This window comes from Chaetodon trifascialis, chromosome 3 (genome assembly GCF_039877785.1).
Source record: "Chaetodon trifascialis isolate fChaTrf1 chromosome 3, fChaTrf1.hap1, whole genome shotgun sequence".
In the NCBI taxonomy this organism is placed as follows: Eukaryota; Metazoa; Chordata; class Actinopteri; order Chaetodontiformes; family Chaetodontidae; genus Chaetodon; species Chaetodon trifascialis.
This window is the reverse complement of record NC_092058.1, coordinates 22,530,773-22,674,951: the sequence shown is the minus strand read 5'-3', so window position 1 is coordinate 22,674,951 and position 144,179 is coordinate 22,530,773. Positions and strand designations below refer to the sequence as shown.

At 40.8% G+C, this 144,179-nt stretch overlaps 1 protein-coding gene across 6 annotated transcripts; it reads left to right on the top strand.

The window, feature by feature from the left end:
* The first annotated feature begins 43,129 nt into the window (after positions 1 to 43,129).
* On the top strand, positions 43,130 to 103,787 carry chl1b (cell adhesion molecule L1-like b). Of its 6 annotated transcripts, XM_070959974.1 has the most exons (29): positions 69,862 to 69,995; positions 77,660 to 77,850; positions 78,949 to 78,966; positions 79,802 to 79,910; positions 80,093 to 80,283; positions 80,938 to 81,060; positions 81,675 to 81,845; positions 82,129 to 82,155; positions 82,323 to 82,434; positions 82,533 to 82,714; positions 83,529 to 83,660; positions 84,202 to 84,342; positions 85,282 to 85,393; positions 85,687 to 85,853; positions 85,934 to 86,099; positions 86,195 to 86,319; positions 86,669 to 86,770; positions 87,096 to 87,293; positions 87,512 to 87,582; positions 88,357 to 88,579; positions 89,962 to 90,077; positions 90,310 to 90,514; positions 90,647 to 90,769; positions 93,874 to 94,053; positions 95,276 to 95,305; positions 96,165 to 96,236; positions 99,250 to 99,381; positions 100,543 to 100,615; positions 102,232 to 103,787. In XM_070959974.1, exons 2-29 carry the CDS (start codon positions 77,751 to 77,753, stop codon positions 102,434 to 102,436), a joined length of 3,606 nt encoding a protein of 1,201 aa, XP_070816075.1. In that variant the 5' UTR covers positions 69,862 to 69,995; positions 77,660 to 77,750; the 3' UTR covers positions 102,437 to 103,787. The 6 variants fall into 6 exon arrangements, with proteins under 6 accessions (XP_070816074.1, XP_070816070.1, XP_070816073.1 ...); XM_070959969.1 differs by lacking the exons at positions 69,862 to 69,995; positions 95,276 to 95,305; positions 96,165 to 96,236 and adding an exon at positions 43,151 to 43,496; XM_070959970.1 differs by lacking the exons at positions 95,276 to 95,305; positions 96,165 to 96,236.
* Positions 103,788 to 144,179: the final 40,392 nt, after the last annotated feature.

Here is a 144,179-nt window from a genome sequence, read left to right as displayed (position 1 = left end):
AGTTGCACTTTATATAAAGACTGGCAAACTTAACATTACAAACGGCAGCAGTCTGTAACATCTCCATCGGCGGGAGGTCAAATATAAGGAACATCGACCCCTGGTGGGCACGTAGCTCTAGCACTCTTATTTTGATAAGATTAACTTAATAATGCTCACATCACAACAGGTACTACATAAAAAAATTTCGCAATAATATCGAACACATGGTGATAAAATGATAATTTCTATCCACTGACAGCACCTAAATCCCAATCACTGTATAGAGTGGTTAACTTCATAACCACAAAACTCACAAATAAATAAATAAACATTTATAGTCATCATGATAAAATATTATCTAGACATGTACTTTTAAAATATTAATTAGATTTTGCCACCTTGAGTTGTACAAAAAATGTTGTCTGTAAATCTTATGGAACAAAGCTACTTTTAATTTTGAAAAGTATTGTACCTCCAGTGGTTCCATTATGATCTTCAGTCTTTGTCCAAGTGCTCCACCTTTAGCATGAAACAGCTTCAGTAGCTTGGGAGTATGAAGCTCCAACCCAGACATAAATTTGGGTTCCAGATGCACAGTGGTTATTCTCTGAAATTCTGCACTGATCTGAAACAAAAAGGCAACAAGAGAGACAATGGTATTACATCACTTCTCAGACAACTTATACAAGAGCTTTGGGAAGCACATCCAATACTTGTTGCTACTTTGACATCAAGAACTTGATCAACTAAATTAGACAAAATTCCTTACAATTCCCTTACCAAATCATTGTCACATTTTCATTTCTTATCTTTTAACAGTAATTACAAAAGAAAACTCATTTGAGAACAATTAAACAGGGCAGGCCAGTGGTCCTTCATGGTTTGAACACTTGGACATTGACTGATGACTTCATGTCGTCTGAGGGCAAATGTTTTGCTCATTTTATCAGTGACCATCTTTTCATTGTTCTTCTTCTTTGACTCAGTGACTAGTTCTTCCCTTGCTTGTTCCAAGCTGTGCTTATCTTCACCTGCTGCGTAGGGTGGGAGGTAATCAGGGCATTTATGTTTCAGAGAATTGCATGTAACATCTGGCATACCATAGCCTCTTAGCTTTGTTCTGTAGTTAGCCATTTTGTATTTAATGCTAGTCTGCCATCCACTGAGACCTGAAGAGCTCCCTGGATCCTTCAGACATGGGTGGACCTTAATAAGTGCTTCAGCAACAGATGGAACTTGCTGGGATGATGGATAGGCAGTGTATGTATAAATGGACTGAGCTAGCTTTTCAAGTATGTCCGACTTGATGTTTGGGTAAGTCAGCAGTGTGCCAACTTCATTGGCTCTATCGAGAACAACTTCAGTTTCAACAAAGAACTGTGGAATGATGAATTCAGCTGGCCATGGCTTCCTTTGTGGGCTCCTGTTTGGTGACCGGATGATTGTGCTTGCACAAGAATCACATGAGTCAGGGGAGTCCTGTGCAGTGGAACTTGTGGAGGCAGGAGTAAAGGATTGCTCTGAGGTCACCCATTCGTTGCAGCTTTCATTGTATGGTACTGGATACAAATTGAGAACTACTGGTTCGATTGTCACAACCTTAATTGTGGCTTTGTGTTTAATTTGAGCAGTGGAGTGGAGAGTAAAAAAGTAATCAAAATCTGGATCTAAATACTGCAGGCTGAAGTAATCGTTGATGTCTAATGTCTGTTTGACGGCCAAATTCAGCTCCTCAACAGTATCCGGTATTCCAGACAGAAGAGTCAGTTTCTCAATTCTGTGTCCAAAGATCACCCGGAGCATTTCTGAATCCATGTCACGTGGCCTAGTGACAAAAAAAAAAGGAAAAGAAAATTTTAAAAATCCTGACACAAAAAGCTTATACCTCCATTATGTACCAAAGTTAGTTTAACCCTCTGAGAACGAGTGATTGGTGGACAGCCGACACTGTACAGTTTGTAATGGAAATGTAATTTGAAACTTGAAACAGATGTAGCTATTCAATGTAACCACGCACTTTCCTGCAAGACTGTAAGCTGTAAGTGGACAGACATCTGTAAGGCTGTGCTGATGAACAAGAATCACGTCCCCATAGCTTTCCAACAGAAAAGATCTGAGATGCTCCTGGTACCAAGCGTTCAGTTTCTTCACAATGAAATAAAGGCCGTTTTCCAAGGTCAACATCTGTACGATCTCTTGGAGCCCCCCTGTAGAACCATATGGCAAGATCATCCCAGCTGAGTACCTGGTTCCATGGTATGTCACAGTGTTAGACAACTGTACACTTAACAGCTGAGGAAACACTTTCTTAATGGCCTTCTGGATTTCAGCATGCAGTACTTCCAAAGGCAAATATGACACTTTACTGATTAGTAAATGGCTTAGCCATATTTCTTTGCCAGTTGTAAGCCATTGACAGCTGATGTTTTGTTGAAAGAGACAGCAAGACATTCTTGAAATTGCTTGAGAACCTCACAACACTTTTAAAGAACTTATATTTGGTCTCAAAGTGCATAGTCCACAATCCAAACTACAGGACCAAAGGCTTTTATGAGAGCTGGGTAGTGCTCCAAAAAATGGTGTTTGGGTGTCAAGCTCAGCTGAAAGAAAAGTTCTTGCAATCTGTGACGATGCTCAAATATTTTCTGGTCAAGATAAGCAACACTTTCAGGGGAGTGTAGAGGGGCCACTGAGAGTTCTACAATGTCCTTAAGGGTCATAAGAATTTGCCATGCTGGATCATCAATGGGGGCTGCATGGTGGCGTAGCAGGTAGTGCGCGTGCCTCACAGCAAGAAGGTCGCAGGTTCGATTCCCGGGTCGGGCCTTTCTGTGTGAAGCTTGCATGTTCTTCCCGTGGCTGCGTGGGTTCTCTCCGGGCACTCCGGCTTCCTCCCACAGACCAAAAACATGCTCATCAGGTTGATTGGTGACTCTAAATTGCTCCTATGTGTGAGTGTGAATGTGAATGGTGTCTGCGATCGGCTGGCGACCGGTCCGATCCGGTGTACCCTGCCTCTCTCCCGTTGACGGCCGAGATAGGCTCCAGCCCCCCGCGACCCCAAAAGGGATAAGCGCCATAGAAAATGGATGGATGGATGATGGATCATCAATGGGTATCTTTGAGCCAATGATTAGTGGCAGTGACCTTATCAGTGCCCAGTTTTCGTGAGCATTTCCTCCTACAGTACTACGACTAGCAAAATTAACTGGGATGGCCTGAGGGTAGTCAAGAGGAAACTGCTTGATTAAGTTATTTAGTTCAGACAATGTAAAGTATTTCTTCTTAGTGAAAGTATTAAAACAGTGTGCTAATTCTGAAGGCACAATGCCTTCAAAAAGGTCGTGGAGTATGTCAGGAGGATAACCTCGAACAAAACTGAAGTACCTCAGCTTCTTTGTCAGTGGGCAAGCTTTCTTGACCCCATTGCAATGTGGCAAGGTCAGATCTTCTTCTTCAGTTTTAAGATGCAAACTATGGGCTTCCTCAGTTCAGGGTGGAAATTCTCCACAGCGTACCTCCTTTCGAGAGTTTTCAGAGCGATGTCCTAAGCAGAACCTGCAAACGTAAGGACCTTTAAAGCTTTCAACAAGTCCACCAAGAGAGTGTGCACCAAGATTGTCTGCTGCCACACAATATACTGTCCTTTTAATATTCTTTCCAGCACTGGCAACGAAAACTCCTTCTTGTTACAAGACAGACAAATCTTTCAAAAGAGGCTCTAACACAAAATCATAGCCAAATCTTTTAGCATCAACAGCCTTGCAGAGAATGGCCAAGTTTATTGCACAAAGTGTAGAGCGGAGTCCAGGTGGTATATTGGCTAAGACCCAATAAACAGCTGTGATCTTATGTTTTTTTACGTGACGTTCCTAATGGGTTGCAAATCTTGAAATCATCAATATAGAGAATTAATGCTATTCTTGGTTCCTCCACAGCAAAAAATGGGCTTTGTTTGAAATATTCCCCATCTTGAAATGATTCATAGTAAGTGGATGAGCTTAGTCCTTTTTTTATAACCTCATGAAATATCCTTATTAGTCAATATATGCTGCAAGGTCTGAAGAAGGGGCACGTATTGGAAGCTGAGATTCTCCTGCGAATCAAGAACGTACTCCACTGGCTCGACAAAAATTCAAACTGTTCCTTGAAATATTTTCTTATTTTATAAACAGAACCAAAGGGGCCATCTATTCCCAATGCTTTGCTTGTAGGATGTGACTTACAGAGTTCCTCTGCCAATTCAGTGACAATGTCCTCTTCCACAGCACAATTGTTCTTTTTCAAACTTGTTTCAACTAGCTGATAAATTACTGAAGCAGATGCTGTGTATATAAAATAAAGCTCCTCCACCAAATCATCAATACATATACCAGAAACATTGTGCACACTTTCCAACTTCAAGAGAAGTAAACCAATTCTTTGTTGAATTTCATTCGATACGTCCACTGGAGGATTTATACAGGTATCGTCATCATTACTGTCACCTACATGATCAGCTTCATGAGGTAAAGTTTGGTGTTCATCAATGACATCTGGCTTTAAGTCTTCAAATGAATGAGACCTGTGCTTTCTGCTTTTGTGTGAAAAAATGCGACATATATATTTGTCTTAAATGTGCATCCAGCAAAAACACACTTGAAAGATGCATGTGTAGGGCACTCCAAGTTTTAAAGGAGCATGGACAATCATGAACAAGGCAAGGTACCGAATTTCCAGTTTCAAATGTCCTGTGCTGTAGCCTGTAATGGGTAAGAAGATCACCCCTTGTCGTTGCTCTGAATCCACAGGTTTTACACTGCCATGTCATCTGGGGGCACATAAGAGAAACACAGTAATGTTAATTACAAAATGTGCCTTCCTGCTTAATTGCAGATAAAAACCATCACTGTATCAATCATATGCATAGGCTGTATTGTAGGGCTGCTTGGTATATTAATATTTGCATCCCTTTATGTTATATGTGCACTGATGACATCCAGCCTAGCAAGAAATACATTTTTTACACAATTATAGCCTACATTTTAGATATTGAGAGTTTCTCCCAAAACAAACCTTGTTAATTTTACTTTATTATTTAAACCATTTTAAATATTTCATATTTTTAATGAATTGTAAAGCCTAATTGTTGTACACTTGAACATCTGATTATCATAATATAATAAGTGATTGGCTAAATTTTTACTGAGTTTTATGCAAAGGTAGAACAAATTAATTTTAATAGGGAAGTTTTTATAGCAGGCATCACATCAGGCTTAATGCTTGTGGCATTAAGCTAATTTAATTCATATGTGGGTGAAGTTGCTAAACTTTTAAACTATCAAACCTGGCTGTGCTGGACACAAAACGAATGGTAGGGCATTGCTCCTTACTGTTTTGCTTTTAAATGAGAAAATTGACACAACCATCATGTTAGCTCACCTCCCTTTTTTGACTTCTCGCGGCTGGCGGGAGATTAATAAACAGTACACCTTAATAAAATTGAAGCTCTAAAACGTAACACTGACTTAATGCATTTTCAAGGTAACTTAACATTTATGACAAAACAGCGAAAGAACAGACAAGGCTGAAGTTGGCATCCGATTCACAGCTTCTGATTGGAATTTTCCGGTCCACCTTAAAAGTGTCATAACGCCTGTAGATGGCGGTATTCAGTCGTTTTCCTAATTCATGAACTGAGAGCATGAAACATTGTAGGACGATGAAAAGAGAATCAGCCCCAGATTGTAACGGTATTTAATTAATCTAAAAAACAGGATTTTATTTATTTTAATTGTAGATCTACTCTCTAATATCTGTAACTCACAGTAAAATGTAAATGATGTATTTCTATGTCTTTTTCTGATCTACATCACATTACACCTGTTCCTAATATAAAACCACAAGACTTATACTCCTCAAATCTGGACTGAATTATTCTACAGAGCCTAAACATTCATAAAAAAACAGTCTCTGATTTGTGAAACCTTTATTTTATTTGTGAAAATGCAAAAAAGGCACATTTCACCGCTTCTTTCTCATCTAGACCACATTAGACCAGGTCCAGGTCTAGAACCACTACACTTAGACTCCTCAAATCTGGACTGTATTATTCTACAGAGCCTAAACATTCATAGCATTCATGCAAAAAAGGCACATTTCACCACTTCTTTTTCAAATGCACCTTTTTGTGATTTTCACAAATAAAATAAAGGTTTCACAAATCAGAGACTGTGTTTTTATGAATGTGTGAACGGAACTTTTAGTTTAGAGTTAGAATTTTCACAAGACTGCTGCAGACATTGTTGCGTCTATAAGTTGCATTCTCACAGTTCGTCAAAACGAACTGTTGCTTTCATGTTTTTATTTGGGGGGACAAATGCATGTATTCAAAATATTCAGGGGGACATGTCCCCTGTATCCCCTGCCCAGAATCTGTGCCTGTGCCTACTCTTCCAAAGATTTGTGTGACTAAATGTCTTTGGTGCCCAAATTACATAAATACATGCTACAACTGCTTTTTTTCTTGACTTTGAGGGCTTCTGTAATACATTACCAAGACCAAGATATCAACCTAAGCAATCCAGATCTGAATGGAGAGTCTGTCCTTGTTTACTGAGAAAAGGAATTTCATGAAACTTGAGATGAAGGTTGCATTATTACAACATTACTGGAAGCTTCAGTGCACAAAAATCTGCTCAATATGCTACATTCCATACCTTATTCATCTGAGAATGCAATTAATCGATGATTAAAGGTGTTAAAACCACTCATAACCACATTGGAATTCATATCTGTAGCAAACCATCTGGGCATCTGAATGTTACTGTTTTGTCCCACATTCACTGCCGCAGTTGAGTGTGAACGCAAATCTTAAGAGGCTGCAGTAGGATATTAGAAGGTGCAATTTAGAGTTTCTGCATGTTTGTGTGGAAAAAAAAGTCACACCTCCTCCAACAATGTTCTTTGTGTCCTTAAACTTAACATGTGTGACTACTTTCCTTTGAGCCCAGATATTCTGTTACAACTACAGGTTCCACTGTAGAGTTACACATTTTGCTCCAAAAATACCTTCATAATATGTACACCTCTTCCTACATATTTACACTGACTCTGGATGATTCATCATGAACAAATACTCTCAGAGCATGGTGGAAGATTTGTTTTTCTTATGTCATACGGCATATATGGATCTGCTTGATACAGAAAATGATGTGAATATAGGCAGCAGGTCACCACAACATACAGCTCAATTAAAGACCACCCACAACTAATGATTATGATAAACAAAGCCATTTTTACACGAGACCTTTGAAATATACTGTGTGACAGCATTAGCAAAGTACCAAAAACCAACATTAAAAAAAATTACATTTGAAAGACAATCACACTAAACTAGCCTCTGGCCAACAGGAGTCAGTTCTAAGATTAAAGTTAACATTATTTCTAGAACACTATATGGTGCATGAATGTACAGTATCTAAGAATGAAGCAATTCAGATGTATAATCACTTCATATTGCATGACCGGATTGTAATGTTGCTTTTAAAAAAGATCCTCCCTGACTTTCTCGGTTGCCTTTAACTTTAAAAATACTATTGCTGTATTGAATTGCACAAGTCAGATATGGATAATAAATACAGCGTTTTGTATTATAACACAGTAGAAAAATATATAACGCAGTAAAAAATAAATATGTAATATTGCACAAGATATTTTGCACAGATGTAATGGATAGTGAACACTAACATAAATAACAGTAGTGCGCACAGTAGGTTTGTGATATTGTGATGTGGAACAACATCAACACAGTCCTTTGTTAAATGATGCTTGAGTTAAACAGTCTGATAGCTGTTGGAAAGAAGGACCTACAGTGGCGTTCCTTCTTACACAGTATAGATGCAGTAGTCTGTTGCTGAAGGGGCTGCTTAAGGCCCTCACTGTCTCATGCAGGGGGGTGGGAGGGGCTGTCCATGATTTATGTCAGCTTGACTAACATTTATTTTCTTCTCACCCACCTCCTCAATGATGTCTAGAGGGCAGTCCAGGACAGAGCCAGCTCTTCTGACCAGTTTGTTCAGTCTTTTTCTGTCCTGCTCGGAGCTTCCACAGCCCCAGCAGACCACTGCATAGAAAATTGCAGATACCACCACAGTGTCATAAAATGTTTTTAACAGTGTCTTACATGCTCAATTACAAATATGTAGTTGTAATTGTAGTTCTACATACTCCAAAGAACCCCAGTCTTCTTAGCAGATGGAGACAACGTTGGTCCTTCTTGTACAGGACATCTGTGTTGTTTGTCCAGTCCAGTTTGCTGTTGAGGTGAACACAAAGGTCTTGTGTTCGTCCACAATCTCAAAGTTCAAACCATGGATGGTCACCGGTGTAGTCTGTGGCACCATTTGCCCATTTTTTTTGGAAAGCACAACACTTTACATCAACATTTTGTTGACAGTCACCATGATGCATTGACATGATATGAACTGCTACGTGTGTGTTTCATTCAGAGACCATTTAGAAGAACGTGGTAGTCAACTTTTTAATGTTACTTTCTTTTATCGCTGAAAAGCAGTAATTGCTCTTCTGTATTTACGAATTGCCTTGGGGGCCAGATCAAACAGTCAATATGGCCTGGAGGCTGGAAGTTCTCCACCCTTTAGAGTAATGTTTATATTTGCTTATATCTATACATTGTCACCCAGTGTTGCTCACTGATGTAGTTGAAAAAGATAGATTGTGTCCATGGACACTCGCACACAATTCTTGTTAGATCAATTCATTGTTGGTTTTAGTCTTTTCAAGTGATTTGTTAACAAGATAGAAAATGATCGAATATTACAAGACTTAGAGACATATCTTTTTCAAGATGCTCATTTTCTGCTTTGACCAAATTGTTTTTAATCCTTAATTCATTGCAGTTGCTGTGTGCAATCTGTCAAGACCTCACCTGTACCTCACAGAGACTCAAGTGACAATGACTAAAGGTGGGTTGTGAGAGAAGAAGCTTTGACTGTACAAGAAAGGAACAGTAACAACATAACATAATTAATGTCATTTACAGCTTCAAGGCAGGAAAAGTTGAAATTTGTTTTCGATATTAAAGTAATTGCTTTGACATTTTAGGAAATAGGCCTATTCATGTTCTTGCTGAGAGTTAGCTGAGAAGTTTGACACCATACTTTTCATGTCTGTACAGTAAATATCAAGCTACAGCCACCAGTTATATCTTGTGTTCAGTCAGAAATTGAAGTGTAAAAATGTCAAGTTTGGTTTTACCAAGACTTAAGTGCCAAACTAATTCTTTGTACAGAGTAGTAAATTGCTGCACATTGATGAGTAACATGATCTGTGCACATGTACAGCAAAGGACATGTGATACCCTAAGTCTGCATCTACACTAACACTCTCCTAGTCAGCCAGCAGTCATTCAGTGGCAAGAAAAAGCATACTTTCCAAGAATGTCAAGATTACAAAGATATTTTTTTTTAAGCTGTATTTATTTTCAAAGTTTTTTTTGTTGTTGTTGCTGCATTAAGACTTTAATTCAGCATTGACTGAATCATCTGCCTTTGTGTTGTTTACAGCTTGAACAATGAAGACTTCACTCTTTTGGTTTTTAATAAATGTGAGATATCATACATTATGCAGCAGTAACTGGATCTGTACATCTGTTCGACATCACCCTGGACACTGAGACCGCCACCTAATTAATATGAAATCTGCCTTTCATTATGAATGAGGGCCAGGTGTGCCTCATTAAATCTGGGCCCTGTATCGCCAAAACACCCCCACACACACCCGCACACACACAGATACACAGCATGTCAGGTATGGTATGAAGTGTGTGCTGCCCTTGACTAGTTGGTGACAAGTACTGAGAGAGGCATGGAGGGGACTCTGGTCACTGGGTGCACACTCACAATGAAGAATTCATTTATGGACATTAATTATTACTGTTTGCTAACTGCACACTTTAAGGGGCCAGTTTGATCCCGGTGTGACTGCAGTGAGATATTTGAGGAAATGTTGTCAAATAAATCATGCTGTATGTGCAGACACTCCACAGTAAAGTAATTACAGTGCATCTGATGCCAAGACAGTTAAAAGACTACCTTGCTGCTGTCACTGCTGTTCTATATCTGCAGTCTATTCCTGCTGCTTCATTTGTGGCAGACATGAGTCTGTCACACAGAGTGCACCAGGACATATTGTGCATTGTCTGTCTTTCCATCTGGAAGAGCAAGTTTTGATTTCACTGGTGGGACCCGCAGCGACAGAAGCCAGATGACTCAGGGATGATTCAAAGCCCAGCTGGTTGATTCCTCTGGAGCAGCTGATTGCGCTGTGGGAACACAACTTCAGCTCACATAGTCCTCCATCTGCCGCCATGAGGGAACCACTTGAGAGAGCTGGCCGAGGCCCAGTGCAAGCCATGCGCCCTACCCAGCCCTGCCCGGCCCGTCCCTCCTGCCCCGGGGCTTCATCAGAAGTTGTCAGGCCGACCCCTCGGTGGCAACGTGCCAGTGGCACTGCTGGGATTGCAGCTGAAAATAGCCGACCAATTCATCATATTAGCTTGCCAGCAGTGTTTGTGCTGCATAGGCACTTCCCTTAATTTTGGGATCTGTTTCAGAGTGACCTGGAGAGACCGCTGACAACTTCAGTAATACCATTATTTGATGCCATAGCTATAGACCTCTATTAGGACACTTAAAAGCCTCAGCATCAGTAGATACTGGTGGTCTTAACTGACAGCTATATCACTATGGATCCATTAGCATCTGCACCCTGGGTGATGGGTGACATCTGAGCAGGCATAAATCTTTGGCTCAAGGTCAGGACTTCAGGACTGTGCAGCCGGAACCACAACAGTCAGATTTTTCAGACATCTCAGACGCCATCAGCTTGACCCCAATCTTTGGGCTGCAGCTGTTGCTCCTCCTGCTCCACTTAGCCAGAGAAGCAGACTGGCAGGCTTCCCCTGCATCATCAGAAACTCATCAGGATTTTTTTGGTACCCTGATTAAAGCACTGGTCAGACTTCACATAACCCGCATTTCAGTGGTTTAGGTTATCAGGCAGCTCACACGGAAGGTACCACAGAAAACAGTGGAGGAGTAAAGCACTACTGAAAAAGTTCAGTTTGATAAGATTTGGAGCAGTCTAGGGACCTTTTGAGACAAATTTTCAATTGTCTCATGCGGTAAAACTGACCACTGCAAACTGAATACATAACTAATCTCTGTTACTATGTCTTTACCTGTTATTGAATCTGTTGGATGGATGTGCAGTGTGGACAGATACCTGTATCCTGCAGACACTCACACAAATGACTGCAAACTGTAACCCCTGGTGCATCTGTTTGATGAATAGACCACACATGTCTTGGGAGATCAAAAGATCTGCAGCTAAGGCTCAAAAGCCCCTTGTGCGTTAAGGATAGATGGAATGTATAGGGTGGCCTAAAATGTTTGTATTTGGACTAGTCTGTAAGGCACTGGGAGGATTTTCAGCACTGAATACATAGGATTTTGTCATCACGATGTGGCAACCTTGGTGAAATGAAGCACCCATAGCAACACAGATGCAATTCAAAAGCCTCTCTGCAGCCCATAGCAGACAACACAAGAAAAAATAAAATAAAATGGATTGAACAAATTGTGCTTTGGAGGAAAATATTTGAAAGTAAAAATAAACCACTCAGTCATTTGTCAGAATAATAAATGAGAATAGTGGTTCAATAATGCAAGAGGAAAAGAGACCAAATAAAAAATTTGCAGCAGAATATGCAAGAATATCATTTTTGTCTAATGCCAATATGCAATGCCGAGAAAGCAATGTGTAGTATTTGGATGGCAGGTGCCATTTCCAACCCTTGAGACTTCACTTGGTGAGCTAACAGTCTGAGACAAACATGTTTTGTTTTGTTTTTTTAATCATGTTAACACCCTTTGATTCCATTTGAAAAAGGTAATTATACTGTTTAAGTGTACCACCTATGACAGACCATAACACATACACAGTGATTTTGAGTGCAGGCAATTTTTCCTGACATGAGAAATAAGGGAATAATTATTACCTCAAAAGCATGGATACATTTTGTCCTCATAACTACTGTGTTGAATGTGTAAAAAACAACAACCCAAGCATTATTATTCAATGAATGAAAATTTCTTCAGTGATAATTAGGCATTAATGTCATATCAAGCTGGATCTGCTCCCATCTTCACAAAAAAAAAAAAAAGCATTGTGTTTAATAACATGTTTGCGATGGTATTTCAAACTTGTCCATTAATGAGGACATCTTGTTTACTTTCTACTATATTACAAGTCTTTTCACTGCTATTAAATGTTGAAAACTTGTGTCTAAATTGATCCAGAATGTGAATGTATGATGACAGTTCTTCTGTGTATTACCACTACACTCTCTACACTCTACAGCACACCATATCCATTAGTATTGTTATTTTGAAGTCCATCTTGAAATAGCAGAATTATAAGTGACATCCAAATAAGTGTTCATACAAAGATTGAGAGATAGAGAACCCATCACAGTCTAAGTTAGTTTAGAAAGAAAGTCAGAAGTGTAAAGCAAACAACACTGAATAGCTTAAATTAACAAACAAGAAATGCAGAGCGGATAACCATATTAAAACTGATATGTAGGTAAAGTATGATGCAAGAATTCAGTACTTAATTATGAAACCAAGCTTCATGTTGTGTTTTCAATTTTGCTGACTTCTTTAATATTGACATAACATGTATGTAGAATTGTATATATAATGTTTTCCAGCCCATATACTTCAAATCTGGGCAAGCTGAGTATCACTACAGTATAATTAATAGAGTATTAAAAACATTGCTGAGCAAAAATAAATTAATAAAACAAATAATAAATACATTTAAACATATTGTCAGTTTGTGTTTATTAACCAAGCCCCTTCCTTTGCTCCTCCACACGGGATATTCTCTGTTAAACATAATAATTTCTCAGGAAAGTAGACATCGAAAGTAGGAATGTTTTTTTGTCCGAGTCTGTGTCATTTGATTTTGAGTATCTGCCTATACCGAGTCCCGATCCGATACTTCTATAAAACATTATGAAACGAACTAAGAGCAAAGAAGAAGATCCAGGATGTCCTGTATTTTTATTATTATTATTTATTTTTTTTAACAATGGCTCTTATATTAACATGCAACACTTATGCACAATTGTGCATGCATGCAGTGCAGTGTATTGTAAATTTCTATGAGGTAGCTTGAATTACAGTCTCAAGTCAAAACAGAACACAGAAATAAAATAAAATTTTCTTCACATTAGGAATAGTGCAACATTAAGTAAGTAGCAGTAAATTTATTGCATCAAGCACAACACACCTGCAGGAGTTGTGCACTCGAAATAGGCTAATTAATTTGCATGGATCCTTTGGTTTTCTACCCAATCAGTGGCACTTAAAGCATCCTCATCACAATGCAGACCAAAGCACTGTATGGTCCTCCATCAGACAGCCCGGTGTGTGGATCCATGCTGTGGGGCAAAGGCCATCCAGCCTTTATTAAGGTGTCATCTAGATTTTATCAGGATGGAGAACACTAAAGGCACCCACACTGAAAAGATTGAGTTGAATGGTAGAGAGGCCATCAATAAGTGAGCCAGGTGAAAAATTGCACAATAGACATATCTTGTAAAAAGCATGGTGATGGTCAAGGCTGTTGCTCGAGTACTTTCCATTTGATGTTGGTAATAAAAATGATAGGAAAATGTAGGCTTTTCATAATATCAATTCATTCATGGCTTTTGATTAATCTCAGAGTTTCCAGACAATATAATACAAAAGTTTGTGTTACCCATTAATTCTCTACAACTGAGCATAGTGAAGCATTGCATGACCGTATCTTTTCTAGTCTAACTCAATCAAGGACATTTACTGTCTGGAGATGTGAAGCTGCTCTGCTGAAATGGCTCTGCTCAAGGGGGTGACAGCTGTTATTATTCTCTGTAAACCTGAGATAGCACAAAAGGAAACAGGTGCCAGAGAATTTATCATCTGTAACAGGAAGCTAAGATCTAAAAAATAAGAAGATAAATGGAACACTCTGCTCTGAAACTTCAAAACAAAAAACCCATATTGTTAGAGTAACCTCACATGAGCTCTGTCTGAAATGTACACACTTCAATACCTGAAGTCACCATGAAAGCTCAATTACATTGTAGAGCTGAATGAATTCAAATCAATAGAGAGCTTCAAGCCTTTTGCAACAAGTGCTTATTGCTGCACTGAGGATACTGCTTCTTTGTTAGCGAGTAATGGCTCAAGCCCTTGAGGTAACCACAAAAGCATAAGAGCTTCTGCCTAAAATGATTTAAAAGTTTAAAACTGTGGAAGCATCCACAGAATATTCCATTTGTCTTTGCTTTTAGTGTGGGGTGTTTGTTGTTTGAGTGGGAATTATAAGGAGGGAAATGGCACAGCATTCACACTCTCTTTTAACATTCACACTCTCTTTTAATCTTTGACATTTCCTCAAGAAGATATTGTCACAGATTCCTGATCAAAAAAATCTTGATGTCTTTTTTCCCATCATAACAAGGTACAGTACTTTCATGTTCTAATGACATATTTTTCACATTATTGAGACAAACCTCATTGTTTCATCATAAAAAGAAACTTTTCATGTTAAAATGCAAACTTTCTCATATGTAACTTGTGACAATGTAAGTTGGTATGTTGTCACAGCAAGAAAGTTTCATGTGTGGCTTTAACCATAAAACGGTTTGCAAGAAGAAATTGACAATTAAGATGCGATTGGACCTAATTTGAACTGGATTTAGCTTTAATTTCTCATGAAGTAAATGCTGATTACATAATGTAATTGCCGTAGAGTAATGACATCAGCATGTGGACAGTGTAGCCTGAATCAGCATGGATGCTGAAGAATTTGGTATCTTTTTTTTGCCAAAAGAATGAATCCGCTGAAGTTCTTGTCCACATGGTCAAGGAAAATTCAAAATTCCATTGGGCGCGTTTGATCCGCGACGGGTCTGATGGAACTAATGGCTGCCATTCAAGACAACATGAGCAATTCCACCGGGGGACTGTCCATCTCCGCTCCATGGAGAATACGTACTGAATTTATTTTTGACTGACGTCACGTGAATCTACACAGAGTAGATCCAACCAGACAGGAAGTAAACACAGAATGGTGTAGAGAATCCGGTAAATTCTTTGAAATCAATATCTAATAAATTGTATGAAAGCAAAGGATGTTGTTCCTTATGTGAAGAAATTAAGTATACATTTTTTTTTTTATCAAGCATGGAACCCCCTTTTTGTTGTCGGTGACACAAAGCCCTTTCCTTCAGTGCCATTGCTGATCACAGCATCATTCAACTCTGATGATATATTTCAAACAATGTTTGAAATGAATGTCTGGTTTCTCTTAACCTCAGACATATATTTAAAGGTTGCTGATATATTACAATGTGTATAATGGATTCATTTTGTCATTACTCCAGTTATTGTAGCTTAGATGGTGTGTGTGTGTGTGTGTGTGTGTGTGTGTGTGTGTGTGTGTGTGTGTGTGTGTGTGTGTGTGTGTGTGTGTGTTTGCAATGTTGATATGTTTAATCATAAAACTGATCACAACTTGTAATGAAAGGAAAGGTGTTGAGATGCCAAAACTCACACAGGGGCAACATTAAGGATGATCTTTGGTATTCATGAAGGTGTTTGGGTATCCTTCAGCAACTGGGAAGGCTAAGCCTTTAATCATGGATGCTTTAAACTTGTAATAAACTCAAGAAGGTCTTTTCTTCAGAGCGACCTCTCCCCCTGACTATCAGGACAAATCTAGAGCACAGAAATGATTATCACTGTGTAACAATAGCAACCCAGTTAGCTTTTCTGAACACAAGCTGAAGAATTTCCGTCTACTTTCATGTCTCCAGTCTGGACTAACTGAATGAATAAACTCACACTTGTTGTCCTAAAGTTTTTCTGCTCCCTCCTAAACCCTGCTGTAGTTACTTGTTTGCATGAAGCAGTACTCAAACTGTGTTATTACTCATGACGATTTAGCCACGGCAGCTGCATTAAAGGTACTGCATGACGGACACAAAACCAGTTTCTCTTTTGTTTGTTTGTTTGTTTGTTTGTTTGTTTGTTTGTTTGTTTGTTTGTTTGTTTGTTTTAAGTCTCTGTAGATGATGTAGATGTAGATATGAAAATGTGGATATGAATGTAAATGTAGATAAATGTAGATATGAAAATATTCTGGCTTCACACGCTGCTTCTCTGATGTCTGCACTCTTTATTTATTTCAACCAGTCCAGAGTTAGTGATGATCGTTGAAACAGTGAAACCAACCAAGAAGGTTCAAGTAAGTTTTATTGAGTGTGTTTTATGATGATTGAGTTACTGTGCTGTGAATGGAGTCTGGTGGCTTTAGAGTGATAAAACAGCTGTTTCTGGTTAAACAAAACAGATCTTACTCTTTAACAAACACTTTTAGTGGATGTACATTGACAGTGCGCAAACACCTGCAGGGATTAAATTTGTAACCTGCTCCGTGGCTGCTGGCTGCTGTGCTCTCGTTTGATACTAAAAAAAATGTTGTCTCCATTAGTCACCTGGACACAAAAAAACATCTACAATATGATCCATAATGCAATAATATTGGACCAGAATTCCTCATGTTTGTCCAGGACATTGAGGTCTTCCAGAACGCGTGGACACCGGCACCAACTGGAAACTCTGGGCACACAATTTGACAACACGGTAGAGGCTGTTCTGTTTTTTGTTTGTTTGTAATGTGTATGTATTTAGATCTTTCAAAAGACGTTTATGTTGAAATAATATACAAGTAGTATGTCTCATCGTACTGATTTTCCTTCTGATGGATGTAATGTGCAAAAATAGATGTTGGAACAGTTCAAGCCTTTGTTTTTTAGAGGGAATATTCAAATGTCATTTTTGGCCAGTTTTGACAACCCGAGTGCTGTGTTGGTAGTGGCTGAGCTCTGAGGAAAACAAGGTTGAGGTCTGAGGTTGTTTTTGCGACAGCGGTGCCAACAACAAGGGATTTTTGTGGAGTTTATCCAAAGAGGGCTGAATCAACTGCAACTGGACTGAAAATATTTCCTCTCTCATTCAAGTGGCTTCTTCTAACTCACTCTTGAGTAGTCCCAGGTATTTAGTCTCTGTGAGGTCATTATCATGGTCATGACCTGGATAACCATGACCTGGATCTCTGAGAACCTTCACAGATATGTGGCGATTGATGTGTGATTAGAAGTCTCAAGATTTTCAGCAGTGACGCTGCTTCTTCAGTGAACAGAAGAAAAATAAAAACTGATAGATAGAAATTGTCATGAAAGCATCATGGCAATTGTTAATTTCAGCCATATAAATACAGTATGCGTTGGCCATTATAGCCTGTTAACCCTCACAACCCACATATTTCTGCAAGTGTCTTAGTGTTCTATAAATGTCACTCTATGATGGTGTATCTCTTAATGGAAAGACTGTATGTTGTAGTATTTAGGGTCTGTTATGGAAGCTCTGAGTCTCCGTGAGGTTTGAGTTGAGCTCTTGAAGAGATCTGATCTGACCCTATGGCTCAGGATTGATCTGTGGTAAAAGGATTTTTATAGTGATCTCAAATTTGACTGAGTCAGGCAGTGTGTATCATATTTTCAAAATGACATTGCTATACTTCTCCACATTAATACATATTCTGTTGCCGTTTTATTTCATTATTTTGACATCGTATCGACTGGCTGATATTTAAAGCTTGTGAGTGGCTCAGCGATCGGTATGTGTCAAGAAGGAACTCAATCACAGGTTTCAGAGGGATATCAGGTTTGTCTTCAATCTTTCTCCTTCTTTCTGCACCGATAATGTCATCAATCTGGCTCTCTCAAGATGTCCCCTTCTCATTGGCATTCATCTGATACTGAAATCTCAAGAGAAGGAGTGAAATTTGCATGAACCATCCCTTTAATTTGTTGAAATATTTTTTTAAAACCTTGCAGACTTCCAGTTTTGGTAGACCTGATGCAAAATTAAATGCTGCAATGTTTTAAACTAGAAATACACTGTACCTCTGAAGTATGTATGTGGGATGTTGATGCTTCTTTGCATCACACTCAGTTAGGCCTTGAGAGTGTTTTACAACCATGCCAGGGGAATCTAGTGCTACAATAAATCAAATGTGTTGGCCAGTAATTATTGCCTCTGCTCTCTCTCAGGGATCGAGGGACTTCACTCGTGAACTTCTTCTCATTGGGCTTTGGAGCAGTAGCCCTTGTGTGTTTTGAGAGACAAGCGAACAGAAAGCCAAATGTCAGTTTAATTGGTCCATTTGTGGCTCCCGTTGCACGTTCCTCAGCAGCTGCAAATTAGTTCCAGGTTGCAACTCAAGGACAAAGGGCTTGACACATTGATATGTGTACACAACTAGTATCACTTACTGTGCAAGCAACATCTGAAGAACATTGCTGCTGTGAAAGGGAAAGGCTGTCCCTGTTAGGACACTTTGGATGATCCTGAGGTGCATGTTTTGCATTTCAATGTGGGCTCAGTTGTACAGTGTGGATGCTTTTGTACATTATGGAGCTTAGCCTGTGGTTTAGTAATAATAGACAGTAATGATGCCAATAATGCTGTTTGCATCAATAGTGAATCATGAGACCTAGGCCAGATGCATCATGGGATATGATATTGCTTGAGAGCGATTTTCCTGGTTCAGCGTAGCATGTACAGTGCAGTCTTATACTGCAGTCTCTTTGTTCTGTGGTGCAGTAAGATGATGTAGGTGTACTGTCAGGCTCCAGACCTACCTTTTTACAACCAGAGCTGGAAAACCTGGATCAAACACCAATGTGCATCCATTTTTGTCTATTCTCTTTGTGTTACCTGGACCAATGAAATACAGCCAGGGTGAAGAGCCTGCTGCAAACCAAGAGTACACATACACTGAAAATAGAATTCAGTCCACACGTGTTGCACTGAAGCTGATATCATCCATCAGCACGTTAAGTGGAACTGTATTATTTTTAAGGTGATTCCAAATACTCAACTGTGATCAGAAGCAACATGACATACCTTTCACTGCCACTACAAAGTTGAAAAAAGGGGGGGGGGGGGGGGGGGAGAGAGACAGGCTACGGCAGTTTATATATATATTTTATATATTGGGCCAATAGTGACTGTTTATTAAACAGTGGGTAGAATATTGAGCCCATCCCGACGCCGAGTAGCTTGATTTCGTTCTTCAGAAAACGTACTTTTCTAGTTTTTCCTCTTCGTGAACCTTTGATTTCTGCTCACCATGTCAAGCCGCATGATTTGTTTTGTGTTTGTGTTAAAAATCTAGTCCTGTAATAATAATTTTGGAGGCATTTTCGACCGACCATCAAAGAGAATCTCAATTTTATTATTAATCTAAAGTTTTGCCATACGGTCGCCAACTATCTGCACGGAAGACCTGCAGCCAGAAGCCGTTCCTCGTCTGTGACCAACACCGGAGTGCCTTCCAGCTTCTGAAACATCCCTGCCCGGTTGTCTTGGTTGTCTTAAATTCTCTCAACCATTCATTCCAGAAATTAACTTTACATTCGCGTCCCCATTTTCCCTCAAACTACTTCTCACTATAGCCAAACTAACATTCTACCATCATTTGCCATGACTTTCTCTATGCAGTTGTCACGTCATATCATGCATATCCTCTGTCGTACTATTCATGATTCATGATTCGTGGTCAGACGGTGTCCTTTTGAGCTGGATATAAACGATCCCTGTATCAGGAGTTTAAGCTTCAGATTATCAGACTGGTCTACTGTTGGTTCATTCGTTATCATTACATCAGCATTACAAGAAATGATAAATAAAATCCTCCTGAGCTGAGGAGGGTTGGTGCCCCTTTACTCTATTAATGAATGCAACATTAATTTAGAGGTTTTAATAAACTGATTACCCTACAAAAGTCCACATTTGGAGGAAGTGGGGCGAATGGATGGATGACAAGTGCAGAAGGTAATATTACAAGCAATGCACGCCAATTTATCTGTTGTTGCCACAAGAATCAACACAAAAGTCTCCATCTGCTCCCACCATCTGAGGAAGAGAAGGTCCAGTGAATTAACATGACGCAAATGTCCCTGCAACAACAAATGAAAAAGTCTTATGCTTTATGTGTGCACTTGCATTTTAGTTGAGACTTCTTTTGAGGGCCAACACAAAGCCTCAGAACTGAAGATCAAGGATGGATCGAGACTGACGTCAAGCTGATCCTGTAAGTTTTACCATTTTTATGTTGCTTAAGTGTTTATTTTGTTGGTTAGCCTAATCTGGGGTTAGCAAGTTCCACAGCTAAAGTAGCCAATAGAATCTATAGTAAACCTGTGCTGGTGCAATGTTGGTGGATTTAATACTGAGGGACAGTCAAGCGAAACTGTGTGAAAGTTAGACCTCAGTTGAATGAATGAAATAATCAGTAATGAGCTGCATGTGTTTTTTCATCTTGCTTTCTTTGTAGTCTCACACAGCCAGAGCTAACCTTATCTCCACATGTAATGCTACACGACAAGCTCAGCTGGTTTTGTCGTGACATGAAAACCTCCTCTGCTGTGTGCGGCATCCATATCTTCGTCTGTTGCTGCTGTATGTAAGTAAACTTCATAGACATCCTCTGTCATACAGTCACTGTTGCACTCACATAATATACTTTGGGTTTTGTGCCAGACAAATGCTGTTAAGATGCCAAATCCTACTGCTAGTCTTACTCTGAGAATGAATCACATTACATTTAATAATTAACCAACTTTATGGGGAAGGTTACTCCTTCCAAAACACATACGCCTGTACTTCATTTCCATTCTTATTTGGAGCCAACAACGACAACAAAACATCTATACTAAAAAAAAAATATATATATATATATATATATATATATATATATATATATATATATATATATATATATATATATATATATATATATATATATATATATATATATATATATATATATACAGGTAACTAAGCAAAATATATATACAGATAACTAAACAAACATAATAATAATAATAATAATATACACTGAGACAAGGGCCATTCAGAGGGAAGAGTTGTACAGTTGATGGCCACAGGCAGGAATGGCTTGGGGTTCAGTCTTGCATTTTGGTGGGATGAGTCTCTCACTAAAAGTACTCTTGTGCCCGACCAGCACATCATGAAGTGAGTGTGAGACATTGTCCAAGATAGTCCATAGCTTAGTCAGCTACTACCGTGATATAATAGTGCAAAAGAAAAAGAAAAAAAATAACATGATATGAATTTTAGGTCATCTCGTCTCTCCGAGCAAAACTTCCCAAAGCCTGTTGGGAGAAGAGCGAAAACATCTTTTCCATTTAGAAAAGCCTTCAGCGCCATTCTTTACTCTTCTTCCACTGAAGACCTACTCTCCAGTTCTGATGCAACTGATGCTACACAAGTCTTTTTAGGAGGTGCCATTGTTTTCGAACAAACAGTCGCTTCTCTTCTTGCTGTTGACACTCTTAAACTATGGCTACTGGTAGCTGCTGGCAGTTCCCCATAGGACGCTGATTGGTCTAATCCACTGTGGTTCAGCCACAAGCACATAACTTGAAGCCTGGCATTCTCGATGGATTCTCGGCTTGCATGATCTTTTGTCATCTCGCAAATGCAACAGAGTACAGTTTACCAGAGGTTTTTTGCTCAAGACAGTTTGCTGCTTCAGATGCGAATAAGATTTATGAGGGCGGTGTTTGTTGGCTCGAACCAAAACAGTGAAATACAAAAGGCTAAAATACTTGTAGATAATAACTTGCTGTGGCTTTGTAACTGTCAGTGACCCCTGTTGTATTATAGTTATTTGAAAAGATTGAATAGTGCAGGTTTAAAGAAAGTTAATGAACTGCAAATTCTTTACAGCTTTAACCCAGTAGTATGAAGAATAAGGCAGTGTCAAAGTCAATCACATGAAATATTCTGAAAACCCTCTGAAATTACCTCATACTGTGCCTATAATGTATATCTGTATGTAAGAGGAACTTGATCGATGTAATCCATTTTCTCTTAGATATGTTATAGTATCTATAATGTCTTGTTTATTTTATCAATGTAGTATAAACTATATTCTCACATGAAAAATCCAAAAATCATTAGTTTGAGCAGGGTGCAGTGTACATAGTTTATCATTATGATTAATATTTGTTCTACTTTGGATATTATATACTTGTTCATATTATGATACCGACTGGAGTTCATTGTCTTGGTACACCTCTACATCACCGGTATGATGCTGTGCTGTTCATGCAGCCGTGAGGAGGCTGTGGAGAGCAGTTTCCTCTAATGCCACGCTGCCTCTGCATGCCGCCCTGCACTGATAATTGCGGCTTGCATTGCAATCACTTCGGCCCCATATCCCATTGGTGGGTGACACGGGTTGTTTTTCAAGCTGCTCCTTGGGACAGAGCACGGCTGTAAATAGTGTAATGTTTCTCTCTCCAGGGAGCGCTAAAGTATTGTTGTATTCAGTCTTGCAATCTGGGAGCATCACAACACTATTTTTCACTTGGAAAAAAAAAAGAATGAATGCCTGGCTCCCTTCGTTTTACAGTACTTTCCTCCTGCAACAGGTAATTCACTGGTGATGTGTCTTCTCTCAGGTAAAGCTGCATTAATTTGTTTTGCTGCAGTTAAACCAAGGATACGAGGTAGGCTTGGCTGATTTCAACCCATTTTATTGAAGTCTGCGATAAATAAGTACCCAAGTGCCACTTTCACCACCTCGTCTGCTCCTCAGGATATACCTTGATCCCATCGCAGCCGTTTAGAGAGGGTAGAAATGTTATTGCTCTGTCAGTTTTATCTCACATTACTGGAGCTGCAGGATGTCACCAGAGTCTCCACACAATTCTGGCATGCTGGAGCCAGGCCATTGTTCTACAGCTGCTAATGTCTGCTGTGTTCGCACACACTGGCTTTTCTTAAACAGGTGTCTCAATCTGCATTGCATCATTACATGAATACTAGCTAGATATGGTCGCAGCATTTACTGTAAAAAACATTTTTTTACATATATTAAATAATTTTGCAACCCAAAGACCTGGAATGTCTTGACAGGGAAATAGGAAAACCAAAATTCAAGAGATAGACAAAGATGCTAACGTAGCACCCGTACCAAAATATTTTCGAAGAACATTTTAAAACTAACATCGTAAATTAAAGACACCACCACAGAACAATTTCTCAATAGCTGTCTATGAGCTCCAGCCTGGAGGCTGTGGGAGGATAATTAATGTCAAAACAGCACAGTAGTACAAACAGACTTGGGCTCTGCTCTCGGCCTGACATGGCTACAACGCACCAGCAGTCTTCAGAGCCCTCCCAGTGTTTTGGTGGAGACACATTCCAGCAGACTGCACTGCAACAAGCCGCTTCTGACTAGCCCTCTAATGAGGTTGGTGACTGTCAACAGCCTTCCCCAGTGCTTCTCCAGCCAGCCGGGGTGTTTGCTCCCTATACTGCCCTGCTCCCTCTGGGCCTGCCACACACTTTACACTGGCTGCACCGATTAATCAAATAAGGCCTTCTGCCGCTCACTTTTGCATTTTTTTTAAAGGGTTGTAGCCCTTGAGAAGTGGTCCTGACGGTTGTAATAATTGGAAACTCTGCTGGCCTTGTTAGCAAGGCTAAAGTAGGCTGGCGAATGTGCTCCAATGCTATAATTAAATATTTGCAGGAGCAACAGTGTTTGCACGTGCAGATTATGGACACATGTTCTTAAAGGCATATTTTTTCACAAGGCTGGCTGAGCCTGACTTTCATAACAGACCACATCTTGCAGCCTACAGCCTCCTAGTTGTGTGTATGCAGACTCAGAGCCAGACTACCATATGAATACTTTTATTGAATTCCAGAATGTTTGTTCCAGATTGAGGAGAGGACTGAAAAGTTTTGCTCAATGTATAAAGTTGAATTCAACACATATCTTTATCAGAAATATTATGTACTGTAGCTGTACTTTGACTGAGAATGATCCACTATGACTTGTGACAGTGAAAGCACAACTTCTCAATTTCCCAATAGCACCAACTGAGCAATAACCAATTCATTTTTTATTGTTATTTGAAGTTTGTGGCTACGGTAGAATAAATATTTGAGCTGCCACTCACTACTGCACTGTACAGATTTTACAAATAACCTTCCAGGCAGACAAGCTGTTTTCAGTTAGTCCAAATGAACAGATGTTTTCATTCTCACATGGCCTCGGCATGCAAGTATGTTGAGTCAATCTGATTAGGTTAGAATACAGTACATGTCTGTTTTTCTGTTGATAATTTAAAGCAGATTTTCCACAATTCAACCTTGTTGATCAATAAAAAAACAGATATAATAATCTGTTTTTTTACATTACAATTAATAATTTGGCAGACGCTTTTATCCAAAGTGACAAACATATGAATTCAAACACAGCTGGCGCTGCATCAGGGGCAATTTTGGGTTTCAGTATCTTGCCCAAGGATACTTCCGTTACTGCCAAGGCCAGACAGACTTTAGACTTTAGACTGCTTCTTTATTGATCCCAATTTGGGAAATTATTTTGTTATAATTTAAGTCTGTCTGGCCTTGGCAGTAACGGAAGTATCCTTGGGCAAGATACTGAACCCCAAAACTGGCCCTGGTACTGCACCATCGGTGTTTGAATTCATATGTATGTCACTTTGGATAAAAGCATCTGCCAAATTATTAAATGTAATGTAAAAAGCCAGGGATTGAATGACCAACCTTCTGATCGGTGGATGACCACTCAACCTCCTGAGCCACAGTCACTCCCCAATATAAGATTATTCTTTTTTTATTTCTTACAACAGACACAGTTGTTGATTTGTAATACGCAGCACCAACACCATCTAAAACTCTGACAACAGAAAAGGAAAAAGGCAGCATGGTACTGATGATCTCCGAAGTGCAATGCAAAACATATCAACTTAAAAGGTGAGAATGACTGATCTCTAAGTGCAATTCAAAACACAGCATGGCAGACAGACACAGAGACTAGCTGGTGACACAATAGAGGCATATATTTCCGTAGGGAGTTGATTGAGACCAAAACAGAGCTATAAGAAAGGGAATATTAGAGTTTCATCAGAGGCCTCCAGAATAAATAACTACATAGCTTTCATACTGAAAGATGGCGTATATATGCAAAGAAATCTACACCTGTATAAAACTGTGTGCACGCCAGGTCCTGCACACCTGTCCTTTATATGTCCCAATCAACTTGTAATTGAACCCATGTGTACGAGCCACTTACATGCAAATGAAAATAAATATGCTCCACCCGTCAGGTTCTGTACAAATAACAATGGGCAATCCTGCTGCAGAACACACTAAAGAGAAAAACTTCACTGAGTGTGAGATTGAGGTGCTGTTCACTGAGGTGGAGGCCAACAAAAACGTATTATTAGGTTGTTTGTACTCTGGAATCAGTAACAAATGCAAATTGATGGCATGGCAGAAGGTCACAAAGGCAATGTCAATGTAGCTGGCTCAGAGACAAGGACATCGGCCCAAAAAAATGAAAAAAAGGTCTGATATCAAAGTAGACGTCAGAAGAAGAGTCACTATGCAGCAGCAGAGTGCCACTGCTACAGGTGGGGGCGCAGGAAACCCAGAGCTGATGCCACATGAAGAAAGGGTCGCTGCAGTTGTTGGAGAAAAGCCTCCTATTTGGCATTCTGCCAGCATGTGCAGGCGACTCAGACGTGTTGTTGCTCCTGATAAGTACGTGAAGCACATCAAGACTCAAACATTGCAGCTACATTAACAGACTAGTGACAACAAGCTATACATCTGTCAGTGTTGCATGTCACAATCTAATTTTTGTCCAATAAGCAGGCTGGACAAACCGAGTTACACAATGTAATGCCATTTATTGTCAGAGACTGCAATGTGGAAACTGGGGAGTCTGGCATCAGGGACACATCTCCACGAGCCAACTCGAATCAGGAGGAGGAGGAGGAGGAGGAGGAGGGATGGACCATGATTATGAGACCAGTGTCTCCATGGCAGCTGACTGTGCACACCCGCCGGGATCCATGGTGTCCGCTGCCTCGAGTGGTGCGGGCGGGAATCTGGCCATGTCCTCACCAATGCTGCGCTGGAGTCACAGACAAAAAAAATGAACGCAATGACAGATGTCTGCAAGGAGTTAAGAAAAATGAATGAGGTTCCCGATGACATAAGTGACACATTAATAGATCTGGTTAAAAAATACATGCCGTGTCTCAGCTTACCACTTGTGTGTTAATGATTCTGTTTAATTACATTTAATTTACATTCTGTTTAATTTCACATTCTCTTTCATTACACATCACACAGGACTTATTTTGAGAGCATTTGCCCGCCCAACACTTTCAGCATTTTCTTCCCGAGAAGATGGATCTGTGCACCTCAGCAATTGTACACTCCCTGACTGTCCACTTTATTGGTATTCTTGGTTTTGGCACACTGAATAAGGCATGTCATCTGTGGGACAATAGTTACAATAGGTTTTCATTGTGCTCAATAAGCCAGACCTTCTTGAAGCGAGGCAGAGGGTGCATAAAACCATTGTGGCAATGTAGAGGATTTAGAGATGGCTGCCTGTATCTATTTCCTAAGTGACTTTTTTCATTCAATACCCTCATATTTCAGACAAGTTACAGAGGGTGGGAAAAAGCAGTGTTTTCCTCCAGTGTTGGGGGAACTGTAAATTGGAAATGACAATGCCAGTTAGGTTTTCACATTTCTGATGTTACACATCATCCACATAAATGATCAAACCTTTATGGTTCAGCAGACATAATCCAATTTTTTTCGTGGACTACTTCAGAGACAGAGCACGGTATATGGAGTGTAAATGTTATTTTGAAACATTTAGCAAACTTCACTGCTATGAAGTTTGCTGTCAGCAGCTGTCGGAGCCAGAATTTGTGGGACAGGCCACACAGTCTCAAGTCACATTCATTTTTATATATCCCATTTGTGTGTGAAAACCAGCCCACACAGCCTTTTACACGAGTCCAAATGAATGGCAATGTTGCTTTGTAACTGCCTGGATGTGTAAATGAGCAACTATTTGCTGCCATGTTCGCCATATCAACTTAAAAAGTCATGATATGTGTATGTGTTTGTGTTGTTGTGTTCTATGTTGTGTTCTCAGATTGTTTTTACTTGAAAATGGAGTACGACACAACTGCATTTCCTTCTGTGGGTCATTAATGGTCATTATCGATGAAGGTCATTAACAAATCACTTAAAATGCTAACAATGCTTGTAGCAACCTCAGCAGAAGCTATAAAGTCAGCCATATTTTAGCAGCAATGTGAATATTTGGAAGAAGTGGATCATACTGTAGGACCTCCCATATAATTCTATTCATCAACAAGGTTCCTTTCAAGCCAGCCGGTAGTGAGTGTTTGGGTTTTCTTGTATGCTTCTTTAGCACCATATCCCCCACTTAGTCCACTTTGACAACATAAACTGTTGCACTGTAAATAATATTTTGATTTTATTGATTTTATTGTTTTATTGGATGCTTGTGACAAAATCAATAATTTGCTTGATTGAATTTGATTTACTTCCATGATATGCCTCCAGTGCTGATTGTATGTATATACACATAAGGATATATATATATACACACACACACACACACACACACACACAGTACATATACATATATATACACACACACACACACACACACACACACACACACACATATATATATATATATGTGTGTGTGTGTGTGTGTGTGTGTGTGTGTGTGTGTGTGTGTGTATGCATGTATGTATGTATGTATGTATGTGTGTATGTATGTATGTATGTATGTATGTATGTATGTATGTATGTATGTATGTATGTATGTATGTATGTATGTATGTATCTGTATACACACACACACACACACACACACATATGTATGTATATATATGTATATGTATATGTGTGTGTGTGCGTGTGTGTGTGTGTGTGTGTGTGTGTATATATATATATATATATATATAAGGGTTGTCGCTAATGGTAATTATACACATACACAAATGATCATAGACACTAAAAGTACAGCCTCCCCAACTCCTCAAGCATGTCATTGATGGTTCACAAACACAGTGAGTGAGGATAGCACTATCTGTTGGTCTGTTCAGACTGCTTTTGTGTGAAGAGCTACATTGTCTCTAGAGCTGAAAGTGGGGGCAAGTGTGTTTCTTAGTTTTAAAGAGATACAACTAGGAATAAAGAAAAAAGAGCAATGGATGTGCAAAAGCTGCTGGGGGGAAAAAGGCAAGCATTCCAAACAATACAGTTTCTATCATGTACAGTCAGAATAAGCAGGTCACACAGGCAAAAATAACATGAAACCTCTGTGGTCAAAACATTTTCACTCTGACCCCTTAACTCATTAACTCATGATGCCATAAGAGCTTTAAATGTTATAGTCTGATGATTTCATTGTAAGAAGTGCTGCCTGTGTCTTGGTTGATAACCTGCATGCTCCAGTCAGTGTCAGAAAAGTGGTCAATATGTGCAGAGGCATGAATTGCATGTTTTGGTCTATCCCCACAGAGCAACCGATGCCAAATTGGGGGGCTGGCGGCAGATGGTGTGTGGTGTGAGATTAGAATGGCATTGACACATGGCAGGAGGCTGCGCTGGTGTGAAGTTGCTGTGGGTGAGAGTGGAGTTCAGAGATCTTCTCCATGGGAATTAGCACTAGCGTTGAGGAGGAGTATATTTACATACGTGTCTGTATCACAAGCTCAGCTCCACACAGTGTTTCTCCAGCACCTCAGGGGAAGAATGTTAAATGCAATTTTTTTCTCTTAAAAGAATCCAAACAGTCAGCACAGAGTAGTGTATGCTTTTTATGCTCCATTTCTCCCTTTGGACTGAACTGTGTGCCAGAAGTTTATATATAAAACAGGATGAATTACTAAGTAATCACTGACCAGCCCTATTTTGCATACGGCTGCGCTGGGAAAAATAGAGTTCTTTATGTTATTGCTACCATAAAGTAGGATGATACTGCTGCTGGAGTTCATTAATAACAATCCCAGCCCATAACTCTTCAAGAAATATGATGTGTTTTATACATTCAGAAGCACATTGCAACAACTGTATTTTTACAGGGGCAATTAAGGACAAGATCCTTGCTCAAGGGCATGAATATGAGTGGCTCTTTGGATTCATCTCCCCAGTGTTAAATCACTAGGCTATTGACCCAATGTAATACCCCCTGCTGACACAGTAGAAAAGGGACTTTAATTATATATTCAAGAGAAAATGGTAGGGGGAAAGAATGGGATACCCCAGTGGCAAGGGGATCTCAAAGTCAAGAGGAGCTTGAAAAGAATATTGAATTAAAAACATCATCGTTTTTGATGGTGAGAGTACCCTCTACTCCTCTGTGGGCAGGTGTTAAATTATGATGCTTGATCATTTTCAGGGATTTGACCAGACTGACACTGGTTGATATAATTCTACACAGTGAGACACGGATGTTAAAAACCTGTGAAAGCAGCTTTTTCAGCACACGGATCGCCTATAAAATGATATCCCATGGTTGGTAAGGATGCCATATTTTAAGGACTGGTCTCAAGTGTGTAGGAACAAACACAGCCAGAGGAGGGCAACTGAGACAACAATATGAAAGGAAAATGGGTTTTCCTTAAAACTTGTAATTCTTCATGCAACCAACAGAGGGAAGCAGAGCACAACAAAAAGAGGCCGCATTTTGAAACCCACTGACAGTTTCAGTGGATCATAGACCATCAATTTGTGTCAGTCACTGACCACTGAGGAGACATCTGAGGTTATCTATTCTCAACAATTCACCTTCAAAATCACATTGTCCTCTCAGGATTAAGATGATGTTTGACAAAGCAGACATGTTAAACATTAATCCCTTAGCACCTCACTGATTTTACCACTGATGCAAGGTCACACTGTGACACACTATTAGCACAGGGTGGATACAAATCTACTAATCAAAGCCTGCTTCTTGTGAGAGCAGCCAATTAACAATTCAGCACACCAGAACACGCATGGAAGTTTAAAAGGCACCACGCAGATTCAACAAGAGCAAGGAAAAGTCATTTTTTCAGTGTGGAAACAGCAAAGTGCACAACATTAAACTGATAAAAGATGTAGTGAAAAAACAATCACATGAATAAATTGTGTAAAATATCTAAATAAATGAACAATTTGTGAAGTACTTTGCCGCATTAGTTTCGTTGACCTTTACTGGAGTTACTGGAGTTTAATTTGGTTAGACATTGTATTTGAAAATGTCGTCAGCCGATCGCAGGGCACATACACACAACCATTCACACTCACACCTAGGAGCAATTTAGAGTCACCAATCAACCTAATGAGCATGTTTTTGGTCTGTGGGAGGAAGCCGGAGTGCCTGGAGAGAACCCACGCATGCACGGGAAGAACATGCAAACTTCAAACAGAAAGGCCTGACCCAGGAATCGAACCGGCGACCTTCTTGCTGTGAGGCACGCGCACTACCTGCTGTGCCACCGTGCAGCCCACATATGTCCATGTACCTCTTAAATTTAGACACACAGTGAGTCCTGAAATTACCACGAGGCAACCACTTGCTTTAAAATATATATAGTATGTGACTACAATTAGCAAACACATCAAATAGGTGATTACGTCCGGTCAACTTCTTGTTGTTTTGAAAGGTTAAAAATACAGGAGATTCACACGAAAATACTTAAATGGGTGGACAGGGAGAATGACGGGTACAATACATGAGAATACCTGGAAAAACGTGAGGGTCAACAAGTATGGCCTCCGCATGCTACCTGGCTAGCTTGCTAACTCTCTTGGCTGGGTGGTGAGTTTGGTTTAGCATTATAGTGAAGAGACTGTCAACAACAGCAGTTAGCTGTTTAAAGTTTATTCCTCCACATTGTGAATCTAAAAATGTTCCTCAGAGAACAACAGCAACCAAAAAGAGCTCGCTAACATTGCTAACAGATGTAGATGTAGAATTGCCTCGATGTTGTTGTTGCTTTAGTTAAACGGGCAGCTGACTGGCTGAACGTGGTGGCAGTTGTTGAGATATGATTGGCTGAAAGTTGAGCAGGTGGATTGAATGTTGTTCAGATTTACATTGAGTGTCAACTTCATACTTTGATTGAAAGAAACATGGAGGTTACCTACACAAACAAGTAAATGAAATACATATGCTCTCCATTAATTATTTAAAATTTACATCCTTTTATTGAAAAAATAGTCCAGCCAGCATTGCGATACAAGGGCTCTGACTGCCAATTTTCATAATAAATATTCATTATGTGTACTGAAGTGGGAAATAAGTAGAGACAAACACGGTTCAGGGGGTGGTTTTGTATACGGAGAAGGGGGGGGTCGAGGTTCGTGGAGGGGGGGACTTCATCAGATCTTCATCTGAACACAAAGAGACGAGACAGAAACTCAATTACTGGGAAATGGAAGTCTCCTGTCGTGTGACAGTGACAGTATTGGGGGGCTGTGACTCCAAGATGATACCATCAAAGTTCTCCTTTATTTTGCTTGATGGGGAAGAGATGCCGCATCCCCAGAGCTGCCTGAGGGCATGCTGATGTCATCTGCCTGTCAGACACAATGACAGGAAGCCTGCTGGAAGCTGCACGTGAATGAATGAATGAATGAATGAATGAATGAATGAATGAATGAATGAATGAATGAATGAATGAATGAATGAATGGACTCTATAGGTGAATTCATCAGGTCCTACAATGAAACTGGTCAAAGCAGTGATAATGGACAGAGAACACATCAGCATTTTCCCGGATACCTGTGACCTGATATGATATATCCTGTGCTGATTATAAGCCCTGCAACGCTTTTGGTGACTCCATTTTGCTTTTCATTAGTGCAGGTGTAATGCTGTTTGGAATTCACATTGCAATATCAGAAGCTCTTCGGTGCATCTGGGGGTTGCTTTCGTGGTGGAATTGCTCTGCTCATGCTCCACCCTTGAGCCTCAGAGACACAAAAGCTGCAAGAGAGAAAAGCAAGGAACTTCTTCAGAGTATTTTTGGAGGCTCATGCAAATGTGTGTGTGTTTCAAGGACTTTGTTGCATAGACAGATTTATCAGCTGGGCCTTTTGTGACAGTCCCTGGCCTCCAGCACCTCTTGCTCCAGCACAGGGAGTGGAGACAAACACATAGTCTATACAGATTATACTTCATTTGAGATCTACAATAGCCACATTAGATCTTTTAAATGGAGCCCTGAGTTGTCAACCTTCACACTGGTGACAGGTCACAGATGCACATATTTTTAACTGGCCGCTGCTCTTTGAAGCAAACCGCAGCATAAGACTTTCATGAATGCTTATAAGAGTGATTCTCCCTTATAAAAATAAATCCCAAACTCAACCACTCCCCACTGCCAGACAGCATTTAATGAGATGCAGCCAGATTGCTAATTGACTTCCTGAATTCCACGTAGCCTATATCACCATGGCAACTGAAGCAGCCATCTCTTTTCATACTCATAGGAAAAGAAGAAAAGTTTTTTTTTTTAAGCCTCCATTCACTGTGTTCTCTTTTCTTCTCTGGATAATACATTGATGATTACATTTCAAATCTGCACTCATTCCAGACTATTAACTGCTAATGTTATTAGAGGAATAATGAGGTTTAATCAATGCAGCACATGATTACACAGATTCTATCTGTTAGGAGCATGAGTATTAATGACGCAGATGTACAATGTAGGACTGTGAAAGGAAGAGACTCTGAGGTAAGGCCATTAAAAGAGAGATTACATTGGAGGGGGCAGGAGGAGGAGTGGAGCTTGTTGGAGTGTCTGGCTCCCTGCTGACACCAACATGGCCCTCTCTGTTCTCTGTCAAAGTGACATCAACCAGTCCTGAATCGCCGGCCTCCTCCTGATGGCGCCTCTGTGAATCCCTCTCCCTCACTGACACACTGACCCCCCCATAGATCAGATCATGTGTCCACATCGGACGGGTAACAAGATCCAGGATGTCTCGTCCTGCTAGAGGGACACAGGAAATAAGCTTCGCAGGAACACGCTGTAAATTGTACGAGAACACGCTGCAGACGCTGGCTCCTCCAAACAAACTCTTGATTTGTTTTTGGTTCGCTAAGCTTGTCTTCCTCTGCTCATGTTGGATGTCAACATCCGTGTAAACTTGTAAATTAAAAATACATATTATATTTCATACAGAGTTCTTCAGCCCTACGGGACCCCATGTAGGGTCAAAAGATATACAGTAAGCAGCTGGGTTTGTAAAGACATTCAGTATGGATTTGTTTTTTGTTATTTTTATATTAAAGGGGTACAATTCAATATTGCGTTTACATATTGCGTGACTAGTTGGGAGACTGGAAAGCTACAAATTAAAAGAATGACCAAAATCAGTCAAGGTCAAGACATCCTGACTGTCCTGACTGGCAGATCATCACTGTTAGTTCCCATACTGCAACTTGATAGCATCTTGTCACTAGACATCCACATCTTTTATACCAATGCCTCCAGTTAAAGTCATTTTCACAGTTTTCATCACAGGATCAATGGGACTAAAACCCGAATAAAAAACTGACCCTTAAAAGCCAACACTATCTAATCATTAGCTTATTCAGCCACCTGTATGCATTTGCAGAATCACACAGTGTATGCTCCTGATTGGCAAAATAGCCCAAATATCTGCTTTTCAGATGTTGCTTTAGCTGTTTGACATGTCACATTGATTAGCAGCAATATGTTTATCAGTAATGCTATGTCTATAAAAGGTTACCAGTTATTCAAAGGCAAAGAGTAAAAGGACAGTCACTCTGAAAAATACATAAGACAAATCTATTAAAAGTAACCTAACATCAATGTCAAATTATCAAGAGCTCTATAGGTGGTTGAAGTGTTACCATTGCTTTCAGTTAGCTGTGTTTCTATGCTAATGGTAGGAATGAGTGCAGTATAATAATAATAGAATGGAAACTTCAAGACTTGTTCCATGTTCCACTTGTAACCATGTTCACTGTTCAAATCAAAGATGGTGACAGCTGCAGCCATGTGCAGATGACAGAAAAAATTAAAATGCTTGGCAAAATTTAGATATTTCTGATGATGAAAATTATGCTCAAATGTCTGTAGTTTTTGTCTGCTAAAACTGGAAAAACCAACTAACAATAATCAAATATCTAAAATGTGAAAATTGGGTGTGAATTGAATTTTTTGCAAGCTGAGCAGTGCTCCCCATTACTAGCAAACTAAGGTTTTCAGTGTTGCACTATGTTAATATACAGTGCATTAAAATTAAGATCCCTCCATGCTGTTCTTAATTGAATACAAAATATGTCATTCTGAAATTTGCATGACAATTCTTCAGCAATTGGGAATTCTGGGACCTAAAAACAGGGTCGTAGTCCAGAGAAACACTGGTGCAATGTCCTCTAATTGAAAAAAGTTATTTTGCCATCGGCTGAAAATGTCACTTTCACATTTAATAATGCCATTAGGGCACAGAGATCATCATGTCATGTCATGTGCAATATCTAATGCAAATGTCTTCACGTACCATCCAGACAGCTGCTTGTGATTACAGATGTGAGGAGGGAGGGAGGAAATACTTGAGCAGTGCATTTCTGCCAACACATTCCATATTTAAATTTCAGTGTTATCTTAGCAGATGATAAGAGACTGTGTGAATTTCCCCTCTGACTGATGGTCCAGATATTCAAGGAAAAGTGTGAAGCACATACGAAGCAAATGTGAAGGATTATTTTTATCGATTTCCATTGTTTCTTCTTAATTAGCTCCAGGGTTTAAGTCTTGATTAGATGGGGGCCGGGATCTAAAGTTATTGATTTGTTGTTAGACTCCTTTAAAGCCACTCCGCTGGTTTTTACCAATCCCTCCAGGTCCCCTGTGGCCAGCGTTTGCCCCTCTTCTAAACATGTAGTCACCCCTTCGTATGGCTCCTGAAGACATTTAATTGAAACAGACAAAATAACACCCCTGTTATCCCATGGGCTCAATTCTATTACCTTCTTATGCACCTCCCCTGAGAGCAGTGTGCAGTGGCGAGCCAAGGGTAACACTGGTGCACCGTTCACACCTTCAGATCTCATATTGGAATGATCATATAGCCTGCAGGGCCAGTCATGAGAGGTGTTTTTTCTTTCGTACAATAGTAAAATGACATCTTCCTTATCAGAAACCTGATGATGTTGTTCATCCTCAGCATCCGTTCACACAATAATGAATTAATATACAAACGTCGCTGTGTGTAAATGCGTGTCCCGCTTGTGTTCTCGGAGATCTGATACCGCCATGCCTGTCGACCTATCTGCCAAAGTACAAGCGGAAAGGCAATTATTTGCATGATCACACAGTCATTGTGTTGCATCCAACCACACAGAAATTTAATTATCGAATGGTAAATTCTTTCACAGAGGAAGAGTGGTGACTCGGCCCCATCTTTTCTTGCCGATGTGCTCCGTTGCTTTCACAGCACAGAGCGGTCAGTTGCATTTACAGGTCTTAAGTGTCAAGATAAGCGGCTCCACGTGAAATTCAGGCTGGGAACTTAGTTCTTAGCTTGGCAGTGAAATGGTGTTAATGTTTAGCTCTCAGCTGTGAAGTGCACACAGTTTCCCCTGCCAGGATTTCTCTCTTATCCTCACAATGACAGATAGTAAATTTCGTAATAGATTTGGATCATGGACACTCAACACTTGGAGCTACACTCAAATCAATTGTCTCATCTCAGTGGTCACAAAAGGCTAAGCTTCAACAAACAAGCATGCGCATGCACATTCATAAAAACCATACATGCTCGCATCTAATGGTAACACTGTCTTTATCAAGCGGTACAGCAGTTATATTACTGTAGGAAGAGAGGGAAAGCTTATTCCCCATTTCCTCCTTTGTTAAAAGACTGACGGCCGTTTGGCACCAGTCTCTCATCTCAGCTCAGATTTCATAGCTGCAATATTTGGATTGCTATGGAAACAGCTTTCATACTGCGAACCCCCTCCTGCTTTCAGACACTACTAGCAGACACTACGGTATCTCCCAGCCTTTATTGGGTGAGAGGATGCTCCTTGTCGCTCTCATAAAGAGTAAATGATTCCACGAAGGCAGATGATGAAGCTCTACAAGCAGAGCAGCGGGCTGTCTCTGGGGAGAGCGCCTACGCACAGAGCAATCTGCCACAGAAAAACGCCCTCTCCCAACCTGCTGCTAATATTAATTACGAATCGAAAGCTACGGCTGTGCCTCCAGCACTTCCTGTGCGATGCTGCAAGGGGATACGAGGCTGGCTCGACAGGCGCCACAGGGAAACTACAGATGTTGCTTACACATTCTCATAGTAGAAAGTGAGAGAGGCTCTTGCTTTACTCTGATCTCTGTGCTGCAGGTGGATTGGTAAGAGCCGAGCCACTGGAAGTCTGAACAGAGAGCCTTCGTGCAGTAAATCACAGCTGCCCTCGATGATCATACAGCATGTGATCAGCCAAAGATTCTCCTGTGGTGACTCCCATGATGTATTCCTGCAATATAGCCTTCAGCATAATGTGAATAAAAAATTTTGCTCAGAACCTTCATCTGTTGTACGACTGGTTCCTAGTGGATCATCTTTATGGGTGCAAAGGCTCTATTTCATTAAGCAGTTTAATGCCTACAAGGTTAAGAATAATACATTAATAAATAAACTATATTTGCAAGAGCACATGACTAAAATGATGTGATCTGTATTATCTGCATTCTCATCTGCTATGTGCTATGTGTCTGCTATCACAGTGATATTATTGAATGATCTTGATTCAGTATTACCTTTGGACTACAAAATGCAGAATTCAAAGAAAATGAAACATTTAGGGAAAAATACACGTTTTCTCTCTGAGAGTACGATGAGACCACTTTCGTGTGTGTGTTAGTATTGAGCAGGAGCTCGGACATATTTGTCGTAGCTTAGCATAAAGACTGGAACCACGGGGGAACAGTTACCCAGGTTAAAAAAAATATGCCTACCAACACCTCTACAGCTGACGTAGTTGTACAAACATGGTTAATGTATTGTTTGTTTGATCTCTGGACAGAAAGAAATGTAAAAACAACAATAGTCGGGCGGAGTTACTGGCTGGAACACTTCCTTGATAAACAACAGTTTGTCCATCTGAGCAGTACTTCTGTACATATGATCGTGAAGCACAGGTTACTGTATGTACAGTACAGGTCTCACACATTTAAAACATAGACTTTGGAAAGCTTTGTAATGTCAGCTGTTTCCTGCTAATAATTGGTTCCACACACAACTCCCTGAATTTCTTTCATTTGTTTGTTACAAATAAAACAAACATTGTACAAAATGTTAATTAGTGAGCTTTGGGGTTGTTGTTCCACATATTTTTTATGTTTGGACAGATCTCGGCTACCTGGTTCCCTCTGTTTCCAGTGCTAATGCTAAGGCTAACTCTGCCCTGACTTCAGCTCTGCACTTGACACAGCTATAATAGTGGTGTCAATCCTTTCTTTCACAGAAAGAAAGCAAATATTTTTTTCCAAAGTGTTGAATTTGTCATAGTAGGAAACACACTGTTATTGCTTATAACCCCTGGCTGTGTTGTCTTCATGTGTCCCCGTAAACCATGACAGTGTGACAGTGAGCCAACATGAACAATATCAAGGCCCTCAAACTGAAGTAACTTGCAGGTTGGAGCACAAACATTTGATAACACACTCTTTCAAAAGGAGATTTACTCTCCAGCGGCTGCAGAGCTGACAAGCAGCACTTTAATCCTTCCTGACAACTTATTGTTTGTTTACATTATGGCCTGGCTGAGTTTTTGCCTACACCACATTGTTGTGTTTTCATTTTTATGAAAAAAGATGGGAATTGATTTTGTGCCTGGAGCTTTAGACACAGCTCATCTCACGTCATAACTCTTTTTCCTGATGATATTCGTAAATTGTCTTCTTAGGAGAACCTGTGTGGCCTGTATTACATAAATTAAAGTCACCAACTTTGCTGCAAGAGGTTGGGGGAGGAGCAACTGAAGGAGCGGGTGATTCACATCAGTAGACCACCGCAGCTTCACAAGGTTCAATACCCTTCCCTCCATTGTGATAAAAAACACATGTTAACTGTTTGTTTGTGTAAGTGTGAAATGGCACCGCTAACACAGTTTAACATATTGGATCATCACCATATTATTCACTTAAAATAAATAAAAGCAACAAGGATAAAAGCATATAAACAGAATGTTGCAAATGGGAATGAATGTGCATGTTAAAACCTTTGAAATGGCCTTTGAATTCTGCTTTAGATAAATAAAACACTGCAGCATTGTCATGGGCTTTTGGCGACACAATCCATCTTAATTTTTGATGAAAGCCTATGGGCTGACTGGTATAGAGCGGCAAACAGCACACAGCCTGCATATTTACTTCCAGCTCATTTATTCTCATTATGCAGCCCTGCAGACGTCAATGAGGGGATTTCTGCCCCACAGTGATATTCCGAGAGAGAGCGAGAGAGAGAGAGAGCGAGAGAGAGAGAGAGAGAGAGAGAGAGAGATGGGGGAACACATCAGGAAAAACAAGAAGGAAGCAGGACGATGGGGGGTGCATTCATTCATGCTCTGCCCGTGAACTTTGACACCTTTGACAACGTACGGTCTGTTTTCAGAGCCCACGTTGACGGCACCAGCTCATTCTTCTCCCCTCGCTCAGTCTCTGTTGGAAATTTCACATTCGCTGTCACATAATGAGACCCTGCCCTGTCTAGCTGGGGAGGTGCCATGATTTCATATCTTGGGTTTACTTCCTTCCACTGATTTAACAAAATTTAAACTAAAAATTTTATAAAGTCCAAATATATTCTATTTCTAAAGGAAGGAAAACCGTTGTTCGAGGGTATTTTATAACATGCATTACAAAAGTGTGTCTGCATAACAATTCACCAGGCTGGTGAAGACCTTACTAATGATACCGTGAAACCTGTCTTTATGGCTGACAAATAAGCCTTGTAATTCAAAAGCTTCTCTTTAGGAGAATTAATTTTCCTCAACAATACTGCCAAAAGCTCACTGATCAGAAAAAAATCTTGCTTTCAAATATTTAGTATTTCTGTGCTTGACAATGTAATCCCAACAAATTCATTGCAGGCTTATTTGGCAACACCCATGGCTACATTAAGTACAGTTTAATACTATGGCATAGAATATAATACTATGGCATAGACTATAATATATAGCATAATACTCATTGAGTACACAAGACAGAGGAGCAGCTAGTGTATCTCTCTGCAGTGTAACCAAACAAATTCACATTATTTAAATAAAGAAGTCAGTCAATAATAATTGCAACCGCAATCTGATTTCATGCTGTGCATGGACTAACAACAGGGAACAGCAATGTCTGTTGCCTTGCTGAGTAGCTGGAGGTGTCGCCTGCAGCTCTTCATCCAACAGCTCACTGTGGCAGCCTCTTGTGTCTGCTGTCTTGTTGTGTGGATGCATTTTTGATGAATGATTGCTGCAAGTTTTTACCTTGGTGACAAATGCATTGCATTTCCTGTGGCTGCTTCACAATAAAAGCTGCTCCATTTTTCATCAGTTTAATACTTTAGATGTGAAAGCGGAACTGTTTGCATTAGCAGTAATTTAATACAACTTTTATACAGCCGTAGAGAGTGAACAGTAAATTGTGACAATGATAACAATGAGATAACATTATGCTGGATTTGTCTGCAGGCCTTGTTTCCTGTGAATCCCTTGTGTGTGTGATAGAAATTTAAATCCAGCAGGCCAATGGCAGAGCTGCCACTAACAATCAAAATTGCTATGTAGACAAATAATTCTAGAATTCAAATACACTGAATTGCTACGGCAAAAAATAAATTTATGCCAACCATCAATGGTATAATTTGATTTCATGAAAATCGTAAGGAATGGAGGCAATTGTGTTCTTATGCAGGATCATAAACATCCCATCAAAGTATGAGGCTGATTGTGAAAGTAAGTTTTCAGGACCATCAGTTTTTGGATGGTACTGTCTGTACAACAGCAACATAGTGAATCAGCTCACTTACAATTCCAGCTTTTAACCTGGGCCTCTGCGGGGTCAGCTGAGAATTGAGCCTTAAGGTACTGTATCGCATTTACCTCTTAAAGATGAGGTAGTTCCTGCTGAAAAAAAGGAAGCAGATGTTCCACCAAATCTAATTTGATTTGATAAGAGCACTCACTATAACGCGGAGCACCTCACAAAGATATCTTGTTACACTTACTGCTCAGTCAAGCCATTGTGTAATCCATTCAGTGCGATTATGATACGCTAAATCAGGTTATTTGAATTCAAGTCAATCTGTTCATTTCCCTTCTTTGTGTAACAGAGAGGTCTGAGTCTTCCTTTTGTGGTGCCAGTTGGATGAATATGAGTCCACTGTGGACAGAAGAGGAAGATGATGGGTCTCAAAACTCAGTATTCTGTGACTGTGTTACCTTTAGCCCTGTTATGGCCTGCAAATCTGAACCAGTTAACCATAGGAGACTCCCTTCTTTTTGGTTTTGGGAGATATTTGCAAGGAAAACGTTATCACCTGGGCAACAGTATATTCAAACACTTTAGAATGAAACCACGTCAAGGCATGGATTCAGGGTGGTAGATCATTTGAGACAGTGAGGTCATGTCCTCAGTATCCTAGGAATCACATTCACATCCATCTATATTGGATGATTCCTGCTAGTGTGGGACTAATGCCAATGTTCAGTGCCAATTAACAGTAGGAACGAGCATGCTCTATGTGTGGCAAAGTGGATAGTAAGGTCTTGAGGAGGTCAGGCTGTTGGATGAGCATGGAGTGAGCCCGACTTTTACTCAGTAGACTGGAGTTTATGTCCCCTGACAGAATGTAATGGTTCCTGCTAAAAGCAGATATTGTGTAAAATGAGAATGTCGAAAATGTTGGCATTGTATGTAAGAAATATTGCAATTTTGCTATTTCATAGACATTTTTCATTATTTGCTGACTTGATACATTTTAATCTGAATTTGAATCCTCTCAAAACTTATTACAGGCAGTGTAGAGAAGAATCACTGTTTCTAAAATCCTGGCTTCAGTCCAGCATGGATTATAACAAGCAGCAGTCTACTCCAATTAAAAACACTAGTGATGGCAAACTAACAGAAAACACCACTAACTAAAGGTAGAATAAATGACACCTCATAGTAGCTCTGGGTGAAGGAAAGAAGGCTTGACAGGTTTCAGATCCACACTGAAACCCATCACAGGCCACAGCACAGGTGACAGCTGTCTCCTGACACTGACGTTCAGTCACAGATATAAGTGGAGGAAATGGATGAGAGCTTTTAAGGTAGGAATATCTAGAGAAGATAAAGAAAAAAGTCACAATTCCTGCATTATGTAATTAAATACAAAATCTTCCTTTTTTCCTCTAAACCCCATCACTTGGTAGTGCAGTTGTCTGGCAGATATAAATTCAGCCACTGACTCAGAGATGACAGGAAGTGAGTCTCTGAACATGACTGGAAATGGTAAGAGGCCCCTCGCAGCTCCTCATTTCCAGGTTGGAGATCCACTCCTTTTCTGTCTGTGGGTCTGAGGTTATTGGATAAATTGATTTCTGGCCGACCTTTACTGCCCGCTCCTCTGATGCAAAGAGTTCTTAATGATCTTGTGCTGTCAGAGGTGCTGAAATCACAGATCCCTACAGAGACTATTAGTCTGCAATACACAGGCTCACATTATGATGAAAGGAGCGAACAGTGTTGATACACAGAAGGTTGATGCAACAGTATGAACACTTGTCAGTGTAATGCAATCCAATACAACAGCCATGCAGTGAATACTATGTTTCTGAAGCTTGAAATGTATTTTAGAAAGACCTCAGAATGGTTGATTCAACCTTATGGTAAGTTTTGAAGCAGTCTTTTTTAGTGTTGTGATAACATTAAATTGTTGGAGAGAGAACTTTTCTGTTGTTCATGGACATGAAGAGCAGCATCACCAAAAACTAAATATGACTATATAGTGGAAGAGTAGGGCCGATAGATCAGCTGAGCTAGTATTATAGGCCAATTCCATTTCACCCTGATATAAGTATGGTGAAAGAGACAATATGTGAAGATATGTTAATAACACAGGATTCCTTAATTCATTATTTAATATCAAATAATTGACAAGAATTTATTATAGATGCGCTGAAGGTTTACATGCTGCCTAGTCACAGTTTACCTATTTCAACTTTTGTTGATTTTTTTTTATTGTATTTGTGTTGTTTTAACTGAATCATTATTTCCACTGAATTTTGCTCTTTCAAATTTTCAGTTGTATTTCCTGTTAGTGCTGGTGTGATTTTGCCAGGTTTATTTATGAGCTGTGTGGTTAAGGACACTTCTTTGTCACGACTCTTAAATGACCAAATTCAATGGATCCTTATAAAAATGGTTTAAAGGTCACCTTCAGAAATGTTTCAAGCATCCACTAAAAAGTTTGACTGCAGAGTTAAACATTCTACAGGTAGCCTGCATCTACTCCTCCCTCACTGAAAAATTATGAATATATAAAATACAAATTGACAGCAACCCCATCATTATCATATTTTTAAAAAATCTCAAATACAAGTACTGACACTGGCCTGAAAAATCAGTCATCTTAACACCTCTGTATATTTTCTCTTTCATAGTGAATACTACTGCATTACCATTTATTTATTTTTATTACGATGAAAACCTTCATCACTGATGTAACACAAGCTTTGCTTAGAGACCTGGAAACACTGGCAAAATGAACGACATTTGTTTTTCCTCTGTAAAAATGTAACTTAAACCTAAAACTAATTAATAAATGAATAAATAACCACACACCCCAACAGGGATATTACAAAATATAAGGTAGGCACAGAAGAAAATGTTCCCTGAAATACTTGTATATCACGCCTATAACCCACCGGACCTCCACGTAATTTGAAATGTTATTTCTTCTCATCCATCTCTGAACAGCATCATCAGCAGCAGTGCTTCGTTGCTCCCCCTCCTCCTCTCTCTCTCACGCGGGGGAATCATGTCGCTGTCACTGTTTCGGGGGCTGGGGGAGCGCGTGAACCCGGTCACAACGTGCGGAAGTTGCTCACGGTTTTTCTGCGTTGCCATGGGGTTTTGTGGAACCTATTGACTGCGACAGGCTCCCCTCTTTTCTTTGAGTCTGTCTTTGTGGAGGAGGAGGAGGAAGAAACCGCTATTACTTTTTCTTCCAGAGGCGGGGGAGCGGGGAGGGGGGCGATAGTAGCATCCAAGGAGGGAGGGAGGTACTCCGGTTCAGACCAACTGCGAGGCAAAGCGGCGTTACGCTCACAGAGAAACCTCCCTCTGCCCTGTTCCAGCGGTGGAGAACAGTCAACTTTCTGAACGGCTGCCACGGCATGAGTCGCACCTGAGGGTGAGTTTCCACAATTTCTGAGTTATTATATCGCTTAAGAGAAAAAAAGAGAAAATAATGAATGGCTTTTTTTTCTTTTTCCACATTTTCTCCGTGTTGAGTGCTGTTAGTAGTTGCACTTGTTTTAATTTAAGCTAGCTTTGAACACGGAGCGCCCAGCTGGTGCCATGATTTGAGCACGCGCCTGCACGGACTGTAGGCTATGCTGCTCTCATGGCAGGTGGTTTTTAAAATGAACTGATGTTTTTTATTTTTTATTTTTTTTAAAAAGGGGGGGACGAAAAGAGGGAAATTTGTCCGAGACACATGTAGTCACGACTCCTGTTGCAATATATTCAGTTTTTCGCGAGTGGAGTTATTACTACAGTCACAGTGAAGTCATAGCAGTGATGTGGGAGACGGACCAGTGGAGGGCTAACCTAGCTTAACCAGGTTTACTCACCTTGCAGAGGCAGAATGATCCCACTGGTTAGCAGAAAACCTTATAATGGAGCTTTGAGACCATTTTAAATGAACTACATGATGCAAGGATGCCAGAGTTGATAACTATGAATGAATGTCATTCTAAGTAGTTTTTTCTTTTTTTATACAAGTGCCTGTGATGCCTCATAATGGTAACTGGAGATCACACTCTGCCCTCCTGCCTATTTACCACTATTCTGTCCATTACACAGTGGTGATCTCAGCCTGCTTGTCACTGGCTCTCATGCTGAATGCAGAACCGCAGAACTGAATCACACCTTCTCATCCAGTGTGGTGAATAGCATTATCTCATTCTCTATTGACAGTAAATGCTTGAATTTCATGTTGCATGTGTTGTGGCAGGCACAGGGATAGTTATGTTTAGTAGGAAAAATGCATGAAGACACACCTGTGTGGAAGCCCTGCTAATGCTTGCAGTACAATCATATTTTGTGTGCAGATCATAATGTAGAGAAACTGCAAATGCCATTTCAGCAGATCTATTTTTGTAGTGTGAAAAGGTAAGTGATGTTATGTGGCACTAGAAGCAGCCTTGAAAGTCTATTTTTTTTCTATCCCAGCTGACACTTTGCATTTCAGAGCAGAGAAAACAAAACAAAACAAACAAGAAAAAAACACAGACAAATGACATTTTCTTTCTTTAATTCTCCTCCAAGGGAATTGGTATTCATTACATGCATTGCTGTTGCACAAGTGTAAAGTACACATGACCCAAGATTAAAATGACTGATGAGGCTTCGATGAGTGTTATTAAAATCGCATTATAATGACATTTAAATAAGATTGGTGTTGTGGTTGTTACCTCTAGTTTTGGTAATTGATGGGGATGTGGATGGAGGCTTGTGCTTGATGTGTGGCATTTATAGACCAGATATATCTCACATGTATAACATAGTGATTCCCTCAGTATGAATATTTACAAGCTATGCAAATTTATCACACAGTGTGTGCAAGTGCTGTAATTTCATTGGTTTCCTCAGTTGTTGTGTGGTGTCTGATTACAGATTATGCCTTTGAGGGAATCCCAGGAAACAGAACTGTTTCATAGTTTACCATAATTTGATATATATATTCCTTTTGATGCTTTTCGCTTATTGTTCACAACACAATCGGCTTGGCCTATATTGTCTGTAACACAGTTTGTTGTACATTTTCCAGAAATGAAGTTTGGGGTAAATACATTCCCGCTACCACTTCTTGTAGTGCTTGCAGTGCTGCTACTCCTAATGCTGATCCTGAGGCTGCTTAATGTTAAACACAAAGACCTTCTGAAGGTCACACAGCAATTAGTAAATCTAATCATCTCAAGCTGCTCTTCAAGAAGAGCAGATCCTCTTTTTATTGTCCGCTGTTCAGCCCAGCAGGGCAAGCCACAAGCACATAAGTTCTCCAGTGTTTATAGCCAGAATTATCTGACATCAGGTAAGTTGCCTGAATCTAATTTCTAGGCCAAAGACAAGAGCCTCTAATGGCACTTGTCATCACACGTGGTCCCCAGCCTCTCTGTATTCAGGGCAGTGGTGCTTTGTGTCCAGAAGTAGGTCGAATGCTTCTCACCAAACAATTTGAGTGAGAGCCAATAATTGGACAAGCAAAGTGTCGACCATCTCCCAGCCGGTTCATGTCAGCCAGTCCTCTCACCACTTAATATGCAGCTCTGACCTGACACATTTCATGGACCTTTTTCATCCTTTTAATCATTTAGATTACAAAATGCAGGAAACAGAACATCCTTTGTCGTTGCAGACAGCCTCATTCTTTACATGTTAGTGGCTGGCATACGCAGCCACTAACAAATTTCTGCTCATATGTCGAGATTATGTAAATATTCATGGTCATGAAGAGCAGCATTAAAAGTCAAATTCTATTTATTTATATTGCCCATAATCAAACATCACAAATTTGCTGTAAGGGGCTTTACAATATGCAAAGCATATTCTATCCTGAGACCCTTCATTTGACCCTTCATAGATTGTAGACATATGAAGAATATGGGTCCTGGAACAAGGACAGACTAAGACTAAACAAACAACCACAGGAAAAGCTCAAACACAGCATTCACTCAAGTAGGAGAAAAGAAACAAACACACAAGGGAGAGAGAGTGAGACAAGAGGAGCAGCTGAATCCTGAATCCAAAACACCTGGAATGAGGCACTAACAACCAGGACTGAGAGAGTTCCAGGACAGCCGATGGTCCTCCACAGGGGACAAGGAGGACAAGGAGGGAAAATAACCAGAGAAAGAGAGATAGGCACACAGCTTTGTTGCCCATGTGCTTGTGGGACAATAAACATAGGGTTAGTAATATTTCTGAAAGCCACTGCATCCCTCTAACCCTATGAGGGATGCAGTGGCTTTCAGAAATATTACTGTACAGGACAAACATGGAGTATAAGTTCTTTGTTTTATATATTCACTGAGACTGAAACTGTTCTGGTGGTTGGATAATGCTACAAGGCCTGAAGTAATCAAAGAAGCAACTAACTGAAAGCTAAGGTGAAAAGATGAGTTTTAAGTTTGGATTTAAAATTCTCAAAAGAGTCAGAGTGATGTGAGAAGGGTGGTTATTGCAGAGAAAATAGGCACAATAGGTAAAAGCCCTGCACCCCACTGACTTCTTTTTAGCCATGGGACCAACAGGAGTCCTGTATACTGAGAGCTGAGGTATATGGGGTTGAAGGAGATCAGACAGGTGTGCGTATTTAGAAAAAAAAAGGAGGTCATGGTGATTTCTTTAATGTGCTGATCAAAAGAGAGGGTAGGATCTAACATAACACCAAGATTCCTGTCAGACTTTGAAAAATCACATAGTTATTGAGAGTTACAGTTACTTGATGAAACTGCCGTCTGTGTCAGGCAGGGGCAATGGCCAACATCTCAGTTGTATTAGAATTTATGAGCAGAAAGTTATGTAACATCCTGTTTTTAATAGGCACGCCTCAAATTTTGGATTGATCATCTGCCTTTATAGGCACTTTCAAGCTTAGTATCATCAGGGTAGTAGAGGAAATTAATTTCATAACTGTGTATAATTTGGCCAAGAGGTGAAATATAAGAGAGAAAAGCAATAGGCCAAGAACAGAGCCCTGAGGTACTCCATATATCAAAAATGTTTGATATTATTAGAGATAGATATGTAATACTTTAACCAGAATGAGTCAGTCTAGGAGTTTACACAGCTCTGTGATTTTGAAAGCTGCTCTGAGAACCAGTAATGGAACACTGAGGTGGAATCCAAATCTGAAGTAAGCAGACGATCATTTACCACTTCAGTAAGTGCAGGTGGAGAGACAGGCCCTGAAAGAAGAATGAAAAGGTTCAAAACATTAGATGAATGGGCTGTGACACTAACTCTTTCCAGTACTTATGAAAAGAATGGAAGGTTAGAGACTCATCAGTAATTATTCAGATCTTTTAAGTAGAGATGTAACCACAACAGACTTGAAGCTAGTGCCAGTCATAAGTGATAAATTGACAATATGAAGCAATGTAGGTCCTTCTGGGACCTCCAGTACAAGACTGAAACAGTCTGTCAGTCACACAGGTGAGTGATAAAACTAAGCTTACACCTTACCATGGTGTTTTCTTCCTCTGCACAAGCCTCAAAAACTAGAAATACATTCAGTGGCAGGAAGAACATTGGAGATGTGATAGACAGAGGCAGAGCATAGTTTTGTCCTCACCTGTTCATATAGGTGTGTGTTTGCCTTGCAAAAGACATGTTTGGACTCACCGTATGTGTGTGCGCTCTATTATCCTGTTTGAGAGGGGAAGGGGTTGAGAGTGAAAAGGAAAGACACAGAGAGCCCTTTCTTTGTGTCCGCACTGTATACACCTGGCCTTTAGCAGAGGAGACTGAAAGATGTATGTATCAAGATTCAGTTCAGCTGAGGCGCCCAGCCTCAAGTGGAACCAGGGAAGACTGGGACCTGAATTCTTCATGTCTGATACAGAGGGTTTAGTATCTGATACATTCTGTCTGCAAATTTCTGCATTAAACCACTCTGAAGCGTTTGTCTGTGTCTTATCTGTGCACAGTCTGCTGTTGATGCATCTCTTATCAGCACCAGCAGTGTAATTTTGAGCTAAAATTCAGTCAGTCATCAGATGGCTATTAGAGATTGGAAAAAGCAGCCTAAAAGTGAGCAGGACTTACTTGCTATATCAAACTTATCGTCTATTTAAGCTGGCTGCTATCACCGTATCTATTGCTGGTGGTGATACAAAAAAGTGATCTCAAGGAAGGGTCTGTCTTACAGTTGTTTGAACAAGTACACTGATCCGTGTATATAACGTGTAAACCTAAACTGTGAAAATGACAAACGTACTGATACCAAGCTGTGTTGAGACATTAGAGAGAGAATGTGTTTCCTGCATGGCTCGTAGACATGGCAGAAAGGTGTGGAGCCTAGCAAGTACCCAGGGCCTAATTGAAGTTCAGCTCAGGCTCCAGCACTACAAGCAATTACAGTGACGACTCGTGCTCCCTGTGCTGCAGGCACAGTTGAGAGTGCTGCACAGCCACCATACCTGAGCCCTCCTCTTTCATGTTTGTCACCAGTGACAGCCGGAAAGGCACATTCTAGCCAGTATGTTGTGGAAATTTGTTTGGTTACATGAAAAATTCATTCCCTTGCCTGCTCTCTGGCAGTGTGCATATTTATTTGCCAGATTTTTTTTTTATGATATGTGACCGTTTCAGAGGAGAGATAGAGGAGTGTTGGAAATGATTCCCTCCATGCAGCCTGTGATGAGGCATGGAGCAGGAGAGGAGATGCAAGGATAAGAGGTGCTGATCATCAGAATCAAGGTTTATTTCTTATTTAACAGGCCACTGCGTCATTGGGGCCACTGGGTGAACATGATCAATGGCTACTTGCGCTGCACGGACAATTAATCAGTAAAGTTAATACCAAAGGACAAACCGGCAGTGAGGTCAGTGTTATCTCATATGTTCAGCGCTTCTTTTCCCAGCAGGAGGGATGAGAGGTCAGTAGCCAACCCTGGCGATGTGCTATGCACACGTCTCTGCCTGGAGGTATAGTTTAGCTTGTCATTTTCCTTTCTCTGTGGGACTGAGATTGTTTTCTTAAAGCTGGAACATTTTATCCAGACGTATTGTGCTGCCAGCTACAGGACTTGCAAGCTTTTCATGTCTTTTAAAATGCATTGTGTTGACATGTCATCATTCAGAAACTTGACTTGTTATTATTATGTCCAAGTGACAACATTTACACATATCTTCCACTTGTTGTGTTTTTATCCTTTCCTCCAGGCTGTTTGTGAATGTGTTTTTCATGGGAATTTTCCATCCTCTATTGGATTTAGTGCAATGACAGTGGTATGTATTGTTATTCTGCCTCATAAGGCTTCAGAATAGTATTTTTTATGTTTAATTAATCAGTTTACATTAGGCTCACATGAAAACCATAACCAATAAAGAGAACCAATAAGGGGATGTTTTATGAGAAGAATTCTAATCCCACTGTGCATTGCTGTCAGCTCCAAACTCATTTGCCAGTCGTGTTGTCCTGATTCTCGCGTGCCCGCTCAGATTTATAACAGCGTTGTTGAATCACAGGGTACATATCCTCCAAATTCGATGTTTATGTTAAAAACCTTGGTGAAAAGGGCAACACAACCATAAGATTCTCCAAGGAACAACAAATGTGACAGCTTTGCCTCAAAGAGTAAGAAGTTATTGCCCTTAAGCCACTGGGATACAGGGATGATTTCCATTTCAATTGTGGGCTCAATTTGGGATAACTCATGCATACAGAGGTAAGATGAACAAAGAACGTAGGAATAAAAGTGACAAATGTAGAGAATGGAACAGAGGAGGGCTGTATCATTGGCTTTGTGTCCCATGAAGGGTATTGTGTGTGGCTGCATGGATAAGGTTGCAAGGGGACCCCAGGGACATGGAAGTGAAGGGCACCGTGGATGAGGAAGGACACATGTGACAGGCAGGGGACATAGAGGACGTACCGGGACAGAAGTGAAACACGCCTCATACGATGATGTTGTGATGCTGGTACTATTTGCCAGTTAATTTGATGTAATTGTCCATCTCAATTTCCTACACCCCTTGTTTTGTCCAAATAGCAGTCAAAAACTCAAAACTTCATTCAGTTTCACACAACAGAGCAGCAGATTCTCTTGTTTAATAAAAGGAACCTGCATGTTTTGCATTTTCACTCAGTTAATGTTAATCAATTCTCAAGATTCTTATTGTTTCATTTTATGTCAGTAGACTGATTTTAAGATATGTTGTAAAACTCTGAAATTGTAATTTCCAAATTTTTATCCTTCCAGATATTTGCGTATTGTCAGTGTAACTTATGTTCACTAAAATGTTTGTTTTAACCACTGATATTCTCAGATTGTCATAGTAAGTGTCCGACACATTATGGAAAGGATCCTGACAAAGATACCTTCTCGTTAAAGAATAAGATCTTTTTTTTTTTTTTTTACCAGAAACAGCTGTTTTATTGCTCTGGCCAAAGCCATAAGACTACATTCACAGAAACAGTGATTTTATCACTGTAAAACACACTTTGTTTAAACGGAACCAAAACAAGATAAAACTCACCAAAACCTTCTTGGTTCATTTTCTCACTGTTCCAGCAATCATCACTAACTCTGTATTGGTTTAATTTAATTCACTGATTTGGGAGAATGAGAGAGAGGGCATACATCAGAGAAGCGCCGGTGGAAATAACATGTGGCGCCGGAATATATAATATTTTCACAGCTAACTCAGGAATTATTTGACAGACCATTATGACAGGAGAGATTTTGGAGGTTTTGTGACTCCTGTCGCCAATGCAGTGCTGTCAGTGGAGTGTATGGATTTTTTTACATTTTGAATATAAATTCAAATTCAGAATATTCATTGACAGCCCTCCCTAACGTAAACATGCTGCTGTTTTCAAGATCTAGTGTTTACCATGTTCATTGTCCAAATTTTTTGTGCTAATTAGCACTAAACACAAAATATAGCTAAGGGTGAGGGGATTGCAATTAATTATGCACGTATTTGGTCATAAACCAAAGTATTACAAGTGAACCTGATGAATTGTTGCTGGCACTAGATGAAACATGATCCCCGAAGTTAATGAAGTTCATCCTGAGGGGGACATGAATGAATCAAATTTCATGGCAATTCAATCAACAGTTGAGACATTTCACTCAAAACCACAAATGGGAATGTCATTGTGGTGCCAGAGGTCGGCTTTTTCATCTGGGGACCATGAATGTCCACATGTGCAACATTTGGCAGCGAAACAAGATTTCAGTCATTTATAATGTTTCTAATTACACCTGTGCTTTCCTTGCCATGATTTGTCAAAATGTCTGCTGTGAAAACGTTCAGTTAAAGTTCACTAAAACCCTGACATAGTTTGCAACCTTTAGAAAACCATTGACGAATATAGTTTCAAAATTTCACACAATTCTCTTTTCACAGATAAAAAAATTGCTGTCAAAAAATGTGATGTGGTAGCGTACAAATCTGTACTTGATCATTTGTATGAGATAATGTACCCCCTAAGTGCTGTAGCAGTCTGTCTAGAAGGGGGTGAGTAAAATATGTCAGTGTGACAGTATATGCAGCAAACGCAGCAGTGCCCTATGTCCAGAGGCTTCTCCTGGGACCTCATTACATAGTGTTGGACTCCGTTGGGTGCTGTAAGTGGACTGTTGGGAACCCCATGCCAGTGCAGCTCCATGTATGTTGATTGGTCTGAACATGCGAGCTCGCTGTCTGCTTTGCATAGTAAGAGGCTGTTTACTGGCTCAGTGAGGCCTGGAGTCAAGAGCAGCACTATTCTCCAAATGGAAGATTAGAGAGCAGATCAAACATGATTAGAATCATGAAACAGAGGATGTGCTGCTGAGTGGTCACTTTGCTAAGTGGGCTAACACACAAGGAAGAAGTGTAGTCTTTTTTTTTGTTTTGTTTTCTGTTGCAGCAATTTAATCAATTCATTTGTCCTGAAATGTCACTCTTCAATCATATCTGGAGAATGTGCAGACAAGTTTACCTGATCTTTTCATCCTTATGGTGATACAAGATATTATAGACCATCATTGACATTACAAAACAATGGAAAGAGAGAAAACCTTGTCCTGCTACATTGCTCTGTTATTGGCCATTAGATACACCATGGCAGTATTTTGCCACGAGTACATAGCAGTCTATTTTATGTGTCAGAACTCAACTATTTTCCACATAACTAAAATTTGCAGGGGGGTTTTAATGTGTCTTTGCAGTCATCCTTTAGGGTCTTCTACAAAGAGCCTGTACTCAGCATGTCTTTTTCTCAAAGTGCTCACCCCCAGATAGAGCGAATGTTTTGTGAAAGAATCTTGCCAAGCTGGTAAGGATCCAAATTAATTCATCAGCTTGGGGGAGCTCCACTCTTCATTTGTACAAGTGTGACCTGCAGACCATCAGCTATGAACCACAGACCTTCTTGACCTCATTATTTTTACAGCTCCAGATTTTTTGGGTAGAAACCAAGACTTCATGCAGAGCATGTTTTTATGGCCACGTGTCAGATTGCAAACGATCTCACCTTGTAACATTTTCTGTGGTTTACAGTGGAATTCTAATGAGTGTCGGGGGATGGTTTTACCCACAAAATGAGAGCAGTCACGATGTCTCATTCTGGTTAGGTAGAGCTATTATGATGTAGAGGCTTAAAGAAAATAGCTTGGTGCAATATTAGTGAGTATTTTAGTCACAAATTGACTCATTTAAACACACAAGAGGGCAGTGGTAGGGGTAAATGGTGTTTAATTGCATTAGCTAATCAGTGTAATGCAGGCTTTTCTGAAAACAGCTACTAAAGTAATGCTGATTCTGAGTGGAGGCCTCTTTATGAAATGCCAACCAGTTTAACGTCCAGTGGAATAGGATTTTTTTCCTTTTTAGAATAGCGTGCAAACACTACAATGTACCCGCGTGGGACACACTTTATTGTTTGAAAATTGTTACTCTTTTGTAATGTAGTAGAAAATATATTACAGTGGTTAAATATTTTGTTTCACAATTAGATGTATCCAAAGTCTTTTCAGGTTTGTCTTGAAATAGCTTCCTTGCTTCGTTCCTTTACAGACATACTGTACAGCTGCAAGGTCTTTCTCTCGGCCATGATCCCAAGAGTGAGAAAACATTGTATTTTTATGGATTGTGTGAACTATTGTGTTTCTCCAGAGCAGAAAGAAAAATACAGAATATTTGTAGTAAGCTAGCACAGTGAACTTAACACAACCCTCACCCTAGCATGACCTAAGAAGGAAATGTCTTACAAGTAGGGTGTAGGAAAATAATGATGACATTGTTTTGTCACAGAGGCAATGTATGATTAACAGTCAAATGCTAATATACTGCGCCCGGGAAGTGGAGATATTGTTTGGTGAAAAAAAAGGAGATGTTTGTTTCAAATTAATCCTATTGATATTAAGAGGAACAAATACTTTATAGATAAGACTACTCCCATGCAGCTTAGTAATAACTTCTTATGGCTTGTCTGCATACATTCATCAATGTAGAATCCTCTTATTTAAGAGTACCCTTATATTATTATTGCTTACAAATTGTTTTAGGCAGACTTTACGTGCTATTTCATGCCAAAAGAACATTAATAAATAGCTTTGAGGGAAAATGATAAAACAAGAAGACAGATTTTTCCTCCATTTATTTCCAAAATAAAATTGCCTCTGGTTCCTGTTCATCATCAGGCATCTGCAGGCTATTGTACGAATCTTGGTTAAATCTGGTTTGACTCACGTTCTTCAGTAGTTTAGGCTCTGGTCAGGTTCAAAAAGAATCCACATCAGTCTGAGTCTAAATTTTTGAGCTCTATAAAAATTGTTAAGCCTGTGTATGAACAAACCCTGTGCCATTTCAGTGTGCAAGCTTTGCCAGTTAGAAATGGCTTAAAGGCTTGGGGCAATGGCTTTGAGAAACAAAAACAGATCAATAGAGGTGATCCGTGAGAAATCCTACTTTGATATCCGGGGCCTCAGCCTGGAAATGCTCCCATCAGTCTTCATGTGACATGTAGTGCAGGCTTCTTTGTCTGGATGAACGCTCACCTCTCTGCGGCTTTCTGCTGACCCTTCTGGTTTCCGGTGGTGTGTCACAAGCCAGAGGCAGTGTGTCATCTTCCTGGTAAGGAAGTCAGGGTGGTCTTCAACTTCAGCAGCACAGCTACTTGAGATATGGTACTGTAGGCAGTTTGTTGTCTTAAACATTGACATTTGCATTTAAATTGACTTCATGCCGCCGTGATTTATTTTCTTGAGAGTGACAGAGTTTTGTCGCCGGCTTTGCCTCTAATTCTCTTGCATCTGCCACAAGTACGATAACGGAAGCAGGATTATTATTGAGTGAAACTGTAGTCTAACTTTGTTTCATAGTGGGCTAGAGACACACACCAGCCAAAGACCACTTGTGTCTCACAAATTCTCTCAAAACTGCAGATTAAGTTCTAGTCAGTCATGCGTGATGGCTTTTCTCATGAATTAATTGTTGTAAAGAAAAAATCTGGCTTCACATTGTAGAGAAAATTAAACTCAAAGAAAGTACAGAATGGTGTTCCTGTGAATTTTGAGCATTTTACATTTCTAGGACTAGAAGGTAAAAACCACACGGTCACTATCTAGTATGAGACTCTTTTGACTCTACAGTGCTGATTGACTTCCAATGCAGACTGACGGATTCTCACACATTTTTACATGTGCTCCTACACTAATCTCACCCTGTAGCTCCAGTGCCACTAAAAGGGGAAAAACACCTGTTTAGTGTATGTTTCCACTGCAGAAATACGTTTATTAATCCAAAGTTCTTTCAAGTCATGCTGATGTCACTTTTCTGATTTATCCACTCCACAAAAATAGAGCAACAAGAGACTGCCAGCTCTGCAGGGGTCATGATAATTTTGGGGCCCATGGTGAACATGGGATGACAGTTTGACACAGGATGTTGGTAGAGATCACCTCAGAAAGCACGTATAATTGACACCATTAGTCTTGAGGTCTGTCAGTTTTCTGACAGCTGATGAATTCACGTGCGCCCTCCCTCCCCTGTAGATAACAAATTCATTCCTCCTGTTTTTAAGCCATTTTACACCTCAGTAATTCCTTTCTAACAGCTACTTGTACCAGCTGAGGCACAGTTTGCACCCAGTGTCATGGATTTGTGATTGTCCTTTTCAGAGTGTGAAGTGGGTGAAGCACTGGCAAACATGCCCTCATGAAAGTCTGTGTACAAGTCAGATTCCCCCAGGGTGTGTATCCTTGTCTTCTTGTTGAACTGGTGCTGTATAGGCCCCTTGGCACTGCTGTGTGGTGTAACTCACCTGCTGGTGAAACATTTGGATCATATCCCTGAGCAGTGAGCAGTCCCTGCAGCCAAACTAAAGTTACAGATGGCTTTGCTTCCTCCTGTGGTTCACCAGTGGAAGAGGTGTGGAGAGTGTGAAGGTCACGGGCAGGTCTTCCTCCATTGGGCCGTATCGAATGTCATTACTAGCACACGGAGGCCTCTTTAAGACTTCAGCCCTTCTTTTTCTTCACCACCTGCAGTGTGATGGGATTTTAGCTGGGGTCGAAAGTGTGCCAGAAGCAGCGCTATTAACCCTGTGCATTGTGCCTCTCTATGAAGGGCAGTCCACTGGCAGACACTTTCCCTGTTCATAATAGAACAGACTGCATTCCTCTCAGTGAGCATGGACATACTTAGCTGGCTCTCAAAGAACCTTCATGCAGATTTTGCAACAGTGGACACTCTTTTCTTCCTTACACAGTCCTCATTTTTCAGCCCTGTTAAGACAAAGCTGCTCCTCTGTTGGGTTGTTTTCATCTCAGTCATGAAGTAAACAACATCCAACAAAGTGTAAAGAACTATTCAAATAGCGTGAAAAACAATGAGTCTTCTCCAGTGCATGTGGGAGTGTGTCTTAGCTTCACAAAGAAAGACTGATGCTTAGTTTGTAAGTTGACAGAGGCATGTTAGCATCACAGTAAAGAGAGGAGGATTTTCTAGCAATCACAGCGGTGGTATTTTGATCTGCCGCATCAGGGAGATGTAAAGTATGACAGGGATGCTGTTTGTGCTTGTGTGATAGCATTTTACACACACGCTGTGTTCCTGATGACACTTTTGAAAAATGTCTGTGCTATTCAGATGTATTATTCAAACATGTTGCTGTCACTCAAAAATGTTAAACTCACAGATCTTAACTTGAAGCTTTTTATGAGGTTAGTTTTGTTACTTATCTCACAATATTAATCTAATTTATACACACTGATACCGGCTGATGTTCGAGCTATAATCCAAATTCCCTACATGGTTTTCTGACACAGATGGTAAAATAGCTGTGAATGAATGAATTAGTCAGAAAAGGATAAAATAACTCACTACATCTGGACCCTGCTATGTCATTTTGTGACTGCATGCTTACTGCCCTGGAGAGATGGAAAAACACTGACTACTGTACGTGGTGTGAGTAATGGATATTCATCTGCTCTGTAGAGACTGCCTGCGAGGTGATTCATATTGTATGTAGCTGGAGGAGCATACTGCTGCTGGGAGTGCGCATATTGCCAGTGGAGTCACGTCTGTCTGTCTGTCTGTCTGTCTGTCTGTCCCCTTTCTGTGAATTGTGAAATGGGGGCCAGTACTGATCAAGCCAACCATGAGCATAGCTCTGGGTGGGGGAATCCATTCTGATGTTCAGCCTGAAAAGACCCCACATTGGTTCCAACAGGAATCATGGGTGGATTTGTTTTGCTCAGTAAGCGGTGAAAATGGTATCAGAATGGTTTTCCCCCACACAGTGGCTGATTTGTAAGTCCACATGTCTCTAGTTTCCTACTGCTGTGTTAAAGCAGGAGGTGGGGCCATTTAACTGATGACATAGCTTTGCTTCTCTGTCACTGTCAGTAAACAGCATCAGTTTGAAGGCTGGGGTTGGCCCCTGGAATCTGCTGCTTGATTAATTCATAGATGTGTTTTCTTTGTACAGATTGCTCACTTTTATATCAGAAGATACAAGGCTGAGGACTTCGACAGTAGTGTAAAACATTCATGTGAAACAGAGAGAGAGAAACAGGAAAAAACAGGTTTGATCAAAGCTTTATGTGCTTCAGTGCACAAAAGGATGTTGTCCTGAGTCATTTGGTTCCTGCCTTGTAAACGCAGCAAGGCTACTCTCTACAGTAGAGCATGTTGGGGAATCCATCCTGCCTGACCAGAGCCAGGAGCTCTGGTGCTGAGAATGCAGAGCACAGCAAGTCCATAGCCATCATCATTAGAGCTGTGCTGCTGTGGACTCTAATGGCTGTCCCTGTTCTGCTGCCTAGGCACATTCAGAGTGCTCATCTGAGACTTGAGGGTGTGAACACATGAATTAATTCAAGAGAGATGAATTCACTGTTCCCGTTCCCACTTCGGAGCAGGATGCAGGCTGTAGCAACCTTTGGTAGCAAGGACCCACCACAAGTGCATTAGTGGTGAATTCTCTTTTAACCACCCTCGACTCATCAAAGGAGGCTAATTGGGGAGTTTGTCCTCATTTATCTTCATTTAAAGGCTAGAAAAGATGGTGTTGTTTACTCACTTCAATATTGAGAAGGAAGAGCGGGGAGGGGGAGACAAACAGTGGTGGCAGTGTTAAACTGGGGGATGGGGCTAGTAAAATTGATGTGCTATAGATGTGCTACCCCTGCACTCCTAATTGCATTTTAAGATTCCACATAAGCATAAAGGCATTTTCAAATGAGAAAAAAAAAAAAAAAAAAAAATCCAGCATCAAAAGCTGGGGCAGTATATCTGCATGCATACATTATTTCGGTAGAATGAAGATTTATTACATAATTTCATCAATTTCTCAACAAAGTGTTAAATGCAATATTTAAAAATCAATACAGGGTCATGACAAGGCACATTCATCAAGTTTGTTTATTTCTTCAGTCATGGTGAAAAGCTTTACATGACCATCTTTTTCCAATTACAAGCAAAGCTGGACATAATCTAACCCCCTCTCTGTTGTTTCTGTAGTGACAGTATAGATTTTCAGCCATCCAAATGGACTCTTTGCAGAGGACCCTGCAGTCACTGTGCTTGGCCTTTTGCCTGGTTTGAGGCACAACCATTCCCAACTCCAAATGTACACTCTACAAATCAATAAGCGTACACAGTAATTTTACTCTGTGTGCCCCCGAGAGTTTGTGGTGAATTCACTCTATATCACAGGTAGAATGAAATTAGCGTGGTTCACAGTTGCTCTGGCCAGTGAATAGGCCAGTAAATTGATGTCCTGGCTAAGACTGTTTGTTCTGTTTTGGTGTATATATTTATTTCAATCTGTTTAATCCAGTTAACCAAATAGGATACTGGGTTTGGCAGGATTTAGCAGGATTTTGCTCCAGATGCATGATTTATGACGTGACTTCTGAATCCAATGTGATCCTGGCAAATAGGGTGTCATTGATGATGATTAGCCCAGTGGCTGTGCTGTGTCCTACCTGATGCCAATCAATACTCATATTGCAGGCAATCAATCCCCCATATGGGTCAGAGGCTGGAATTGACAGTGCTGCTTTTTGGTTGGAGTCTGACCAAAGCTGGGACTAATGCTGATAAAGGTTTTTCAAGAGAAAAAATGTTCAAAGGACAGTATATCAGCTGATGTTTCTTTCATTGTGAGTATCAAACAGTGGTGATAAAGACAGTGGCAGAGCGAGGTTTTTTACAGCAGCAAAATAAACTTCATTTTCTCATGTATAATATTCTGCTCTGCCAGCTCACATCTGTTATATTCCAATCTGTCTTTGTTAAGTCAATATTTGCCAATATTATCAAGCCTCTGATAGATCAGCCAGTCTCCAATTTTTGGTTTAAATCATATTACCTTTGACTCCAGACCAATAAGGGTAATCTCATTTGTATTAAGGAAATAGAAAAAGCGAAAACACATAATTGTGTTTTCTGGCAGAACACTACAGTCACTTGTCCAAGACAGATTGTTGTAGTTTAATCCCTCTAAATGTCCTCTGACAAACTTGTCCTTTGCCCATTTTGCTATTTACAAATGCAGTCAAAACTGTCAGCCAAGATGTAGATTCAAATGTGTTTTTAGACATGCTCAGATTTGTTACTAGGGTATTGAAATAAAGGTAGAAGGTTGTGCAAGAACATATTACTTAAATCTTGGTGACCTTTCCTTACCCCTCCTGCTGTCAAGTGGCCATACTTTTATTTCCATACATGTAGCACAAGTGTTCTCTCCGGGTACTCTGGCTTCCTCCCACAGACCAAAAACATGCTCATTAGGTTGATTGGTGTTGGTGGTGGTAAATTGCCCCTAGGTATGAGTGTGAGTGTGAATGGTTGTATGTCTTTGCACGTTGCCCTGCAATCGGCTGGCGCCTGTTGAAGCTGGGATAGGCTCCAGTCCCCCCCCCCCCCCCCGCAACCCCGAAAGGGATAGGCGGTATAGAAAATGGATGGATGGATGTAGCACAAGTATTAGTATTGAAGCTGTTCATAATAAAATAGAATAAAATAGCCGATAGAACACAAATTTCATCCCAACATAGCAAAACAGGTCCAGAACTAAATGTATTGAGATATTTTTACAGTTGGTTGGTAGGGAAGTATATTATATTTTATATATATTTTGATCAATTCTATTTTCTATAATCTCATTTTGGATTAGCGGTTGAGCGGTTGGGTGCTGCAGACAACTCATGATACAAAATCAAATTTAAGGGTGTACACTGGGTGTTGCTAAGATGCAGTGTACCAACCATTGTTCATCATTAGGCAGTGCTGGGGAATATGCATAATGGATGATGTGGTCATTCTAAATGTAAGACATAAACTGTTAAAGGCTTTTAGATGAAAGCTAGGATGTTGGACAGTGAAGCGCCTCCCTCAGACTGACTAGAGATCATGCTGTGAAAACAGCATGAGATAGAATCAGATCAATCAAAGCCTTCGTTAATGGAGCCAACAGCAGAGGGGAATTCTGCCTGATTCCATCAACAGATTCCAAAAAGCTAGAACGTGGAATTCAATAAGCACTATTGTCTTTATGATATCTTACATCTGTAGGGATGTGGAAAAAAAAAAGACAGAGTGCCAATTGAAGTGTAAATTGTAGGATCTGTTAGAGACATTTGTCCTCTGTCACAGCTTGGAAAGGTCATAAATGAGGCACAGTCTGCTCTTATTGACTTGTTCAATATGTCACACTAACATTCAGTATTTGTATCTGTACTCCATGTTATAAGCTTTAACAGGCACTCACAGCAAAAACACAGCAGCTTCCCTAGAAACATTGTGAGGATGTTTAGACAAGAAAATATTTATTTGCAATTTTATCAGTGGCATTTTCATGCTTACATAAAAAATATTATATAGGTCAAGAATTGTGCATAAATACTGAATAAAACAAAACATTTTCTAGGCAAATCTACTGTCAAAGCTCTCTCCATGCTGTCCCAACTTCAATATGTCCAAAACAGAGCAATTCCTAAACCTCCCTTTAATAGAGTCTTTCAGGGAGGCACAGGAAGAGGAACAAATGCCTCTATTCAGTAGCGTCCAAAATGCTAATGCCTCCGGCTCTTAACACGTTTATAAGGGTTCCCATGTCACGACATGGCATAGTCCTCTCTAATGGTGGCTTGGTTGGGGACTACATGAAAAAGCCAGACACATTACAGAACATGACAAATATGACAACAAGCCTGCTAGTTTCTTGGGGAACAGGCCATCTGAATCCCCTTTTTTCCTTCTGGAAGATGCACGCAAGCATGTTATGTCACACTGAACATTGAGGTTTCTTTTCTTCACAATGCCTGCAGTCACAGAAACATCTGTTTGGAACTGACCGTAGACCATGACATTTCAAATATCCATAAAAAGTTACTAGCGCTTTGTGGTTTTGTTACTATAACAGCCGACAGATCAGTGTAGTTGTAGACTTTGTGGAAAAAAAGAGGCAATATAGTGACGAATACCACAGGTGCTGTCACTGGAACTGCTGGCCATTCCAGCAGGTAATATTGAATTCTAGTAACTATGTGCTCCTTTATGTAAATGATGGCAACACAAGGTTCTGTATTGGAGAAACTTTCTGCAAGCAAATAAATGAAGGGCAGGCAGGGTTTAGTGATTGCTTGGGAAAGTAATTACTCCTTATCAGTATGGGTGCTGGAAGGCAGTCTGCAGAGCCACACTCCAGCCTCCTGGCCCTTTTGGATTGATATTATGTCAACTGCTCAAAGGTATTTCTTGAGTGACATTCTGGTCAACCTATGGAACAGGTTCAATGTAATATTGACCAGTTTGAATGATTAGACAACAGAGTACATCAAACTTTTCTCTCAACTCCACTTTCAATATGTCATTGCATGACCAAATGCATGCAGCTTGTTGAAACAGACAAGACATTGGATTAACATTATTGAACTATTCAGAGGATGAGATGGAATCTCTGTAGACTACATTCTCAATAATGCTATTGATGTTTTGATAGAGAATACATGATAAACATTAGTCCAGGTGGACTGTGCAGTGCTAGGACAACAGAGTGACAAGTTGCCATCAATGCCTCTTTTTAACAAGACTGAATTACTGTATGGGAGTGCTTTTGCCATGTCTTTTCCAGAGCAATATCACTGTTGGACCATTTATGAAGTTCAAAAAATGTATTGCACACAGCAATCAACATATGTGCTCAGGAGTGTCAGATCACTTCCATTCCACTATATTGTGCCACAGTAATCGCTAACCTTAAATAAACATGATTTTAATGCCAGTTAAGTATACAAATCTAAAATCGGTAGATACAATGAGTGGAGCCGTTGGAATTTGCATTGGTTAAGAAAAAACTGCATCGATGGCTCCTTAGATTTATATACCTTTTATTCCTCCTTTAAAACATAGTTTTCAATATTCAAAATGAATCCCAATAAGCCTGCATGCCTCAGTATTTGTTTTTTGTTGTTTTTTTCTAAGTCAATAGTGTGCAAGTCTCTCACCATGTCTAAAGACTGCTGTTCAAAGAAATCTTTAGAACAATTTGGTCAAAAGTTAAAAACATTATGCCATTAACAAATGGACTGCTATTATGCCAACGCAAAATCACTGCTTAGTCAACATCCCATCCTTTTTGATGACCCACCTTTGTTCTTATTGTCTCATAGTTCTTTTCTTACATAATACTGAGTGTACACTACATCATCCCCATCACATCACAGACATTGCTGGTGACATGTGCATCAAAAGAAATAATGAGGTTGGGGTTGCTGGTACCTTTTAGTCCAAAAGAGTTCTTCACTTGCATGTTGTTTGCCTTTGGATGGCCTGTCGTGGACCTCACAATGCTGTTTGTTCAATCACAAGTTAACCTGATTACCCAACCACCACATGGAGCTACCGGGAGGTCAGTTGTGTGTCTGGCTCGCCATCGGCCAACCTGTTACAAGGATGCTCTCCAAACCACAAAACAAATCTATATTCCACAAGCGTTTGAAGTAGCAGTCATGATTAAAACACACCTTTCTCTTCCAAGTCTATAGATACAGATTGCACGGCAGCACTAATGATTTTATCTCCATTTTCTTTCCTCACCCTGTCCTGTTGTAGGTTCGATTTTATGATTAAGCAAATTCAATTTGATCCCACTGGGTGCAGATGCATCAGCACTCACTCACTAAGTGTGCCAGTCTCCTTGTAGAGTGTAGAGCTTTTACCTCTCAACCTCCCACAGCTTAACTCCTGATGCAGCATGTAATAATAAAAACTCAATGCATATTTTGCTTGGCGTAACTAGAGGTGGCATAGCTTCTTGTATGCTCTGAATTCTGCTCGAACAAGATGAATGTTTTCCAAATGACATGAGAACTGCTGCCAATGTCACCACTCCTGACTCTTCGAATTCGGACACATTGATTGGCCTGCAGAGGGGTGTTATAATCGTCTCCTCCAGAGTTCAACCACAATATGCTGATAATTATTGAGCTATGACCTCTGGAAAAACTGATGTTCTGTATTAACAGGATGCCATACTAACATGTGGAGAAAATACATCAGTTAGTTCTCCTCTTTATGACTTTTAGTACAACAAACTGCAGACCTCCACCCACACACAGAAGACACAAAGCTGTGTTCTGTCTTCAGGCAGAGCTTTTGATGTTAGCCTGACAAAAGCACCACCTCCAAAAGCCCCTTTCACTGGATTTTTATAATGCCGCATGTGCCCTTTCAAGTTCTGAAAAGATAACTCTCTGGGTGTGCCTTGTGTTTCAGTATGAAGCAGACATTTGTTTCATTTGTTCGAACATCCTTTCAAGTGGCAACAGCTTTTAGAAACATTGAGAGCTTTAAGCTTTTGATTTGCAGAGACAGTCCACATCTGATGTTGAGTAGATATTTCAGCATACCTACATTGTCCTGTGGTTACATTTCATGTTTAATGCTTTCTTCCATTGTAAAATAATGATGGAAACTGGGACATTTTTATGATTGGCCATTCAGTATTTCTCCTGTGACAAACCTGTAGCTGTTTTGCTTCAAGTCACCAGGTGCCGCTTTATGCTCATCCATAAATTACTCAGCTACTCTGTAATTTATTCATCTGTCCATGTTATTCATGATGTTGCAGGCAAATGTCAGGGTCTTGCACTTCCTCAACAGGCCCCTCCAGGCACAGTGAATAGTTCATATTGATTTTAAGTTTTATAAGCCACTGCTACCCTCAGCCCCAAATGTCCTGTGCTGTACTTGACTTTCCTGGAATATATGTAGCATAAAACCATAACCAGACACTGATAAGAACAATCCATCAAGTAAAATCAGAAGGGACATTTGCATTTTAGGTGCAGTTCTTTGTGTGCTTTGTAGAATTGTGCCTGTGGGCTGCTATCCTTGCCATGGGCTAATTGGCTACCAAGAGAGGCTCTGGGAATAATGGGTGTACAGGTTTCCCATCACTGCGTGCTTCCCATGGCCAAAAGTGAAGACAACAAAGAAATGTTTGGTAGTGTTGCATGGTACATTCTCCTATGAACACATTTAAGGTAAATATTGGAGAATCAACGACTTCCCAGTGATGCTAAGGCAAAGCAACCTTGTCAGCCCACACACACTGAAGCAGACCCGCCAGTGTTCTTTTTATGTGGTCAGTGAATGGCCTTGAGGAAGAAGCTTGAAAAGTTGTGCAGCCAACCTATTGATGAGCATGTCTGTGTAAAAACACACACAGGCAAGGCATTACCCTCAACACCCCCATCTCTCCACACACATGCACAACACACACACAAGTGCACACACACACCTAGACAGATACACACACACACTCTTTAATTCGTCTCAAATATTGGTCTGCCTCCTCATCTCTTGCTGTGCGTCCATGTGAGACGGTTTCCACCAACATTTTCCACTGCAGGATTAACTGTGTAGCGCGACAGGCTGCTCTGCCTCAGTGCTCCTAAAGGGCTGACCCCGAGATGTGTGTGTGAAGAGGTGGCCAGCAGGACTCTCCTTAAAAGGCTATTAGATCCTTACTGCTTATTATGAGTGGGTGTGAACCTGAATTATTAGACCTGCTTTCCCTTGTCATTGTACTATAGGTGGAAAAAAAGCTTGTTTTCCGGAAATAATTAATCCTACTTGTTGGGATAATAATGTTGAAAAGAGACATGCTAGACCCTTTAAGTGTTTCCTGATGAAACCTTTTCTCTGACATGGTGGGCTGCTTCTGATGGAGATGATCATCGTCTCATTTAGCTTCCTGCCTGCTGGACCTTTCAATCACATTATTACTGAGCCACCCTCTCTGGAGATGGGGATTTGATTCAGACTAGAGTACACATTTGTGAGACCAGGACTGTGCATGCGTGTGTATGTTTTGTTGCACAGTGGGTGTGTGTCGATGTTTGTGTGTGTGTGTGTGTGTGTGTGTGTGTGTGTGTGTGTGTGTGTGTGTGTGTGTGTGTGTGTGTGTGTGTGTGTGTGTGTGTGTGTGTGTGTGTGTGTGTGTGTGCTGATCTCTCCAACCATTTGGAAGGCTGTGTGTCCAGGGTGTATCTCAAAGCAGAGCCAAGTCTGGTTACCATGCCTACACATTTTACTAAGAGCCACTGCATTTATCTTAATGAATTCATTTTCAAGCTCATGTTTGCCTCTGTCTTCTCTGTCAGCTGTGTACACACTCTAAATAGCTGTAGAGTAGAGGCCTTTTCTATTGCTGAATGCGACCTGGGGGAAATAGCTTATTGATTCTTGGTGGAAACATGATTAAATTGAGGTCTAAGTGGACAATTCATCTGAACTTCATCTCTACAGGAGAGAAGATAAGAAAGTGAAGGAGCCAGTCTCCTTTTGTCTGGCTTCTGGTCCACTATTTCCTCTTTGATGTGGTTAAATTCATTGCTTCCATCTGTTTTTTTTTTTTTAGAAATAGGTTCAGACATTTCTGTTGGGCTGACAGAGTTTTGGTTAAACATATAATCTTGGCGCTGTTGAGGAGTGCAATTATTTATTGTACTTTTGACATCTTGCAACATGTTGAATTTGAATTGCGTCAGATTAGGATGTGCTTAAGATAAGATAAGATAAGATAAGATTAGATATCCCTTTATTAGTCCCACAGTGGGGAAATTTCTGGAATTACAGCAGCAAAGTGGATAGCAAAAAATAGAGGGCATCAGTAAAAAGGACATTAAATATCAAACAAGCAATATAAACAAGGAATATTGAAAAATATGTCCCCTGACAAGTAATAATAGTTGTAATTAAATCAATTTACAATTTACATTTACACGATGTGTGTGGCCTTATAAGAGACAGAATGGTTCTTTAAATTCCCTGGTAAAGTCTTGTTTGCTTGCTTAGTGATGGGTAGGTGTTGTTCAGCCAGAGATGGAACAGACGTTGTTTTGCACATTGTGTTCAGTAGGTGTGCTAATCAGGAGTAGAGATCCCCTGATCGCTGCCATGATCACTGAGCGGACCATCTGTGATGTGCTGATGGCCGGCAGTCTGGCTGAGAGAGCTGGATGGCAGTCTGGTACTGTCCCTGTCCTCACAGGGCTGCGGTCAGTTCTGCCTTCTCACCATCCCATGAGTGGTTTTACTTGTCTTGAAGACCTGGAACCACTTAACACTTACTTGCAGACACTTCTAAAGTTACACCACTGTTACAATATTAAACATTGTGTATAGTTCAGAAAAACTGCAGTGTTCAGGCCCCCTCTGATGTTTTTGATGTCTTTGATTTATGTGTTTTTAGATATCTGTTTGATCACCTTCTTTGTAGTGTGCCACACTGAATAAATCTGCTGTCAGCGGGGATCTGGAAATAATTGAGGACATTGTTAAAGTGCTACAGTTAATGGAGAATTGCGCAGAAATGTGAACAATGTCATTGCTGGAGTTCTGTCTGTTTTTCATTTGCAGTCACAGGTCGTAAACAGTGCCAGTCACGTCTCTGGCAGTAATGCACAGCCACTTGGTGAGTTCAGATAGAGTTTGTGATGGAATTCCCAAACTGTGACCTGAAATAAACACATAAACTCGCTCATGTAGCCTGCTGCAGTAAACAGCTCCGCAATGCATCAACCCAGGACAACTCTTCATCATTGCCTAAGTGATCAGCATGAAGATAGGGACACCACGTTACCGTGACAACTTATAAGAAAACCATACAGAGAAATGCAGTGCTTTTCCTATTGATTCAGAGCTCAGAAAATACAGCACACGGTATCAGTCAAAGGCAGGTTGCCCTCCCTCTATCTGGGAGTGCCAGGTTAGAGGCTTATTGACCGTTTTTGACAGACTGAGTAACAGACGACTTTTTGGTGAAACGGGCTGTTTGCCCAAAGTTCAATTAAAAGCCTCACGCTGTGTGTAGCCAGCATATTTGCCAAATGGTGGAAAAAGTGTAAATCAGTCTACATGCTGCCTCAGCAATCTGGGTGTCCTTCAGGGATATTGATAGACTCTTCAACGCATTAGCATTTACCTACTCTGAACAGTTTGAAGCAGATTTTTAGGTTTCAGTTGAGCGCATGCTTTGGATACGTGCTGTGTTTTCACTGCATGGTACAACTCGACTCAACTCTTTTCTGATTTTCCATTGTCAAAAGTTGTGGATAGTACCTGGTGGGGTTTTTTTTTGGTATCACCTTGGCCAAAGTTCCAAGGGTACTGAGCTGATATTTAACAGTGGAGTGAAAACACTGCAGACCAGCAAGTGGTCAGAGAAAACCGCTGCTAGATCATCACTTGATGTGACGACATGGACATCCTGCACATCGCCCACAAATTTCAGCTGCAGTTTTTTAAGTCACTCTATCTTTTTTGTGAAATAAGGAGAGGACATCCTCCATTGTTCCTGTGCATACATACCACATTGAAGATGTCAGCATTGCTGTGGCGGTCAGCTAGAATCCTGCCTACACTGGGGGGATATCATCTGCAGCAGAAAACAAAATCAAGAAAAATACCTGGTACCAAAAGCGAGTTGAGCCAAGCTGTACTATGCATTGGAAATACAGCAGTAGCTTCATTTGGAGGTTTTAGTGGGCCCATGAACTGACTGTGCAAGCTACATTTTTCTTTCTCTGCTCTTAAAGCAAAGAGTGAATGAGCAACATGGCTTTAGTTTTGAATGAGCCTGGTGCTGTTTGTGCTTTCCTCTTATTTGGTGTGGTCTTGCACAAGGAGGGCAGCAGGTCAAGAGAGGATTATTTTAATTCCACTGACGCGATACGGCTGCAGACCTCCATCTTGTACTGGTCAGATAACATTTAGTGATTGCTGCTTGAGGGAGATAAGAGACATGTCATGAATTAAAGACGTTATAAACATTTTCCCTGAGAGTGCAGTGGATTATCTCATTTTAAATTGAATTTCTGAATGATTCCTACCCAAGTGAAGTCAGAGTGTATGCTCCAAACCATATCAGAGTCGGAAATGTGACAAATGACACATCATGGTGACAGCAGAAAATAAGCCGCTTGAATTTATGAGAGTTTATTGAGCTGTATGATCTGCTTACACTTTCTTCTCTACTGCCTTTATGGGGTTTTAACAATTGGTTCAAAGTGTGGATAAATGTTTGCCTTCTTGCCTCCGTAAGTCATGTCCAAATCAGTGAATCAACTGAGCTGGAAGTGTGAATGAGCCGGACTAGCGGAGAGAAAGGGGAAGAGGCTTTCCCCGGGGCAGTGCCCAGGACAATGTCAGGTCTGTCTGGCCCAAGTGCATGAACACTAAGCTTTTCGGAACTGGCAGCCCGCCCCGGTACCTACCCATCTCCCCCGGCTTCCAGAGCTGTCCAGCCCCGGACCACTAAGCATTTGTGCAAAGTTCATAAGGCTTCCCTCTGTTTGTGTGGCCATAATGGCAGCTCCATCCTGTTGTAGCTCAAAGAGTGCTTATGGGCTCTAAGGGCCTTGCACTGGCGCTGCAGAGGCGTGTGAGTGTTCTCAGTTACTGACTTTGGCCGACTGCTCTCATTATGAAAAGACTATAGTCCCCCCAATAGTGCTGAATCTCAGCTTCCAGGATCAGCATTCCCGTCATCATTTTCTGTCTGTCTTTTAAACCCAATTTACTAAAACCCTCAAGCTAGATAAAATGAAAAGTCAGTCTGTTCACTTCAGTCCGTTCATTTACTCCAGCAAAAAAAGCTACATCTGTAAGTTAAATCAAGATTATTTATATTCAATATAACGGAAGAGGCAGGCAATGTAGCCAACTTCAAGTGTAATTTGATGAGTCAGTTGAAATACGTTCTTTTTATTGGAGTAAAATGAATGTATTTAAAATGCTGATAACAAGCTGTGAATGCCTAAATATATCTATCAAGTCTATAATGGGACACCATCTCACCTCCACCATACCCCGAATGTCAGCATTTGTGAGGCCCGAGTGATAATAACCTTGTTATTTTTGGCTGCAAGTTCCATCTAAGCAGCCATGCCTTGGTTGGGTTTTCACTGCGGTTACGACCCACATCAGCATAATTCAAGCATGACCCTCCTCCCCCCTTTCATTTTCTGCCTTTCTCCTGGTTAAAGCCTGAGTCTCAGACTAGGGTCCACACCATACATCATCCAGACTGGGATTGCTTCCTCCCTTCCCCCCCATGTGTCGTGGGAGAAAGACTGCGGGTTTTTGTGTTGGGCTGGTGGAAGGCTCTTATCGACAGTCTCAGCACTCCGTGTGCGCTGAGCCTTCCCCTGACATGTCACCCAGCCTCCACTCAGGTCCATCTGTACGGTCATGGAAACTGGTCCCTTTTCACCAGCATGGGCCAGTCAGGTCCACTTGAATCCAGTGGCATACTAAAATGAAAAATCTAACACAGATTAATTCATATCTTTCTACAGTAGGAAGAGAGGAGTGTGCTTCTAACCTTCCAGTGTGCTGGACTAATGCTGGTCGACAGTCTTCAGCAGTATTAGCAATTAAGGAGATTGTCACCATCTGAGAGAGGAAGATTGCAGCAGGACCGAAATTTAGCAGATTTTCACACAGCAGGTGATCCACACTCCCCCAGCTCCACTGTTCATATTTTCTCTTCAATTGATCATTGCAAAGAAACACTTTTCATTGAGCCTTCAGGTGCAGCTAACATCTTTCATGATGGTGAAGGGGGGACGAGATGGAACTTGCATTCCTCCACTCTCCTTTGTACACACCCGGTGAATAGCCTTTAGATCGGGCTTTGTGGGAATGATTGTCAGTAGCTTAATGAGCGTCTTTGCCAAGCTAGAGGCTTTGGCAACATATGTGACTGCAGTGCCTCTGTTCCTCTCTGTCTCCAGCCTGTATGACACAACACAGAACAGGCTCAGCACACCGTTTTCTGCAAATCTGATTTTACCTAACTCATGCTTTCATTTTCTTGTGGATGTTATTACCTGGATCGGAATAGTTACACCTCACATGGGGACCAGAGTTGAGAGTGAAGTAGAATCCTGTAAGTATCCCATAGTATCTAGGGATGTGTATAAAGCTGTGGCAGCAGATTTGGGTTAAGCATGTTTTGGTCTTTCCATATGCAGGAGACACTCTGGGAGACATTCAGTAGATTATCTTTTGACAAAAGCTTAGGCAAAATCATTGGCTTGTGATTCACGGTGTGAATTAGTTGAATTGCAAAGTTACGTTAGATTGTTTTATTGCTTTTTGTAAATGTAAAATGTACTTAAACATGAAAACTGAGCTCTGTAGCATATAGTAGAAATGTCTGTCATCATAGTTTATTAATTGATAATTAATTCTTTTATCATAAGTGAATATGTCAAAATGTTTCCTTTCTTCAGAAGACAACACTCGGGGTCATTTTAGATTTTTGAAGATTTTTTAGTTTTTTGAACAACAAAATCAGAGCCAAATCAGGTCTGTGACTAAGCCAAGTACTCTTCAAAACTTTCCAAATGCAAATACTTGTCACAGAAAAATCAACAATTTATAGTACGGAAAATATTTACTGCATGAGACGTGCCACATCTGAGTCAGATGATGAAACATTTATGTGTTTCATGGGAGATGTGTGACAAGAACCATCTGCATTATTTGCAGGCATAAATTTGGAATTGTACCAATTATGTAAGATTTATTGAAAGGAGTGTGCAACAAATTTGAAATAATCGTTCCTCTAGTCCATCTAAGTTATTAGCAGATAAAGATTACGCTACACTAACGTTATTAACGTAATACTATTTGTGGATTTAGATTCCAGTGGTGGCTGCGTAGAATTGTTTCTGACTTGTGTGATCAAATTTTTAATAATTCCAGAACGTTGTAAAATCTAACAGTCAAAAGTAACAAGTTACATTTATACAACCACAATAACTAACAATGTATTTCGTCTCTAAGGTACAGTGAGTGCAAATGTGCTGCAGTGGCCCCAATCTTTTCCTTTAGGAGAAACGTATTGCAGGTTCACAGATGACGCCAATCCAGAAACACATCCAAAACTCCACCACAAATTCAGCAATGGAAGTGTGCTACAGTGAAAAATGTGCAACAGAAAGCCAAAAGAAATGCATTGACAACAAACACGCTGCAAATACAGAAATGATGAACAGGATGAAACACAAAAACTCCAAAACATATGCAGCAGAAGAACACTGCCGTCAACGCAATGGAAGTTCTCCAGGCTTCTAGGGGGAGCGCCAAGTGGAACAGCTTGGTTTTTGACCTAAGAGAGATTTAGGGTTGGGGTTAACTACATCCTCCAATATGAAGCTCATAATGTCCAGTTCATGTTGAAAAAAGGCCTCAGAGAGGTGTTGGTTCAACTGTGTGGTTGTTTGGAGGCTGCAGTTTGTGGTGCTGTTGAACTGTATTGCATTATATAAAGAGGTGTGACTGTCATTTAGCCTACCCACATTGACATAAATGGGTTGACAAAATAATAGAAACACCCGTCAGTATAACAAAATACAATTCACACCAACACAGCACCACAAACTGCATCTTCCAAGATGACCATACAGTTGAATTAACAGCTCTCTGAAACAGTATTTTTTATTTTTATTTTTTTCAAATGTAGCAACCTGGCAACTGGGCGTATTTTGTAATCAGGTAGCATTCGACACAACTTGTTAATTTTGAGACTTGATTCTAGAAGTGACTGTAAACAAAAGCTTAAAATTGCTATGAACTCAGCAATTTAGATTAAATTACTTATGGTTTTATTGCTGTTATGTCTGTCGAGAATTTTGGTTGTCATATTTAAAATATTTAGCACATTTCATCCGATTTGTCTCAACATAACTTCAGCTCGGCCCTATGAAGTGATGGAGAGCCACAGGAACTGGGCCACACATCCGACAGCTCTGTCAAACAGCTTACCCAGAGTTACGCTGTCCAGATGCTCGGCTCGAGAACGGAACAGGAAATTCAAATGCAGAATTACAGTCAGCAGAGGACCTCTCGTTTCACAAGCTGAAATGATGGTTTTGACTGTATGTATATAGAACACCTGAAGGGATTAAAAATGGATGAAGCAGCAAAGGTATTTCTGTAAAACCGTGGTTCTGCTGCTGCTCTGTGTGTGCTGTGGGGACATCAGAAATTGTTGGTTGTTGGCAGAAATAAATTGCTTCGGGGTCTGATGGAGGTAAGGATTTGGGATATAAAAGCCATCGATCATGTCTTGCCGTGGCACAGTTTCGTCTGGGGAAATTGCCAGCATCAGTCAGACGAAGTGAATGAATGTGGAGAGGAGCATGCTGTGTTAGTTCTCACAAAATAATATTCCAGTCCCTGCAGTCCAACTTGTGAATTCATCTCTCTGCCGGCTACTCAGCGAGGATCACACACTAATGTGATTATTGTCCTGGGCAAGGGACACTCCTGTGGGACTTCAAAGAGAGCAGATCAGAGGGAGAATGAAAAAAAGCTGTAAGCTGTGATGCACACAGGTGCACTGCACTTTCTGAAACCTTTTCTCTTGCTTTAAACATATTAACAGGTTCAAAGTGAGGACTCTGACAGCATCTGTTATGTATTTTTAGCCTACACAGCACATACATTCACATACATGATTTATTATCACGTCATGTGACACAGCCTGGTGATCAGTTTAAGTGGTTTCATTCAGCGTATAAATTATGCAACAAACGAGAATTAAAAGTCAGTAATTTGAAGCAGAAATGGAGATGCCAGCACAGTGTGTTCAGTGCTGTTTTTATTCCTGTTCTGCTTCATATTTTACGGAGATAAACAGCTTTCAGACTCACAAAAGAGCAGCTAATTAAAGGCAGGGAGCGACTTCATGCTCTTTGTTTTGAAAAAAATGACAAGCTGTAAGAAAAATGCACATCGCTGACCAGATGGAAACTGCTTTAGTTGTTTGTTCTCTCTTTCTTTTCAAATGAGCTACATCACAGACTGAGGATGTCCAATCCCAGCTGGTGACATGACCGTCTTGTTGTGGTGTATGTGGTTCCATAGGGCTCTGCAGGGTCGCTGCAGCTTCCACATGGTATCTCCCACTCTCTCCCTGGTGAAGAGACTTCATGTAGGGTCATGTGGGTCATTCTTCATTAGTTCATACAGACCACAGGGGTCACAAACCCCACAGTTAATCATTGCAGCCGCTCTATAGATTTCTCCAACCGAGCCTCATTCCTCCACACCTGAGAGCCTCCTCTCATTCCTCCACCCTCCTCCTCCTCCTCCTGTCACTCCTCTGCCCAGTCTCCAGTCCCCTCACCCTGCGAAAGCTACAGACCCCTGAAATATTAATACTGTGATAATTGAACTCTCATGCCTTCTGAAGTGGGGTAAAATCAAGCCAAATCTCAATTAGACAAGCATATTATTTAATATTGCTCTCAGTTCCTAATCTCATTTAGCGTCTTGTTTCTGTTTCTATTAATATTTTGATAATAGATGAACTGCATGGCTAAGCTTGTAGTAGAATGTTCATCATGCGAATCATTGCCAAAGTTCAGAATACAATCTATTTCAAATTCTGAACAGCAAGGAGGAAAAACAAGATCTTTGAGCACAGAGGAAAATTAATTGCTAAATAAAAAAGTTTTAACACTTGTACAAGCTTTGTTTTTCACTCAGATGTCGACAGTGTCAGATTTGCAAGGTAAATTAGTGATTGATTGGACCAAAAAAGAACAAAACGCACACACCAGAAGCAAAGTGAGTCAATTACCGCTTAATGTTAATTAGCTCGGCCGTTGTTTTAATTGTTCGTGAATGATCAAATGGGAATCAGTGTGGAGGCATTATCAGGACTGTGAGAGGGGGGTGTGGAGCTGCTGTCTTCCCGTCTCAGGTCTTTAGCAAAGAGAATATTTTAATCCAGCCTGACAAGACGAGGATCTGCTTAATCCTATTACAAGCTTGCACATTAAACTACAGTAGGCCCACACTTCTCTGCCTGTTGTCTTTGTGTGAGAAAGAAGCAGATGGTGCCAGCTCAAGAGCCTACTGTAGTGAACTCTGAATGGCTGCGCTTGGACCCCACCCCGTTACTAACCAACACATCCACCAGTGTGGAGAATGCTTGAGGAAACAACTTGTTGTTGTTGTGGTACTTTTTCACTTTGTTTTCCCTCATGTGTTTATTTATTTATTTATTTATTTATTTTTGCTTTATTTTTGAAAATGTGTTTCTGGGTCAGACTTAAGGTGTAATACTAGACCAGATGGCTGAACTACAAGAGTCAAGAAACAGACAGAGCCTGCCAAGTGTATCATAGACGAGTGCCAAAGTCAGTGGAAGCTGCACAGTTATCAGAGGAACAGTACACAACAGAGAAGAGCTGAGCCTCTCTTCTATTTATCACACTAACAAGAGAAATGAAGAGAAGAAACCTTTCAAAAAACAAATGGAGCTGGGAGATTTTATAGGCCAATACTGGCCAATCACACATACTGTATAGTGTTGTCACAAATGTTTATTTACCAAACAAATGTGATGATTTGCTAATCTTTTCATATACTCATACACTCAATTGAAAACAGTATAAAGTCAATCTATTTAATGTTTGACCTCATGAACTTCATTGATTTTTGTAAGTATCTGCTTATTCTGAATTTGATGCAGCAACTAATGACTGGGGAAGTTGTGGAATGCTCCAAAAACACCTGTTTGGATCATTCCACAGGTAAACAGGTTGATTGGTAACAGGTGATAGTATCGTGATTGGGTATGAAAGGGTCATCCTGGAAAGACTCAGTTGTTCACATGCAATGATGGAGAGAGGTTCACCACTTTGTGAACACATGATTGTATAAAGGAGATTACTGCATGAACCCTGTTCATGTATGTTCAGTGATTGAGAATGGAGTAGGCTACAAACATTCCACATGAAATAGAAAGCTGATTTGTGCTATTAACTAAGCCGAAAATGTACCCTAACCCTAACTACATTCATCATCTGAAGCATTGTCATCCAGTAAATCAAGCAGAGAGCAAGCCAGCGATTAGAATGTTCCCCTGGAAGGAGAGAAACACCCCAGTAACAAACTGAAACATTTCTGTGTGCTTTTACTCCATTAATAGACACTTCAAAAAAACACACGTTTTTGCTATTTTAGCACCAAATGGCATACATATCAATTTCATGTATGTCGTAATATATATTAGTATTGACTGGTATGAAGAAAATGAGGGGGTTCAATCAGAATTTGGGGAAGTAGGAAGTTTGAAAACTGAGTAGCTTTTTTTTGTGACAGGCATTAACGATGAGAATAAAAATATGTTTTATTCAAAAATGATGTTCTGGAAATTAGGTTACAATGCATTTGCATGTAATTGGTCTACATTTGAACTTGCTTTAGTATTGTTGACAGAGAGAAAGTTTGTCAGAGAGTGTTCTACATCTGTCATTCAGAGGGGGCTTTAAAGTACAGAGGGAGATTTCACTTGGTCCACATGGCTTCATTTCGCTCTCTGTGCCCCCTCCTCTGCAGAGCTTCTGTCCCCTCTGAGCCTTGGCTAAGTAAGGTGAGAGTTCATATTGGCCTTCCCACAGTGAGCAGCTTTTAACCTCCTGCCAGCTTCATCAATCTCAGGCCGGTGTGATTGCTGCTGAGAGGGGCGGGGATTAAGAACAGCCTGCGGTCTGTAAATCAGGCGAGGCTGAGGGGGCCCCTCTCGTGCGCATCATATAGGTCCAATAGGCACCATACCCTAGGACTTCAATGTAGACATCAACGCTCACAGCAGTTAAGCTCTAAGAGCGGACCTCCCTCAACCAGATGGCCGAGCTGGTTCTCAATAAATGTTTAACGAGGGGGGAATAAATTAAATCAGAAGGAAAATGATCAAGCACAGCGTGAACAAAGTGTAATCCATCTAAGGTGGTGTTAGGTTGGTAAAGGATTTTGGCCAGCACAATAGGACAATGAGAACACAATGTCTTGTGGGGATTGTAACCCCCCTCACTCTCCTCTTAACCAGGCCAATCTCACCAACAAAGCACAAGCCAATTAGCACAAAGCCCTTACCTTTTGATTCTAATCTGTGTTTAGCAACATAAATCACCATGTCTGGGAACGACTGAAACAAAGCAAAGCCCAAGGCGTTTTCTTATAACTCTGAGACTCCAATCTGCAGTTGGAAATAAAGTCAATATGGCTGAATTGTGATTGAGTGGGGCTGATGTGTATTATGTATAGCACACTCAGAGTCTGGAGCCACGTTGGTGATGCTGTAGGTGGGTGGGGCAGGGGTCACAAGTTGCTTCAGAAAGGCCAATATTGAGTCACAGGCAGAGTTATTACCATTAACATGAGGCACGGTTGGAAAGTTCAGAGTGCACGTTCATCTGAAAACAGACCTGCACTGAGTGCATGAAATCGACTCTTTTGTTCCCTGGTCAATTATTCAATTACATCTCTTGAACAGGAGTTTGACCTCAGTGTTTCCGCAGTGCTTTCCTGTTGAATTTGCCAAGCGAGATTAGAAAAGAGCAGCTGGAGTCAAACACCAACGTGAACAGTGTACTCTCCTCTCTAGACACTGCACAGCTGCTTGAGCATACACTCATTCAACTGTACAGCTTATGTGTTGTTCACAACTTTTAACAACACACACTCGTCCTTTGACATCAATGGGATGCCCTACCAACACTGATTCGGTAATTCCAATTACTGGACTGTATCAGTGTTATGTTAAACCACTTCTGTTTCACATTGTTCTGTAAAACTCCCCGTAGACCAACAGCCTTATGATCTCACATTTATCTAAACTCTAATGTTGCCATTATTTTTCTTTTCATTATTAGAGTGTGTGTTAGCTGTTCAGCTAATTACTCTGGCGTGACCCACTGAGTTGGGTCACAGCCAACACGAGGAAGGCTAATGAAGTGACACCCCCGAGGGTTCACAGAGCACCGCTACACTAAGATTCCCATACATCCTCTTTTCAGTCCTCGTCCTTCTGCACTCCGGACTGATCATGTGCTCATTATGGTCCAGACTCCAGTCTGTTAGCTGGAAAATGATCCAGTGGACTTCACTAGGCAGCCTGTTGGTGTGTGACTGCAGACAGCTTACTCTCTCTGACTGCTAACTATGTATGTTATTTATGCCTAACACCGCCGCAGGCAGCCATATTTGCTGCAATAATAGATAAATGTGTTGCTGCATTGTTAATCTGTTTGATTCATTGTTATCAGGAACATGCAGGCACAGATCAAAACAGCACCGTGATTAGATCGACTGAATGGTATCTTAACTTTGATGGTAATTTTGACTTCACTTGGTTTTGAAGCGAATGCCTTTTCTTCCAGTAATGCTGAACATCTGCCATGCATTAATAAATCCACAGACTCCTTCAATTTTGTTTATTTATTTATTTCCATTGTCGCATGACAGACAGACTTTCCACTGCACACTTCCACACACATCAAACTACAAAACAATTGGAGTCCCAGGGGAAGAGGATGATAGGAGGCTTTAATGTGAATATTTCAAAATTTGAACTAGCGCAGAAGAGAGTCCCTGTTGATGCAAATGAAAGTGTGCCTGGTTATGCCTGGCTGAGCAGAGAGCAGTCGGGCTCCCAGTCACGGGGGATTTGTTGTGTTTGGGGTTTGCCTTTCTGTCTGCCAGTGCGTGGGTGGATTCATGGGGCCTTCTCCGTCTGTGCTGCTTTCACAGGTACCACATCTCCAGCACGCCAGAGAAATGAACTAAGGACGCAAGAGAAAGCGCTCGTTTCTTGAGGACGTCCAAGATTCACAGTGAAACCATGAGGTTGCAAAAGAGCCTGGGATTGGTCGCCGTGCTGGGCGTGATCACCTGTATTTGTGCCTTTCATACAACTGCAGCCATGGACATCCCACTGGAGGGTGAGTGCAGATTTGTCTTTGTTATAGTGACTGTCAGAGGGGTGTTCACTGGAATAGTAAAAAACACATCTTCTCAATTACTTCTGCACCGTCAGCAGTTTTCATAATGACTGTTCTCTATCAAGGAAATGGTCGCTATTAAAAGACGACATCATTTTAACCAGACTCTTAGTTTACTGCTGAGTTTTTAAATGGAAATGTTCAATGTTGTTAGAGCAACAAATAAAATTCCATTCACTTCCATTATGTTAGTACAGTTTTAACTCTTAACAGTTCATGCTGGGAAGTCTTGTGTTTGTTTAGATACAAAGTCTGCTGAGTTTAGTGAACACTCAAACACTGCATACAGTTGAAAATTTCTGCAGCTCTGAAAAAGAAAATTTGAACTAAAGTATCTTTAAAAAAATAGTAAAACATTGAAATGAATGACAAAACATAAGTTGTTTCCACTGTCTGATGTTTTGCAGTGTAACAAGTCAGCATGAGTCAGTCGGATTTGGACATAGCAGACACTTAATTGTACTTGAACACACATTATAGGCCACTTGAAGACAGTCATTTGTGAATCAAGAAGATTCAGTCAAGTGTATAAATAAGGGAAGGTTATGCATAAGTAGTCTCATCTTCAGAGAACTTGTCCTTGGTTTAACTTGAAGTGCTTTTATCAGAAAAGCACTTTTGAATAATTTAGAGAAGAATAAATCACACCATGGAGAACAGTTAGACTCATCAAGCATTCTGTGAATGGAATATATTTACTGCTATTATCTTGTTTGAATCAGGTTTCTTGTTTCTTTTGTGTTGGATCTGCATGTATCCCAGTTTCCCTGGCAACGCATCAAACCTCTCCCTCTAAATTATTCAGAAATATCTCTTAAGGGCCTGATAAAGAACAGTTGAAACAGGTTTTCTAAAAGGCAAAAGCATTTTTGGGCTCGATGTCAGAATGTCTTTTTAATTCAGTCTTGTGTTTTGCACGGCTTGTGTGTGTTGAAAAGGGTTTATGCAGAAAATGCCTGTGACATGAAGGAATTATTCCCAAACTGCTCACTCTTTTTGCTTTGTTTACCCCCCCCCCGGCTGCCATGGATTTTGTAGTTTTAGGTCATGTAAACAGTAAGTTCACCCTGCCATACTGTAGCTGATATTAATAACATCCTCGGCTCTCCTCTGTTAATCTCCTGGATCACTGTTGAGCACAGCGGCAGCTTTACTTACAGCCACATGTGTTGGATTTAAATCTCATGTGTCATCAGTCATGACTCTGTGATACTGGTATATTTGCTTCTAGAACTCATCCCATGTCCTCATTTTCCTTGACACATGCTCACACAGTACTGTTAGGACCCATTGTGTTTTTTCCATGATTAGCATGCGCCACAACTCTGTCATCATGAGATCATCCCAGAGCTAATAAGAGAGTTTTATGCCAAAATAGGACCAATCTCACAAATGACCCATTCTTTTAAATCATCAACACTAATAGACAAAATAAAACATGTTTTGTTTTAAATTATTGTCACTATTTTGTGAGTAAGTAATGTTTTGGGATAGAACTCTGCATACAGAGACATACAATAATTAACATCATCGTACAGTGGTTCCCAACCTGGGGGTCAAGGCTACACAGAGATGATTCTGGTGAGTGATGACAGTCAGACAGTTATTTTTCCTCATTTTTGCTATTTCCTAAGAAATACTGGACTCTTTTACCACTCCAGCCTTCTTAAAATCCTTCAAATTGAACAATCTAACAAGTAGAAATGACTCAAATTGAACTCATAGGGGTGTCACAGGTCGAGCTTGCTTTGTTTGAAGGGGTCACAAGCCAAAAAGGTTGGGAGCCACTGCTGTAGTATCATGTTGAATTTGAGATTCTTCTGAATAGAGCTCTGTGCTGAGGCCTGTGTTGTGTTTCTCACAGTTTCATGCTTGTTTGTTTGTCACCCAGTTGAGCAGCTGCCCACCATCACAGCTCAGTCGCCCAGCTCTCTGATTGCCTTCCCTTTTGACGAGAGCTTCCCCATGACGTGTGAAGCCAAAGGGAATCCCGATCCAGAGTGAGTATTGAGCCTGCATCACTTTAGGGAGAGAGCTTGTTAGCAGCCGCACAGACATTGATAACAAACAACAGCAACAGTTTGCCATCAACATGTTGTGTTTGGATGTCTTGGTTAGGGACTTTGTAAAATGCTGCAGTCTTAGCTGACTTGACATTTCAATACTGCCTTTCTTTATGTAGATTCAGATGGACAAAGAATGGCCAGGAATTCGACCCCTTTCTAGACCCCCGGCTGATGAAAGAGGAGAATTCTGGGACCTTTGTGATACCCAATAATGGGAACCTCACAGAGTACCAGGGAATCTATCGCTGTTACGCCTCAAATAAACTGGGGACCGCCATATCGAAGGAGATTGAGTTCATTGTGCCCAGTGAGTAACCTACAGTCCATCTGTGTGTGTGTGTGTGTGTGTGTGTGTGTGTGTGTGTGTGTGTGTGTGTGTGTGTGTGTGTGTGTGTGTGTGTGTGGTGGGTGCTCTGTTACAGTTCTTTCTTTCAGAGTGATTCAGGGCAAGCAGTTGTGTGTCATGACTGCACCTCTCATTGTGAGCATTTCATTGTATTGGCCGTGGCAGAAAGTCATTGAGGCTCCTGAGCGACCCACCCCTCACAACATCTCACTTATAATTCTATACTGGAGAAAGCACCGAAGATCATCCAGCCTCTCCATCATTTCCTTTGCTACAGTTTTCAGTTTGCTCCCCAGCACAGTCCATAAATTCTCTAAGAAAACCCCGTCCAAAAAGCGAGTTTGACTAAGTTTGGCTGGGCTTCAAGCACTCAGTGGTGGTGACAAGCCACACACAATAGTAGTAGTGATCTCCGTTTTGTTTCTGCTGGCCAAAAACTGAAATGCACCCCCATAGCAATCAATGTACTGAATGATACAGAGCTTAGAGAGGCTGTGCCTCCCACCACATTCACAAAGAATATTACTGCCACCTTCTGGATATTTACACAACTGCACAGTGAATTGTATGAATTCTGGCTTCAGTCACTCACTATATTTTCTGCCTTTTTCCTAGATGTTCCAAAGTTTCCAAAAGAGACACTTGATCCTGTTGTGGTGGAGGAAGGCCAGCCTTTTATTTTAGAATGTAACCCACCGAAAGGAATACCTCCCCTGCAGATCTACTGGATGACAATCAGTAAGTGATGCCTCTTACTTGTGCTTGATTAATAGTCATAATAATTAGTAACTCATAGTTACTAATGAAACTAGTATTAGATTCAAGTAGAGGTGCCAAAGTTCTTGAACTTAATACGTGTTGTATCATGTTTCAATCATACAGCTTCAGTGAAAAGCTGGAACAAGCTGATACAGAGCACACTGTATATGTGATACTGTCAAACAGTGTGGAATAAGAAGGTTTTTCCTAACTTAAAGGCACATAATGTGGTGCATCAAATGTTCAGCTCCTTTACTGTTCAACAATGTCCTGAACTCCAAATGTTGCATAAGTAAAGTACAGGTGTATTATCAGCAAAATGTGCTGAAAGTATCAAAGCAAAAGCACCTTTTCTGTAGAAAATATCCCCTATGAATGATGTGTTATTATATGTGACATTGTTAGATTTATACTGATGCTCAATGCCTAACCAGAATATTATTGTAAAGCCTTGTGACTCATTCCAAATGAAGATGTAAATGTCTGAAGCTACATTCTACCTCTGCTCAACAGGGAGAAAAGTTCATCCTTGCGTTTAAAGACAAATGATCAAAAGTATAGAATAAGATCTGTCATCCTCTTTCTGTGCTCAGATCTGCAGCACATCGAGCAGGATGACAGGGTGTCTATGGGCTTGAATGGAGACCTTTACTTCTCTCATGCTGTGGAGAAGGACAGCAGGAGAGACTACTGCTGCTTTGCTGCCTTCCCAAGAATACGAACCATTGTTCAGAAGACGGCCATGTCTGTCATCGTTAAGACAAGTAGGCGTCACTCTGGCTCCTTCTTCGTCTTTACTTCCAGTAGTTCTGTCGAAGCATCATGATGTTTTCAGAGCATTGATCATTTTCAGCACGTGCACTGATGTCCATATTCATAGCCACACTTCAGAAGCCATCCTAGTGCCACACTGTCCTGTTCTTGTGCATCTCCTTGGTTATATGTTGTGAATTTGATCTTGGTGATGTTTGTCATAATGTTTCCACATTGTCCTCATGTTCAGTGTTTTTTTGGTTTCTTTGTTTGTCTCATCCACCTCCATTTCAGAAACAAGCGACATGAGTCCTGAAACTGGTAAGATTTTAGTAGTAAAACATTGTTCTGCTGTGCTCACTAAACATCTGTGTATATAAGGCAGGAGTGTAAATTGAAGTGTATGAAATGTAGAAATGTAGCCTTTTGGAAACTGCATTACATCTGATTTCTATTACACTGTCTAATTAACTGCTGCTCCTCTGTAGCTAATGCAATCCTACAGAGAAGACCCTCTCTTCTGACGCCCTCTAGTGCCAAATCAGAGACACAGATGGTCAAAGGAGAGGACTTGAAATTAGAGTGTATAGCTGAGGGATTGTAAGTAATGCTGCCTTTTTAAGCTTTTTAGCATTCATTTTAGGAACCAAAACCAACATGTTAATGCAACATCTAACTCTTTGTCCCCTTTTTGTTAGTCCAACTCCACAGATCGAGTGGGTGAAGATGGGTCAGAGACTTCCCATTAAAGCAAAACTTGAGAATCATGGGAAATTGTTGATTGTGCCAAGAGTTGAACAGGAAGACAGCGGGAAGTACATGTGCAAGGCAAAGAACGCACTTGGAGAAGCTGTGCATTACTTCACAGTGACAGTAGAAGGTAACTACAGCGTGCTGTGAAGTTACAGTGATGTCATGTCTGACTTATTTGAAATCATTTTGTCGTTGATATGTGAGTAATCTATCTTTCACCTTTGTTGTAAAAGCAGAAATTGCCCCTCTGATAGAGAAATATTCATTGATTCTTTAAAAGGAGCAAGATTAAATTAAGAGGTGAAAGAAGTACTCCAATACTAAAAATTTGAACACAGCAATGTAAAAACGCTGCATTGCAAGAAAAAGTTCTGCATTCAGGACTTTTTCAGGACAGGTTGAAGATGTGTGTGAGGAATCCACAATTTACAATTTGTAGCTTCTTTGCAGCTGCATCCATATTTGAAGCATTGTAGTCCTCCATTGGCTGATTGGTTCTGCTGATATTGAGCTTCAGATGATTGTCGTTGTATCATGTGATGAAGCTCTTTATCAGTCCTCTGTCCTCCTCTGGAAGAATAGTCTCTAAGTGAAGACAGCATGCTTCTGACTGGAAATTATTCACCATTTCACCAAAAAATACAAAGTCTTTTCAAGTCTTCACTACATATATTATATGAGTCTGGACAGACATGGATGAAAATGCAGTTTGACTGGTTGGAGGAGTCCCAACAAGGACTGTGCTGAGACAGTAAGCAGCGGAAGTTCCTCTTGTCTGTCTGTCATAGATAGACCTGTGAATGTAGCATTTCTGGCAGCACGGCTCTTGTATCAAATAACATATGTTGCATAAATGTCCCTGTGATTGATTGTCTGTAAATGCTTAATCTTCTTATAATGACACTCACCAATTGGATATCATGCTGATTGTGTCTTCCCAGAGCCTCCAGAGTGGGTGTTTGAGCCCGAGAGCCAGCTCAGTATGATTGGTTCAGACGTGTCCATCAAGTGCTCCGCCACCGGGACTCCCCAGCCAACCATAACATGGAGAGTGAACGGCCGACCTCTGCAGGGTCAGCCCCACAACAACCTCACTCTAGACTCACTTCAGTATTTAGAACCTTTTGTCCTGATGACTGAGCTATTTTAAATGAACAAAAAGATGTTGATGTTGCCTTGCTTTACCTTTTAATACACCTTACTACATAATATCTAACATAAGGGGGAGGGTTAAAAAGCGGGCATGTGGGTCACCCCGAGCTTGTTGGACGATGAGTGCAATTCTTCACCTGTGAGAGGTCCTGGATTCAAATTCTGGACCTTTCTAACCACTGACAGGATAAACAATCAGACCATTTAGAGTCCTGTGAAAACATCATTCAACAAGCTAATTAGCTACAATCCAGCAACAACTCAAACAGCTGCCTTTATTGTGTGTGTTTGGGAGACACATGCAAGATAGAAACTCTCAGGAGAGAGTTGAAGAGTCTGTTGAAGTTGGAATGGTTTTGTGGTTCTTGCAGTTACTCTCAACTATCACCTGTCTTTAAACTACATTACAGATGATGATCTAATATGTTTGTGTTTACTGAGTGTATCTTTGGTCTTTCACAGCGGCCCCTGCTGCCAGCAGGAAGGTGTTAGATGACACCATAGTTTTACACAATGCCAAAGCGTCTGACAGTGCAGTCTATCAGTGTGAGGCCTCCAGTAAACATGGAACCATTCTGTCCAATGCAAACATCATGATTATGAGTAAGTACAACAGCTTTCAGTTTGTGCTTTTCATCAGTTTCAGTGTTCATCATGCATTCAAGTACATGAAAACATGATCTAAAGATTTGTTGTGAAAATGATTTTTTTACAGTGTTTGTAAATGTCAGACTTTGTAGTGAGTCATTTGGAGACTGCTGACTGATTTGTTAAGACGGAGAGCTGGTGCTAATGTTGGCATATGCCCATAAAGCAGTGAGGAGCCCGGGGAAGGAGGGCTGCCTACAAGCTGTACTCCTTCATTCAGGCTAGCGGTTCTCCCTGTGGAGCAACAAGCCCGGTTCCCTGCCATTTATATGCTAACAAGTTTCCCTCAATTCCACACTGATATCAGGGCCATAAGACAAACATGTGCTGCTTTGCAGATAAAAAAAACAAAAAGACTGAATGTTGCTTTCTGTCGCTCTGCACAAATGTGGGAAGTTTGTTCTTGGTGACACAGGAGTTAATAAGGCTGGACAGTCTCTGAATGCTAAGTCCCAGCTGCTGCCTTTGTAAACAATTAGGAGAGACAGACCATTTTAATGGGAGGCTTTGGCTTCAACTGATAAGGTACTCGTGCTCGGCTAACTCATTATTCCATTGTTTTCTTCTTTGATTTCATTTTCACATTGACACATTTCTGACAACCTGACAGCTGAATCATTTCTTGTCACAGAGGAGCCTACAATTAGCACACAGTGAAGGCAACAGTGTTGTTGCCTCATTTTACCCAGCATTATCTGCCTCAGTCCTTTGTGTTTTATCTGGTTTTAGAACTGCTGAACTGCAGATCTATTAGTGCTCAGTGTTGTTTGTATTGTTTTAAAGTACAGTAGTCAAGGGCCACACCTTGGGTCCTCCATGGTGTAATACCTGTGTTAGGGCACCTGTGTTTTTCTGACAGACTTTGATGATGAGATTCGTTCATGCCATTTACAGATCTGCCCCCCATGATTTTGACCACGGCGATGGAAGAGTACTCTGCTGTGGAGGGGAAGGGAGTGATGATGCACTGCAAGGTCTTCAGCTCTCCTCCTTCTATTATCACCTGGTAAGTAGAAGTAAGTAGACAGTTTGTTCCTGTCTCGCATACACCAGCAGAGAGCAGTAGATCTCAGCTGGTCAGTGCACACAGTCCCTCTCAAAACAGCGTGGTTCTTCCTTGGCAGCCTGCTGTTTCTTTAAAAAACACCAAAGTAACCCTGTCACTCACCACTAATGTTCTATTCAGCAATTACACCACAGTGTAGGTTTTATCCGTTTAACCCGCTGCTGTGTTCATATTTAATTTGACCTGAGAGAACTTTGAGTCTTAAATGAGTGTTTTTTCTGAATGTTTTCCAGGAGCAAAGAGGACTCCTCTGAATCCGTGGAGGGGCCGAGGATTACGGTTCACGACAATGGGTCACTGGAGATCTACGGCGTAGAGAAAGACGACTCGGGGCAGTACACATGTTTAGCTAAAAACATAGAGGGAACATCTGCCATTGACGCCATGCTCTATGTGAAAGGTAAACAGTTTTAACTGTAAAAGTGTTTGCAGTGGCTCACAGTCCTTCAAATGTAACTAATACTGTTATGCCTATGGAAGATCCCACTAGAATAGTCGTGCCCCCAGAGGACCTGAGGATCTTAATAGGTACCACAGCCCAGCTCTCATGCCTCGCAGAGTACGACAAGTCCTTCAGCAACGACTTTGAGCTCCTGTGGGAAAAAGATGATATGGAGGTAGCCCTCAACTACACTGAGAATTCAAGGTAGGCTAGTGATTTGCCTTTACAGTATTGTGGACTTAATCCCAGTCATTTTGCTTTTGTCAGTCAATATTGTGTCTCCGTCTTTCTGTCAACAGATACTTTGTGGAGGATGGTACTCTTCAGATTATCAATGTAAGCCACAGGGACCAGGGTGTGTACACATGTGTGGCAAGAACTCCGGTGGACCGAGACACGGCCTCAGTGCTGCTCATGGTGTTAGGTGAGCTAACATATGACCAATATTTCTGCTCTGAGCCAAAAGATCAGAGAACCCTGGTGCCGCACATTCATGAATGGATCAATATGTCAGGAAACCAAAGCAGAGCATGAACACACAGACCATGGCTTTATTAGTGCAGCACTGTGTCTGACAATCACACTTCTGAGATATTTTTGACATTTTAAAGTCTAAAAGAAATAGTGGCAGCCCCATGCAGTGATGCAGCTCGTTCCACATCCTCTGGCACTCAGGATCATTTGATTGAACATTTGTTCTCTTGGCCTTTTTTGCGGCAGTAGATTGATGCATCTGTGATTTTCCAAAACCATGTGGTTGTGATGGTTTTCAGATGTCCCTGATGCACCTGAGTACTTGGTACTGTCTGAACACAAGAGCAAAAGTGTGAAACTGAAATGGATCCCTGGGGATGATCACAACAGCTCAACCACAGGTAAAAGGAGCATCTGTGTGTGCAGGTGTCAGCGCGTGAAGTACAGTACACGCTGAAATCATTGCTTCTTGCAGTGAATGGTATTAATATGACAATTTTGGGCATCATTCTGCATGTAAATGGATTTGTTTGATAGCATCTTGTACAATATGAATCTATTATTGATTCATCCAAGCATGAGTTATGATTAGTCTCCCTGAGGAATATACAAGCCCAAAGCAGGGTTTGAGGAGTTTTCTGCACAGCTGGTGGTTAGATAAGCAATCCTTTGGCAAGAACCATAGCAGCGAGGGATCGCTCTGATTGTCTTTCTGCCTGTCAACAGAGTTTATTATCGAGTATGAGGAAAGCCAGTGGGAGCCAGGAAACTGGAAGGAGCTGCTCCGAGTACCCGGGAACCACAACTCAGCTGTGCTCAAACTTCATGGCCACGTCGACTATCGCTTCCGCGTGTCTGGTGTTAACACTGTAGGGAGGGGTCCTTCCAGCGAGCCCACAGAGAGATACAAAACCCCTCCGGCAGGTCTGAGACATCCTCCTTTCGTTGTCTATTATACTCTTTCATAAGGTCCTCCAGTCCACTTGAGCTGCCAACACTGCTGCTCTGTGAACAATAAAACACTCAGACCTACCACATAATTCATTCCATTTTTGTTGAAATCTGCTCTCTTGTGTGCCTATTCATCAGAGATTTCTTCCAGTAACAATGCCGACAAAATCTATATTCTTTCTTTTCTGCAGCTCCTGACAAGAACCCTGAAAATATCAAAATTGAAGGTCATTTACCACATGAAATGGATATTAACTGGGAGGTAAGAAACTGTTTGGTCTTTCATCATCATCAGCAGCTACCTTTAGATGGTTAATTATTCACATCTGCTATGGTTTTTGGAAGTCAAAGAATTTCTCCAAGAGAGCACATGAGATGTTATCAATGTTTCATGGGCAATTACCAATAGAAAATAAGAAATAGAAACGGCCCACTTTTGAAATTTCCTTCTCTGGTACAGATCTTTAGAAACACAATTTTCTGGGATCACTCTGCATAAGTTTCCATTGAAAGCTGCTCCTTTGCTTTGATTAGAAAGAGAAAGGGAGCTATGGAAAGAGAATTTTTCTTTTAACACGTACAGTTATATGTTCAGCTTTATTGTAGAAACATCACTTATTATCTGATTGCCCTGTTATGGTAACGTAGGTCTCCGGATCCTGCATTCATGAGCTCTCCTACTGTTAATGATTTGCCTTTGTGGATAATGGTATCTCATTCTATTTCTCATGGTCCAACTTCAGTGAGGAGATAAATCTTTTCATCTGCGATGTCTTAGCAAGGCCTATATCAAAGAAGAGCCATGCTGCTAGACCAGGTCAATTGTTCCATTGTTTTATTAGATAGCAGGATAAAACACTGCCAGCCTTCCAAGCACAGTTCACTGGGCTGGCTTGTCATTTTAATCCCACAGAGGCAGTGACATTGAGCTGTGTAATACAAGAAGCGTCTTATGCAACTGTGAATATCTCTATGAAACTATTCTCACCATTGTTCTTCCTTTTTATTTTTCCTTTCTTTTCCCTCCATTATTCAGCCCTTGTTACCCATTGAGCACAATGGTCCTGGTCTGGAGTATAAGGTGAGTTACAGGAGACAGGACATGGAGGAGGACTGGAAGGAACACATGGTGAAGAGACACTCATTTGTGGTGAAGAATACTCCCACCTTCGTGCCCTATGAGATCAAGATCCAAGCCAGGAACCATCAGGGCTGGGGCCCCGAGCCCAAGATAGCAACTGGCTACTCAGGAGAGGACTGTGAGTCATGATAGCCAGTACTGATCTTTGTTGTTTAATGTTTTTTTTTTTTTTTTTTTTTTTTTTTTTATTAGCTGGCTGGACGGAACAGCTGACTGTGAGTAATGTGAAAGAGGTCACTCACGTTGACGAACCCACAAGGATCTATCTCATGCAGCTCAGCAGTTCCCTGTATCTCTAGGGACTGAGCTATCTTTTAATTTGTTTCATTTTTAAAATTAAAAAGATATGCTATATGTCAAGCTACATTTGACTTAGCTGATATATTCTCATGAGTATGCATCTAAATCTAAATGCCTCTCATTTCTGATACTTTTCATGAAGGCTGTTATTGACTGTTGAGCTAAGGTGGTATTCATTTGGAGGATCCACTCACTGGAATAAACTCACCTTTTTTAACTTGTATACAAGTTATTTTGAGGAAAAAATCAAACTTAAATGGTCTTTAGGGGCTGTATGATTTGCTCTAAAAGTCAGGTGCTTTTTAAAAAAAGTTGCTAAACGGGTCGAAACCAAACCTAGCAAGAAAGTTTTCTTGTGACAAATCAAATTGAATACAGTGTGTCCTGACGAGATGGCCAGACCTTTGAATATTTGCATCTGTTTTCTTGTTGCTGTTTTATCAGTGAAAAGAAATTGCAATAGTCCTGGTACATAAAATTGATTATGCGTCTGGAGTTTACTGACTTCAACTTGTTTGCTTTTGAGTACTGAAGTTCACAAACTTTCCACTCACCTCTTGCTGCCATTTGGATCTGCCAGAGTGCAAAGCAGCCAGCGTAGCTTTAGGATATGTGATTTTATGGAGAAAGATGTGGTTTAATTAAAAAAAACTTTTTTTTCGCCTTTCTGCTAGACTCTGATATTTTCAGCTGCAGTATTCCAATGGACTTTGTGAAATGATTTATTTATAAGCTTTGTGATTTTGTTGAAATATTTTAAAGTTGGGCTTTTTTGCTGTAGTATTTACAGCTTCTCAAGACAAACTCAGCCTGTATAGACGTTTGCTGTATTTCCTGTGTTTAGCTTTCTTCTGGACTTGCCCCCAGGAAGTCACCTCAGGTCATGACTCTTCCCCTTGTGTCCTCACTCAAATGTGGTGTTAAGTGCAGTTTTTACAACCTTTAGCTCAATAGTTTCATCAGTTACATTAGATTTTGTGACTTCAGGTAGAGTCCAGAGATCCAGTGATATCAGTCCCTAATAGCTATTCTTGTAAATAGGTGATCACAGTGTAGCTAATTGTATAGTATTTTTGGTATTTGTTTTTTGTTTATTTGTTCATTTCTGATTGGTTTATTATAGTCTTTCCTCACAGCTCTTGTTTTTCCTTGACTCACTTTCAGCTTACTGTAGATTGTGATGTGTGTTTGCCTTTGCAGTTCCCTCTGCTGCACCTGATGATGTAGCCGTGGAGGTGATGAACAGCTCAGTGGTCAAGGTTAGCTGGATGCGTGTACACAAGGACAAGTTACATGGACATCTGGGAGGCTACAGGGTAATACCTCAAAAACAGACTTGTGCTCTTAGACACAGCTTAAAAGGAATGGCCCTGACCTTGCTCTGAATGTTTGCTTCTCTTACCCCTCTCTGTCTCCTGTACTTGGCCAGCTCAATGCACAGGCCAGGAAAAACACAATAACTCATTCAGCATCCCTTCACACATATACTGTACATATTTACAAAGCTGTCTGCTGAGGATGCCTCTCTGTTTCTCATTCCCAATGTAGATAAGCTGGTGGCGTCTGCGCAGTCTGGTGGACTCAAAGAAAAGTCACGGAGACAAACACACTTTAACGTTCCCCGGGGACCGGAACCACGCCACGGTACCGGGACTGACTCCCTTCTCTGAGTACAGCCTCATCGTCATGACCTTCAACGGGCGGGGCAACGGCCCGGGCAGCCATCCCGTCAACTTCAAAACCCCAGAGGGAGGTAGGTTTGTGGAAAAACAGCATGGAGTGTATTGATTCACAACTACTGAAGAGAAAATCTAATAATAGCTAAGGAAACTGGGTTGCAGGATTTCGCTGCTTACTGTGTGTATTACCTTCTTTGCCCCCACAGTCCCAGAGAAAAATCCTGTTTTCAGGGTCACTGATGTACAGAAGCATACTGTCTCTCTGGTGTGGGCCCCGCCATTGGAGCCTAATGGGATTCTCACTGGGTACCTCCTCGAGTATCAGCACAGTACGTATCCCCACGCCTCATCCTTAACTTTAACTCAGATATAATGGTGATGCCACAGGGATGGATTGTTTTTCTCTTGTGGTTAATAGCGTTTACATTCCTCTGTTCCTTTTCAGCTTGTACCCTCTTCATTAAAAAAAAAGAACTGACTATGTACAAAAGCACAAAGGCCATATATTTCAATTTGGAGACACTAACTGCATATCAGAGACCTGAACAGCCTCACTGCTTTACTGTAAATGCACAGCCTCCACCTCCATGTTATATTGTATTGTGTTGATACAGTATGTACAGAAGAGGAGTGTGTTGGTAAGAGAAAGGAAGAGGATCTTTGGCTTCTTGGTGATTGTCTAACCCATGATCCTCAGCACAGAAAGGAAAATCATTGTGCTGCTCTAATAGGGCTGGGGTCATATTGAGATCAGAGTGTGTGTATAGGAGACATGTCAGGGTGATGTCTGCTGGCCTGCGTGTCACAATCATGGCTCAGCTAGTGCTGACCAAGGCCACTGTGTCACAGTCTGTTAAGGTTCAGTTTTACTGACCTGATCCTGTCCGCAGGGGACACCTTCACCATAGCTCTCAGTCCCGGGGGACACCAGCACCAAGCACATCCCATGTGTGCGCACACTTTGCTGTCCTTAAGCAAAAGTCATAACCAAGCTAATGACTAACTTCAAACAACGTCTTAGTGCCGCATTTCCCGGCTAATTAAGTTTGATTTGGTGGTTGCACAAGAGGGCCAAGTGTCATACAGTGTTTGAGGAAAGGACGTTTTCATTGTGCCACAGCAATAAAGCTGATGGACTCTTTGAAGTGTGGCTTTTTTGAAGTCTCCTTGAAGGAAGTCATGCGTGAAATGTTGATGATAATGTAGCCAGCTGTCAGTGGATCATCGGTGTGACAAGTGAAATCTCAAGCTGCAGAACAGCTGTATTAGGGCTACGCCCATCTTCATGGCAGCTTTTAATAGCTTCACATCTCACAGGTTTCACAGGAGGGCCTGGTGTGACAACACACTGAGTTTGCAGCAAAACCAGCATGTGTAAATGGTTAAACTAAACCTGCATGTTTTCTTACATGATACCTATTGATCATTGTATCAAGTTCTCACCAAACAAGATAAGGCGTGCTGATAGATGTGGAGGAATACAGCAAGTAGATGTGCACTTGAGGTTTTTCCTCTATGAGTCCACTTTGTAGTGATAATAATAGCTGTTCACTGACCTCGCACAGAAAGGTTTTGTCAGTACCCTTTCCTAAATAGATTTCTGAATGTAAAGGCTAAATGTATCCTAAAGTTCCCCTGACTCCTGAGTGGGTGGCATGGTCACACTGCATTAAAGAGCTGTTAACCCACTCTAAAGCCTGGGGCAGAGTAGACTAGTCCAGACTAAACAACTATTAGCCTGCCTCTCAGGAATCTGGTCACACCACTTGACAAAACAAAGATAAGGGTGCGACAAAGGAGAAGCTGAGAGCTCACACTCCATCTATTCTGTCATTTCAAAATATGTTTCCTATTTGCTCACAAACGTTTACTGTTATACACTTAAAATACACACTGCATTATTGTTCTCAGAGTGGAGTAGCTGCAGTTTGCATTACACAGCAGATGTGTTTATCTCGGTGCATTTTTCAGCTCCTCTTTACTTGAGTTACTGCAGAGTGATGTAACAATGGGGGGCCAAGTGAAGTTTGAACTCCACTGATCTGAAATATCTACACAAGTGGGACTGAAAAATGGCCTTGGCTTCAATTCGTTCTCCTTCTCTTCCCATTCGAGTCCAACTCATTCTGACTGTCAGGTCACTCAGATCTCAGCACTGGTGAGTCTTGGTCTGTTTCACACTGCACCAGGCCAGCCATATTTGGCCCAGCAGGCCTTGAGAATTCTTGGAGATATTTTTGTCTGAAGTCAGTGGAAGAGCCAAAGTCAGCAGCCTTCAGCCAGTTTAGCCCATAAGATCATATCCACCAGCTGTCAGGCCTGGGTGTTTCCAGATAAAGGGGAAAGTGTCCATCCACGGGGTAGAAACATGATGCTTGTGGCCTCTTCTCTGTAGCAGACCGGATTGCATGATTTACCACAAATGGACCATTTTTGTCTCTTGAGACAAAACATAAAACAAATGAACAACAAAAAAAAAAGTTAGGATGTCTGATAACAGTGGGTGGTGTCCAGGCAAAAAGAGAAACTGACAAATACATTCTTTTCATTGTTTCTGTTGCCTCCTACCAGAGAGACGTAGCACCTCTTTCACAGCAAAGGTCACCTCGACACCTGCTGTGTTTGTTTTTGTTACAAAGAACATAAATGCCACCTCCTGACCTACTGGGCTGCTTTACGTACTGAAAAATGAGATCCCATCACAATGTAGCCAGAGACAACACCAATAAATTCTAGTTGTGAATGTGCAGGACACAATCTGTTTGTTTGTCAAATGCAAATAACATTTTAAAGGCGTATTAATCCAAACAAGCAAATGACAAGTTGTCTTTCGTTAAAGCCAAAAAAAGCAAATGTGGAAGCCAAAATGACAAGTGACATTTGCTTTCTTTGGCATTGCTGAAATGTCTTGTGATTGTCAGCTGGAAATATGTTGAAATGCCAGTGGAGAGTTTTTTGCTTCCCATCAGAGTGCAAGCTGAAAGTTAAACATCTCAGTGTGTACAGGAAGTACAGGAATCACTCAGTCATTAGAGAAGAAAATATCCAAGAACCTTTTGGTTTTTCTCTATTTCTGTCAGCCGTCTTTGAAAAGCATGCATGAGTAATTGCAGCTGAGCTAATGGCCGCTAACCCTCAGCGACAGTATAATACCATCAGGACAAATTATTGATAATGAGCAAGAAGGCAGAGAACGGGCTGCTATACGGACCGTGAAATGTTCCTTGTTTTCCTGCATTTTCAATGTTATGACAATTTCATCTCTAAATGATCTCCTAAATGATCATTTGTTAGCCCCTTATGCCTTGTATGTCCCGTCTGTGCCTACCACCAGCTTCCCAATAAGATACCCCTAGTATGCATGATATTTACGCTATTATTTCTGGACTCCAATCTTAAGTATTGACCTTTTTGTTGCCATTTTTACATCTAGTCAATGACACTGAGGAAGTGGGGCCGTTGCAGACAGTAGACATCAGCAACCCCGACACAACCAAGTGGATCCTGCGCGACTTGGACCCTGTGAGCAAATACAAGTTCTACCTGCGCTCCTGCACCACGGTGGGCTGCGGGCCCGTTGTCAGCGAGGAGTGCACCACTACCCTGGAAACAAGTGAGTGATGGAGGGTCCAGAAAGCAATTGACTAGGTGGTGTATGTGTGGGTGGGATGGGTGAGTGAGTTGCTTCCTGGTGGAGACAACGAGAACACAGACGAGCTTTGAGGTGCAGAGACGGCTGGGTAGAATTCAGACTAAGTGAAACAGGTGACAAAGCCATTTCACTGTTTCAGAATGGCATTGAACTAGTGGAATATGATATATGCCTGGGCAGCCAAGCATTTCATATCTCCATGTAAGTATTTTTTGTGGATAAACAATTTCATATGGGTGTAGTGGAGGTTTTCATTTGTCACTGTCATGAGAGAGCAAGTGCTTATTGATTGGACGGAGAGTGCGAGCATGAAACAATCAGCTAAGAAAGAAAATTGCTTTGAGCAGGAGGGAAACTGAAGGTTTTGATTCTGAAAATTGTGTAATCATGGAAGAGTTGATGGGTAAGTAATCATAATGAGCCAGCTTGTAGCATGTAATCCCTTCTTTTCAATTACATATCATTTGTAGAGGACTGCACGCCATACTTCAGCTGGCTCAGAATCAAGTCAAGCTTGCAGGCGGCGGTATGAACGATTGGATGGGAAATGAAACAGGAAACTGTACGTGGATTTAACTGAGCGTCAGTAAAATGGACTGCAACAACAGATACTGTCAGCATAAACAATCAGGTGGCACTTTTAATACAAATGCACTGCAAAGAAATTCAGTGTGTCATTCAAGTTGTGTTATGCAAGACAAGAAGTCACTGCAGGTGGTGAATATGCGAACGATTACTTAGCGTTGACTGGAAGAAGCTTTACAATCACAGAAAGAAACTTAATTGGCTCTTTGGGGTTGTTTATTTGCATGCTGAAAAGCCAGCAAAAATGATTACAGGGAGAAGGACTCATTTTTTTATGTACTGAGCTACAATTTTGTGTCGCTATTACATGTGTGTGCGTGAGACTCTCAAGATTTGAGCCTGAAAGTTATTCATGGCAGCTGTACTATCTGTGTGTGTGTGTGTGTGTGTGTGTGTGTGTGTGTGTGTATGTCCATGTTGTTTCTGTTAATTGTCCTCTGCCTGCTTTCTCTGACGCCACTAAAAAGCGCATTGCTTTGAGCATTGCTTTTGATCGAACAGTGTGTACTGTTAATGCTTGTGAAACGTCTGCTTAGCAATGTGTTGTTTGTCCCTTCTTTTATTTCTTTCATTTCTTCTTCTTTTTTTTTCCCTGCAGCTTCCACTTTGGCTTCCACTGTTCACCTCAGTATGTAGATCTGTGTTCATGTAGAAACTGAAGCACATCGTACCAACTCACACAGTCTCAAACTGCCCTGAAATACTCTTCACTTCATTTTAGAATTAGCACTTCTAAATATGCTGTATGTTGGTTTGCCATGTGTAACAGTTACGAGTTGTATTTTAGATAGTTGGTGCATGCTTTAAATTTAGGAATGTGGACAGGTGTGGATGCTACAGGCCTGAATTTATCAGCAGGTTTTCAAGCGTCAAACCAACATATTTTATTTTGCCTGTGCAGAATTAAAAAGCTCCAAACACTCCTCTGCAGATAATTGACCTTGTCTGCTGTTTGCCCTTGCCATCAGCAGAGAGCACTCTGATGCCTCCTTTCATTAGAAAAATGTCAACTTCTTCTTAGATAAAGTTTGTGGCTTCCTCTCGAATAGCAATGATAATGAGTAACCTAATTATAAATTCACATTAATCTAGGCTCATTAGTGACTGTAAACGAATATTGACTTTTATCCTATTAACAGCAGACTGAGTACAACTTGTCTGACTCAAGCTGAGGAAATAAATGATGCTTTAAGAGCCAAACCCAGGAAGAGTGTCAGACACGCCACACATCTGTCCTTCTTCCTTTTAATGATGCGCAAAAAGAAAATGAATTCAAGATCAATTCAAAGCCAGTCTCACCTCGTGTATAAAAGAAATGTTCAAAGTAGTTTTTGGATTCTAGATTATGTTTCAGCATAGATATGTAGTCCTCATTATTAGTTACTAATGTTAGAGTTTAGCTGACAGCAGCATGTATGCTAACAGTAGACTGTAGCGCCCCAAGCTCTTTTCCAACTGATAACCACAAGGTATGTCTTTCTTTTCAGGCAAGTCAGCTTCCCCCTCACCTCCAAGCCCTCCAAAGTCCCCAGTGACCAAACCCACTCGTTCCACCATAGGTAGAGCTGCAGACACAACAAGCATCAAACCACAGTGACAAAGAAAAACAGTGAAATAAATATGGAAAAATATGAAACCAGATACATGCTTTGTCAGGACGTTGTGCCGTTGCTAGGTGACATGATAACCCCCGGACTCATTTGCTTGGCTGTTGGCTCAAAGTAACTCGATAGCACAAAAACAAAGACACAAAATTCCTCTATATTCCATAGGCTAATTAGCTATTTGAGGTATGGTTTTATAGTTTATCTTGTTTCCAGTAGAGAGGTGGTGGTAATGTTAAGCAACAACTCAATTTTATTCTTTGACAAGTGCATACTGATGAAAAAGGTGGTTTTAGTTTCTCTGCTGTACCACGGGGGAAATCTAGGAAACTAGATCTATATCCTGAGCCGACAGTGTAGCAGTAGAGTGTAGTCACTTGAGGGGGACAAATATGTCTAATTGTCAGTGATTGATTTGTTGGGCCCTTGTCCCCCCTGTACACGTCACTGTATTGACCCAACAGTCATCTGACATTTCCATATAATCTTCAACTGGGTAAACAGCAACGCGCTCTGGGACAAGAGGTTGTCCATGGCAGCATCTGAGCTGAGAGAAAATAGCGCGGAGGAACGTCCTCCTGGGCCATGCCAGGGAGGTGTGAGCGCATACTGGGAGGGTGATATTTACAGGACACTGAGATAAGTGGATAAGTGGAAGCTGTTGAAAGCTCCTATATCAGAATATTTTCTGGCCTCTCCTTATGAAAAAGCCTCCTGACTTTGAAGGGGCGTCTTGCAGGGCATCAGCTACCTGCTGGGCAAGCATCTGCTTTCTGCAGCATTTAATAGCAAGCTGAGGAGCGCTGGTGACAAACCCCGGCAGCCAGCCTTGGGATATTTTTAGTGCGGGGGCCTGTGTCAGTCAGAGTCACTGCGCAGTTCCAATGATTGGAATTACTGTAGTTGCAGACTAATCTATCAACATTAGTCAGAGAGTGTCATTTGCAGTGGTCGGGATGGGCAGCACAGACGCAGGTGTCCTTGTGTGCTGAATTATCACCTGAGCAAATAATGCACCTGAGCTGGAGACACAGCAGAAGATTTGCATGTTTGCCATGGGGAAATGGAGTGGATTGTGCTTTGTCGACCAGCTTAGACAGCTGCTGTCAAAGCATACTTTTCCCATACTAATGATGCACATCATTCACTACATTATTAGATTTTTTTTTCTTCCCTCTTGGGGATCAAAAGGCGTTACATTACGTGATCTGTGGTAGATAAAGAAAATTTCTTTGAGGTAGACAGAAGAAATGTGCTCTTGCTTTCCAAGCAATTGACATAAAAATAGGATTATTAATGGCCACCAATAATTGGATACATCACAGAAAAAGAATATAATCAGGTCTGTGGCTACCATTGAGTCACTAGTTTTTATTATTTTCTGACATTTAATAGACTAAATGATTAATCAGTCGATCCGAAAGTGATTTATTAGTTAATATATAAAGAAAATAATCATTAGTTGCAGTCCTACTAAACATCTTTAAGTAGGACTGTTATTAGGAAGATAATATTAAACAGAATATAATAAATGTATGTAGTATAGTATGTCTTCACCATAATTGTTTTGATCGTCTCTTCTGGTTCATAAAAATTCTGTTGGGGTAAATTGGTATTTCTAAATCCCCTGAGTATAACAGACAATTTCTGGATGGTGCTGACCAGAATGTGTGTGTATGTGTCTGTGTGTGAAATATGATATAATGATGATGTAAAATAAGAACCATATGAAAATATAGAATGCTCAAAAATCATCAGACAGTTTTGATGGCACATCTCTCTCAAGATCTCTGCACATCTCCATTTAGTGTAACAGGCTCCACCTGTGATTCCATTTCCATAATCCACATTACTGGTGTCATTTTTATTGTTGAAGGATTCACCCGATGTCCGCCTCTGTCAGGTGTAATTGATGCCTCCTTACACTAGTGTTAGGAAACATAAGAGCACACTCGGCTCTTTTATAGGAGGTGAAGAGCAGCGTCCTTCATCTCATAATGACAGCACTCCTTACCCCTGCGTGATGGCTTCGTCCTTTACTAACCCTTCTTTCCCATTTCTCTCCTTTCTCATCTTCTCTCATTTCTCCGTCAGCCCCGGCCCTGTTGAATGTTAGCTCAGCTGTTAGCGACAGCTTTGCAAATATCAGCTGGATATTTGGAGGAGAGCACACAAAGTTTTATATTGCATATATGAACAACCGTAAGCTCATATTTCCTCTGTTCGTTTCTCGATGTTGTTAGAGTGATTCAAAGTAAATCCTGTAGGTGAAACATCTCATTCCTTTAGATGTGTTGTGTCTGAAATGGTCCTTCGTGTCTGTTTATTCATGGCTTCACTAGACTCAATAGTTCCGTGTTCTCATGAGTACTAACTCATTCTGATCATCCACCCTCTGCACAGGTGAGGGTCTCTGGAAGATATCAGAGGCCTTAAACACCTCTAAGACTTTCCACATCATTGATGGACTGGAGCCTGGGACAGAGTACACTGTGCGCCTTATTCCTAACAGCTGGGTTGATAATTCTAGTATATTTGAAGATATTATCTCGACCAGGTCTGCAGGTGAGGAGGGAAACAAAAAAATCGCTCAGACTGAAACACAAACAAGCTTAAAGAAAAGCAGGCAAAACTAATTGACCTCTCATTGAACAGAGTGCAGGTGCACCCAGCGCGTCCTTGAGCAGTGACTCAAGCCGCGGTGTGTGGTCCTTTGCCGTGTCACTAGGATTTAATTTAGCCGCACAGCCTCGCTGAGCGGAATTACATTTGTACAGCGTTCCTTACTTGATTAATTAGACAAGCAGGATTAGCTGTTTAATATTAATACTGGACCATTTGCAGCAGCAGCTCACCCTTCCACCTCTGCCTTTGCATCAGATAGGCTTTGTCGATTGTAAACATTCAATCAAGTGTCCTGATGAAAAGGCCAAGGTGTGTCAAAGTCGCCGGGTTTTGTTCTCCTCAGGTCTGGCCAGCATCCACGGAGGAATATCCACCCAGGGCTGGTTTATCGGTCTGATGTGTGCCATCGCTCTCCTCACACTCATTGTGTTGATCGCTTGCTTTGTCAACAGAAATAAAGGAGGAAAGTATTCAGGTAGGTGCTCACTCACAAGCACACACACACACACACACACGCACACACACACACACACACACACACACACACACACACACACACACGCGCACACACACACGCACACACACACACACACACACACACACACACACACACACACGCGCGCGCACACACACACGCACACACACACACACACACACACACACACACACACACACACACACACACACACACACACATCGCACCCTACTTGAATACTAATCACCCCTCTGAGCTTCATTATATTTCCATTTTGCAGTTTGTTGCTATGATAGAAATTATCAATCATCCGAGAAGCCATTTCAGGAATATGTAAGCTGATATGTTTTTTCTTTCTGGCCACAAAATTATTTTAATGCAAATTACCACAGAAAAAGGCTTGTGTATTGATAGGAAAATGAGTGTTTCTACTGTATGTCCAGCCTTTGAATTTTGCATTGTTTAGACACGCAGCATTTTCCACCAACAATCTAAACAAAGTGCAGCCCACAGCGAGACAAAATGCAAATGCTGCACATAGGGTGGCAGGGTATGATGACATAAGCTCTGTGGTATCTCAGTGTTATTCCTCCTGCTGGGGACACAAGAGCCCTTATCGGCTTTATTATTCACGGCTAATGGCCATCAGGTTGTCGTTTGGGCAGTGATCGCTCCACTCGTCAGCAGAAAGGAAGAGCGGGATTCAGCCCTGTCCTTTGTTTTCTCATTAAGTTCTCATTATCACCCGTAGCTCCAACAGCCTTTTCTTTCATTTGCTCGAGCCATGTGTGTTTTTTGCGTTACATAACATACACAAGTATGCATTTTCATTTGTTTTGGATTTATTTTTTATCATGAATTAAAAAGGAAAGCGAATACAGATATTTTACACAACATAAAGGTTGATTTTTCTATAAATTTACATTAATTATTAGAAATATTATATAGAGATGAATCCGAACTTTTCTGGAAACCTTTTTTTTTTTTTTTTTTGACATTTTGCAATCTTTTCTAAGGCTTGCACTGATCTTTCAGTCATTGAATAAGTGCAGGGAATCAGGGACTGAGACTCAACAATGTATCAGTCAGGGGACACAGTGATCTTCATCAGCTGCTGTCTCTTGTGGAAATCACTTATATCTTCTCTTTTTTTGTGAGCAGTAAAAGAAAAAGAGGACCTCCACCCAGACGTGGAGTCCCAGGGCATGAATGACGACACATTTTGTGAATACAGGTAAGCGTAACCCTCCGAGCACTATTTCACCACCTCACTGCAATTCACGCGCAACAGTTTATGAATTTCTCTCCTGCTAGCGGTTGTTTCCATCCCCTTCTCTCAGTAATTCTCTCTGCATCTCTCCCCTCGCTGAAAAGACAACCCAGCGTGCACGAGGTTCACGTGGAGCCTTACACTTCTTCTGTTCAAGACGTTTGATGGACTGAGTAACTGCAAAGTATGTGATAAACAGCAGTAGCATCCCTGAGCTGTTTACGCATCAGCATAGTGGTAGCATCCCTTTATAGGACATTGTGAGCTTAGATACAGTGTTATGTTGGTGTTGTGCAAGACGCTGCATCATAAAGGGAGCCGCGGGGCAGTTCAAGATGTTACCATTTTCTGTCCGGATGGAGCTAAATGCAGGCTGCCCAACACACAGCAGGAGGCTAAAACCAATCAGTGTAATTGAAAGCAGCTCATCTCCAGGGCAGTAACATCTATGCACGTTTCATTAATCCTTTAGTGGGCCAATTCATAACAGTCTACCGCAGTATGAGTCCCAGTGTAATTCTCCAATCAGTGGGATCTGCACAGCACAACAAATGCTGATGTGATGAAGTCAAAAGTGGCTCAGTATGACAGGATTTATACTTTGTAACGTTGACTCCAGGAGCTGTTTGCACCAGCTATTAATGCATTTTTCACAAAGTTTGTATTTAGAGACCCTCCAAGTAGAAACTACAAGCGAGTTTCACCAGGAAGTGACTGCTCCCAGCTATGGAAGACTTTCAAAAGAAATATGTAATGTGTTAATTTCGACGTGCTGGTAGGTGGATTTTGTTACCTGGCTAGCTGTTTCCGTCTGTTTCCAGTCTTTATGCTAAGCTAATCCGCTGCTGGTGGTAGCTTCATATTGACTGGACAGATATGAGAGCGGTATCAGTCTTATCATGGAACTCTGCCCAAGAAAATGTTTGTTTTCTATACATACACACAGAAATATATATGTGTCTGAATGAACAGTATCATTGTGTCCCTTGTTGTTGTTGTTGTTGTTGTTGTTGTTGTTGTGTTTCTTATTTTTGTAGTAGTGTAGTGTAATTTTAAAAAGTTTCCAGGGTGATATGCAACCTAATTGAACTGATTTGTAACCTAATGTGAGAAAATTCTTGTGACATAACGAGGCTGAGTTTGACCTGTCCAACAGCTGGTGCAAGTGGCTGAAGGGTTCGGGTCCATGAAGTTACTTATGAACCTTATCATATAAACGCAGATAATATGTAGTAATGTGGTAGATCAAAGGCATTACAGGACCACTTCATGTGCAGCCTCAACAGGCAGCAGTGGCTTAATGTCCCCTTCAATATCTCATTTCTCTTCGTCATCGCTTTGTCATATGCATTGATGCAGATGTAGTGCAATGATTAATATTATTTATATTTCTCAACATGTGCATCTCTGTGATTATCTCCCATTGGTCAGCCAAAGGTAAATGCTAATGTCAGTCACAGAGGCTCATGGTAGAGGCAGTGATGGCTCGAGCCTGCACACTCCCGTCCCCTGCAATAAGCCACAGAGTGAAGCCATGGGTGAAATGAGGTGATTCTAAATCCACTGTGCCTCTCTTGCAGCGACAACGATGAGAAGCCACTGAATGGCAGCCAACACTCGCTGAGCAGAGAGATCAAAGCACAGGACAGTGGGGACAGCCTGGTGGACTACGGCGATGAGGACGTTCAGTTCAACGAGGATGGCTCCTTTATCGGCGAGTATGCCGGGCGAAAGGAGAAGAGGGTGTCCACTGAGATCAAAGCCACTGTTCAGACCCCAGCATGAGGAGCGGAACCGCCATCCATCGTCCCCTGGACACCGTTTTCATTAAACCTGCTGGGAGGAACAAATGAAAGAGGAAATGAACATTATCCATACCGAGCACAAGTTTTGTGTCAAATGTAATGCGTCATTGCCACTTGCACACTGCCACTCTCATTTTATAAAGTTCTGTTTTGTCAAGTTGCAGCAGAATGACCATTACTAAATACTGTGTATATATAGTGTATATTGTGTGTGCGGAGTGTCTTTTTTTTATAATTATTATTACACAAAAAATTTAGAGGGCTTGGTTTTTCTGATTTCAATCTCCGTTACTTCAGCTGCAGTGCTGTTTGTACAAATGTTTCAGTCTCCATTGTACACCATTATATGCAGCTTTGCCTCCAATGTCATCCTGTAGCAGACCACAGATGTGGGTATCGAGAAGTGGGGATATCAAGTTGATATTTTTCGATTGCAGCAAAGATTACTGACCTTTTATATTTGAAATGGATTCATTAAATCTGATGTAAGATGTGTATGAAAGTTGCCTATTAACTTATTTTTTTCCTGTGGTTTTCTACCTGACAAAGTAACAAGGACATTTACATCGTGTATGCTTACATATCATGAGCTCTGAGTCCTGAATCACCCTGTGAAGTTAGAGGAACATATAATTTAGTATTGTGTCTTGTTTAGCATTTAGATTCATTGGTCAGTATAAATCACACACTTCAGTCTGTGCTTACTATAACTGCCCATTACACATCACTGCCGACAAGATCTGGAAGAGATTTTGTAAAAAAGTAATCCATTACACTTCACGTTTACCATTCAAACTTATGTAAATCAGTCATTCACCTTTTTGTAACACCGTAATTTGTAGTCTTATAACCCAAATTAAGACTGCGGTGACATCACAATGACATTATCAGGGTTATTCTTGCAGACTGGACTCCTCCAGAGCAACAGAACATTACACAATGGTATTTGCACACTGAATCACACTCTCCATGGTCCATGAACATAATGACTTCCATGTGTGAATTGGTGGAGTGCCCGTTTAAGAAGAGTGCAGAAAACCTGTAATGGATTTTTTGTAATCCGATTACTGTAATCTTATTGCATTTGATATTTTCCAACCCTGCTGAGATAAATATAGTGTAGTCACTGTTACATCAGTCTAAACCAGCCTTACTCTGTTACTTTCAATGTCCTGCCATTCAAAACACAAGCATCATGTTCTGCATTATGGTCAGCACCATATTCAGAAAAATTGCAACATTCTGAAAAGAAAAGAAAAAAAAAATCACTCATTGCATGTCCAGAATGGTAATTGGTGTTTTTGATGTCATTAAATTGTTTTACTTTCTTACATCCTGGTAATGGTCTGACTGCCTTTTTGGTCACAAGTGTCACTAAAGGAGGGTCATTAATGTTCATGATATCTAAAGTTCTGTTTGTATTTCCTCCTCAGATGAATACATGACTGAATTTATCTCTCCAGTCAGCAGCAGATATGACTTGAGACACAGCAGTTCCTGGTGACACGTCCCGATTCCTTCTGAATAAAAGAGAAGATGCTTGACTAATTGTTCCCATTTGCGGTATGACTTTAGCAAATGTCGTGCAGGGTCGATTCTCTGAGTTTAGCATCTCATTTGATTACCTGGACTGCAGGAGAGAATCGTGAGAAATCAGTGGGCTCAGGCAAGCAGTGGATCGTGGAGCAAGAGCTATAATCATGTCTGATGGTTGATAGTAGGGAGAAGAAAGTGTCAGCGTGAGGGTTCTCACCACATGGGTCACATCTGCCTCAGATACTCTGTCATCACTCAGCCAGGTTTGCCTCATTTAGAGGCTCCAGCTTTCATAAATACGACCTTCAGGTGTTAACGGACCCTCTGATAGCCATATTGAAGGTCCTCAGCTCTTTGGCAACAGTTTGAACAGCTGGACATGTCTATGCACATGCAGTCAGTGGTGTGGGAAGCTACTTACAGAGCTTAATACTGCAACATAGCAGTTATTGATCATTATTGAGGGAAACTTAATTACATCACAGCTAGAGAAATACAGTTTCGACAAAGCTTCTTTGAGAAAATACTTTGTAAAAGACAAAATGATACACAGGTAAAGGATTTGTTGGATTTGAGCGTTTATCATACAGTCATGCAACACTCATATTGCCATATGTACATACATTGGAAGAGTCAGTCAGTGTAAAAATTCATGTTGTCCACACTGGCAGTGAAGTGTTCATACTGAAAACAAAACTAAAATGAGACTTCAGCAGTCTCAGTTAGCTAAATGAAGTTGCTACAGCAACCCCAGATTTATAGTTGTTGGAAAATCCACCAATAAGCCTTTCTACACTCATATGGCAACATAAGCACCGTTTAATCAAATCAAAAGTGGTTCAAGTCTATTACTACTACGAACACTTGTGATGACTAGAGTCTCACTATTATTATTTGTTCAGACAAAAAGCACAGCAACTTTTAGACCCTGTGTGATTGCGTACAATGTCTGCACAAGATGAAAATGTTTCAACTTGGTTAAAAGTCTGTGTATCACAGGGCTTAATGAATCTGATGAGAAGAAAAAGGAGAGACAGTGTAGGGAAATCACAGGAAGAAGTGCAGTCTCTGCTGACCTCTGAGTACAGTCACAAGTTGAGCTGAACACCACAGGGTGCCACACCATTCTTCTGACGGCTCATTATTCCAAAACCCCAGTGGTCTGAAAAATGTCCCATTGGACCAAAAGCCCAGTTATCCAACACCAGTTATTCCCAAAGCAAATGCCCATTGCTCTGAAGGCCCATTATTATACATAACCAACTTAACTGATATAATTCATATACTTATTTTTGCCCAAACCATGATGATTATGATGATGGAGGTGATATTGTGAGCTGTAGGTGTAACTGTTTTCCAGGTGTGTGAAGACGGAGTGGAGGGCAGCGGAGGCAGCATCCTCTGTGGATCTGTTGGTTCTGAATGCAAACTGAAGGTTCAGGGTGGCTGAAATCTTGTTTTTGATGTGTGCTGGACAACCAGTTTCTCAAAGCACTGAGACACTGCACTCTGTTTAAGGTACAGGAACGACGGAGGCTGTCTGAGCTGAGAACACTCTCCTGTGACACTGTTGTCGGTAATAACATCAACTAGCCAACTGGGACACATTCTTAGTCATTGGCATCGTCAGCGTTGAGCTTCCAGTGCTTTAGCCGGGAATGTTTTTTGACCAGCTCTGAATATTTCAGACAGAGGAAAAATGTAGAATCATCACTGAATTTGGTAAAATGGTAATTTAATTACCAACCACCCTCAGCCCCTACTGCTGCCTGTGTGTGGATGGAGCGTGGGTAGTTATTTAGTGTTATGATATATTAAATATAATAGATCATCATATCTATTATAGATCTATTATAGATTATAAATCACCAAATTTGAGATAAACTACATGGTTTTCACTGCACAGGAATAACTTGAAAAAAATGTAATCTGAAAAGTAGCTAGTAACTAAAGATGTCAAACAAATATAGTGCAGTAAAAAAAAAAAAGTAAATGACAGATGAATGGAAGGATAATGGATGCTTGGGGATTTGGTAACACAATTTGTGAAGTGCGAAGTGGTCGTAAAGTGGTCAAAACACCTGATATTCTCTAAAAGGTTCCAAACAATATAGCAGTTAAATAAAAATATTTTAAAAAAAATGAAACAAAACAAAACAAAAAACTGGTGCCATAGCTTTGAGAATTTTCAGCTGCCCTGCAGATGTCTGCTGTTTGCCCTGAACATCTGTCTCAACATTACTATTAAACCTTCAGTTTTAAATGAAATGTCATGTTTGCAGTCATCATACATTGCAGTAAAATAAAATTTAGACCACTCAGGCAGAACAGCAAGGGACCACCCCCCAAAAATGTGCACATCCTGTCCTTGACCACAGATGGTCTGGACTTGAGCCCAGAACTTGTCACTCCGAGAAACGCTGCTGTTCTTGGTACACAGTCAGGTAGGTCATCACTCCCAGCATCTTTATTCTTCATCTTCATATTCTTCTCACATCCACTGTGGATACTGATGGTGGCAGGTCCTCTGGAGGCAGAGTAGACTTGACGGCTGACTCTTTGTTGAGGAGATCAAAGTGAGCATAAACAGTGTTAAGCTCATCCGGCAATGTGACCTCACACATGATGGAGGAGCTCCTGCTTTTGTAGTCTGTGATGGTCTGGATTGCCTGCACGTATCTTTGGCGTTGTTGGTTTTGAGGTCTCTCTCCAGTTTCTCCTGATGTCCCCACTCTGGTGTTGTTGTATGCTTCCTTGTCATTTGACTGAAAGTCAGCTTTCTTTGGCTCTGCATAGAGCCCTCACCTCTACATTCATCCAGGCTTTCTGAATGGAGAATGATGTTCTTCAAGATCGATGTGGTTCACTTGTTGCAGCCACTTAAAGAGTTTTTTTCTGATGGTTTGACCCTTTGATCAGCTTGAAGTAAGCAGGCAGGAGACGCAGGGACCAGAATGGGGTCGGAGAGCTTTGTGGCTGAATGTCGGTGTCAACATGCTTCAGGTAATTGTTTTTCTTGGTGGGGATGATGAACATGCCGGTGGAATTTAGATAAAATGGTTCTGTTTGATGAAAATCACCAGCTGCAATAAAAATACCATCCAGATGTTTTGTCATGTGACTGCTGATGACCTCATATAGTTCCTTTGGTGCATTTTTTGAATTTGCATTTGCGGGAAGATAAACAGCAGCAACAACAACACTGGAGAATTCTCTGAGCATGGTCGACATTAAAAAATCAACGTCTGGGAAATGAAAATCCCAGTAGCTTGATACGGGATGTTGTGGTGGAGCAAGGTCTCTGTGAAGATGTTTCATTTCTCATTGTTGAGTCTTATTTCACTTGTTTTATTTTCCTGTGACTGGACAATTGTCAGGAGTGGGCTGGTGGTGGAACAGCCTTAGGTCCAAGCTTATCGCAGCTCTCCTCCCTCTCTGCTCGGGGTCATCGCTCCACTTGCGGTGGCATTTGGTACAGCTGGTCTGGCTGGGTGGTTGGAAGATGTGGTGGGCAGTGATCATCTTAAGGTCTGCTGCATCTAATCCAATCCCTGCACTTCCTTTTCCGATGTTGTCTTTCTGTCACAAGTATTACAAGCTTCAGTAATAAAAGTACAAGAAAATGAAAACAGAAATTTGTTCCAGCTCACTTTGTTTCAGCGTTAGCAGGAGTTAATAAGCCGTATATTTAAAAAAAAAAAAAAAACGAAAGAAAAGAAAAAAGAACTCACTCAGACACTCAGATGAAACAGTAACAACCATGGTGCAATACTTACTCTTTGGTGCTCCTAAATTTCCCCGCCCTCACTGTGATACATCTATACATATGAGTGACTGTGCCACTGGAGCTGCATGTTATATTTAGATTTTTCAACCAAGCCTTTTTTACTTTTAATGCCATGACTGAAGAATTGACAGATCACACTGCTACTGACTTAAGACTAGAAAATATTTCTATGACAAGATATGAGTGCCCAAAATGAAGGATCATACAAGGAAGTCAAATTATTCACTCCATATTTGCAAGGAGAACTTTGCCATGGGTAATTTTTCAGCACCTGCTTCACATCACTGGCTCCTGAGTAATTGCTGTTTGTACGTATTCCTGGCTGTGCTGTGCTGTGCTGTTGGCCTTAGAAAAAATAATCAACAATGAATAAATGAAGATAGTTTCATGATGGAATCTTATAAGGAAAATAGTTCACATGAGACGCTTACCAGTCAAAATAACAAACATCATGTACACAGTACTATCAAATGAGAATGTTGCATCAGCAATAACTGTAACCCTGATACCAAAACAAAACTGGGTCTTTTTTGTGCTGGTGACTATTTGGCTGAGTTGGGCTACAGGCGGTCAGGGCTTGTGCTTACACACAAGCAATGTGATTGTCTGAGCTTAGACTCAAAGTATAGATACATTTCCTCAACTACTGAATCAGAAGAGTAAGCACAGTCTGTCCAGCAGCTCAGCTTTGCTTCTTCTGTTTCGTTTCTCACTGAGAAGGAAAACCCTCTTGAAAACAGAAGAAACCTGGACTTGAAAAAAGAAAAGTTTATTTCCATCCATCCATCCATTTTCTATGCTGCTTATCCCTTTTGGGGTCGCGGGGGGGCCGGAGCCTATCTCGGCTGTCAACGGGCGAGAGGCGGGGTACACCCTGGACCGGTCGCCAGCCAATCGCAGGGCACATACACACACCATTCACACTCACACTCACACCTAGGGGCAATTTAGAGTCACCAATCAACCTAATGAGCATGTTTTTGGTCTGTGGGAAGAAGCCGGAGTGCCCGGAGAGAACCCACGCATGCACGGGAAGAAAGGTTATTTCAATTTTAATAAATAATAATTTCATATTGAACATAAAAGCCCAATATTCATTCAGTTGCAGTTCAGCTTATCAGGCCATCTTGACGTTGACTGCTTTTTTCTTGTGTTGTCGCTATCTGCTAGACTGGACCATTGGAGCTGGAACTTGGCTCATATTGCAGTAATAGCCATATGTAGTTCTTCATACAAGGCTATCATACTATGCCACATGTCAAGTTGAACAAATGCAATGTGTATGCCTCGTATTGTTAACAGAGTGGCTAAAAGTCTCTCTTTCTCTGACCGTAAGTTACAATGACTGACGAAATGCTGCTCAGTCAATCAGTCATGAATATCATTGTTTCACTGGTCTCCTGCACCCTGTTTACACACATTGACTTATATTAGACTAATTTTGAATGGTGTGTATTCGCTGGGATAACGCCCATTCCGAAAGAATGGAAATCTACAAATAAATAAATGCAGTTAATTTTATATCATAAGACTTCATTTGAAGCAGTATTAAAATGCTTCAAAAGTAAAACCTAAATCAATTACCTTTTAAAAATATTTAATAATGATTAATTAAGTTGTCTGACTGAATTAAACATTGTGGTTAATGGACACCACACATTCAACAAAATCAACTAAGATATGTCTTTATAGCCGTAAAGGCATTTTTCTGATCAATTCAAGCACTGACTATGCTGAAGACCAGTTTAGTTCAATAGTTAGGGTTAACGCTGGTGTTTCTAAAATAGTATCTGCTCACTGTGTCTGTACCAGGAGGACCTTGGGCATGATGACTTATGTGAATGTCACTGTCAACACACACACACACACACACACAGTCCTATTGTGTTGTGTGCATTGGGTCGTTGGGGTCACATAATTAATTTGACTGTGATGTATTTGTGAAAACTCCTCTGTGACACCCCTCGAGCAGCACTTAGGATAGAGGTGAAAGGATTTGCCTGTAATGTGAATGCCATAAAGCACAGTTGCATATATTTAACCAGCATTTTATGCATTATATCCAACATATCACTCCGTGACCCCAGTCCATTACAATGGCAATGTCAAAGGCTTAAAAAATTCTCTATTGTGTGTCCGCACCTCTAATGGGATTCACAGTGGGGAATAGAAGTGAGCCTCTCTCAGGCATTGCCGTTTGTTGACTGATGAATAGAGGAGAGGGAGGGTCAATGACTTAAAGCACAAGGTGGGCTTTTAAGAGCTCCAATGACGTGAGAGAGCCTTTTTTCAGACAAAGCGCTCCAGCAGCGTTTCATCGAAATCAGAGTTATAAATAATACAAGACTCAAATGAATGTCAGAATTGCCTCGAAGGGCTCGGTGTGGGAAAAAATAGCTGTATTAAGTAAAGAGGGAAAATAGACTCCTTCCCTGGCCACATAAATTTCTTCCGATGTTGCCAAAATATGCTGTGAGGCAAACATCATAAAAGCAAAGGAAACAGTGGATCCAATTATCATTTCACAGGGTAGGGGTCTGCATGCTGTTGCCTCCTGCTAGATGACTTTATATTCCCTGATAAAGCAAGATATTACAATCCCTTTCTTCGACAGACACGTAAAGCCACTTACTGGCCTGTTGTACTATACACCAGAAATTATAAGTGGAAATTCCACCAGTGGATGTCTGATTCATAGTCAAGTAATGAGAAATCCTGCATTACAGTGGCTCTGCGCTGTAAAGCTCTGATGCATTTGGAGCGCAGCTGAATTTCCAGTGCCAGCACAGGCCTGTGACTCTTTCAAAGTGCTCAGGCATCTGGGACATCTGAGGGACTGATCTCAACATATCGCATTGCGCTGTAAATGAATTGGTCCCCCAGGTCTCCAGAGCTGTCAGCAACTCACATTGTATGAGAGCTTCATTCATCAACAACATTTTTCCCTGTGAGCAACAGCTTTTAAGAAAGGAAAAAAAAAAGTCAGGAAGAAATTTAGCAAAACTTTTTTTGGGCGTGCTGAATATCCACGTGGCATTGTGGAACATCTGTGGAACAAGTTCATGAACTGTTGCCTGTCAGGTTGCCGTATTTCTCAGGTGAGGCGTAAAACTAATGCTCTCACACCAAATATGCCCCATGCAAAATGTACTTACTTTGCACTGTGCACGCAGGGTAACATTTCCCAGGAAACTTTCTGAAAAAAACTACATAATTTGATACTAATTCTAAGGAAAATGTTCATTTCTCTGATGGAGGAGAACCATTTAAACCAAGTCGATGTTTGATTATTATTTTTTATTGGAAACTTTTTTCTCCACATACATCAAATTGTCCAATTGAGATTTTTACTTGTTCAGCTGATCTGCTGTACACTGACCTCTAGGTTGTGTGTCAGCCATTATTTGTATAGAAGAAAAAAAGTAACAAACTGCATAGTTCCTGTCTAATCTCAGTGAGACAAACAAAGGTTATATAAAAATCTTCCCTCTGTTTTTGACAAGGGGCTCTATTCTCGATTCCGCTGCTGGTGCGACACAAAGACTTTGGTATTTTCGTGCACTGCGCTGCCGGCGCAACTACTCCCCCGTCTCATCTCAGTCCCACCCAGTGGCGCAACTCGGAAGGAGAGAGGGGAGAAGGCGTGGAGTGGGTTTGACACAGCGGAGTCCATTCTTCACCAATCACAGCAGCTCCTCGCCTCACCTTTAAGTTTCGAGGATGACTGAGCCGCACAGGAAAGTGTCCGACGCCCAAACTTCTCCCCGGAGGAGACTGACATTCTGGTCCGGGAGGTCCAGGCTCGCAGTGGCCGTATCTACGGCCTTGCGAAATTTATTTCAATACTGTCTATCTGTTTAGTGTGGAAAATTATTGATTGGGCGGCGAGGCCCTCCCTCCTCTCCCGTGCGCTCTGCTGCTCTCCCAGTTGACACGGCACATGCAGTTCAGCCTCTCTCTGTCTTAAGACCCTCAATGTGTCCTCCGTGAGTTCATGGTGACATCCACGTCGTACAGCCATGTTGTGTAAAACGCAACATGCCACAAAGAATGCACCGACACTCTGACGGCTGTATGTTAATGAACCACCTGTCCAGTCCAGACATCTATGACTGACTGACGGGCACAGCTGAAAACACCATTAAAACCACGCTGCCATCTTGTTGAAGGTGTGATACATGGCGTCATCAACCACGTTTTCAGTGGATAGCCGTTATCACCTAGCAGCCACCCATCCAGAGGGGTGTGTCCCCCTGAAAGACTATAGGGATGCTAGAATTTGCCAGGATGAACGAGTCATGTCGCGACCCGGGGAAATTGGCATACACGTTTGTCACCAGGCAATCTGCCAGTGGCGGGGACCAAAATAGAGCCCATGGTGTGTTGAATACTGCCGAACTCGACCAGGACACCCTCTGTCCACATGTAAGGTAGAACTGACCACTTGGCAGGGACCAGTCATTTAATCCCCCACTGCAGACGTGGTTTGACCATGTTACCTGAAACAGGACCAAAATACAAAAAATCTGAGGTTAGACTTACTTCCAATACATTTGGAATTTGGTAGAAACCAGTCAGTTTCTTGAAAGGTGACTGAATAAAGCAAATGGCTTCATTAGAATCATGAAAGGTTACATTTGATTGTAGGCAGGTTGAATCAATCTCATTGCACTGAAATCTTTTACTTTTTAGAGAAAAAAAAACAACCTTTGCTGTCAAAAGTGACAAGATGAAGCTTTTTGCAGTGCAGGGTGAAAGATTATGCATAGACAAGGCATCATAGGTAAATATTCATATTGTGGCAGACCAGACACACCATCTCTGGGCCAACCATTGTCATTTAATTTCCCTTAATTCAATGAAAACATATTTTATCATATGTGGCAGACTGTTTACTTTCAGTGTCGCTGTGAAGCTGCTTTTATCACTACAATCTCTCTAAATCTTCAGCTAAGCAGGCACTTAAACATACACCTCCTCAGACGAGGAGCAGTTTGAACATTCAAGCATTTGCATTTATTCTATGATACTTGAGCGCTGACTTCCTTGTGACCCTACTTGAGAGGCAGTTATGAGGCAGAGGGTAATGATGATTACACAGCAGTGTCAACTGTCTGGGCCCAGCACTCGATGCTGTGTGATCCAAACTCTCAGGCAGCGCTGCGCTTTCTTTCTGGGGAGGTGATAATTTACTGTAGAGGTGTGGGAAGCCTGGAGTGGAAGAATATCCTCTGAGTGTTTGTGGAAGGGCTGCGAGCGGGCCAGCACAGACTGACGTATCTAGCACAGACAGATGCTGAATGTGGGCTCGGCTGCCACTGATCTGGGAATGCAGGCTACGGGGGAACACATGGCGGGGCAAAGGTAGCAGGGGACTCAGGGGAGGCAGGCAGATGGGCCTCTATTAGACATCTCAGAAAGCTCTGATTCTCCCCGGATGCTGCCCAACACTGTCAGGTCAGAGAGTGAAGCATTGGCCTCTTCAGATCCAGCTGACTCCATGTTTGACCTCACTTCTCCATTCATCTGCAGCCACGTATTCACGCCTTGCTCTGCACTGCATTGATGGGCATAACAAATAAAAAGGGAAAAAAATGGAAGAGACCTCAGAAAAAGCAGATGTGCAATAGATGTTGTGTACAGAACGCAGTAAAATGACAGTATGGACAATCAGGAGAACAGACTGTAAACGTAACTTACATTTCTCACAGGGTCTCAAAAAGCTCTTAAAAGCCTCTGTACACTACCTGCTCTGCACCAAACAGCAGACACAGTTAGTGACTGACTGGTGAACATAGTGGAGCATTTATCACCTAGAGAAGCGAGATATTTCCCTTGGGAGTTTGCCATACCCATCAACCCAGATTTTCCCAGAATTCTATGCTTCTACACTTCACTTCTGCTCTTCTGCATGTATTTAACCTTTCTGCAAAAAAAATTTTAAAAAAAGGTCGATGATTTGATATGTTTGCTATTTCTCTCCCACAGATGGCAGTATGTAAAACATCAGCTACAACATGTGACGAGGAGTATTCACTCTAATGGAACCATCAAAAAAAAGGAGGAGAAGAAGAAGAAGGATGAATATGAGCGGGATAGACTAATGGAGCATCAGCATAAAAAGGATAAGCATTTGTACAAGTGTCTCATCAAATGGGAGGAGGCTTGCCCGTACTCAGTGAAGAGCAACAGCAGTCAAAGTCAAGAGTTTTGTAAAATACACCACACCGATTTTTGTGTATCACAGAGAGGGAAAGGCGAAAAATCTGCAAAGTATAAGCTTGCCCAAGAGACACAGAAACATGCTCCACCAATGACCAAATGACCAATGTATGTCGCTGCCATCCATTTTCATAATCACCCTGATCTGATGTGATCTGATTCTGCCACCTAACTGCAGTCACTTAATGAAGGAAGTGGTTAACTCAATCCTTGTTTCTCTGATATTTTAAAGCTGGTAGTTGCCCAGTGGTGATTTAAAGATCCACTGTGTGTACTCAAATCCCAATGTTGGCAGTTATGAGTTGGAAGAGACCAAAAACAAAGCAAAAGTGAATATTGGACTTGGACATGGTTGTTAGAAACAACTTCAAATTAATGGTAATGTTCGTAACTGTTAAGATCCCAGCTTCCTGTCTCTCCCTGTGTGTCTCCTCTCCCTTTTCCCTGTGTGTGTTTGTCTGTCTGTCTACCCCTGGATCCGTGGCTGGGCAGCCCCTCACCTGCTGCCAGCTCCTCCCACAGCGACTCACCTGCATTCACTCTCCCTGATCAGGGAGAGTATTTAAGGCTTGGACCTGCTCCTCTCCTTTGCTGGATTATTCCTCATCCCCATGTCGAGTTCTGGTTGTTTGGTCCGTAAGTATGAGTCTCTTTGTCTTCCTCTCTTGTTAACAAAAGTCATTATTTTGTCCTTTGTTTTTTCCAGCCTCTTACGTGCTGTGTTTTTCTTTTCAGTGCCTGTCTGCCGCTTCCACGCGTGCCTCGTGCCATACCCGCTTCGTCGGTGCTCCCTTAGTTCATCCACTCCGTTTGAGTGCGCCTTTTGTTTGTTTATCATTCCACTCGTTGAGCGTGTTTTCTGTTCTTCATTTTGTTAATAAATTTATTCCTGGTTTTACACAATCCCTGCCTCTGGTTTCTGCATCTCTGGGTCCTAATACTCGGCGGCTGTATAGCCTTAACAGTAACACCTGGATGTGTGAATAAGCTGCCCCCAAATGGCCAAAAAATCAGTTATTGCAGGAAATCTGGTGGACACACACACGAAATCATAAAAACACTGTCACAGCACTTATTACATGTAATGGATAGATTAGCAGATGCTTAAATAAAGTCAAAAGTTCAAATGATGATTAAATCCCATAAAGGTCCTCCACATTTAATACTCCCCATCTCTGTGTAATATGAATTGATACACGGGAAAAAGGGTAATCCAGGAGTTGCTCGCGGCTTGTATTCAATAACAATGCAATTTCAGAGCTGCTTGTATTATTTATTGAAGTGCTGGTGAGGGCACTGAACAAATTTTCTTTATTGTCCAAATGGCCCCCTCAAGTCCTGCGTCACTGTATTTTGGTTTGGCAATTATTACCCTGGATACAACATCCTCTCCAATGGACAAACAGACTTCTCAATGTAAGAGTATGCAATACTAATGTTAATATACTATATCTGTGGTCATAAGGCTTTTCAGAGCACTAGCAGTTGAATTTACTGGCCATCTGGGGAAATATAATGCAAACAGACAGATAAGAATATGTGGGATTTTTATGCATACATTAGCAGCGCTCATTCAAATGAAGCTTTATTGCAGCGCAGTAAGGAATCTGGGGAAAATGCATGGTCTCTTGATGCTTCACCTGTGCTAGACTTGATTTTCAAAGCTGGGCAAGACCAGGGGGAAAATAGCGGTCTTTGCTAAAACTCAAAATGAGGCATCAAATGTGCAGGCAAAGCAGGGTGAAACACAAATAATTGGAACTAATTGTGGAAAACACTCTTTTTGAAAAGAAAATCAATCCAGCGTGTTGTGGTCAGCTGCTGCAATTCCACTGTCAGCATACTCATTGTGAAGCCAATTTTGCCCCGATCAGATAAATATAGGTTATGGAATGGCGCTTTTAATTTTAGTAATGTATGTTATCCTGCAGAAATACTGTAGAATAATCAGACAAAGCCTTTTTCCGACCTCTTGCTTGGTATGAGGTGCGGTGTTCCCTCTGGATCCCAGTCTTAGTTCGTGGTTAGACTAATGACTCTCTGGCTTGAGTGGCCTGAGCCTTGCTGTGGCTCGTCCCTCTGCTGCCCAGATGCTGCAGTGCCAACGAGAAGGTGCCTCCACTCTGATCCAATCAGGTGAGGCCTTGTGCTATCTGCTGTGAGTTCACCTGTGCTGCCAACCACCTGCACGGGCACTCACTAGTGGCTGCGGCCTCCAGAGGCAGGAACAGGTCTGTCAAAGATTCAGCCCTCATTTTTCACAGCAGTTACTGCAGGATAAGCTCTAAGCTGAGCTCCTAACATGGCACTTTGAAATACCCTCCTACTTTGAGAGGATCAGGATCAGTCATAGAAATTTAGGCTCTGTTGCGTCTGACCTTCGGGAGGAAAAGAAAGTGGATAAAACAGTAAGCAAAGAAATACTAAATAAGGTTTTATTTTTGCTGATGCGTACCACAAAATGGCGTAAATCTCCAGAGAACAGAAGGGGGTCTGAGCCCACAAATTCAACTCAGGAGGGGAGAGTTTTGGTTGGCAAAACTCGCTGTTGATCCTTTACTCTCTCTGTTTCAGAGTGAAATCTCCTCAGGCGGTGGCACCCTTTTCACCTGACATTAACATGCGGCTCGGGCTTTATAGTTCATCTGTGGCATACACATTAAAATCCAATTTCTCTCTCCCTCACCAAAAATTTGTCGTGCACAGCGTGTCCTCCTGCAATATTCTTCTTCTATTATGCCAGAGCCGACGGCGCATCCTTCATTACAAATGTATGTTGGCATGGAGGCATTGTTTGAACTTTATTACAAAATTCCAGACAAGATGCCAAATCCTAAACTGGTGAAAGTTGCATGTGTAGCAGTTAAGGAAATAAGCTAGCTAGCTCGCATTTTGTTTTGCTTTCCATCAATTCAGCCAGTTAAATACATTTTAGTCATCAACTTCCATGTTTTTGGAATTAAACCAAAGGAAATGGTACAGGCCAAAAAAAGATAAAATAAAATAAAATAACAAAATAAACAACAGAATTTTTTTACATGGAAAAAATGTTTCACAAAACTATCTACAAGAGAGCTGGAGAAAGGAAATACATGGTGAGCTTCTAAAGCATTGTACCCAACCCAAAGCCGCAAAGTCTTTTACTCAAGTAAACAATTTTCTAATTATCTATTGTCTTTTTAAAAGGAAACAAAAGGACAGTTTTGTCTGAGAGAGTGTTCCATGTAGACCTGTTGGATACTTGGCTCACGCTAACATTTGGCTTTCCCTGCGTTCCTCTTGTCCAGCGGCTTTCTCATGCGTAGCTGTAGATTACTCCACAGTGCTCACTACAGTGTTAGAGAGCAGCGGCAACTCCCACGTGTGTTCATAAGACTTGATCGTTAGCATTGTCAATACCCCACCAATGGCCATATAAGGCCACCTATTCTGCTCCTGTTGTGGTTTCATTCGCAAAAATGTAACCACAGAGTAACAAAAGAAATCAGTGCAGAGCTTCCAAGCAGATTTTGCTGACTTTGAAAAAAGGTAAAATCTTTCACTTTTCTACCCTTCACCTGTTTCATGTCACTGGTCAGCCCCACACTGTACATCTCCTGGAAACCCACAATACCTCTGCGAAGCAATTCCCTTGCGTGCCATAGAAACTGAACAGGGGCAAACTTTGCATCCTGCCTCGTTCAGTGATTGCTCACATCACTGCCAACAGTTTTGACAGGTGCTATTTCTGGGTTCGAAAGTGCTTCCACAAAAAAACTGATCAGTGCAAGATCCGCTAGTCTGTGAATTATCCAGATAAACGAGGGCAGCGTTTATGGGAAGAGATGTTGCTATTTAATTTGTTTCCTGTCATGAATTTAGGTGGAAACAGAAATCACACAGACAGATATCTCAAAATCTAGGCTGCTAAAACTCACGACAGATTGAGGGGTTGAACCAGACTTTTAAATAGAAACCATGGGTTCAAGAGCACCAGACATTCATGAAGAGCATTTTGCTGTGTGAGTGGCCTCGTCTGCCCTTTTTACACACACACACACACACACACACACACACACACACACACACACACACACACACACACACACACACACACACAACGCAAATAAATTAAGACATAGCAATTGAAAAAAAAAAAAATTATTAAGACAGAAAATAAAGTGTTCAAGCAGATGGTCATCAATCATGAGCTGGAACATTTTCCATGTAACTGATAATAGGTTGGCACATATTATAGAAAAAATGCTGCATATTCCTTGCTGAGTAAGTTACTCAGCAAGGAATATCTACTTGTGTGTTTAATGAATCTGCATACACTTGCTGTGATCATGCATTTCAGTCAGCGTTTCTGTACCTCCAAGCAGATCACCCAAAATGTGTGCAGGAGCATGTAGTGATACTGCGTTGTATCCACAAGTGAGTGTGACTGCGCCGCAGCAGACAGCCAAAGATGTAATAACATTTGAAACGAAGGCATCATACTCCAGCAGTGCCACAGGAAAGATTATTTTCAGGAATGATGACCTTGTTGACATTGATCTTCTCTGCATGAGAGGGGATGAAAGAAGCTAACAGGTGAAGCTTATCTGATGTTGGAGCAGATTATCTGATTTCATTGTCTAACTGACCGGAATCCTGCTGCTTTTGTTTTGCTTCTGCAGAGCTCACATATCTTAACTTGATCTCAGTCTATAAATCAATTTGACGCTTTTTGTCTATTTATGTGTGTTGAGAATGTTCAAGAAAAAAGGAAAGGTTAATCCATACATGCCTAAACTTCGCTGATGACAGAGGAGATGTGATTCCACAGCCTCATCAGAGCAGTAATATATGACTCATATGCTTTCTTTGTCCAATAATATTGTGGATATTAAATATAAGTTGCATTTGTCACCAAAAAATACGCCACAAGACAAAGTATTACAATGACTGCTTTGTTGTGAAAATCAAATAAAGCACTTTCCTCCAAGAAAGATGAAGTTCCATCTCATTGGTAAGGTAATGATGTATGCCATGGGTCAGGCAGGGAGAGGCGATAATGATGCTAGTCATTTAACGTATTTACGGGCATACACTGGATTACCATCTGCAATTTTATGGTTGATTTAGAATCACTTTATCCTCTCTTTTATAGCGGACATTTCACAATCAAATGTGCATCAGCCTTCCCTTTATCATCTCATGTCTGCTGAGCCAGCAAAGGCCACTTTATTCTCATTGCAAGAGGGAGTATTTCATTTTGTCTCCATCCACTACTTTTTATCGGAGTCTCCTTTCAGAGGGAGGCCTCCGTGTTCTGCTGCTGGCTGCTTGACCACTGCTCATCATTACTGAGCCTTGGACTGCACACTGCACAGTCTTTACAAGGCTGCGAGTCAGTTAACGGTTTGAAGGATGGTGCACTGCAAAATCACCTCCTTTATTATTTCTCACATCCTCTGTCTTAAGTGAATATGCATGAGCTTGTGCTGTGAACATGATGTGTGGACTCGCAATAGTGACTGTCAGTCTGTGATTGGACTGTCTAATGCATACTGTATTAGGGATGTACTGATCAAGTATGTTTGGTCCTTGTCCCAACCCGAGTCATTTAAAGGATAACTCCACCATCAAATTCGGCCAGAATCTCTTCCCACGCAACAGAGGAGTAAGGGAGCAGTGTCTGTAGGAGGCACTGCCCTTATGGCTACATAGTGTATGAGAGTCAGGGGACAGGGACGGGGGGACTGACTGACCACTGTTCACTGAAGCACTGACAGCGACGTAGAGCTGCTAATCAGAGCCAACCAGACTGTCTTTGTGCTGGGAAAACAGGGAGTCTGGTGGTGCATTTACAGTGACTGGTAGGGTACTGAGGGTACGGATTTTGTAAAAATACTTGTACTCACCTGTATTTGTAACATTATGCCAACGAGAATCTATGTGTCACAGCCCAAATAGAAAAAAAAGTGAAGACTTTCTCTTTAAATGAATATTTGTGAAACATTTTTATTGATTCACACCCTCAGCACAGGAACCAATGGACTTACTGAAGACAGGACAGAGGTTGTCAGAATGCAGACAGTAAACGGTCGAGCACAATGCCTTTCATGGGAATTGCTTACAATAAGGAAAACATAGAGCAACACTGTCTTGACCGTGAGCCTTGAGTTGATAATATTCTGTCACATTTCATGACTTTGCTTCACTTTGCTGAACATATAATCTCAATATGTCTTTAGTAGTTGCTTCTGACACCAATCATATGAATTATCATTATTGTCCACTAGCTTCTGTCTACAGCACAGGTTATTACACAAACAAGCAACTGGGCTGCTGGTTGTGATGCTGTGGCACACTGCCAACTTCACACCTTCCCCACCTGTCAAGTTATAAGCAGCATACACTCTGGTTGTCTTTGAAATTAACAGAAAATGAATTTGGGCAAACAGATGGGCAGCGGGAACTGTGTTTACCCAGATGGCGTTTGAATTGACAAAAGAGCAAATGCCATAAACAGTGACTAATACTGTTTGCCATGAGATAAAGAATTCTTACTTGCAGAGACGTGTTTCCTTTATATTCAGTTTTACACGAGAGCCTAATGCATCATTTGAAACAAAATAATGAAGATGCTAAATTGTATTAAAGGTTCGTTAACATCTGAAAAAAAGGATGCCAACCCAATCGCCACATGACGGTGGCAACACAAACTCGGTGTATCAACACTATCACACTCTCTGCAATGCGGCGTGTGCATGCTGGGCAAGCACATGGCATTCTCCCCCAGAATTTAGACACCTCACCTGAGTTCCTGGTGAATGATCTTTTACTTTGCCAGTTAGTTAGACTGAGTGTGGGATTTGGGGTATTACTCTGGAGAATAGCTGGAGACAAGAGTCAGAGTCATCTTTGTTCAGGATTACAGCTTTATCTTTTGTAGGATTTAAATTATTGTGGTAAAAGCAGCACACATTTGACTGTTGGCATCACTATCTGCATGTGTCACTGATAAATTCAGCCATATGCTGCGGATCATTAGACCAGACTCTCCAAGACAGGAGTGATACTTAAAACAATACTGGTGTCGGAAATAGAAGAAATTCAAGTTCCATCCCATCAATAGCATAATGGATCAACTGTGAAGCAGCAGTCTCAGCATTAAAGTTGTAATGCTAGAGACTCCTTTCCTTAGAAACAAAGGCATTGTGTTGTTTGTGGCTGCTCCACAATTAAAGCCACTTCATGTTTCACCAGTTCAACCCTTTTAATGTGACGCAGCAGTTGGAAAAGTCCATGTGATTTGCATTGGCAGTAACTTAATACAGCTCTGATATGATGTAAAGAGAGTTAACAGGAAAGTGTGAGGCTACTATAAGCGTGTCTGAGTGTCCTGAAAAGCGCTATATAAGCATAATGTGTAATTATTATTATTATTATTATTATAAATCAGATCCAATAAAAACAGCATCCCTGGATTCTATGTTGTTTCATGTGAATCCCTGTCTGTGAAGGCAATTGTGGGAATGAGAGACTCCACTGACAATAAAAACTACAATATAGAGAGGTAATTACATTCTGTAAGTACACTGACCGGCTTTTGCTGTGATGCCAGAAAGAGAAATGTCCATCATAAATAGTACCAATAACAGGGTTTGATGTCATGAAAATCTTTAGGATTCTAACTTTAATATACTGTAAGAGATCATATAATACAACTAATATACCATTAAAGATGAGAAGGGATCTTGCTGATGAGATCCAGGCTGTCTTTCATCTCAGTGGTAGGAAGTCCAAGTCTAATAAACATGCAGATTGTCTTCATGTGTCCATGGTGAGAATTTCTCTGCAGAGGCCTCCCTGTGCAGTATTCTGATTAGAATTTTAGCTACAATATTAAACCCCGAAATGATGTCCCACCCTCCGCTGGTGAACATGAGAGGATGGCGATGATATAATTAAAAGACTGATTCAGAAGCTAAACTGCAGGAACCACTGGTAGGAAATCCTCAGTGAGACTTGCCCATTAACTGCTGCCAAGTCATGATTGTCCTCAAATTTAAAAGATGATGATCATGATGCTGTGAAGCTTAAAGACATGGTGGTGTCCCAGGTGGACGTTCCTGGGAGATCCCTCATCATTTCCCTTTAATTCTGTTTTGGATCCAGTTTTGTGTTCAGAACTTCCGTTGAGCACTTTTTGAAGGTGTTAAAGCTTCTATTCATGGCATAGAAACTTCACAAGGATAAATAGGGTGGATCTTATTGTATACTATTGCTCTTTAATACGCTAATTAGAGTCTCTTACATGCCTCTCTGGACCTGTTATGCTCCTTTGTTCTCTCAACTTAGCTTCCCAATCTTTTATTGCTTTTACGTGCATTGTTTATCATTTATTAGTGTCTCGTCCTTATGTGCTGTTCTCTAGCTGATCTAATACACAAAATCCCCTTTTGGGATTATTATTATTGTTCCATTATGTTCTGTCCTGTCCTACAGAAGCAAACAGCTGGGTGTGAAAGTTTGTATGTTTTAAAGCTCTAATGGTACAGTCATTGCTAATGTTGGTAGTGCTAGGACAGAAGCTCTTGTTTGGTTATCACATTAGTTTGGTTGTATGCTTGTTCAATTTCATGTATACTAAGTTTTTCTTTGCTATTCTCACATTTCTCGTGCGCTCGTGTACCCTGGTGGACACATTTGAAACTGTGCTCCATTATACACCCTGTTGGATCAAGCTTTGTTGGGACTTACTCTTCTGTGTGTCAGCAGGAGATAGAGACACTGAGATATTACACATCGTAAACACCTTTTCCCAACCACAAGGCATCACCCTCTGATTAGGCAGGCATTACCTTGGGTTCCGTTAAATGGAGGCTGTACAATCTGGATTTGAATTTTCAGATGGTGTCTTGACACCAACAGATCATGACTGCATGTCACCCAGCTTCCGTTCATCTCCAGGAATGAAAACACACCAATATCACGGTTTTGCTTGAAAAAAGGAGATAAAACCTTGCCTCCAATATCTGGAACTTTAAAGCTGCATTAATGGGTATTTTTCTAGAATGAACAATTGATTGTTGATATTGATGCAGCCACAGGCAAGAGGCAGGCCAAGAAGCTTTAAAAAAAATCAATTCTACGAACAATACTACAGCTGATAAGTACAGACTAATGCGACAGTTCTCCTTTTTAAACCTGCACCAAACACATATTTTTTTTTTTTATATATGTAATGAATCAAATGATTATATATATAAATATGGCTTATGTTAAATAATTAGACCTCCCCCTGAAGTTTCCCTCAGCATTTTAGCATCTTTCCGCTTTTGATTTTCAGGCTGCAACATTCCCAGCTCAAAAAGTAGCATAGTTCAATGTTAGAAATGTAATGAAATGTAAAGTACAGAAAAGTCGTTACAAATACACTTTTAATTTCTGTGCTGAATTTCAGGTACAGTTCAACCCAATTAAGATCTACTTTATTGTGTTGAAAATAAATATACTAATTACTAATGCCTGAAGTGGAATTTCAAAGTACTTTTAAGAAGTATACTAAATTCCAGATACTTTAAATAGTAATAATGTGTACTCATGGAGAGCATATCTATTTTGAAGTCCTTTGTAATTAATTTAAGTGTGCTTTAATTTCACTTAATTTGAAGTATATTTAAATATATTTCCAACACGTTGGTGATATAATACAACTGTACTGCAACTGTGATTTGAATGCTGATGAATCCTGATTTTCACTGGTGTACTTCAGTACACTTGAAAGTTAAAAATTTACCATTTACACTTAAGGTATTACTCAAGTGGTGCTCAAGGACACTAAAAGGCAGACTGACGAAGTTAGCCACAAGCTAATGCACTTTCTGAGAATCTAGCAGGATGAAGACCCAAATGTTTTCCCCAAGAGTTGATGGAAACCAAAACAGAGCTAAAGATTTGTTAGAATGTCAGACATATGAACTTTAGGTAGCATGTCAATGTGCACTTTTTAAGTTCATTGTGGAGTTTCACCTCAAATGGCTAAAAAATAAACAAGCAAACAAACAAAATCGATTTATGCAGTTTTAGAATTCAGTAGACACAGAGAGAAACTTAGCACAACAATAAGCTAAGCAGTGTGGCACAGATGATAACTTTTCATTAATTAGCATATTGCATATATTACCTCCTTGTATATTCATTAAGGTAATAGGCTAATCTATATTTTTATTTAATTTGCTTGAAAAAAAAATAAGGGGCGTATTTTTAAAATGACTTCAGGCATCAGAAGCTGCCTTTGAACCCAATATTACTCACATTAATGAACTTTGATTTCTTATATTTCACACAATAACTTAATGACCTGCAGGCAGGAAGCGTTGCAAACAAAATACATTGTCTAGTCTTGTGGTTGCATTATGGACTATTGAGACTATTGTCTGCACTGCAGTGACCTGTCTGCTGCTCTTCTCTGTAACTTTACCTGCAGTGCATCGACAACAGTTTGTGTAGTCAACAAATTTCCTTCAACACAGAAAATTGTCTTGTTTTGAAATTACAGCTGGATGAAACCTCTCAGTATTCTCCAACATAAGTGCATTTGTGCTTATTGTACTGCCAGTATTGACCGTAGTAGCACTATTATTCTGGCTGATTTTGTTCTTCATGTCAAAACACATTTCCTCAAACAACTGACTGAAACTCCAGCCTCGTCTAAAGCTGCTCATATCAGTGTCATGCTAATTTGTTTAAATTAGAATTTGGAAAATCGTCATATTGCAATTATATGGCTGGCACATTCGAAGATGATTGTATTTTACAAATAACCTAGCTACAGTACTTCTCATTTAAATGATAATTTAGTATCATTGTGTATTTTTATATGCACGCAGAGAGCCGGGACAGCAATATGAGCCATTTGAAATTATGCATTTAAATGACAAAGGATGCTCACACTGGGATGATGCAACGGCTCTATTCACTTTTGCCCAATTTAAGTCAAAAGTCTTTCATCAGCTTTCGATTTGATGAATGAGAGAACGGCTCGGGCTGTGTGCTCTACTGTATGCCGATGCGACAATCGTGTGACAAATGGCTGTGGGCCTGGCGACTACAAAGAACAGTAAACAGAGCTGGAGCTGCTTCCAGCTTTCCACAGGGCTTCCTCACACATCATTCATCTCCTTCATGGCTTGATGAAACTGTAGAGAACGAACAATAAGGATGGCGTAATAGTTCATACTGTACGCCAGAGGACACAGTTGCTTTTTTTTGCCACAATTTTGAAATATGGCCCTTGTATACAGCAGATTCCTTGCTGAAATCAATATGGAGGGCTTGTATTATGTAATGTAGATTTTAAGCAAATAAACAGCTATTAGGAGACACTTCCCAACACTGGACCAGAGAAAATGTATTTCATCAGTTTCTAACATTTTTATGTCATTCCTGGCTCTGAACTAGTACTTTGGACAGACATTTTCTGACCTTTTTATCATTAAACCATTGGGCTCAACCACAGACATACAGGGGAAAAAATGCTCTTTTCATTCAGTATCCTGATCAAACACACAAACATAATAATGAAGAAAGACTCAGACAAACATTTCAATTTCCACATGAAATGCCATCTCCACTTAAATGATGATAATTTCCTGTCACAACCTGCATGTTTACATTTTTCTCAAACCATGTGTTTATTGTTGTGTACCATACAGATGTGTTATACATTTGGCCATATGGCTCACATTAATGTTGCTTCTTAATGTACTTAATGTACTATTTTCACAAAGGCGATCCTGAAGACACCTTTCAACAGAGGGAGCCACTACGTGCATGTGTTGGTTGACTGACACTCATTGTTGGTGAAAGGTTAGATAGAATAATAACAATAATATCACATTTTTTTATCATTGCCACACATGTGGCTGGGGCTGCCATTAGTGTTGTCCTACTTGAGACAAATCAAGGTATTTTGGGTGGAAATGCTAAATGCTGAGAAGATAACAGAGAGGTGGGTGCTAACATCTTCTTCCTCTCATGGTATTCTTTCTCATACTTGTTTTTTCAGGTTTGTTCTCGGAAGCAGTCTTGCAAACTTTGGCAAACACACTTAATGTATAAAACTGATGACGGCAGCCATTGTTGCTAAGCAACATTTTTTTTTCCAAAGACCTCAACCATTGTACGTCTTGCCTAAGAGAGACAAACAGACAGACAGAAGTTTGACTGAAACAAACCGTGTAATACAAAAGCAAACACAGGAAAGTGTTGTGCTCCCTCCAGCGCAGCCACTCTCCAAATGAAACGCTTGCCAGGAGGCTTAAGTCAACTCAGCTTGTAGCACAGATGCAGTCCATTCCCTTCAACACGGCCGCCAATGCAGGGAGCACCAAACCCTCTGTGAAGCCAATTTCAAATTGGAGAGCTGTGATTCCAGCTCAGGCTCCTGCTCGATGGGTGAGAAGCCCCAAATGTAGCTCCACACAAACTTGACAGAGTTCACATGGCGGAAACTAAGGGTTTATCCTTTTCATTCTGCAACTATTATTTCAGTCTCTCTGTACCTTTAGAGTGGACTCAGCTGCATTGTGTATAACATACAAAACACAATTCATCAAATCTAATGACGTGGAATATCTCTGTGAGAATAACACATAATTACAAGCATAATTGCATCATCGCCTTAAGACGAGGCATAAAACAAATAATACTTTTATAAAACGCCCATTAAACGGGTGTGTTCACCAGATAATCACTGCCTGCAGGTTGAATGAAATGAGGTTAATTAGAGGGCCACTGGAGAATGGAAATATAATAAAATAACAGAACTCAAGAAAAGTCATGACGGGTTGTGCAAACTGGGGATAAGAGAAAGTTGACTAAGTTTGGACGAGCACTGAATTCAGCTATGTCCGTTGTATCCAGGAACGGTCCAAACACCTGATGCATGGTTATATGGCATGGGCAGCTGAAGTCGCCAAGTGCTTGCTCATGAGGGAGTTGTTGGGTCTCTGTAGATAAAGAGCATGGTCTGTGCCTGCTCTGTATGGAAAGTGTCCTGGCACTATAGAAATAAAATTGAATTGAACTGAAATTGAAATCCATGGCTGGGCAACATCTGTCTGATCATCAGGAGTCAGTAGCTGTTCTTTCCTTTTCAACAAGCCCTCATGCCTAACGGACAAAATCAGTCTTTAGTTTTTAATGTGGTCACATTTTGCTGATCTCATGCTCCATCAGTAGGATGAAGACACAAAATCTCTTTGTTAAGGTTAGAAATCTTGGTCATGACATTAAGGTTTAGGTCCGGTAAGATTTAAAAAACTAAAAAGACTTTGTTAAGGTTATGAAATTCTTAAAGCCATGGTTGATATATAGATAAATAGATTTACTTAATACTTTGAAGAGTCCAACATTGCTGTTTGCAGGAGATGGGACATAAATGATGAACTCCAGTGTAAAGTCACAAGCTGTCGAGCCTCATGCATATGACAGCTCAGGTTTAAATGTTTAGAATAAATATCGGACAGAGTTGTGATTAATGTTGCTTGTAAAATCTGACACTTGTATGAAAAAAACAGGATTAACTGTATGATCCAAAGGATTGAGGATATTTAAACCTGCAAGTATGCATGTATTATAAGAACTGGAAATGGCATCGCCACTCAGCATTACCCTGAGATTCCACTGGGTGTGTCTCTGTGACGACATGTATGCAATTTTTTTCTGTTTTCCAAGTGGCTGCAAACCCCACAGAGCGCGTTTCAGAAGCAGACTGTTTTGCCTGGCTTATTTTGCTAACTTGCTAAGATTTTCCTGATACGGTCATTTTCTTCCAACACTGACCTTCTAGTCTGATACAGTAGGATGAAGTTAACACGGCAAAGTTCTGACTGCAGACCACACTGCATCTAATTGAACTCTGCATGAAACCTCTGCAAGTCAATCCACTTATCATGGCAAATTCAAGCAAAGTGAATTGATTTTGGTCCAAAATGTAGCTGCTATAAATGCTGAGGAATGTCACATTTCCAAAACTAGAAAAACATTGTCATTAAATGCAACCCATGCACCAATTCCATTTCTTCTAAAACACGTTAAGAAAACCATAATAACAAAAGCGTGTTGTGAGAGAATCTTCAATAGGAACACTTTTACTATAGAAATAGGATTATAAGGTAGGACAAACATTGACTGTGAATAGCTTTGTGAGGTATTACCAGGAGTAGAAGAAACACCAATCCTGAGGACAAAAACTGTAAATAAACAATGCTTTGGAGAGGGCATGTCTTTTTTTTTTCTCAGAACAAGAGTGCTCAGCCTCCCCACAGTGTCATTTTTCATTTTTCTTATCTTCTGCACCTTGAAAGCTGCCACAGAGGAAAAGTCTGCAGCGCTGCGCTCCAGGAAGGCTTCAGTGGTCTCCAGAGAAAAAGTCTTCGTTTAGTATTGAACAGTCCAGTAACCATGTCTTTGAGCTGTGTCTGAGGCCATTGCCTCCTCTCTGCAACTTTCAATTGCAAGTTTTGTGTTTTTGGGAAATGTTGTAGCATTTTCTCAAAATCTCTGTGGATATCAATGCTTTTTCATGTCAGTCTGAGCCTCGAATTGCTCGCCCACAGATATTACAGAATTGAAATTCTTGAGCGTCTGTTGACAGTCGATTTAAGGGCAGAAAAAATGAAGAGGAGAAAGATTTGTCAGAGCTGTTCCCTGTTTTTATGTGATTGACACTGGGGAAATGGGAAACGCCTTATTTGCTGTGGGGTGGGATTTTGCTTTTGCTGACAATTTTCACAGTTTTGAGTTCTGCACATCATAGTAAGCCTGAACCACTTGATAAAAGCACAAAAAGCAATTGCCACTGTCATCTGCAAAATGGGATTTGTAATGTATAGCCAGCTATTTCTTATCCACTGTCTCTTAACTTACAGTATGTCTACCAGCACAGCCCATTTCATCGCAATATAAACTCCTTATACTCACAGAGTTTCATACTGTAAAAGCTGTTAGTTCTTCCAGATCATCTCTGCCCGTTTCTATCAGGACTGGATGTATAATGCAGCTTTTATCTTTCAGCTGTGTCTTGTGAAAAGCCACAGCGGCTTTCTGCATCTCAACATGTAATCTCTGACCCTCTTTAAGATGGCAGAGGGTAAAGAACGCGAAAAAGAGGATCAAAGAGATTTACCCCGAATTTACATTTGCATTTCTCTGTGCCCTCTTCAGCATTTGGAGATTCTTTTTTTTTAAATAAGAAAGGACATGAGTACAACACAGAGGACACGTCAGATCCGAAGAACTAATTTCTTTCAAGGAGAATGGACAGCTCATGCACCTTCTGCTGGAATAGTAACACGTGTTATGCAGAACACAGAGAAACAACCTGTTTTGTCAGTTTGGTATAGAGACTCGATGTGCAAACTACTCACTTCTATTCATTTCAAAATGAATCTTTGTTGGAAACTTTACTTCCTGTGCTCAATCACTGAGGTGATGTACCATCCAGCAGTGAAAAGGAGCAGAAACAGCCACAGTTTCATAAACCAAGAACTGCACGGCCCCTGCACACGTGCTAATGGCTGCATTCAGCATGCACAAAACCTGAACTTCACTGACCTCGACCTGATCAGCAAAATGTTGCTCACTGCTGATGATGTCGGTCAGAAATGTTCCTTAATAGAGCAAGTTACCTGGATGAATGAATTCTAAAGACTTTTCGGTTATCGATGGACAGCGTGCTCTTTACATCCTTATCAATGGATATTATTGTTTTTAAAGCTGCACTCACTCCATACATTCACATTAACAATGCATCAAATTACTATGTGAAAGAGGCTGCTTGTAGTGACAAACCCACATGAGAATTACCACCTGACCACGCAGCTCCCCTCAGCTTTACGATGCATGCTAGCGTCTCTCAGTTCATTGTTTAGGTTTTATGGTCTGTAAGTCAACTGTTTTGGTTCATTCTCACAGCTTTCATCAACCTTATTTACTGCCTCAACAGACAGTTTTATTAGAAGAAAAAAAAAAAAAAGAAAAGAAAACTGTGATAGATCCACTGCATGCTGCCTGCCCAGCATCCAACAGCTGATAGAGTCTTGCTGGTGAATCATGCTGCAGTTAAAGAGCCATATACATGATGTAAGTAGTTGGTGGAGACCAAAACAGAGCTTTGATTATGTTCCTACTGTACATGGTGTTGAGTGCTCTGCCCCATCAGTGAATGATTTGCAGTCTGTAGTTGTGCATTGTGGTTGGAGTTTGCTTCAGTGGAGGTTGTCTTTAAAGTGACAGATGGAGCCTAATCATTCTAAATAGTGGCCCACATATCCAAGATATTTTGAAAAGTGTTGAGCACAGACTCCATACTCAAAATCCTTTCGGGCACAGTTACAAGCAGCCTGTAATCCAGGGATGCCAGTATTAAAGTAAATATTGAAATGTGTATTACCAGAGATTGTTTATGACCACACAGATTAGAATCACAGATATCAGCTGCGATTGGCAGGTGCTGATTTCATGTGTTCCTCTACGATTCTCTTGTACAAAAACCAGAACCAGAGAGAAGCTCAAATCTCAGAAGAGTCTTAAGAACAAGAGTGTGTGTAATCAGTGAAACGTTACTGATGTGCCAGCTCACTGAAATCCTTCATTTGTTTGGAGGATTTTTATCAATTTTGGAGATTTTCATTTTTCATCAAATAACCATTAAGTCATGTTGATATAATTGCCATTAATGATTTATGCAATTGTTAAGATGACTGGAGTCAACAGTATTGGCCACCATGCTTTTTGGTGATGGTCTCCATCCGTCACAATGGTAATAATGACTGATGAAGATGAATTAATATGGTCATACTTTATAATGTTCCAGTGATTCACTTCAGTTAATTAAAAATGAGAAATGCAATTCAATGAGAAAATGCAAAGTGCATAATATATTTATTATATTATAATAAATCATGTAAATATGCATACAATATGTATATTACTCTAATTTTTTTTTCTTTACTACATCATAATTTCATTTGTGACTTTGACCCAGCAGAGGAAAGGCTGGTACTGGAGGTGCAACAACATCAAATCCAGAATTAGGACAAGACTATACCTGATGCAAAATCATGACACTCCAGTGGAGGAGCAACGTTTGCACTTTGTGTTCTACAGGACACAGTAGTGTAAGATTATGAGCCCACAACATGTTTGATGTCTGTTATTGTTCACCATGTGTCACCAGTCCATCCAGCCTTACCAGTTGTGTGTGTGTGGCACATGATGATTTCAAATACTGCAACCAATCCCACGCGGCATATAGGCCTTGTGCAGGTAGAATGTGGTTCTTTTAGGGATTTGTGTTATTGAAACTGTCAAATCCACATTTTCACCAGTTGTGGGAACACTGACGCCACCTGGGACCGGGGTTTTGGAATTGCTCAAAAACTGTTTATAGCTTTTGGAGTGTGTACAGGGACTGGCTGTCAAAACATGACACTATCACATCATATAGACTGAACTTTTGCTCATGGCATGAAGAAGTCATTGTCATACAGGAAAGACACCAGAGGAGGTGTTTATGGAAATTGGGTGTCAAAGCTATTGAATATATTGCCATTGCAAGCACCAGCTGATGTCTGTAAACACTGTGACATCCCAGCTATGAAGTCACATCAGGCAACAAATCAAGTGATCAGATTAACAAGATAACAGTCAACGCTGATTATTTTAACCATTTTCTTTATAACTAAAATGAAGTCTGCTAGAAATATCTGTAATAATCCTTCATTGCAGAGAAAAACTCTGTGTGAACAATCATCTGACTCAAACGGCAATTATGAGCAGCCAAGTGGGAACAACTGCTCATGTTAGCTTAATTGTAATTCTGAAATATATTGTGACGGGACTATTTTCTTCTGCTGATTCTTTTTGCACTTTAAACTCGTACACCAATGAAGGCTCTCCACTTTCATAGCTTACCAAACTAGCTGTCAGTCATTTAAATGGAAGCAGAGTTTAGCTTGCTTTAAGCAGTGCAGGTGGTGACTGTCTGACCAAGGTTTTCCCCTTGGGGCTCATCGTAGCTGTATCGCTGCTGAGACCATTCGCGACTACAAACCTGTATACTTGATCTGACTCGACTTGGCTGCTGCTGATACCAGTTCTTGCACGTACACGCTGCCCTCAACCTGTATGCCAAGCTGCAGCCCATTTGCTGAAGAGACCTCTCCAGGGCCTCTAGGCTCACCAGATTCATTCGTGTATCAGTCAGATAATAGACTCAGTGCTTGTTAGCCGGTGGATATTATTCCAAGATGCCTGCAGACTTTGGAGGACTCACTGCTGAAGTTTGATTGATAGACAGCTTTTTGGGACTGCTTGTGTTATTAATTGTTTTGCATTTTGTTTTAGATTTTGAAATTGAGCCATTCCTCACAAGAGAAATTTTTTTATACTTTTGTATTTTTTTTATTGTCTATTTTGTCTTTTTTTCTACCTCTCCTTTTTATTCTTGCTGTTACATCAAGTGAATTTCCCCAGCGTGGCATCAATAAAGTCTTATCTTATATTAAACACTTTCATTGTCTCCAACAACATACATATGAGTTTCATTTTGCCTGTAGCCTACTAATTGGAGAGAAAGTGTATTGCTTTATTTCCACTCAAGACCACAAGTGTGCCCTGCACTCTTGAGGCCCCCCAAAGAACAAACAACAACAAAAACAAAAAAAAAAACAAGCTGTCTTAAACTGGAATTCCTATTCAAATGCCTTCAAACTACAATATAGAATTCACAACCTGCTCCCTTTTTTGGTACATCATTATGATTTAGAGTCAAGTACCATCATTTTACAAAATTCACTTTGAAATGTTCATGTGTTTATGGTAACTGACATTTCATTCCCATGCATATGAAGTATTAGTGTCATTATCCTCTTGGATTTATTACCCATGAAACCTTTATTTTCTTCATGTGCTTTAAAGTAGAAAGCAATCTTCTCTTCGGTGCTGTTTGCTTGCAAACTCCAATGCAGTGGATCGACATCCTTCTTTGCAATCACAGAGACAAATATTGTCATTTGAAGATATTGAAGTTAGCCATGAAGCTATGAAATAAAAGAGTGAACTATGCACTAAGTAGCACACATTTCGATAAGCACTTTTAAAGCATCATTAGCACCCCCATTACACAACACATAACACAGTCAAGCAACAGCTCCATCTAGTTTAATTAGTATGATTGACTGCATCATGTCAGCATCAGCTCTGCATGTATGGCAATAACTGAAAATCCACTTAATATTCTTTACTTACTTGTACAAATATGTGCTCATGATATGTGAGTCTGCAGCTTTTTCAAACACTCCTTATCATGGCCAAACAATGCTGCAATTCTAATTTATTTTGTTGCAGTCCATCCATCAGGGAGCAAAAGTCTCTTCATTTATAGGGCTGCAAGGAGGCGAGCCCAAGGTGAGTTCTCACAGTTTGAGACAGTCTGACCCTCATCAATGATTTGTGGCTCCTACACAGGCTACCATTTTACCTCCTCACCCCCTGCTTTGTTTAGAGGCCTTGAGTTGGTGTGCAGTGGCTGCAGGATCTTACGAGGTGGTGACAGCAGGAGTGATGGGCCACTCGGCCATGACGGGAATTAATGAGACATGCATGGGTAATGAGATTACAAAGATGGAGCAGGAAAAGCCAGAAAGGAGGATTACCAGGTACACGCTGTCACAGCCTCACTTCCGCAGAGCAGAGCAGGGGACGCACCTGTGCCTACAACCTGACTAACACTCACAACAACGCCAGCACGGATGGAGACATGGCAGCTGTGTGATCTCATTTGTGGTGTCTGGGACTCCCACTACTCCCAGTGGCATCAGGTTCATGGCAAGAAAAGACATCTGCCAAGCTGTCTCCTCATCTCCTTCAGGGTTTCACAGAAAAGACAGAAGTTGTCTGTAAAAAAAAAAAAAAAAAAACTTTAATCTTCAAAAATCTTTACTATCACATGCATCTAAACTGTTCTGCATAAATGCATCCACTAAATATCTAAATGTAAATTGGATGCCAGCCATTTATGTTATTGCACATGGAGACACACTGTATGATGAATGACTGTGTGCAGAGACAATGGCCATGACCTTTACATATTGCATCATCAACGTATTAATAATGCATTCTGTAGCACTTTGCTCCGTGCCATTACTATGTTTCATATTGTGAGTCTAGAAACAACAACAGTTCATTCTTCTGCTTTTGCTTTCCAGCTTTGTCTGTCAACCAGAGCTTAAGGGCCTGTTTAAAAATTAATGAGCAGTGCTTACACTGTAAATAACTGCTGGTAATGCACCGTGGGTTATTTGAAATGTAAAACCTACTGTCATGCTTTGATTATCTATGTATCTGCCCTGAGCATGGATTCGAGTGCAGAAGCAGTGTTCCATGCAGTGTGGTTGCCGGCTGACTTATTAAGGTTCGCTGTCACTGGTGAGTATGTTGAACAGTTCCCTAGAGTTGAGAGGCATTGGGTTTACTGCAACAGCATTTTGAGCGCGCTTCATGTATATACATAATGTGATGTAATTCTGCAGAGGTAATTATTTTTTGGACTCCAAGGATTTGCTCACGCAACAATGTAATGCTGAAAATATGTCACAGGGAGATTGTTTTTAAGGAATGTCAAACACCCATTCCTTAATTTCACCAAAAAACATTGCAGCTACAGCTACATTCAGTCATTCTTCTATGTTGTTACTACTGCAAAAGGCTTATCTAGGCACAATTTCAGCAAAGAACTATATGCGGAGAACAGACAAATAGCTTTAGCTCTGTGTCAGTACTCATTAGTGTTGTTCTGGATGTATCCTTTAACAAGCCCAACCTTGTGTCTTTGTAATTGTGTGTCTAGCTGCTGGTACCAGACTTGTGCCCAGTGAATCATTAATTTGGGTAAATTGTGCAGCTATAAGTTGGATTCCTACTGTACAAGTCTCATGGTCACTCTTATTCTATATCAGACTGGAAGTCTATTTTCTGCCCCATATCAATTTTTCATATGCAGCCATTTGTCCTTAGGGGACGAATGTCATCCCAACACTGGATACTGAGTTTTCACCTGTCCCCACGGTACTCCAGTGGCATTTCCTGGACACTGAATGACATGAGGGAAAAGACTTGGTTGTACTTATTCTTACTTAAAAACTTGCCCTACTTCTATCTGACACAGTCCTGATTCTTTAAACAATTGGGCTGCTTTGAGTTCTCAAAAACATTTCACCCACGTTGGGGTTTTCAGAACACACACACTCAGAGCTTTATTTTCTCTCTCTCTTTTTTATTCAGTTGACCCTATATAGAGCAACATGAATGAGTTTCTGTGGCACCTGATTATCAACCTGCTTGATGAGTCTGGGCTTTGCCTCCCGCCCATAGTCACTTTAGAAAAAATGAGTGAGGCTTGCTCCAGATGGCCATGCCCTTTAGAAGTCTCTCTCTTTCCTGTAATGGAGCAAGTTGGCTCTTACTCCCCAGACTGGGATCAGTCCAGGCGGCTGCTGTTAATGAGGTGTTCCCTCCTCTGTCATGCTGGGATTTCTGGCTCGGCGTATACCTTGCTTCTGTTTTATCTGTCCGTGTTTCAGCATGGGATCAGACAGGGAGAATTGGGAAGCAGGTTGACGCCATGAAACTAGAAGCTTCAGTCTGTCGCATACATGCAGTAGAAATGGCTAACATGGTAACCTAACCTACACACAGCACTATATGAAAGTTTTTAGAGTTCATCTGAAGAGCAGCCAATCTCCAAATTAAGTTTAGAATATACTAAAATACATTCATGCTGGAAGAATTGGTATTGTTGAGTGCCTCAGTACTAAAATGATGCATTTTATTTGTCTTTCTACCGATAACACAGAGTGACTATCTTCTTCTTGTGTTGATTTAATTCAGACTTGTCATTAAAATGAGGCCAGGAGGGAAGCTCACTCTAGAAATGAGGCCTTTATCAAATGCCAGGTAGGGACACACGCATGGCAACAATAACAACTGACAGTGTACGCCAAGAAAATATGGGCAAGTTCTCCTACCTTGGAAGTCACCTCTCCTCAAGGGCAGTCATCAACAGCAAGGTAGTTCATTGCATCTGGTGGGCCAGTGGGACCTTTGCAAAGTTTGCTGGTCTACAATGCTATTTTCTTTCCCACACTTTTATGCTGCACGGACTAGCACTACCTAGAGTAGATATATGGGTTCTGAAGACCTACCACACCTATGGAAAATCTGTGAATCAACTGGAAAGAGAAGCAGACTAACACCAGTGTTCTTGAGGAAGCAAACATTATTATAACTAAGACAATCATCATTTAACACTAGTTGAGATGGGCATGCCATGTAATACAAAAGCCTGACACACACCTCCCAAAACAGGTCCTCTACTCAGAAATAAATGCTGGCCAATGAGCACATTGAGGTGTTTCAAGGATTACACATGAACAGCTCTTAAAGAAGGCACTTTGCATGAAGGCAAGTCCATGAGTCAAGCAGCAGCAAGGACAGGAAACAGTCCCCACCAAAAAGGCTCTCCTACTTTCAAATTCAAGCTTGTCAAATCAATACTTACACTGCAAAAAAAGTTTGGCTTCCAGAATTGGCCTCTTAAGTCATCTGACTCATATCAAGGACCCCCAGGGGATCATTAAACTGGACTTGGTGGAGTTAGCATTTAGCCAAAAGCACTGGTGTGCATAAATATAGCCTCACAAAGCTGCTAGCGTGGCTGTAAACTCTCATGATGTTTCTACACAGGAAGTATTTCAGCTGCCTTTTTCCGTCTCACGTATGTCTGATGGAATAGATGCACTTCAACTTTAATCAATCCAGATGTCTTCACAAGGCACATAAGGACTCGCGCATTACATTTGTGCTAAATGCAACTGAATGTGTATTTTTACTTTGGTGACGTACTGCTTATGCTATGCCTCTTGTTTAGACACATCTGCCTATAGGTGTTGTTTCAATGATACGGCAGGTTTGTCCGCCTACTTCCTGGGATTAGTCGTTAGAACTTATTACAAAATTTTTTATTGTCCTCAATGAGGGCTTAAATGTATGAACTTCAGTGGCATCCAAAAAAGCTACTTTGCCTAATATGGCACAAGACTTATTAACATTATTATTATTAGCACCATTACAAAGAAAAAGTACATAGAAGTAAATCTATTATGGTCTTAAAAATCCACTCAACTGTTCAGGAGTGATCGTTGAGGACACCCTCGCATGCAAACCAAAAGGACAACTGATACTGCTGGCAAAGAACAGCCCACACAGTAAAATTTAGAATCCATTAAGAAAATCAACATAACGCATTTATAGCAATCGCATGCTGTTAAGTCAAGGTTACATAAAGTTCTTTATGTTGTTATGTGTTCTTCCTCAGGCAGATTTATCTAAGGGCCCTGATCACAATCACAGATGCTCAGTCACCTGTTGTGTTTAATGTAGACGCAGGTGAGGAAATCAGTCTGAAGATCTATGGCTGTGCTTCAGAAGGAACGCTTAGAGGAAATCTCCCTCTCCCAGTGTGCTTTCTCTCCTGCCCAGGGATGCCTCACTGATACTCTGGGGGTGGCATGTCAGACGAGAAAGCAGAGACACATCAGCATAGCTTTTCATGAAAAAATTATGCACTGTCCATCACCTTTGAATGTGGAACAGAACATGCTGTGTCCCACTGTCTCCACTGGCTTGGCTCACATGAAATATGAATATACAGTAAATGTACAGTGCATGTGTGGTTACTGGAAGCGCCACTAGAAAATGGCAATAGCAGCAATTATATTTCAACTTTGTTCTCACATTAATTTAGTGTGTATGGATTTTTCCAGTAAATTGAGATTGTATGCAATGAATCACTCCTCATCACTACAGTGTGTACTAGAATTAAGCCTCTTGAGTTTTTTTTTTTTTTTCTATACAATATGAATAACAGTTTAATCAAAAAAAAGCTGTTTCCCTCTGGCCAAACTAAAGGTGAATTATTTATGCTTGTGCTTTCTATTAACGCTCACATTTTACTCCAATTATACTTAGAACAGAGTTTAGCTTAAACATTATTGTACATTATGCATTCACTAAATCACAAATCTTACTGATCTCTCTGACCAGACTAAATATTTGGGATGCTTTATGAATGGTTTCAGCTTTCTTGATACTATAAACCAGAGATGACCACTGCAGCAGAGTGTGTTTTATCAGGCACCATGTTTCGTCTGTGGTTCGATAAAAGTGGGTCAAAAACCCATGTTTGCTCCCTTTCTTCACACATGAAGACCCTTCTCCCTAAAGAGACAATTAGAGGGAAAACCTGTGCTTCCTCAGCAGGCAAATAAAATTTCAGACATGTAATAAGACCAAAGTGTCACTTAAGACAACAGTGGAATCCACCACAGGCACATTACCAAGTGCTTTTCTGATTAAAGCTGCAGCAGCTATCATAATTTGACAAATGGTGGTGGGGTTTTATACAATCAGAGTCATTATGTTCCTTTGCAGTTGCACATCTGTTTATAGAAAATGCACTCATGTGATCATCTTTAAATGTAGCTTTTGAATTTGGTGGAGGGTGCAGTAAAGGCTGATAACAGCTTGAAGTGAAAGTATGAGGAGACTCTGTCCCTGCGGGTTTTATCTGCCAGCATAGGAACGACTCTCCTTCGGTCCCCTGTGAAGCAATTTGTTGAGGCAGCACATAAATTACACAGCCAGGCTTGGGTGTCACTTATTGCAGACAGGTCAGACCCTGATTGAAAGGTTCAGATATAAAAAACATCTTTGATTTGTCTCTTTTCTCTAAAATGTTACTCACACTGAGTGGGAGGAAATGCAATGAATCATTATCAACAGCCACAGTGTATAGCAAGGAGGACTCTGGATGTGTGCACCTCATCAGTGACTTCAGACAAGCAGGAGTCTGGTAATAGTACACACAAACAAAAATCATAGATAGAGTTTGTCAAATGTGGAATCATCACAGGAAACCTGCTGTATCTGTCAAGCAAACATTTAGCTACTATTGTCTAAGAAACTGAGTGAAGGTGGTTTAATTAGCAGCTTGCTTAAGATACGGTTTGATGTACATTGCTGACAATCAACAGCTCTCTTAACTTCAGCATCTGAGGCTGCGGGCACTCATTCCAACTCTGAATCAAACCAAATGAATATAGCTTACAAGCTGCTCACAAGCTAGTTAAGAAAACACATGTCAATCAGATAACTTTGGCGTTAGCACCAAGCTAACGCGTCCTGAACCTCTGGGTCCAAACAGAGATGAAAATTAAATAATCCTTCATTCATTTCCTGTTACCATTCTTCATCAGTAGAATTTATTTTTTAGATTTTATTCATTTTAAATTTTTCCCCTGTATTTTAATTTCTGCACTTTTTATGTCTGACTTTTTTCACTTGTCATTTTACTTGATTACTTGATTTTATTTTGTACATATTGTACGAGCATGGCTGGAGGGAGCCAGAAAACATGTTTCACTGCCTGCTTCACTGTAATTGTTGTGCATTAGACAAATAAAGAACATAACTTGAAAAAAACAGCAAACCCTCAAAATGCTGAGGCAACGATTATTAGTCACATAAGCAACACTATGCTAATATTGTCTAATTTATGACTTCGGTTTGAATTCAAGAAGGGGGTGTTGGGGGGTCATGGACTCAAAGCTAACACAATAAAAACCGATAGCAAGCTAACGTGTACTTGTTAGTAGCTTTTACTGTACTTTGACAGAACTGTTGACATTAAATGTTGTACAGTTTATGTATATGAGTCTTTAAAGCTGCGTTAATGGATTTTTCCCTCTTCGGATGAGCACAACAAGCTGTAAACACAACACACTGACATATTATCCCCTTGTTATAGAGAAAGTGATAGCAAACAGTTGCCTAGTTTTACTGAGTGAAACAACACCAGCACTCATTCGGAGTTGTGTGCCATCCACCTGATTAATGTTTTGGTCACCGTCTCCTGAAGGAAATATCTGTCTCTTTGGCAGCTGAATGCTCTGTTATGTTCAACAGCTAGTCACTAAAAAGTGTGACTGACTGCTGCTTGGTGGCAGGCAGATAATGTACAGTTTATCAGAGCTCTTTTTCCTGAAGACAGCAGACCCCCATGACTGGAGACAATGCAGTACAGTGAATCAAGTAAATGACAGAAGAAGTTGAAAAACTGCAGTTTTGAGCAATTATTCTGAGTGACCATTTTTACATTACATATAGTCATTTGACCGTTTGACATTCTTCATTATGAAAATATCAATTAACACAGCTTCAAAGAGTTTTCAGTATTATAGTGACTACATGTTTTTCTAACAGATGAAAAAGATGGATGCAATTATTAACAATATCTGTGTCACAAAATCAAAGCAGCTGGAATCCAATGATCACAAAATGTAATAGATGTTCTGTGAGAGAGCACAAACAGACCGCGCAGCAGGTAGTGCCTCACAGCAAGAAGGTCGCCGGTTCGATCCCCGGGTGAAGTTTGCATGTTCTTCCCGTGCATGCGTGGGTTCTCTCCGGGTTCTCTGGCTTCCTCCCACAGACCAAAAACATGCTCATTAGGTTAATTGGTGACTCTGGTGAAAATTGTCCTTAGGTGTGAGTGTGAGCGTGAATGGTTGTTTGTTTGTATATGTTGGCCTGCGATCGGCTGGCGACCGGTTCAGGGTGTACCCCGCCTCTCGCCCATTGACAGCTGGAATAGGCTCCAGCTCCCTGCAACCCCGGAAAGGGATAGTCGGGTATAGACAATGGATGGATGGATGTAAATGTACTGTGGAGCATACACAGTGAGGGTGATAGGTGAGTCTGCAAGTCACAGATTCTGTTTTAAGCGCTCAATAATCAAATGAAATTACGCATTGCATTATAATTGCACACTTCTTTGTTATGGAACAGTGAGTTGAGGAAAACGGAATGGTGTAAACTCTGCTGGGGTTTGTGGCTCACACATTAAAGGGTTTGGGGACATAGATCTTTGCCCTTCATGTTTTCTATTTAACCCTTGCTGAATGAATGTGCAATATGACAATACGATATCAAAAGGCAGCTGTCTCATTTCTCTTCACAATCAGTCGATGTGGTTTGGTCGAATTTCAGGACTAAACTATCCTCTATATTCTAACAGCACCGCACTGAACGTCAAGCTCGCTGTCTGGAATATAATAGGTCTCTGCTGCTGGGATGAAACAAAAGCTGGCATTAATTGTTTCTGTCTTGCACACAGCAGCTCAAGCAGCACATACACATATGTAAATACAGACATAAGCATGTGCTGTAAGAGGAGGAGAGATTTCTTCAGACTCTGTCCATCACCTTGATTTATTTCAAGTGTGATGTTTAAATGCATGTCACAGCAAATAATGAATGAGATATCTAAAAATAAGTCTCAGTCCTCCTCCATGAGAACTATGATGCTTTGTTGTGTGGGAACGCAGTCCGTCTCACTACAAAACAACCCTGTCTTCGAAAAATGACTCTTACATGCCGCTAAATGCTTTTGCCTTACATTTTAGAGTAAACCTTTATTACTGTGTGGACTGTGTTCACTGGCAGTGTTAAGGGCGACACTCAGAGTGGACTCTTTCAGTATGTAATGAGCAAGACAAGCTTTCCTTGGTCAAGTGATTTGTGTTGCCTCATGTCAGCCGTATTAAAAGAACAGTTTGTCATTTGCGGAAATATGCTTATTCACTTTGTTGCTACGAGTTAGATGATAAGATTGATTTTGTTCTCTTGTCTATGGAGTGGAAATGAAGCTAATGCCAACAGCTGATAAGCTTAGCATAGCACAAAGGAAAAAGCCAGAAGCAGCGTTCCTAGCTTTATCCAGAGGTTACAAAATCTGCCTTACCAACTCACTAATTAACACGTGTCTTGTTTTTTTAATCCATGGGGGGGGATGATCCCATCATCATCCAGATGATGGGATCAAAATACATCTGCAGTCATGATCACATTGAGTTTTGTCGTTATACTTTTTTGACTTGACAGTAAATCAACCCAAAAGCTACATTGTTGCGTGAAGTTGTACCAATGGCACTGAAATTTCTAATGTGGCAGGCTGAAGGCTCACCAGACCTCTTTTTTCTGAGACCATGAGATGTTTTTACAGGACCTGGTTCGCTTTCATTTTTGCATGGTGAACGTAGCACAATAAAATATCTAACTATAAATCAACTTCTAAAAATATGGTTTGTACCAAAGAAAAAGTCTAAGGCCAAGAAGAGTCTGAAACTAAGTTTATGCAACTGACTATGTTAAGAAGGAAAACTGAACATGCTTCTGATAGGCAATGAAAAATGTCACTTTCACACTGCAAGTACTGAAACAATTTATAATATTACTGAGCTCTGAAACACTTACCCAGGTTGTTCAATATGTGGAATTTCATATTGTAACACTTGGTGTCCCACCGGATTAGGCAGTAATTACATGAAATGAATACTTTAATTATGTAGACGCTGCTGATAACTGCATATTTGCCCTTGGTGTAGTTCGTATTCCTGGATCCTGCACACATTCTCCACAGATCATGAAACTGAAATCTACCCTCGCCACTTCCTTTCTATTTTGGGGGGGGCTGGAATTTCACAAGGGAGTTGATTATATTGATAATGATGTGCATACTGCTGGAGCACCTTCCTCTGGGATTTGTCCTTACATGAATGGCCCCTGGAGTTATCATGTATAACGATAATGACTTTTCTCTCTTTCTGCTGATTTACTGTCCAAGGTCCTCAGAATGAGGCCAGAAACCAAATTCCTGCTCTCTATGGTCTGGACAAAGAGAAAACCCCTGCAAAAATGTGTCATAGCTCAGGTTTCTATCATTATTCTCTTGTTTGACCTGACAGTGCAACAATAATAGAATTTGACCAAAGCCCCCTGGAGTGCAGATTCTGAGAGGACTGCTGCATTTTCATTTAGAAGACAGTCCCATTTATTTCTATGTACAGAAAGATATTCTGGTTTTCCTTAACATCCTGAACACGAAACCTACCAAACAGTGCTTGGTCACAACAATATGTGATGACCGAACAGATTGTATTTCAATATCGATGTATCTTCAAGCTCTTACAAAAAAAGCTTCATTTTAGCAGTTGTTTATCATTCACAACTCATAACTCACCTTTATGTTAACAAAGGGTTCCAAAGCATTAACTTCTCTTTCAGTTCTTGCATGTTTTTTTTTTTATTATTATTCTGAGTGCTTTTAATTTACTTACTTTTATCTCTCTTTTTTCTACCCAGAACCCAATCAAAAACAGGTGACGCTAAAAGTCATTACCTTGGTTGAATAGAGGAGAAGTACAAATAAATTAATCAAATTTAAGCTACAGGCAGGAATCTCTGGAAGCGGTGACACCAGTGGATGAGGTGCAGCACCCTCATTTCAGTCTGGGTCCAGAGCGAAAAGGACTGTCAGTCAGAGTAATATGCAATATTTATTTCAATAAAGGTAGTTTAGTAGGTTGGAATATTTGTTGACTGATAATTGACTTTACATTGAATATTTTATGACTAAGATAATTCATTATCCAAATATCCCTCAAAAATTTCTTTTTAAGCTTTTCAGTAAAATTAAGCTTTTGCATTCCTACTCCAATTTTCCAAAAGTTGGTCAATCAACATTTATAATGATCTTCATCCTTATCACTTACTTTTGTCAAGTATATACATCACTGACTGTGCACAACATTTAAACTGTGATTCACATCTCCACTTATCACCTCATTCTCCACAGCAACACAATTTTAGATTTGATACATGAATGTGAGACTCTCTCATCTCTCTGGCCAGATTTTTAGCCTGCAGCAGGCAGCTGTTTTCAGAGAAAAAGCTCTTAAAACCCGCTGCACACTACCTGCTCCGCACCAAACAGCAGACAGACACAGTTGGACAGTAACTGGTGAACATAGTGGAGCATTTAGCAGCTAAAGAGCCAGATATTTCCCCCCAGGAGTTGGTAGAGACCAAAGACAGAGCTAAAAGAGAGGGAATATAGAAATTACATTTGTCATGTCAGAGACCTGACTCTGAAATGATAATGTTGTTCCAATTGCTGGATGTGGAAATATCAGTTAAATAGAACGAAGACATGTCGCTATTGTGTTCATAACTTGTTTCC

Excerpts from the sequence above, each read along its gene's own strand:
- chl1b (XM_070959974.1), top strand. The coding sequence starts at position 77,751 with ATGAGGTTGCAAAAGAGCCTGGGATTGGTCGCCGTGCTGGGCGTGATC. Across the intron at positions 86,100-86,194 it reads AACTACACTGAGAATTCAAG|ATACTTTGTGGAGGATGGTA; the intron begins GTAGGCTAGTGA and ends TTCTGTCAACAG. Across the intron at positions 94,054-95,275 it reads CACCACTACCCTGGAAACAA|CTTCCACTTTGGCTTCCACT; the intron begins GTGAGTGATGGA and ends TTTTCCCTGCAG.